The sequence below is a fragment of the Coregonus clupeaformis genome, chromosome 13 (genome assembly GCF_020615455.1).
Source record: "Coregonus clupeaformis isolate EN_2021a chromosome 13, ASM2061545v1, whole genome shotgun sequence".
Taxonomy (NCBI): Eukaryota; Metazoa; Chordata; class Actinopteri; order Salmoniformes; family Salmonidae; genus Coregonus; species Coregonus clupeaformis.
In genome coordinates this window covers 34,469,502-34,586,193 of record NC_059204.1, presented here as the reverse complement: position 1 = coordinate 34,586,193, position 116,692 = coordinate 34,469,502, and the positions used below count along the sequence as shown (strand labels likewise).

General features: G+C 43.0%; 5 protein-coding genes across 7 annotated transcripts; 4 read left to right on the top strand and 1 right to left on the bottom strand.

Moving 5' to 3' along the window:
- The first annotated feature begins 8,896 nt into the window (after positions 1-8,896).
- LOC121579299 (zinc finger protein ZPR1-like) lies at positions 8,897-19,154 on the top strand. 2 transcript variants are annotated; one of them, XM_041893777.2, is made up of 14 exons: positions 8,897-9,195; positions 9,306-9,467; positions 11,512-11,602; positions 14,307-14,377; positions 14,457-14,543; positions 14,734-14,856; positions 15,085-15,147; positions 15,241-15,307; positions 16,097-16,167; positions 16,297-16,386; positions 16,813-16,923; positions 17,589-17,678; positions 18,486-18,551; positions 18,660-19,154. In XM_041893777.2, the coding sequence occupies exons 1-14, from the start codon at positions 9,070-9,072 to the stop codon at positions 18,774-18,776; spliced, it is 1,335 nt and encodes a 444-aa protein (XP_041749711.1). In that variant the 5' UTR covers positions 8,897-9,069; the 3' UTR covers positions 18,777-19,154. The 2 variants fall into 2 exon arrangements, with proteins under 2 accessions (XP_041749711.1, XP_045080277.1); XM_045224342.1 differs by lacking the exons at positions 8,897-9,195; positions 9,306-9,467 and adding an exon at positions 9,500-9,637.
- A 15,299-nt stretch (positions 19,155-34,453) lies between these two features.
- Positions 34,454-41,925, top strand: si:ch73-261i21.5 (zona pellucida-like domain-containing protein 1). The gene is made up of 11 exons (XM_041893776.1): positions 34,454-34,615; positions 34,991-35,155; positions 35,891-36,117; positions 36,323-36,507; positions 36,967-37,039; positions 37,361-37,458; positions 37,728-37,808; positions 39,590-39,761; positions 40,654-40,762; positions 40,989-41,015; positions 41,215-41,925. The coding sequence occupies exons 2-11, from the start codon at positions 35,062-35,064 to the stop codon at positions 41,382-41,384; spliced, it is 1,236 nt and encodes a 411-aa protein (XP_041749710.1). The 5' UTR covers positions 34,454-34,615; positions 34,991-35,061; the 3' UTR covers positions 41,385-41,925.
- Positions 41,926-42,503: 578 nt separating this feature from the next.
- Positions 42,504-62,426, bottom strand: LOC121579297 (hypoxia up-regulated protein 1). Its single transcript, XM_041893775.1, has 24 exons — positions 62,133-62,426; positions 58,769-58,841; positions 58,231-58,324; positions 56,198-56,276; positions 53,642-53,796; positions 53,253-53,329; positions 52,946-53,127; positions 52,608-52,723; positions 52,232-52,418; positions 51,979-52,113; positions 50,198-50,280; positions 49,561-49,693; positions 49,096-49,283; positions 48,311-48,449; positions 47,464-47,521; positions 47,280-47,356; positions 47,003-47,164; positions 46,434-46,636; positions 46,087-46,174; positions 45,728-45,984; positions 45,087-45,171; positions 44,565-44,829; positions 44,219-44,329; positions 42,504-44,001 (listed from the first exon to the last, which is right to left on the bottom strand). The coding sequence occupies exons 2-24, from the start codon at positions 58,833-58,835 to the stop codon at positions 43,952-43,954; spliced, it is 2,991 nt and encodes a 996-aa protein (XP_041749709.1). The 5' UTR covers positions 58,836-58,841; positions 62,133-62,426; the 3' UTR covers positions 42,504-43,951.
- Positions 62,427-62,950: 524 nt separating this feature from the next.
- On the top strand, positions 62,951-82,414 carry LOC121579296 (vacuolar protein sorting-associated protein 11 homolog). 2 transcript variants are annotated; one of them, XM_041893773.1, is made up of 16 exons: positions 62,951-63,103; positions 71,590-71,738; positions 71,839-71,974; positions 72,084-72,247; positions 72,508-72,755; positions 73,030-73,213; positions 73,389-73,540; positions 74,464-74,650; positions 75,090-75,233; positions 75,944-76,147; positions 76,751-76,912; positions 77,191-77,324; positions 77,553-77,755; positions 78,211-78,382; positions 78,744-78,966; positions 81,508-82,414. In XM_041893773.1, the coding sequence occupies exons 1-16, from the start codon at positions 62,962-62,964 to the stop codon at positions 81,667-81,669; spliced, it is 2,766 nt and encodes a 921-aa protein (XP_041749707.1). In that variant the 5' UTR covers positions 62,951-62,961; the 3' UTR covers positions 81,670-82,414. The 2 variants fall into 2 exon arrangements, with proteins under 2 accessions (XP_041749707.1, XP_041749706.1); XM_041893772.1 differs by having other exon boundaries at positions 73,012-73,213.
- A 2,541-nt stretch (positions 82,415-84,955) lies between these two features.
- Positions 84,956-91,367, top strand: LOC121580176 (intraflagellar transport protein 46 homolog). The gene is made up of 8 exons (XM_045224481.1): positions 84,956-85,079; positions 85,231-85,324; positions 85,573-85,700; positions 88,388-88,552; positions 88,729-88,747; positions 89,470-89,530; positions 89,687-89,772; positions 90,951-91,367. The coding sequence occupies exons 1-8, from the start codon at positions 84,979-84,981 to the stop codon at positions 91,083-91,085; spliced, it is 789 nt and encodes a 262-aa protein (XP_045080416.1). The 5' UTR covers positions 84,956-84,978; the 3' UTR covers positions 91,086-91,367.
- The last annotated feature ends 25,325 nt before the right edge of the window (positions 91,368-116,692 follow it).

Below are 116,692 nucleotides of genomic sequence, written 5' to 3'. Positions count from 1 at the left end.
TTTGTCGTGCCCTCTTCACGACTGTCTTGGTGTGTTTGGACCATGATAGTTCGTTGGTGATGTGGACACCAAGGAACTTGAAGCTCTCAACCTGTTCCACTACAGCCCCGTCGATGAGAATGGGGGCGTGCTCAGTCCTCTTTTTTTTCCTGTAGTCCACAATCATCTCCTTTGTCTTTAAGAGTGTGCTCCTAATCTCAGCTCGTTACCTGTATAAAAGACACCTGGGAGCCAGAAATCTTTCTGATTGAGAGGGGGTCAAATACTTATTTCTCTCATTAAAATGCAAATCAATTCATAACATTTTTGACATGCGTCTTTCTGGATTTTTTTGTTGTTATTCTGTCTCTCACTGATCAAATAAACCTACCATTACAATTATAGACTGATCATTTCTTTGTCAGTGGGCAAACGTACAAAATCAGCAGGGGATCAAATACTTTTTTCTCTCACTGTATATATATATATATAGTTAAATTCTGAAGTTTACATACACCTTAGCCAAATACATTTAAACTCAGTTTTTCACAATTCCTGACATTTAATCCTAGTTAAAATTCCCTGTCTTAGGTCAGTTAGGATCACCACTTTATTTAAAGAATGTGAAATGTCAGAATAATAGTAGAGAGAATGATTTATTTCAGCTTTTATTTCTTTCATCACATTCCCAGTGGGTCAGAAGTTTACATACACTCAATTGTTATTTGGTAGCATTGCCTTTAAATTGTTTAACTTGGGTCAAACGTGTCGGGTAGCCATCCACAAGCTTCCCACAATAAGTTGGGTGAATTTTGGCCCATTCCTCCTGACAGAGCTGGTGTAACTGAGTCAGGTTTGTAGGCCTCCTTGCTCGCACACGCTTTTTGAGTTCTGCCCACAAATGTTCTATAGGATTGAGGTCAGGGCTTTGTGATGGTCACTCCAATACCTTGACTTTGTTGTCCTTAAGCCATTTTGCCACAACTTTGGAAGTATGCTTGGGGTCATTGTCCATTTGGAAGACCCATTTGTGACCAAGCTTTAACTTCCTGACTGATATCTTGAGATGTTGCTTCAATATATATCCACATAATTTTACATCCTCATGATGCCATCTATTTTGTGAAGTGCACCAGTCCCTCCTGCAGCAAAGCACCCCCACAGTATGATGCTGCCACCCCCGTCCTTCACGGTTGGGATGGTGTTCTTCGGCATGCAAGCAGCCCCCTTTTTCCTCCAAACATAGCGATGGTCATTATGGCCAAACAGTTCTATTTTTGTTTCATCAGACCAGAGGACATTTCTCCAAAAAGTACGATCTTTGTCCCCATGTGCAGTTGCAAACCTTAGTCTGGCTTTTTTATGGCTGTTTTGGAGCAGTGGCTTCTTCCTTGCTGAGCGGCCTTTCAGGTTATGTCGATATAGGACTCGTTCTACTGTGGATATAGATACTTTTGTACCTGTTTCCTCCAGCATCTTCACAAGGTCCTTTGCTGTTGTTCTGGGATTGATTTGCACTTTTCACACCAAAGTATGTTCATCTCTAGGAGACAGAACACGTCTCATTCCAGAGCAGTATGACGGCTGAGTGGTCCCATGGTGTTTATACTTGCGTACTATTGTTTGTACAGATGAACGTGGTACCTTCAGGCATTTGGAAATTGCTCCCAAGGATGAACTAGACTTGTGGAGGTCTACAATTATTTTTATGAGGTCTTGGCTGATTTCTTTTGATTTTCCCATGATGTCAAGCAAAGAGGCACTGAGTTTGAAGGTAGGCCTTGAAATACATCCACAGGTACACCTCCAATTGACTCAAATGATGTCAATTAGCCTATCAGAAGCTTCTAAAGCCATGACATAATTTTCTGGAATTTTCCACGCTGTTTAAAGGCACAGTCAATTTAGTGCATGTACAATTCTGACCCACTGGAATTGTGATACAGTGAATTATAAGTGAAATAATCTGTCTGTAAACAATTGTTGGAAAAATTACTTGTGTCATGAACAAAGTAGATGTCCTAACCGACTTGCCACAACTATAGTTTGTTAACAAGAAATTTGTGGAGTGGTTGAAAAACGAGTTTTAATGACTCCAACCTAAGTGTATGTAAACTTCCAACTTCAACTGTATATATATATATATATATATACATATATATATATATATTTGCAAAAAAAAATTACAACCTGTTTTCGCTTTGTCATTATGGGGTATTGTTTGTAGAATGACGAGGAAAAATAATACTTTTATCCATTTTAGAATAAGGCTGTAACGTAACAAAATGTGGAAAAAGTCAAGGGGTCTGAATACTTTCTGAATGCACTGTATTTCTGGATATACCAGAGACTGAAGAGGAAGCAAGACATCCCACTCATTTTTTGGAGGGTTCATATACTAGTTCATATCCTGTCAATGGAAACCGCTACAATATACAATTATATTTGTGTTTGTGGATGAATTTACTTCTGCCTGATGCCTTTAATGGTGTTTTTGGCATGAAGACCATTGTGCTACGTTTTTGCCCATAGACCAGGGGTGTCAAACGTCCGGCCCGCGGGCCGGATCAGGCCCGCAAACGGGTTTAATCCGGCCCGCGAGATGATAAAAAATAAATAAATAAAAATAAATAATTGTAAAGTATAAAAGTGCGCTGCAATTTTTCAATAAAATAAACTGCTGTTCCAATTGCGTCCACTGGATGGCGCAATAGCAATTGTGTTAAGCAAGCAAACTGTTTATACCGGGGCAGAGCAAGTGGGTCAAGCACGTGCAGCCAATGAGCTACTTTGTTTTGCCCGCGATATTTATTACGGCTTCTACTTTTAACATTATGTGCTTTGGCACCCTCATTGCCCCAATATGTCTCTGTCAAAAAAGAGAAAAGTGGACGCAGAGTGCAGAGTGTTCGAAGAAAAATGGTCATCCTATTTATTCACGGAATTGAATGGGAAAGCTGTATGTTTGGTGTGTTCAGAGCATGTTGCAGTGCTGAAAGAATATAACCTTCGTCGCCACTATGTGAGTCTTCATGCCGACAAATATGACAACTTTCAAGGACAGCGGAGATGAGAGAAGGTGAATGAACTGTTGGCGGGTCTGAAGAAACAGCAGTCTGTGTTTACTCACAGCCGAGACATCAGTGACGCTGCAGTGAAAGCTAGCTACCTCATTGCTAATGAAATCGCAGTGGCTTCAAAACCATTTAGTGAGGGTGAATTTGTAAAAACATGCATGATGAAGGCAGCGGAGATTGTGTGCCCTAAAAAGCGGCAGGCTTTTGCAAATATCAGCCTGACAAGAAACACAGTTGCAGACAGGATTTCCGATCTTTCAGTGGATTTGGACAGCCAGTTGAAGCAAAAAGTAAAGTCATTTATTGCGTGTTCGGTTGCAATTGATGAAAGCACGGACATTACAGATGTTGCACAACTGGCCATTTTCATCCGCGGAGTTGATGACACATTGACCGTCACCGAGGAGTTCGTGGAGTTGGTGCCGATGACAGATACAACGACAGCAGCTGATATTTTTACCGCACTCGTCGGCGCGCTGGACAGGGTCGGAGTGGACTGGTCCCACGCTGTCAGCCTGGCTACAGATGGTGCGCCCTCAATGATCGGGAAAAAAGCAGGCGTTGTGACAAAGTTCAGAGAGAAAGTGCAATCTGCAAATGGAGGACGTGATTTTTTGACTTTTCACTGTATTTTGCACCAGGAGGCTTTGTGTTGCAAGTCATTAAAGATGGATAACGTCATGAAGGTGGTCATCCAAACTGTTAATTTCATCCGATCCAGAAGCCTGAATCACTGTCAGTTTGACAGCCTTCTCAGAGAGAAAGACCACATCTATGGCCTGCCATACCACACTGAGGTAAGATGGTTAAGCCGAGGTGCTGTGCTGAGGCGTTTCTTTGATTTACGAGAAGAAATTGAACAGTTCATGGAAGAAAAGGGCAAACCAGTGTTAGAATTTCATTCCGCAGAATGGATGCAGGACCTTGCATTTATGGTGGATGTTACAGAGCACCTGAATAACTTGAACAAACAGCTGCAAGGGCGCAACAAAGTTGTCACGCAGTATTATGACAGCATACGTTCTTTCAAGTTGAAGCTGTCATTGTGGGAGACGCAACTTGCCGGTGGTGATGCAGCTCACTTCCCCTGTCTGAAAAATGTGTGCGCGACCCAACATGTGGCAGACATGAAGCGGTTCAAAGATTTTTTTTTTTTTTTTTTTTTTTTTTTTTTTTTTTTTTTTATTTTTTTTATAACCTATCTTGGTTCTCTTTACAGATTCATTATTTTTATCTACATTTCTGCCTGAGAAATGACACCCTGATATAGTTCTGTGATCTGTGAAACAGTTCTGTTAATCACTGAGGCATTGTGTGTTTGTGTGTTCTTTTTCTTTAGAATTTTCAAATAAACTTGACGTGTTTTATGATTAATAGTGATGTTGTGCTTGTACTATTTTGGACACACTGTCCTCAGGCTCCAGCTTTATGTTGTATGTTGATCGTATTAAAACAAAGAAAACAATCTGAAGTTGTTGTTTTTAAGTTATATATACCATGATTTTTCCGGTCCGGCCCACTTGGGAATAGATTTTCCTCCATGTGGCCCCTGAGCTAAAATGAGTTTGACACCCCTGCCATAGACCATTCAAAAAGCCTCCAAATGTTCAAAAACGACTAGCTTCCTCCATGGAATACTGCGAACTTCAGTGAAATCAGTACCTTTCAATGCTAACATTTCACACTTTGAAAAAGTTGTAGGGTAACAAAACGTGAAGTATTTTTAAATATTCTGAGAATGTAAGTGAAAAGTTGGCCTGTTCTGGGAATGTTAATTTTTAGGTTGCAGGGAGGTTCTGAGAATGTTTTACTATGGTTCCCTGAAAAGTTTTCCTGTGCAGTTTTATTATAGGTTTTGGTGTTTTTTAAATAACTTCCTTTAAACTTTCACATTAAGACTTAATAACAATTCTAGTTTATTTGGGGTTAGCTTTTTTTAAACTCCAAGCACAGGACACATGGAAATCAATTAATTTATGCATATATCATGCAAACAGATTTCTTTGTGACACGTTGAGATTCAAACCTCATCTTCTGTTCTCTACCCATGGAGCTAGCGTTCTCTTTTTACGCATACAAAGCAGTTCATTTTAGTCTAGTCAAACACCCCATTTCAAAGGAAACAAGCACTCATTAAGCTCAAGTGTGGCCAGTTAGTGGGTGCGGCCACCACTCCTGAACACACTTAACAAGATAAAGAATAGTTTTGTTGATGCTGAGAACTGAATGTATATATTTTTTAAATAACATTCTTAGAATGTTCTCTGAACGTTACATTTTTTGTATATGGAAAGTTTTATTAATGTTCAATGAGCAATTTGAAAACACGACTTTAAATAGAACCATGAGGAAACCTGTAGGAAACGTTATGCTGAAGTACTGAAATTACCACAGAAAAATGTTCTTAACTTTTCTCTGGGAATGTTCTCAAATAGTTAAATGTCAAACCAGTTGGAGAACGTTCCTAGAACATTAGCAAAATTGAAATATTTGAACTTTTACGAAACATTCTGTTAAAGGAACGACATACAACAACAACAAAAGTCATTAAGCCAAGCAACTATGTTGCACCATTCCCAGAAAGTTGTGGGAACGTTGCATGCAAAATAACCATAGGACAACCACGCTGTCACGAAGCTCTAAGAAACATATGGTTCTCAGAATGCTGGAGCCGGCGCGAGATATGGCTCGGAAAACGTACCTCAATCCAGGGATGAGAAATGCGTTGTACTCTGAATTGTCCCATTATCCCAACTGTTACACTGAGAAGATTGAACAACTGCTAGTTTTCAAGTTAACTGCCATTTTCGTCCTCATGCTAGTGTGACCGGTGTAGATGAGAAGATTGCAGTAAAAATGTATAATGTACAGTATAGCGTATGGGCCTGGGATAGCCAACTTTCAAAAATGACAACCAGGCATTATGTGCACTTACGAGCAAAGCTAACCATGGACAGTAAATATCGTCAACATAACTAGACAAACAAAAACACGTGACATACCTGATCAAGAAACAAACAACATCCATAAATGAAATGGACCACGAGTGGCGCAGTGACCGGGAGACCCATGGGCAGCGCACAATTGGTCCAGCGTTGTCCAAGGTAAGGGAGGTTTTGGCCGGCAGGGATGTGTACATGTACAGCATTCACAAATCAACAGATAAAAAGTTCATAAATGCATAAAATCACAATGTATTGGTAGAAGACCATAATAGTACAATGTCAGTGACTATATAAACTCAATATCTGTGTTTCAACATATTGGATTGATGAGGATTTTCATGGGACAATTTTTCAGTAACCTCTTCCACATGGGTACAGATTTTTATGAGGGGTGTGGGGTTCTATTTTCTCATAACTGGAGGGATGAATAGCTTAGAAGGAATGCATTGGTGATTAAACATATAAGGTTTGTACTGTACTGATATAAATTGTTTCACATAACAAGCTGTGATTCATGTGAGGAACGTTAGGGGGTAGGATGAGATAAGAACTTATGTCTCAAAATACTAGACTACACTGCTTCTTTGTGATCTGTGAACCGTCCAAGGACGTGTACTGCAAAAGTGCTGACTTTCTGGATAAGTTGCAAAACAACTAGATGCCTGGCAACAGTGTGCAACAGTGGAGCGCCAAGGGGGCTGGGACCAGCCTGTGCGCCAACGGATTGGCTGAGTAAGTCTAAACCACGCTCAGTCTCTACTCTGATTGGCCAGCAGGGAGCGGGAACTATCTCTGTCAGAGTATTTTAAGAAGAACTCATAACAATGGCTTAGTTCTCTGTCTGCCCTGCGTGGTATTTCAGTGAGCCCGTATACGAACCATCATACTTATCATACATACATTTTGCATATAATAAATGTAGCTTGGATTGAATATCTCTTGATTATGTTTTCTCTTATTCCAATACCAGATTTGAATTACGCAAGCAATTTCTAACAGGGGGTATACAGAAGGAAGTGTGCGACATTAAAAGGGCACTTACAACAACAAAAGGAATGTACACTAATATCAGGCATGGGAACTATTTCGATTTTGTGTAATTATACATGAAATTCAACATTTGTTACACTAGCTAGCAGTAGCCATTATGTAATGGTACATCGCGTTGAGCAACAAAGGAGCTGATTGGCTGACATTGTCATTCCAAAATGGCTGCTGTGGCTTCTGCTACCTAATATGAGAACAAAAAGGGCAGTTGTCTGGAAGAACAAGCAGTCGTTCAATCTTCTCAGTTGGGATAATGGGACAATTCGGAGTACACCGCATTTGTTATCTCTGGATTGAGGTACTTCTTCCGAGCCATATCTCGCGCCAGCTCCACGGAGTCTTAATCTAAACAGGAAGCCTGTCCGACCCCAGTGCAACTATAAACAAGCATAGGGTCTGAATTTATTCTGGATAGTTAATAGGTAGAGAGAGTGGGGTGTTTTAAGTACCTGGGAACCATCATGGACAGCACATTCTCTTTAACGACAACACATCAATAAAAAAAGACAACAAAGACAACTGAATGTCAACACCCGGATACTCTCCAACTACTACACCTGCCATATAGAGAGTGTGCTGACTTTCTGTTTCCTAGCCTGGTACGGTGGGCTGTTAGTATCTAACAAGGGAATCCTCAGGAGAACTGTGAACCTGGGGTCCAAGCTCTGCGGGCTGCAGTGCAGGTGGCTTCAGGACCTCTATGATAGATGGGCAATTAAGGGACAAGGCCAAGCGCATCACGAGGACCCCACACACAATCTTGCCCAATGTTTTGAGCTGCTGCCCTCCGGAAGGAGATATAAGGTCCCACTGTTCAGCAAGAATAGGAGCAGGGCAAGTTACATTCCGGCAGCCATCAGGCTTTTAACAGAGGGAACACATTGCCCTGCTCCTATTCTTGCTGAACAGTGGGACCTTATATCTCCTTCCGGAGGGCAGCAGTTCAAAACATTGGGCAAGCTTGTCAACCTCTACATGCGCTTGGCCAGATGGAGGCCCAATACATGCTCATACAATAGGCTGCAGAGACTCTAAAGCCTTGTTCACACTGCAGGCCTTAATGCTCAAATCAGTTTTGTTTTTCCAAATCCGTTTTAGACTACTGACTGTCCAGACAGCAAGTTACAAGTGACTAAATCTGATGTGTGTGTGTTCAGACAACAGTCATTTGCTGACAAGGCTGCGCTAGTTGTCATAGTAATGACAGTTGTGTGTGTGCAGTGGTGTAGGCTGATTGGTGGTGGTGCTTGTGCTTCCTATCACTCAGAAGTTATGTAGCATGCTAAGGTGACAACAATGCCTGCCATGGATGTTTCCCAGTTGCTTTGAATGTTCAAAATCATAGGGTAAGAACACTTTTAAAGCCTCAAAGGATAAGATGATCCAACTTTCAAAACAGGTACTTTTTGGCTAGCCACAGCAGTCAACTAACTAGATAGGTAGCTGTTTAGCTTTCTAGCACATTCACTCATTTGTTTGTAAACAATTAACAAGCTAGTTAGCTACCACATGTTCTTGTCAAACTGTCAACAGAGTAGCTAGCAAGCAACAAGATATGCCGAATAACAGTCTAAAAACCTTGACATCAGAAGAGTTACAGGGTGTGTTAAGTGGTGATGTCCCATCTTTTCAGGTTGAGGGCATGAGGTAGGAATAAATAGATTTAAATAGTGGAGTAGGGTGGTGTTAATTTAAAAATATATAACATTATTTGAATTTGTGAGTGTAGTGTTAGATGGTAGGGTATTTCTTTATTTTTATTTTATTTTTCAAGCAAAATGTAAGGGAGTTGTACTCCAGTCTAGTAGGTGGCGGTAATGCAACATATTGGATGCCAACTGCCGTTACAGCTCATCAACAAGAAGAAAACCTCATCGAAGAAGAATAAGTATTTCCGGGATAACGATAAAACGCAGACAGGAAAACGTGTTTTGGACTGCACCTTCAGATGTAGATAGTAGAAAGTTCCAGAAACAGCAAAGGAACAGTTTGTTTATCAACAAGTCTCTTGAAGTGGAAAAATGTCAGTCATAGCAGAGGAAAATGTCCGTGGCACTGGAGGTAGTGTTTTCAAGGAGATCAGTGCTGATGACGAAGACAATCAACCCACCGAAATTGAGAGTCTGTGCATGAATTGTTACCAAAATGTAAGTCGATCGCTAACTAACTCACTGATTAGTTAATTGAACGTATGGGCTTGTCTATATCGCTGTATGATTGACTCATCTAACATGTTGTGTTCTCCCCATTTTTGTAGGGAATGACACGTATTCTTCTTACGAAGATTCCTTTCTTCAAAGAAGTTATCATCAGTTCTTTCACCTGCCCCAACTGCAGCTGGTCGAACACTGAAATCCAATCAGCTGGTCGCATACAGGATCAAGGCATCGCCTACACACTCAAAGTCAAGTCAAAACAGGTAGTCTACGTAGGATGTAGTTCCTTTCCCAGGCATGTGCTGAACCACTGACAAGTAACTGCGTAGGCTATGAGATGTAGCTAGCCTGAGTGCCAGTCTGTTTGTATCATGCCACTCATTGTCAAGGCAAAATAGCAATGGAGTTGGCATTGACAAGAAGGAACCTGCAAGTAAGTGTTTCGTTGGACGATGTATACCATGCGTATCCCGTACATACGACTAATGAAACTTGAAACATTGGCAAGAGCAGAAACAGATCCAGGACGAGGCTAGCCCAGATGCGTTTGTTACGCAGTGTGGGCTAGCCTACTCCTTTACCATCCAATACATTATGTTAAGCGGTAAACTGGCTCTGGCAGCTAAAACAGCCTCATACTCATCTAAACTGAAATCTATTCTCAATTGCGATATGTCAATCAAATCAAATTTTATTGGTCACATACACATATTTAGCAGATGTTGTACACATATTTAGCAGATGTTGTTGCGGGTGTTCCTAGCTCCAACAGTGCAGTAGTATCTAACAATTCACAACAATACACATCTAAAAGTAAAATAATGGAATTAAGAAATATATAAATATTAGGATGAGCAATGTCGGCGTGGCATTGACTAAAATACAGTAGAATAGAATACAGGATATACATGAGATGAGTAAAGCAGTATGTAAACATTATTTAAAGTGACGAGTGTTCCATTATTAAAGTGGCCAGTGATTCCGTGTCTGTATATAGGGCAGCAGCCTCTAAGGTGCAGGGTTGAGTAACTGGGTGGTAGCCCTCTAATGATGGCTCTTTAACAATCTGATGGCCTTGAGATAGAAGCTGTTTTTCAGTCTCTGTCCCATCTTTGACGCATTAAACACTTCTATGAATACTTTATTATCACATCAAAATAATTGTACAAATGCGATATATACACTTACTGTTGAAACAGTTGCAGCCGATAGCATTTTTAACACTTTTCTAGCGTCCTTCCTTTACACACTTGTTTGGAGAAAGGGGTGTGGCAAATTTCCACTGATTTACCTAAGTCTCAGACTTGTTTCCAGCTCCATACCTTCTCACTAAGCAGCTGTTGACGCTGACGTTGATTATGCTCTTCACAAGTCTTTAGTGTCACACTCTGTGATGGAAACAGTTCCCAAAATATAACACTAGAGCAAACATTAACATAATCACTGGCAACACACTGGTGCTGTAATGGAAAAACCGTGCAACACATCCATTGGAAATATTGCCATGTGGGATTCTGTTAAAATCAAGAACAACAGCTTTTTCACCTTGTCTGCTTGGGGATTCAAACCATCAAGCTTTCTGTTACTGGCCCAACGCTCTAACCCAGGGGTGTCAAACTCATTCCATGGAGGGCATAGTGTCAGTGGGTTTTTCCTTTCAAATAAGACCTAGACAACCAAGTGAGGGGAGTTCTTCACCAATTAGTGACCTTAATTAATCAATCAAGTACAAGGGGGGAGCGAAAACCTGCAGACACTCGGCCCTCCGTGGAATGAGTTTGACACGTGCTCTAACCGTTAGGCTACCTGCCATGTATAGTGACTTTACCTTTTTTGTTTTTTTTAAATTCTTTCTCGACGATATGAAAGTAAAGTTGTCCCGTGTAGCTCAGTTGGTAGAGCATGGCGTTTGCAACGCCAGGGTTGTGGGTTCGTTTCCCACAGGGGGCCAGTATGAAAATGTATGCACTCACTAACTGTAAGTCGCTCTGGATAAGAGCGTCTGCTAAATGACTAAAATGTAAATGTGAAATGTTTCCTATACAAAACCGGCTGCACGGGCAATGTGTACAACAGTCCCTCCCGACACTCTGTCTAAACTGTATTGGTAACGTTTAGACAGAGCGTCGGTACTGTTGTACACATTGGCCGTGCCGTCGTCAATCCTTCCCATGAGAACATAGGCCCAGACTAGCTTCAGCACACCTTTTTGATTTATATAGCTAGCTAAGAAAGAAAACAATGTATTATATTATTTTATTAATCTTGTATTAGATATTTAGTCTGTTTTGTCATCTCATTTCGTAGGATATGAATCGAGAAGTTGTCAAAGCGGACAGTGCAACCACCAGAATCCCAGAACTGGATTTTGAAATCCCCCCATACACACAGAAGGGCTGTAAGTACTCACTCAGCTTTTATTGATTTGGAAAACAATATTCACTCTTCATGCATACATGCCGCTGTCATGTTGCCACTCATATTTTGTTGGCCTGATAATTGCTAGCCTATTTTGTAGCCTGATAATTGCTAGCCTGGTCCCAGATCTAGAAAATTGCCACTAATCTAGAAAATCCAATATACTGGCTTTTACTGCTGAGATTCCTCTTAGCTTTTTTTACTGGGATCATTTGTATATTTTATTTATACACAGGGGTGCACATAACTGGTACGCAAGCGCGACAAAAAACAGGAATGCGTAATGCCACTTGTGTTACTACGCACCTTTGCGTACATGACCGATCTTCTCATCTAACCTTACACATGACATGTTGCTTGTCAACTACTGTCAGGGATGTCCAAAAAGCAACAGACATTAAGCAGCTTCTTTGGCGTTTCGCCACCTACAAAGAAACACCAACTGGAGCCAGAGCCGAAGAAAATAATTTGTTCGGAAAAGTGGCTCCAAGATGTGCAGTGGCTTGAAGGTAATGATGAGCGCACTGAAATGTGGTGCAAGATTTGCCGCTCAAATCCACATCTAGCAGACAAAACAGGTGCATTTTATAAAGGCTCAAAGAATTTCAACCATCCTTTATTTGACAAACATGAAAAGAGCAAGGAGCACACGAATGTGGCGCAAGCCATTGCTAATAAACAAGCTAGCCGAGAAGAAATGTCCAGTCGCCCACTTGCCAGATGGCGAGACAAGCTGAATGAAGAACAACGGCAAGCTCTGTTTAATATTTTTCTCCTCGCCTTCCATAAAGCTAAACAAGCACGTCCCATGTCTTCCTATTCTGAGGATGTTCCTTTACTGAAGCGGCTAGGAGTAAATGTCGGAGGTGCATATCATTCACGTGAAGGGGGCACACGGATCATGCAGAGCATCGCTCACACCATCAGCGGGGAGTTACGAGCCAAGTTGCAGTCTGCTGAATTTTGGGGGCTGCTTTTTGATGGATCTGAGGACATCACAAAAACGGAGCAGGAAATCGTTTACATTGTGTCTGTGTCCAGCAACGGAGAGTTTACTTCAGACTTTATTGGACTGATTGAATTGGGTGCTGACCGAACCGCGCAGGCCATAACAGATGGATTTGTGAGACTTTTCCAGGACACAGGCTTGGATGACTGGACAACAAAGTTGGTCGCTGTGTGCACAGACGGGGCTGCTGTCAACGTAGGTATCTACAGTGGCGTTGTGCCAAAACTCCGGCAACTTGCTGCGGTTGGAGACTCTCTTGTGCACATTCTGTGCACCGCACACACACTGGAGAATTGCGCGAAATCAGCTGATCGCAACGTTCCTTACTGTGAGACATTTAATCGCTCTGTGGTCAAGCTGCTGCAGTTTTATTTACAAAAAGGTGGAGCAAAAAAAACTGCTGCACTGAATAAGCTATGTGAAGAAAATGGGATCTCCTTTGTGAAACTGGGTAAGTTTCATAATATCAGATGGTCTGCATGGAGGCATGAAACACTGTTAAAAATATAAAAACTATTTCCAGCCATTAAAATGCAACTGGTTACAAGTGATAAGTGACTTGCAGCATATCTGCACAGAGCGTTTTCAGTGCTTTCTGTCAAACATGCTTGACATTTGCAACATTTTAAAGACCACATCCATTAGGTTTCAGAAGGAAAAGCTGACCATTGGAGAATGTAAGGATGAACTCATGGTGGCCATTGGACAGTTCACACTTCTGCTTGATGGTGAAAGCCACAGGGCACACACTGTTTCCAATGCTGATGCTGACAGAGACAAGACACACTTACTCAGGGGGTTAATTGAAGAGTTTGAAATCAGATATGACTCCCTCAAGTCATGTGATCATTTCTTAGTATTTGATCCTTCAACATGGCCTCAGGAAATGCAAGACCTCCACAGTTTTGGAAACACAACAGTTTGCAGCATTCTCAAGAAATATGAGGCCACCTTGCAACTTGACAAAGATACCACTGTGACAGAATGGATGCGCTTAAAGCAGGCAGGAAAACGCCTGGGAGCCTCTTCTGTGTAGGACTTGGTCCAAATAGTAAATACAAGTAACCCAGATGCTTACTCCAACATCAACAAGGTGGTTAAGCTGTCTCTTACACTGCCTTTTAAGCAGTGCAGCTTGTGAGAGGGGATTCTCACATCTCAACATAATAAACCAAGTACAGATCTCGTCTGTCACATGCTCGTCTCTCAGCCCTGAAGCACATTCACCTGTCAAAGCAGACCACAGAGACATTTGACCCAAAGCCTGCTGTTGACCTGTGGATGGAGACAGCTAATCGGAGGCTCAACCAAGGACGGGGAGGTGCAGCATCTTCATCATCTACCATGCAGGAAGCTGAAGCAGAGGACAGTGGTGGCGGCACTGAGGAGGACAGTGAGGAAGACTGCACTTAAGACCACGCTACATATGGGGTGAGTACCAGACACCATCTGCTGGTACTCACCTGAGTAACTCACTGAATAAGTTATGTGCACTCCTGTTTATATACACATTTGCCAAAGGCAGGAGTGTTGAAGGCTAAACTTGACCTAATTAATCCAACTGTTGTATTAAGTTAAGCTTTGTTTACTTAGAGGAACACTTGTGCATGTAGATGTACAGTATCCACATGCCTCAATCCCATTCCAGCCATTAACTGTTCCTCTTGCTCCCCAGCACTCTCTACCATCGAAGGCCTCTTAGACCGTGCAGTTGCAGGGTTGGAGCAAGACCAGCCACTAAGAAATGTATAAGCTTTGTTTACTTTGATTATACCAAATGCAATTCACTGCTTGTTGTTGACTAAAATCATGTTAACTCTTGAAGGCAACTGCACCAGAAGTTGCTGTAAAGATTGATGAGTTCATTGATAAATTGAAGAAGTTGAAAGAAGGTGAAAGTGGATTCACACTGGTAAGTCCAATTTTATCGCCCCAGCCTCATCTGTGTACAAGATTAAAGTTACATGAATTGAACGTTTCTGGCAATACAATCAAGGCACAGGTTTAATCAGAACTACAAATGTTTATTTGTATTTATTTTTTACTCTGGATTTCTTTCAGAATGATCCTCTGTTTAAGATACATGAGTATGTGTGTTGTAGGTCATTGATGATCCATCTGGGAACAGTTTTGTGGAGAACCCTTTTGCTCCGCAGAAAGATGAGGCTCTCTCGGTCAGCCACTACAAGAGAACACCCCAACAGGACGCCCAGTTAGGAATAAAGGCGAGTGGTTTGACTTCGACACATCACAACTCTCCTGTAAGGGGACATGTCTGTTTTAGAAAGGCAGTGCCTCAGATGCTGTCCTCATGACGTTGCCCTCATGATGTCTTGTGCCAATGTGTGTGGAATCATCACAGGGTAGAAAAAAAACAAAACAATATTTTATAATTTGACCCATGTTCATCAGTAGAAACTTATCTAGCATAAAAATGTTTTTTTTTTGCGTAGGCTGAAAAAGAGGAGGATGAGGAGGAAAAGCCCAGTAATGACATTGACAGTATGAGAAATGAGGTGGGATTTCCAGACATTTTGCATCACAATTTAGATTTTGAGTTTTTCCTCAATAATTGACCCTTGAGTAATATACCTTATTTTATCCCTCAGGTGTTGACGTTTAATACAAATTGTCCAGAGTGCAATGCCCCAGCCTCGACAAACATGAAGCTTGTCCGTATCCTGTCCAGTCGGGTTGGTTGTCCCCAGCAGTGGTGTAGTGGAAGGTTAAGGCACGTAAATGCCATTTACACCTTTTTTTATTTTGCGCAACCATTCCTCTCCTTTTGCAGGAAAATTCATTGTAAGTATAGGTAGTGGTACTTTACTCACCACAAATGGCGATCAGCATTAACCCACCAATTTTTTACAACTACATCACTGGTCCCCAGTAGTGTCCTATGATAACGATGGTGTAGAATGGATTTATTGTTTTTGTTCTCTATTTTACCCCCTTTTTCTCCCCAATTTCATGATATCCAATTGCGATCCAAATATGATCTTGTCTCATCGTGGCAACTCCCCAATGGGCTCGGGAGAGGCGAAGGTCGAGTCATGCGTTCTCCGAAAGATGACACGCCAAACCGCACTTCTTAACACCCGCCCACTTAACCCAGAAGCCAGCCACACCAATGTGCCGGAGGAAACACTGTTCAACTGACAACTGAAGTTAGCCTACAGGCACCCGGCCTGCCACAAGGAGTCACTAGAGCACGATAAGCCAAGTAAAGCCCCCTCCCGGCAAAACCCTCCCCTAACCCAATTGTGGGTTATTGGGCCAATTGTGCGCTGCCTATGGGACTCCCAGTCACTGCCGGTTGTGACACAGCCTGGGATCGAACCCGGGGTCTGTAGTGACGCCTCAAGCACTGCGATGCAGTGCCTTAGACCGCTGCTCCACTCGGGAGACCAGGCGTAGAATGTTTCATTTTGCAAGGTTTAGGTATCCTCCTTTACAATTCCTCAGAAATCCCCCATTTCAAAGAAGTCATTATCATGGCAACAAACTGTGATGACTGTGGACATCGAACCAACGAAGTAAGTGTCCTCTTTTTTTAAATTAAGTAATTGTTAGGCACATGTATTTATTTTCAAGGCATATTCACAGATATTGCAAATATCCTAATATGAATGCATTCCAACTTGACAATCTACTCTGTGGGTAAGGTGAAATCTGGTGGAGCCACAGAAGAGCTGGGCACCAAGATAACCCTTCACCTCACTGACGTGTCTGACATGTCCAGAGATCTTCTCAAGGTAGCCCCCTCCATTGTACTTCCTGTCTTTTTATCTGGCATTCACTAGTTACCTTTTACTGTTGCGTCAACCTGGTCCCAGGTCTGTTTGTGCTTTTGTAAATTCCATTACTACCATTGTCAAGCCAAACAATGTTTGGCATGACAATGAGTGACAAGGAGTTTGCATGATAGCACAAACAGACTGGTACTTAGGCTACCTTTGCATGGCACAAAGTTCATAGCACCCATGCCAAATGGAGCTCATAATATGAATAGTATACTGTCGTGATTGAGGTGGCTCAGGTATTTGTTGACCTGTCTTCAGAGTTTGGGTCTTTTCCTAATCAATTCCTGTCAGTAATGGAACATGGAATTTTTTCACAGGAGAACTATTATATTCCTGAATCAGGATGGAGTTGACTCAACCATGTTTGTGTTTGTGCAGTCGGAGACGTGTAGCATCCTCATACCTGAGCTGGAGTTTGAGTTGGGGATGGCAGCTGTCGGTGGCAAATTCACCACCTTGGAGGGACTCCTCAAAGACATCAAAGATCTGGTGAGCGCTTTATTCAGATCAGGGCTGCCCAACCCTCTTCCTGGAGATCTACCATCCTGTGGGTTTTCAGTCCAACCCTAATTTAACACCTGATTCTACTTATTAGCTGCTCAACAATACCTTAACTAGCTGAATCAGATATGCTAAATTAGGGTTGGACTGAACCTACAGGACAGTAGATCTCCAGGAAGAGGGTTGGGCAGCCCTGATTCAGACCGTTGAGAAGTAGAGGGGGGAAATGGGTGAAGGGGAGACACAGTAGGAAGGGTGCACACGGATTGAACTCCAGTCTCCAGTGGAGTGTTGTATATGTTTTAATGCTGTTTGTGTTACCTCTAGTCCACGGACTCTGCACCTGGGAATCACTGTTGGCTTGGATACCTTTGCCATGGCTGATGTGCTGTCATTCGAAGGTCCTTGTGGGATACTGTGTCTGCTGATTTCGTTTTCATCTTTTTAATTAGTGACTGATTTAGACCTGTGAAGCCAGGTGTGGCCAATCATTGACATTAATTGATTAGTTAAATACTAGGGAGAAACCAAAACCAGAAGGACTGCCATCCTCAAGGATTTAAGTTGTGCACCCCTGTTCTACGGTCTTTTCACTGTGGACTCTAGCTATATTGTATTAATGTCTTCACCACCACTGTTCTGTTTTCCTCCAGATTGTTTCCAAAAACCCATTCACTTGTGGAGACAGCTCCACTTCAGATCGAACAGAGAAACTGAAGCTTTTTGGCGAGAAGATTGACAAGGTTAGAGGCATATAATCCTTGAATATCACTACTGTTTTGTTTGGAGCTAGTTTTAGTCTCACTTTACATATATAACCTTAGTGTAATTATACATCCCGAAGTATTTACACATGGAAAGTTTTTACATATTTATTTGCATTCAATTTGTGAACTAACTCAGATGAACTCTTTGGCTAATAGTCTCGCTAGAATATTTTTTTAAGAGCCATTATCTCCATTGTGAGTTTATTGCAATTCTTTTAAATTGTGAATGTTACCAACTGGTATAACGGTTGTAAAAACTAACAATGTGTATCTGCACTGTAAATGCACTATAACTACCATGTAAATATACTTTTGTAAATGTAATGTATATTGGGACCCTAGTTTTATATTTGAACTAGGGTGCATTTATTCACTTATTGTATACTGACCCTCAATCATCAAACAACTTTTAGTATGACATGATATTTAGACTAAACAAAAGCTCATGCAAGAATTTCACATATGCTGTATCTGAGAAGAATACTTTAACATGTTTGGCTTGGCAACAAATTAGTTGTTGAATGCAGAACAGTCAGGCACCCATGCCGAAACTGTTGTATCTCAAAGTAATAATAATAATATGCCATTTAGCAGACGCTTTTATCCAAAGCGACATACAGTCATGCGTGCATACATTTTTGTGTATGGGTGGTCCCGGGGATCGAACCCACTACCTTGGCGTTACAAGCGCCGTGCTCTACCAGCTGAGCTACAGAGGACACACAAGTGTAATGGAGGCTGAGTGGGACTTTAAAACGGCTCTTCTTTTGAAAAATACTGTAGATCATGGCGGGAGAAATGGATGTGCACATCGTTCTCGACGACCCTGCAGGGAACAGCTATCTCCAGGTAAAAGACACACTCCTTTCTCAGATGTCTAAGGTTCAACGCATCGTCTCCTCTCAGTTGATTAATTTGTAATGAATTGGAATTCATTTGTGTCGTGTTTGTCTGCAGAACGTCTATGCCCCTGACCCAGACCCAGAGATGACAACTGAGAAGTACACCAGGACCTTTGAGCAGAATGAAGACCTTGGTCTCAATGATATGAAGACAGAGGGATATCAGGAGTAAGGACATCTGCAGCAGTAGAAAGGTTGATCTTACAAAAACAACGCATCCCATAAATTTAATTTAAGAGATTTGCCCTCACTGAAGTTGCTGACTCACAAGGACATACACTCCAGATGTCTTAGTTTTGATATTTGGTTTGATATATGGTTGAAAATTTGAAATATACATTATTTAAAAGGAAACGCTCAATATGGTGTTTATAATTTGATTAGAAAAGTATAAAAAAAGAGAAATGCACAAACATCCAGTTTATTAATTATCCAATTTAAATAATTTGTTTGTGTATTCACATCTCTGGTTGGAAATGTGGTTCTGATTCAGTGGAATTGACCTTTTTAATTTATGTTCTTTTCAATGGGAATAAATAAACTAAGAATACACATGGCTGCTTTGTATTTTTTTTTGGGTGTGGCTTCTTTCCTATGTTCAATGTACAGTATGTGTTATATAGATCTGTAAACTTATAGAATTCAGTACCACAATCTTCAATTATAATAACACTGCATAAATGCCCACAGATCTGAAAAGAACCAATTCTAGATTAATTTCAATGTGGTGTCCTTAGTTCATGCGCCCTGATTGAAAATTCCCGGATTGTGAAAACAAACTAGACTGATTACGTTTATGCGCGTTGCTTTATACCACTACATAACATTTATTGAAATAAAAAAAATCAAATTTATATTTGACTGACCTCAAGATGTTACATTGTTTAGCAAAAAATGTGTTCATAAACTACTACTGAATAAAAACAAACCCAATATTGTTCCATATAGGCCTACAATAAAATCTCTGTGGCGTTATTCACCCCACCCTCAAATGCGCCAGCATAGTCCAGATCCAAGAGACCACAGTGGCGAAATTGTTATTTTATACGAAAAATGTCACTTCAATTGCGACGACATACATTTATATGAATGGTCCAAATAGTAAACGATGGTGGGTAGGCTACGCATTGAGAAGGAAAAAATAAGCATTGTCCATCTGCAAGCATCCCTTTATCAGGTAGTGCTGGCATTAAAAATGAGGCTCTATACAGAAGTGTGTGTGGCTCTTAAAGGAGCTCAGCTTTGTTGTGATATTTACTGTCTAAGCTGGTTATTTGCTCTTTGCTGGTTTTTCAGTCTTCTTGGGTAGGAGGATAGCCTGAATGTTAGGCAATACTTCTCCTTCCGCGATGGTGAAGCCACCTAAAAGCTTGTTGAGTTCCTCGTCGTTGCGGACAGCCAGCTGAAGGTGGCGGGGGATGATCCTGGTCTTCTTATTATCCTTTGCAGCGTTGCCAGCCAACTCGAGGATCTCAGCCGTTAGGTATTCCAGCACAGCAGCCAAATACACAGGAGCTCCGGCACCGACACGCTCTGCATAGTTGCCTTTGCGCAGTAACGATAGTTACCGGAGTGTAACTCCAGTTCTCTGCTCCTATTGGTTTACCCCGCTGCCTAGGCAGCGAACAGCCTGAGACAAAATTATGCACACACCTGCAGCCAATAGGAGTACAGGTGTCCCTATAAGAGGGGACGCTTCCCCTCAATCAGCCTCCCGAGAAATTATCTTCAGCGAGACTAGAGAGGGTCAGCAGGGCCTTAAGTCCTATGGGGCTCCGCTCCACTCATAGAACTGGAGTTACACTCCGGTAACTATCGTTCTATATCGTGGAGCTCTGCTCCTATTGGTTTAAGGTGGAGCTCAATGCTCCAAAATGTACTCCCTGCCGAGCCCAACACTTCCCATCTAAATGAAAAGGTCGGGTCCTGCAGTACTGTAACACACTGTGTCACAATATACTGCGTCCTCGGTTCAAATCTGCCCCACCTAGTCCAGTGGCATCACTAATGTCTGGTGGGCAGATAACCAGAATATGGGCAATACTAATCTGTACTAGCAGATAGATGGTACCTCAATATCCTGTTACAACAATACCGACCACTAATGGAATGACACAAAATGTCACTCTACATTGTGTACACGGTAGCCCGCCCCACTCTATCAATGAAACCCCAAAGATTAGTGGGAAAGTTGTCATGACCGGTCTAATAGTACCGTATCCAAGGTTGCTACTATTGTCCCTCATCATTCCGCCGCAACCCAGTTATTCGCTGGTGGGCAGATGTGGTCCTCTGTAGCTCAGCTGGTAGAGCACGGCGCTTGTAACGCTAAGGTAGTGGGTTCGATCCCCGGGACCACCCATACACACAAAAAATGTGTATGCACGCATGATGCTAAATGGCTTATTATTATTATTATTATTATCAATACATGCCTTCTACTGTACTGAACATGTCAGTCAGGAGTCATGCTAAAATATCTCTATCAGAAGCGGACCTGAAAGAGACCTGTCTCAGTCCTGCATTCCTCTCTCTTACCTCAAGTCCTCCCTTCAGCCACGCTGAGTACAGACTGAGCCAAAGAGTTAGAAGACATATCCAAGAGATAGAAACGGATAAAAGGAGACTGTGACGACCACGACGCCGCTGCTGCACAAATATCCTCTACCCCTGTTCCTCTGAAAAGAGCTGTAGAAGCTGCTACTCCACGAGTGGAGTGAGCTCTTACGCCCTGAGGCAATGGTCGCCCGCTGCCTCATATGCCGTCTCAATGCCTTCACAAAGCCAGTGAAAGTGGTCTACCCAGTGTAGCCGCACCGTGACACACAAACAACTGAGGCGATGACCTAATCGCAGCCGTGCGCTCTACGTAACATGCCAAAGCACGTACCAGGCACAGGCGATGGAGCCTCTCCTCTCCCCATGAGGAGGGGGAGAAAAGGCCCACAGCTCAACGATCTGTGATCTATATGAGCTCTTAATAACCTTCGGCATAAAAGCCGGGTTAGGACATAACACCGCCCTGCTCAAATCGGCATTAATGGCAAGGCAGTCGGGTCTCGTCGAAAGAGCACACAAATCACTGACACGCTTAGCAGTAGTCAAAGCGTGCAACAGTGCCGTCTTCAATGACAGCATCTTGAGGGGTATTTGAATTAATGGCTCGAACAGCGACTCACAGAGCGCTTCGAGTACCAAAGCTAAATCCCACTGAGGAAGCGTGGCTCTAGGCATCGGCCTAAGCCGCCGCGCTCCTAATAGGAAACGTTTCACTAGAGGGTGGCTAAAGACTGTGTCTCTGCCACACCCCTCGTGACAAGCTGAAATCGCAGCTGCAAACACCTTAATGGTGGCGGGCGATCGCTGCTTATCAAACAAACTGCAGGAACGAGAGTACACTCTCAACCTGACAGTTCGTGGGGTCTACATTCTCTGTGACACACCACTCTGAAAACACGTTCCATTTACTGGCATACACCCTGGAAGAGGAACCGGCACGTGAACCCTGTATGGTCCTGATTACTGAATCAGATAACCCACGGCGCTCTAGCCTGTCCCTCTCCGGAGCCAAGCCTTCAGTGGATGGCCGATTATGGGCAATCGCCCTATCGAGCCCCCCGCCTGAGACAACGCGTCCCGTCGATGTGGAATCGGCCAAGGTGGCGCAATCAACATCTGACTCATCTCCGCAAACCAAGGAGCCCCTGGGCGATCGGTGGCTACCAGTATCACTGACAGCCCTCCTGACCTCACCCTGGCTAACAGTGGGAGAATACAGGACAGCGGTGGGAATGCATACAGGAGAACTCTCGGCCACGGTCTGTGCCAAACGCGTCCCTCCCCAGTGGCGGTTTGTCCTGTTCCCTTAGAGAGAACCATGGAGGACAATGCGCGTTCACACGTGACGCGAATAGATCCACCTCGGCTCTCCCGAACTGTTCACAAATTTGTAGAACAATATTCCGGGTGCAGATGCCACTCGTCATCTCGAGGACCCCCTCGAGACATGAGGTCTGCTCCCACGTTCAAGTAGCCTGGAATGTGTGCTGCTCTCAACAAGCGAATGTGCTCGTGAGCCCACAGCCACAATTCCTCCGCCGACCGGTGGAGTGCAGGAGACCTGACTCCTCCCTGGCGATTTATGTAGGCTACTGTGGTCCGGTTGTCTGACCAGACCAACAAATCACGACCCCGAATGGTAGACGCAAAGTGGGTCAGAACCAGTCGAACCGTTTCCAACTCCAAGAGGTTGATGTGGCGACTCAAAAGAGGCCGCACACCTCCTATCGCTTGGGTCTGACATGTCTCTCTCCATCAAGTAAGAGAGGCATCTGTAAACACTGGAATGTAGGAGGACACTTTGCCTATTGGGACTCCGTGCGTGAGAACGCTCGGGTCTCTCCAATAGTTCAGATCTGCACTGAGCGAGAGAGGAACCACCACCAACCGAAGACGTTGACGCACTGGGTATAGTCTTAGTTGGGCGAAGCATCGCTGCATCCTGCGCAGGAGTCCCAGCGGGACCACGAAATGGGCTGACGACATGAGACCCAAGAGTGACATGACTGACAGCGCTGTTACCGTGTGATTCAGACAAAACCTTCTCAGGGCTAGCAACAGGGCTACCCTTCGAGGGTCTGAAATTCGAGCCCTCATCATTACAGTGTCTAGCTGTATCCCCAGGTAGACAATCTGATGACTGGGCCAGGGCGCGCTCTTTTTCCAATTCACAGCGAACCCCAGACGCGTGAGATGAATCACTGTCTGTGTCGTGTGAGTGAACGCCAGCTCTGCTGATGGGGCGAGAACCAGTAGGTCGTCTAGGTAGGCTAGTAGCCTTATTCCCTGACGATGCAACGGTTCCAATGCCGCCTCCACACACTTGGAAAACGTGTGAGGTGCCAGGGCGTACCCGAATCCTTTGCTCCCAGGGAACTACTGTGACCGCCTCCTTCGCCAAAAGTTCTGTAATCTCTGAAACCAGAGCGGCCACTTTTTCGGGCATTTTCATCACCGGGTCCGGTGGAATTGGATGGCATAACCCTTCTCCAGCACCTGGTCTAGCCAGTGGGAGAGAGTGCAGCTTCGCCGCCACTCCCAGCAATGCAGAGAAAGCGGAAGAGCGCAAAGCTGTGGTACTTTCAGTAGGAAGGACCTGTATTCCTCTATGGCCATCGCCACCGCTGTTCCCCAACACTGAAGTGGTGGAACAGCCCAAGGCGGGCCTCCCCAGAAAGGGAGATGAACTGTCAGCGCGTTCTGAGAGATACGTTGGTTAAACTCGTAACCGTAGTATTCCGGCCCTCCGTGAACGCAGCACGGGTCTGAACTGCACTGACTGAGGCGTTAGCCTGAGACAAAGCGCCGTCCCCGAATAGCGGTTGCGTCATCATGCCATTATCTGGCTGAGACTGCAGTCTGCTATGTGAGACACTCACTACAGCACTCCTAGGAGTCTGTAAAGTGAGGTCTTTATGAGGTAACACAAGGCGGCGCCTTGATACCTTTTTTACACCTGCCTCATGTGTGCGCTCAGCTACGCACTCTAGGTGGGCTGAGCTGCACTCAGAGTGGTGAGAGAGAGAGCGTGAGAAAAGTCGAACGCTCTCGGATGTATTATGGAAAAGGGGCTCTTTTGTGACAAAGTCAGGTGGAGCCAACTCTTTATTACACACATCCACAAAAACATTATCCTCCGTACCCTCAACAGAAGGTTGGGGGGGGGAATAGCGGGCGCAGTCGAACTCGTCGCTGTGCCGTCCTCCATTCTCTCCCTCTTGTCCCGTCACATGCGCCGTCTCTTCTGGTTGCCCTTAGGCTGCCAGGTCGATGCTCGAATGACTTCCCTCACCGGCGGCATCATCGGGGCCTCAGGTACTGCTGGGGGGGTGGAGCCCTCTCTCCTGCTGCTCGAAGCCGCCGTCTGGCGCCGGGCACGACGCCTTGCAGTAGAGCCTGCTCTACTAGAGGCAGTGGAGGTGGACGGTTTTGGAGTCACATGGCCTGCTCTCCCTGCCAGTGGCAGGTGTCTGGCCAGCTGCTTCCTCTCCTCGTCGAGCTTCGTGAAGCGCTCTGTTGCCTCTTTGACGGTGACTCCGAAGAGTCCGTCGTCAGAGAAGGGGGCGTTCAAGAGCAACGCTCTATCGGCTTCCTTCATGGTTGCTCCGCAACCACCGAAGTGGCCATGGACCTCCCCACACAGACAGCCGACGCCTGTGTCAGGTGGAGAATAGCACCAGAAATTCTGGACGCCTCTCCCACCTCCTCCCTGCCGATCTCAGTCTTACCCGTGGTTAGACGGGACAGAGAGGCCACTAGGAGGGCAATGTTATTTGCTGCTGCTACAGCTTGGGCCCCCAACGTAAAATACTTTTCTACCAGCTGTGCTGTGAAACGGTCCTTCTGCGTCGGCAAAGTGGCCTTTTTGGAAGAGGGCCAGGGACTCGAACCCGGCACGAGATACGCAGCCAGGGCGCTCTCTAGCCTGGGGATTCCCTTTGTGAAGCCCTGTTGCCTTCCCTCCACTCTGGTGAATGGGAGGTACGCCTTGGCCGGCGAACGCGCCTCCCATGAGCCCTCTACGTATTTTGCAAGCGAGGGCATTGCTGGAGCCAGAGGCTCCGCCGCCCTCCTTGGCCGAGAATAGGGGCCGCCCTCCATCATGTCCACATCCGGTCCGGAGGGAATGGGGGGCAGCGCTATCTCCAAACGTCTAGCAGCCCTCTCAATGAGCCCAGGAAAGTCTGAGCGCAGAGAGGCTGCAGCGAAGGACAGAGCTACTGATCTCTCAGAGCCTGTGTCGTCATCGCCCAGGGAAGTACAGGACCTCTCACTCTCCAAAGGAAAGTGGGTCTTGAAGGTTTGGGTCAGAGGGATGGACTGTTCCATAGGAATGTCCATCTCATCCCTGTCTTCTCCAGAGTCAGCGCCTTCGGATGACCCCTCAGAAGCTGAGGCTAACACCGATAGCACGTCCTCTAAAGGGATATCCTCCCTAAAAAACGCCCAGCGCTGCTTCCTCTCCTTCAATGGAAGGAGGACGCAGCTGGCGCAAATAGGGGGATTGCTGATGCCGTCCTTGGCGTGCTGTGAACCCAAACACACGAAACATAGGTCGTGGGGGTCCGCAGCCGCCATGGAGGAGCAGCGGCATTGAGCTCTGAAAATAGCTTTTGGGGGTGGAAAACTTCCCGGTGTGCTCATTCTAGGACGACGTTGAGAGCTAGAAATCGACGGCGTTATCTTCGTCCTGAGTCTTCGTCTCTTCGTAGGCTCTTCAGTCTAGTCCAGTCACTGAAGATAAAGGGAGGCTGATTGAGGGGAAGCGTCCCCTCTTATAGGGACACCTGTACTCCTATTGGCTGCAGGTGTGTGCATAATTTTGCTCAGGCTGTTCGCTGCCTAGGCAGCGGGGTAAACCAATAGGAGCAGAGCTCCCCTATGGGGCGGAGCTCCAAGATATAGAACCTGTGGACAAGTCCTACAGGGAACTGAAGGCCGGCGCGGGATGAACGGGACTTTGCCTTCACTCTGGCCTTTCCTCCAGTTTTGCCTCTACCAGACATAGTATTTGGATTGATACGAATGACAATATAATAATTGACAATACAGTTTCTGCTTTTACGTAATGTGGTTGAGAATTGTATTTATACCTCGAGTGTTCTTCTGATTGGACGGATAGAATGGAAACGCTTTAACCAATGGTGATAAACTACAGCATTCAAGTATCCATTAGCAAAAGCGCCTCGCTCCACATAGATTTGCATTGTGAAACTATATATACAGAAGACTGAGGCATATAATGCTCTGCTCTATTTTCTCATCCGCCAGTTATCCACGGAGCGTATACAAGAAAATGACTGATCCGGCTAAGTCGGCCCCTGCCCCCAAGAAGGGCTCTAAAAAAAAGCTGAACCAAAACACAGAACAAATTAATCAAGAAGCGACGCAAGACCAGGAAAGAGAGCTATACTATTTATATGTATAAAGTGCTGGCATCTCCTCTAAAGCAATGGCATCATGAATTCGTTAGTGAATGACATTTTCGAGCCCACCGCAGGCGAAGCTTCCCGTCTTGCAAGCGCTCTACCATTACATCCTGTGAGATCCAGACCGCTGTGTGCTTACTCCTGCCGGGAGAGCTGGCCAAGCACGCTGTCTCAGAGGGTACCAATGCCGTGAGACTACGGTCAACCAGAGGCTGTGTGGAGACTGGGGAGGACTTACATGGTCACAGTGCTACACCACTGGGGGAAACCCGTTATTCAAACAACCTACTGTAATAAAGGGCATTTGGGTACATGGAAACCACAATTGCGCAAATTGCGCACGGCTCGCTATACGCATGTATAGAGTAACCTCAACTAATTTTTTGTAGCCTATGCTACAGCAGTCAAGCGCCTGTTAAAGACTTAAACTTTGCCATAATATATATTTCATTGATTAAAATCCACATTTTAACATGTAGCCATAGGATACAATTTTAATGTGTTTAAATGCGCAGATGGCGCTTCACGTTTCAGTGATTGTTAGCTCCAGGTTTGAAATAATTCAATTAAGAGGGGCCTTATAGAGTGGTGAGACATCTCCATTTGATTGTCTGACATGTTGGCTGTGGAATAAATGTGTTTTTAACAGAGCCATGGAAAAACATATACCAACCACAGGAGGGTTGGTGGCACCTTAATTGGGGAGGACGGGCTCGTGGTAATGGCTGGAGTGGAATCAGTGGAATGGTATCAAATATGTCAAACACATGGTTTCCATATGTTTGATGCCATTCCATTTGCACCTTTCCAGCCATTATTATGAGCCGTCCTCCCCTGAGCAGCCTCCACTGAAACCAACATATGGCATTAGATGTCAAGACTCCAATATCTATTTTATGTACAGGTGATCTGTTCAAAGTAAAGATGAATCTTGTTGCAACACTGTCTCCTATATGTGGTGTCTCTTCATCAGGTGCTTCTGCCTGTGGTCCACGACTGGGCCCCAATTCTCCACCCATCTCCCAAAGTGTGCATTTGCACACTCCCAGTCATGGATTGAACAATGGTGAAAACCCCTTCCAGACAATGCTTTCACCAATCCAATGCTTTTAAATCCATGAGAGGGAGTGTGCACAATGCACATGCACACTTTGGGAGAAGTGTGGAGAATTGGGATGCAGCCTAATAGTCCCCAAAATCTTCCTCTCCTCATCTCTTTTCCTTCAGTTCATGATCACTAATCTGGAGGAAGTAGAACACTGAAAGCAGTATGGTGAAAATCTATTCTGCCCTTTCATCTATCAGTGGTAATAATGAGGAAAAGGAGTAGAGGAAAGGAATATTAGGATACAACCATATTATACGCCGCCCAAAGAAGGCAGTTACTCATGTCCATACGAATACAAGCAGATCATCTGAATGTATTACATTTTATGAGCTCAAATACCCATGAAATCAGGACAAAGTCACATCTAAAACGATACAGGATACAGGATACTACAGGATACAATGCAAGACCAGATTTAATCATGTATTAGGTGCGTATTAAGGGTGTTGCCCGCAGGTGGGGAAAATGAAACCGAAGGTAAATTCATAGAGGATGTGGACATGGAATACTATATTGTATTGTGTGGACTGTTTTACAGTATATTTGACCCCAAAGTGTACTCTGTTTTTGATAAGTAAGTTAATAAAACTCTTGGTTCCAACTGTAGAATACAAAAAAAAAACATCTTACAATACCCCGGCATTGGCACTTAATAGAGGGATCCAATAATAATGTGATAGCCTCAATACCGGCTTATACAGCTCTTATGTAGCTCTCAGAGACACATGTTTAGTAAAACTCTCGGTAAGATCATCTGCAGGCCATTGTTAGCGCCGTGCAGTCTCCTGTGTTTAACAAGGAACCGGTCCAGCTCAATTGTTCAGGCGACGCTGACATTAGCACTTTTTTTTGTCTCGTTGGGTGTGTCCCTCATTCTAAAAGGCGGCAATTGTGTCAGAGAGACCTCATTTTCAAGCAAACCATTGTAGCCTAAAGCAAAAAGAGGGAAGAAAAAAAACACATCTATGAGATTTGGTCTATAAATCAAACAACAGACACATAGGTTTTCATATACATTGCCTTCAGAAAGAATACACACCCCTTCACTTTTTCCACATGTTATTGTGTTACAAGGTGGGATATATATATATACAGTATCTCACAAAAGTGACTACACCCCTCACATTTTTGTAAATATTTGAGTACATCTTTTCATGTGACAACACTGAAGAAATGACACTTTGCTACAATGTAAAGTAGTGAGTGTACAGCTTGTATAACAGTGTAAATTTGCTGTCCCTTCAAAATAACTCAACATACAGCCATTAATGTCTAAACTGCTGTCAACAAAAGTGAGTACACCCCTAAGTGAAAATGTCCAAATTGGGTCCAATTAGCAATTTTCCCTCCCCTGTGTCATGTGACTCATTAATGTCACAAGGTCTCAGGTGTGAATGGGGAGCAGGTGTGTTAAATTTGGTGTCATCGCTCTCACACTCCCTCATACTGGTCACTGGAAGTTCAACATGACACCTCATGGCAAAGAACTCTCTGAGGATCTGAAAAAAATAATTGTTGCTCTACATAAAGATGGCCTGGGCTATAAGAAGATTGCCAAGACCCTGAAACTGAGCTGCAGCACGGTGGCCAAGACCATACAGTGGTTTAACAGGACAGGTTCCACTCAGAACAGGCCTTGCCATGGTCGACCAAAGAAGTTGAGTGCACGTGCTCAGCATCATATCCAGAGGTTGTCTTTGGGAAATAGACGTATGAGTGCTGCCAGCATTGCTGCAGAGGTTGAAGGGGTGGGGGGTCAGCCTGTCAGTGCTCAGACCATACGCCGCACACTGCATCAAATTGGTCTGCATGGCTGTTGTCCCAGAAGGAAGCCTCTTCTAAAGATGATGCACAAGAAAGCCCGCAAACAATTTGCTGAAGACAAGCAGACTAAGGACATGGATTACTGGAACCATGTCCTGTGGTCTGATGAGACCAAGATAAACTTATTTGGTTCAGATGGTGTCAAGCGTGTGTGGCGGCAACCAGGTGAGGAGTACAAAGACAAGTGTGTCTTGCCTACAGTCAAGCATGGTGGTGGGAGTGTCATGATCTGGGGCTGCATGAGTGCTGCCGGCACTGGGGAGCTACAGTTCATTGAGGGAACCATGAATGCCAACATGTACTGTGACATACTGAAGCAGAGCATGATCCCCTCCCTTCGGAGACTGGGCAGCAGGACAGTATTCCAACATGAAAATGACCCCAAACACACCTCCAAGAAGACCACTGCCTTGCTAAAGAAGCTGAGGGTAAAGGTGATGGACTGGCCAAGCATGTCTCCAGACCTAAACCCTATTGAGCATCTGTGGGGCATCCTCTAACGGAAGGTGGAGGAGTACAAGGTCTCTAACATCCACCAGCTCTGTGATGTCGTCATGGAGGAGTATAAGAGGACTCTAGTGGCAACCTGTGAAGCTCTGGTGAACTCCATGCCCAAGAGGGTTAAGGTAGTGCTGGAAAATGATGGTGGCCACACAAAATATTGACACTTTGGGCCCAATTTGGACATTTTCACTTAGGGGTGTACTCACTTTTGTTGCCAGTGGTTTAGACATGAATGGCTGTGTGTTGTGTTATTTTGAGGGGACAGCAAATTTACACTGTTATACAAGCTGTACACTCACTACTTTACATTGTAGCAAAGTGTCATTTCTTCAGTGTTGTCACATGAAAAGATGTACTCAAATATTTACAAAAATGTGAGGGGTGTACTCACTTTTGTGAGATACTGTGTGTGTGTGTATATATATGTGTGTATTTGTCAACGATCTACACAAAATACTCTGTAATGTCAAAGTGGAGAAAAAATATATAACATTTGTAAAAAATAAAAGAACACTAATATATTTTAATTATATAATTATTCAACCCCCTGAGTCAATACATGTTAGAATCACCTTTGGCAGCGATTACATCTTTTGGGGTAAGTCTCTAATCTCTCCTTGATTGTACAATATTTGCACATTCTTCTTTTTAAAATTCTTCAAGGTCTGTCAAGGTAGTTGTTGATCATTGCTAGACAGCTATTTTCAAGTCTTACCATATACTTTCAAGCCGATTTAAGTCAAAACTGTAACTAGGCCACTCAGGAACATTCAATGTTGTCTTGGTAAGCAACTCTACTTGGCCTTGTGTTTTTGGTTATTGTCCTGCTGAAAAGTGAATTTGTCTCCCAGTATCTGTTGGAAAGCAGACTAAACCAGGTTTTCCTCTAGGATTTTGCCTGTGCTTAGCTCTATTCCGTTTATTTTTATCCGAAGAAACTCCCTAGTTCTTGCTGATGACAAGAATACCCATAACATGATGCATCCACCACCATGCTTGAAATATGAAGAGTGGTACTCAGTGATGTGTTGGATTTGCCCCAAACATAACACTTTGTATTCAGGACCTAAAGTTAATTTCCAGGTAGAACCCTTTTTGGTTCCAGGTAGAACTATTTTGGGATACATGTAGAACCCTCTGTTGAACCAAAAAGGGTTCTACCTGGAACCAAAAGGGTTCTACCTGGAACCAAAAGGGGTTCTTCAAAGGGTTCTCCTATGGAGACAGCCGAAGAACCCTTTTTGGTTCTAGATTGCAAGTTTTTTTTCTAAGAGTGTACCAATAGGTGCCCTTCTTTGCGAGGCATTGGAAAACCTCCCTGGTCTTTGTGATTGAATCTGTGTTTGAAATTCACTGCTCGACTGAGGGACCTTACAGATGTGTGGGTACAGAGATGAGGTAGTCATTCAAAAATCATATTAAACAATATGCAACTTATTATGTGACTTGTTAAGCACATTTTTACTCCTGAAATTATTTAGGCTTGTCATAACAAAGGGGTTGAATACTTATTGACTCAAGACATTTCAGCTTTTCATTTTTAATTCATTTGTAAAAATGTCTAAAAACATAATTCCACTTTGACATTATGGGGTATTTGACATTATTCAGGCTGTAAAACAACAAAATCTAGAAAAAGTCAAAGGATGTGAATACTTTCTGAAGGCACTGTAGGCTCCCATAAAAAGTGCCATCCATACTGTGAACCAAATCAAATCAAATTTGATTGGTTGCATACACATATTTAGCAGATGTTATTGCATGTGCAGTGAGATGCTTGTGTTCCTAGCTCCAACAATGCAGTAATATCTAACAATACACACATCTAAAAGTAAAATAATGTAATTAAGAAATATAGAAATATTAGTACGAGCAATGTCAGAGTCCGGAGTATAAATATATATAAATGTGATGGGATATATAGACATTGTGGACAGTATGTTTCCACATTTTGCTACGTTACAGCCTTATTCTAAAATGGATTATATTATTTTATTTCCTCAGCAATCTACACACAACACTCCATAATGACAAAGTGAAAACAGGTTTTTAGAAATGTTTGCAAATGTATTAAAAATACCTTATTTACATAAGTCTTCAGACCCTTTGCTATGAGACTTGAAATTGAGCTCAGGTGCATCCTGTTTCTATTGATCATCCTTGTGATGTTTCTACAACTTGATTGGAGTCAACCTGTGGTAAATTCAATTGATTGGACATGATTTGGAAAGGCACACACCTGTCTATATAAGGTCCCACAGTTGACAGTGCATGTCAGAGCAAAAAGCAAGTCATGAGGTCGAAGGAATTGTCTGTAGAGCTCCAAGACAGGATTGTGTCGAGGCACAGATCTGGGGAAGGGTACCAAAAAAATTCTGCAGCATTGAAAGTCCCCAAGAACAGAGTGGCCTCCATCATTCTTAAATGGAAGAAGTCTGGAACCACCAAGACTCTTCCTATAGCTGGCCGCCCGGCCAAACTGAGCAATCGGGGGAGAAGGGCCTTGGTCAGGGAGTGGACCAAGAACCCGATGGTCACTCTGACAGAGCTCCAGAGTTCCTCTGTGGAGATGAGAGAACCTTCCAGAAGGACAACCATCTCTGCAGCACTCCATCAAATCAAATCAAATTCTATTGGCCACATGTGCCGAATACAACAGGTGCAGACATTACAGTTAAATGCTTACTTACAGCCCTTAACCAACAGTGCATTTATTTTTAATAAAAAAAAAATATATATATATATATATAAAACAATAGAATAAAACAAAAAAGTGTTGAGAAAAAAAGAGCAGAAGTAAAATAAAATAACAGTAGGGAGGCTATATATACAGGGGGGTACCGGTGCAGAGTCAATGTGCGGGGGCACCGGCTAGTTGAGGTAGTTGAAGTAATATGTACATGTGGGTAGAGTTAAAGTGACTATGCATAAATCATTAACAGAGTAGCAGCAGCGTAAAAAGATGGGGTGGGGGGGCAGTGCAAATAGTCCGGGTAGCCATGATTAGCTGTTCAGGAGTCTTATGGCTTGGGGGTAGAAGCTGTTGAGAAGTCACCAGTCAGGCCTTTATGGTAAAGTGGCCGAGATTGAACTTTTTGGCCTGAATGCCAAGTGTCACGTCTGGAGGAAACCTGGCACCACCCCGACGGTGAAGCATGGTGGTGGCTGCATCATGCTGTGTGGATGTTTTTCATTGGCAGGGAGACTAGTCAGGATCGAGGGAAAGATGAACGGAGCAAAATACAGCGAGATCCTTGATGAAAACCTGCTCCAGAGCACTCAGGATCTCAGACTGGGCGAAGGTTCACCTTCCAACAGGACTACGACCCTAAGCACACAGTCATGACAATGCAGGAGTGGCTTCGGGAAAAGTCTCTGAATGTCCTTGAGTGGCCCAGCCAGAGTCCGAACTTGAACCCGATCGAACATCTCTGGAGAGACCTGAAAATAGCTGTGCAGAGACGCGCCGCATTCAACCTGACAGAGCTTGAGAGGATCTGCAGAGAAGAATGGGAGAAACTCACCAAATACAGGTGTGCCAAGCTTGTAGCATCATACCCAAGGCGATTCGAGGCTGTAATCGCTGCCAAAGGTCCTTCGACAAAGTACTGAGTAAAGTGTCTGAATACTTATGTAAATGTGATATTTCCATTTTTTTTTTTTCTAAATTTGCAAAAATATCTTAACTTGTTTATGCTTTGTCATTATGGGGTATTATGTGTAGATTGATTGACCATTGTTGAATAGACATGTGAACACCTTCAGAGTCGTTTTAGGAAGCTATAGGAGTATTATGCTTTACATTGTTGTGTCTTGATTTAAAGATAATGCATGTTCTCTTCTAGTAGTAAAGATAGCATAAAGTAAGCCAATGATGATAATATGAATACCCTATTCGTGATGCATTATAAGCACATTTATAATGCCTTATGAGCTTTACATAATCTACTATAATGCATGACATAGGTATAACTACATTCATAAAGCATTAAGAGCAGGCAAAGTGTTATAAAGTCCTATATTAAATGCTCTATATAGCCACAGCCTTGTTCATAATGCACTATAAATGTAGTCACAGATGTTTATGAGCAGTTTGTAGCGCCTATGTTGTGAATAATGCATTATGCATAGCTCATACTGCATTATAAATGCTCCTATAGGCTTAGTGTTTAGATTCTGTGATTACAGCATGCTACTGTACAGTATTTCAGATTTGATTTTGGGGGATGACAAACTTTTTTAACCAGCCTATGTCATCATCATCACAATAAATCACATCTCAATGTAGAGCTGGAGAACATAGAGACCTCCACCAAATATAAAAGGTTATTGTGTTCCAGGGATGTGTCAGATGATCCTGAAGACAAAGCAGTCACCAGTGGTGTTTAAGCTGCTCACATTGCTCTCTTGGCATTCCCTTTTCTTCTCCCAGCCACCTGTTTTGTTTCCGGTTGCCCTCTTTCACACCCATTCGCTGGAAAGGAGGCTAGTATAAATAGTCGTGATTCATGAAGGGAGAAAGAGAATAAGAAAGAGAGACCAAAAGAGAGGAGAGAGGAGAGGGAAGATACATCACAACCACATAAGGTAATTTCAATTTTTCTCAATTCCGATTGTTAACAATACAACAGGGAGGAATAGGAAGAGAAATTACTGTAGTTTCAGGGCTCAATTGAAAAATACATGAATAGCTCATTTGGACTCACCTGGTTAATTAAAGGATGACTAATAACAAAGAACATATAGGGTACTTACATGTACGTAGTTATCACATAACTCCATTCACTATAAATGTACCTTTGCTTTTCTTCATTTTGTGATTAAATCTTTTACATTTATATTTCCTACCGGAATTAATTATATTTGTCAAATTCTCTTCACAATGACAAAAAATTTAACAATTTGAATGCAAAGCTATAAACTTTATATTAACGTTAAAATATTTAACATTTCACCTGTCAGATTGGCCTTGCAAAAGCAATTCAGAGAGAGATCCTGATATCTGGGTTTCCCCCTCCTCTGGTTTGAAGACAATGTGGCGGGCCCTCCTGTATCAGCTTGCTCTGATTCCTCTCATCCAGGCTCAGAATGACTACTGCAGCACACACCCTACATTCAGAGAGCCAGGTCAGTGGAGCTGCAGCCCAAATTCCAATTCCTCCCCACCTGTCTCACACCTTTCCTTTCCTGTCCCCCTCCCACTTTCTCACCTTTCCTTCTTTGCAACCTAATAAGAGTCAGTTGGGGCCACCCAACAGTTTGAGGGGACTTGGTTTTTTGAGTGAGGTCTATATGTGGGCAATGGGAAATAGATCAAGGCCACATCTGATGTCATGCATCTTTGCAGTGTATGAAAGATGTGCTGCATGATCGCAGGTGTCAGGTAAACATGTTTACGTAGTTTAAAGGCAGTGAAAATTTGGTAATGCACACTCATGAGATACTGGGAAGACAAATGTACTGTAGAAATATTAAATATTGTACCCAAATGCCCCTTTGGATATGCTTGCCTTTCTTGTAGTAAACAGAGTGCCTATACCTACTGTAGGAGTTAAGTGGGCAGAACAGTAGTGGATGGTAGCCATGATCTGAAACCAGCAGCCCTCCCAGTTGCCAGGTCAATTACAACGTTTTGATCTACAAGTGAAGGGATAAGTCGGATGTAGGGGTTGCATTGGATTTGGGAAAATATGCAGCTCGTCAAAAAGTCAATAAATTTTTGGTAGACTAACGTGTGACCTGTTGTCCCCTCAGCCAACATTGACATCGACATCTACTGTGGTAGTGTGTGACCTATTGTCCCCTTAGCCAACACTGACATTGACGTCTACTGTGGTAATGTATGACCTGTTGTTCCCCTAGCCAACACTGACATTAACGTCTACTGTGGCACGAAAAGCATGGAGCTCCATATCTTACTATGTCCCGTCTACTTCGGTGGATACAATGAAACACTGATGTCCCTCAACGCTCAGTACTTCAAGGGAGAGTGCCGGGGGACACCCGATTGGACTGTCAACCCGCCCGTTCTGAAATACAACTTCTCCATCACAGAGGAGGCGGTGTCCGCCTGCAACAACAAAATGAAGGTAATTCTAGTTCGTTCTAGTAATTATATTTATATGGTATCATACTGACCGTAGAGGAGACATTTGGTGGTTGACACGAGAAGATGTTGCTTCAACTCTGGGTAGATGGATTTGACCCTGAACCTAGTAACATGTGACCCCTTAGACGGAATCTCTCTCTCTCTCTCTCTCTCTCTCTCTCTCTCACTCTCTCACTCTCACACAGATCACTCAGGAGGTGGGTTCTGGACTCTTTGCGGACTTCTCCAGCATTCAGTTTGTCAACATCTCGGGCATGATCAACTCTCTGGACCCCAGCGCGGGAACCATCACCTACCGCCAGGAAATGATTTACAAATTCTCCTGCCGCTATCCACTCCAGTATTTGGTCAACAACACTGAGATGAGCGTGTGAGTAACCCCGGCCACCTTTTCTCTTAGGTTCACTCATGATAACCAATTCATCTGAACTCAATCAATTCAGGGAAGGACTTCCTCAATAGTAAAACCCTCAATGGAAAGTTATCAAATGGAGGCAGATTCATGCCAAAACAAATACAAATAACAAGATTGCAATAACATTGATATTGGAGTATTGTTTTATGCGAACTGGAACTGAACCAAGTTGAAATAAAAACAACCTCAAACCTGACAATAGCAGTGACGTGGTGTTTGCAAGTATGGAGTTATCATAGTTGGTTATGGCGGGTGGGCTAATGCTCCTGAGTTTTGTATTACAACTGTTTCAGGTTTCAGCCTGGGTTGAATCATACGATGTATCATATGTTGACCTGGATGGTGATACGCTGCAGTTTTTCTCATGACAATTGATAGTAGCTAACAGACAGACAATTTGTTTTTTACAAACAGGTCTGGGGTGAGCCTAGCAGTCAAAGACAGCAATGGGAGTTTCATCAGTACCCTGAGTATGACGCTCTACTCGGTAATGATGTGTTTCTATGATACATTTTCTATGACAGAGGAGAAGGAAGTGAGATGTAATCACTAATTGTAGATAAGAATATTTAGTGTACACATGGAGAAAATAAAATGTGTTAGCACAACTATAGCAGTTTCCAAATAGATCTGGAGGGAATAACACACAAAAAATGTTTGTATTATTTTTACGTTCTGATTTCCTCCAGTATTTCTGGAATGAATGTTCATCATTTCATTAAACTATATTGAAAGGACCAATGTGCTTGTGAATGCTTGAATGATCCCAAATGACAGTCTTCCCCCTCTTGTTCCGATTGGCTCCAAGGACAGGTTCTACACAACCCAGCTCAAGGTCCCTGAGGGAGGCTTGACATTGAAGACACGCATCTTTGTGGAGGTCAAGGCCACAAATCTCACTGGAAGGTACGAGTACAGCAGCAAAATCTGGATTTAAGAAAACATGGAGTTTGAAGCAATAAGGCCGTGCTATATTGTGAATATAGTCACAGTTAAAGGGTGTTGTTCGGGCCAACGCGGAGCGGCTAACGCATCTCGTCCAATCAGATTACGTGGCCGGAACTATCTGTTTCACGAAAGTGAAAAAACATACTGGTAGTCATTTATATTTCACATGAAAGAAAAGAAAGACAGACATTTTCACCAACAATTCTTCTCTTTTCCATCATTTCTAGGTTCAATGTGTTGTTGGACAGATGCTTTGCCACAACCAGTCCCTACCCCGTCAACAGCACTTATTATGACCTCTTTGTTGGGTAAGTGAGACAGCCCAGCCGAAACAGTGCGAGCCTACTCCTTTGGGACACGCTGTCAGTCACACAATGACACAAAGCTCCACTTTCAGGGAATAATTAGATTACTAAGATATTCAGATATCCTATAGGACACAACATTTACATACACTACCAGTCAAAAGTTTGGACACACCTACTCATTCAATGGTTTTTCTTTATTTGTACTATTTTTTACATTGCAGAATAATAGTGAAGACATCAAAACTATGAAAAAATACATGGAATGATGTAGTAACCAAAAAAGTGTTAAACAAATCAAAATATATTTTATATTTGAGATTCTTCAAATAGCCACCCTTTGCCTTGATGACAGCTTTGCACACTCTTGGCATTCTCTCAACCAGCTTCATGAGGTAGTCACCTGGAATGCATTTCAATTAACAGGTGTGCCTTCATAAAAGTTAATTTGTGGAATTTCTTTCCTTCTTAATGCTTTTGAGCCAATCAGTTGTGTTGTGACAAGGCAAGGGGGGTATACAGAACATAGCCCTATTTGGTAAAAGACCAAGTCCATATTATGGCAAGAACAGCTCAAATAAGCAAAGAGAAACAACAGTCCATCATTACTTTAAGACATGAAGGTCAGTCAATACAGAAAATGTCAAGAACTTAAAAAATTTCTTCAAGTGCAGTTGCAAAAACCATCAAGCGCTATGATGAAACGGGCTCTCAAGAGGACCGCCACAGGAATGGAAGACCCAGATTTAGCTCTGCTGCAGAGGATAAGTTCATTAGAGTTACCAGCCTCAGAAATTGCAGCCCAAATAAATGATTCACAGACACATCTCAACATCAACTGTTCAGAGGGGACTGTGTGAATCAGGCTTTCATGGTCGAATTGCTGCAAAGAAACCACTACTAAAGAACACCAATAAGAAGAAGAGACCTGCTTGGGCTAAGAAACACGAGCAATGGACATAAGACCGGTGGAAATATGTCCTTTGGTCTGGAGTCCAAATTTGATATTTTTGGTTCCAACCGCCGTGTCTTTGTGAGACGCAGAGTAGGTGAACGGATGATCTCTGCATGTGTAGTTCCCACCATAAAGCATGGAGGACACTGTCTGTGATTTATTTAGAATTCAAGGCACACTTAACCAGCATGGCTACCACAATATTCTGCAGCGATACGCCATCCCATCTGGTTTGGGCTTAGTGGGACTATCATTTGTTTTTCAACAGGACAATGACCCAACACACCTCCAGGCTGTGTAAGGGCTATTTTACCAAGAAGGAGAGTGATGGAGTTCTACATCAGATGACCTGGCCTCCACAATCCCCCGACCTCAACCCAATTGAGATGGTTTGGGATGAGTCAGACAGCGGAGTGAAGGAAAAGCAGCCAACAAGTGCTCAGCATATGTGGGAACTCCTTCAAGACTGTTGGAAAAGCATTCCAGGTGAAGCTGGTTGAGAGAATGCCAAGAGTATGCAAAGCTGTCATCAAGGCAAAGGGTGGCTATTTGAAAAATATCAAATGTATTTTGATTTGTTTAACACTTTATTGGTTACTACATGATTCCATATGTGTTATTTCATAGTTTTGACATCTTCACTATTATTTTACAATGTAAAGAAAAAACATTGAATGAGTAGGTGTGTCCAAACTTTTGACTGGTACTGTACATGTATGTACATATACATACAGTAGATGGGGAAAAGACTAGAAACTCAGTTGCAGCTACATTCTTGCTATTTATTAATTATCAAGTTATCAAGATCACCTAGTTTTTTCCTTGACAGGTGTAACCGGGATGGCCAGACGGTGATGGGGGTGAATGGGCAACAGCAGGAAGCACGTTTCTCGTTCGAGGCCTTCCGCTTTGTCCAGCACAAGAACAGGACGCTGTCCACTTTCTACCTGCACTGCTCTACCAGACTCTGTGAGAGGTCCGTCTGCACCTCCCTGCACCAGGTCTGTCGCTGCTCCTGTGCGGACGTTGTAGCCACATTCCAGCCCATCTGCAAAGCAGTTGTGCTGCACCAATTAACCAACAATTGAATGCCACGTCATTGCAGTCGGGCGTTAGATTGCATGATCAGATGTGGCTACTGGCACATTAAACACCTATCCAGGCGTTGTGAGATTTGGGGCACTATGTACAGACATTTTTGGGGGGCAGGAGCTTAAACAAAAAATCACGGTCACATACTCATTGAGCGATTGTGACTTTGATTATTTAGTTCCATAAAATAAATGGCCACATCTTAATGGCTAATTAAATGACACATATTTAACGCAAATTTAAAGACGACTTGCGGGCAGTGGGTTCAGAACAACAATGACAAAAACTGTATACCAAAAAAAAATTTAAAACCCAAAACAAAAGGTTACTTTAGAGACTGGAAGGGCAAAGGTGCATGTGCTCTGGACAGGTAGAGCCCTATCTGTGCACATGCCTGACTATGTAGGCGGCCTGTAACATGGGCCGCCATCTCTCTCTGTAGCCACGTTTATACCTGGTTCTGATATGCAACCTTTATCCTGATCTGGTACACATTCTGATTGTGCCCACATTTCTAGACAGGTGAAGACGATTAAAATACGCATTGTGATCTGATTGTGATCAGATCTTATAAGTGTAAACAGACAAGATTAGGTCAAGATCAGGACAAGATGAGGACGAAAAATGCATGTTAGGGGCAGGTATAAACGGGACTTAGGGGATGTGCATACAAATACCTTCATACCAATGAGTGGACAAGACAAACAATGGAGCAACATACAGTAGATGATGCTTGCAATGACCTATGACCTTGTGTAAGAAAGCTGTTCCAACCACCCCTCTTCTCCCTTTTCTCCTCAGAACTGCACGGACATCATCAGCTCAAGGAGGAAGCGGGAGGTCCAGGACACGTCTGTGACCGACACAGCCACGGTCAGCTCCGGCCCCATCCGCACCCAAGTGGACAACAGTGAGCAACAACCATTGACCGTTTATGACCATCATTCACATCAGCATTCCTCTGTGCTTCAACATTCAATGACCCATCAGCAATAATGACTAAAATGATTAAAAGATATTGAAGGCACAGCAACACTTTACTGATTACATTTGCACGTTCATATAACAGTAATGCCGTTTTGGTTGAGGGGGTTTTCATGTTATGAACGCAGAACTTCCTTTTATTTCTTATGCAGGTGATACTGTCGGAATTGTATCTGAAGGTATGCATCTACTTTTCATCACAACGATTGATATATCTACATGAAATGCACATACTCTATTATACATATAGACACGGCAGCCATTTCCCTATATTAAGTACTTCATATTTGAATTTCAAAGGATATATCATATTACAAAAGTTTTGTCTAGAAACAGTCTTTGTGAAGTATTTTCTCTGAACCTGTGTCCTCTTTGCAGTTGCCGAGCAGTTGGGTGGAAAACACAGATCCTTGCAGGGTGTTGCCATAGCAGCAGGGATCTTTGGTGCTCTCTCTATCTCCATGGTAGCCTTCATTGCGTACTGGATCGTTGTGCCAAGGACCATTGGGGCCATGGAGAAGAGAATGCTCTACCCTACACAAGAGTGAGTTTTTAGGGGAAGGCTTTGCCATGATACTCTTAAGGTGGTTTCCTCTCCCATGTCCTCGTTCTAATGCTCACTGACCTAAAGGAGTAGGTGGCTCAGTGCAATTTGGAAATAACTTAATTACTAGTTGACCATATTGCGTTCATCCACCCAGTAATTCAAGGAAATAGCACATGGGAAAGGATTTCACTTTTAGTGTTGTAACAATGGCTGGTCTAAACATGTCTACTAGCCAGTGAAGAGGAAGTAATGTTCTGAAAGTCCAAAGATGACTGGCAAATATCAGGCAGAAATAAAATCACTTATCCATATGAATATATCTGTTTAACCTGCACATATAGCACTGCATGTTTAAATAGTTTCTTTCCATTTTACGGCATTTAAAGTCTGGTATTGGTATTAAGGGCTATCGTCTTTGTCTTGGAGCAAGGTGAAGTATAAATATCTAGTATTATCATCATAATAAGGTGGTAGAGCACGGCGCTTGTAACGCCAAGGTAGTGGGTTCGATCCCCGGGACCACCCATACACAAAAAAATATAAATTATGCACGCATGACTGTAAGTCGCTTTGGATAAAAGCGTCTGCTAAATGGCATATTATTATTTTATTTTTATGAATACCTAGTTTGGTGTATTAGGGTTTCAAGGGCTCCTTTTTGATGCTGTCCATCAAATCATATTTAAATGCTATTTTTCTATAAAGTTGTCTTTCTCTTTCAATTTCCCAGACTTTATGAATACTGGTGTATAAAACCATACTCATTATAAACACTTTTTAAAAGTAAAATATAATAAATGACCTGTTGTTTTTCATTATGTTTTCATTTTCTTCATAATCCATCCTGCTGCCTTTCAAGTTCTCTAGCCTCAGACTACCAGGTTTGGGATCAATTATACACATTCACACAGGCCATTCCGGAATTCAAACTCAATGAAATGGAGCGAAACCATTACCTGATTACAGAATGGACCCTAGCCCAGAGTTACAATGGTACCGTTGAATTTGTTAAATGTGTATTTGAAGACACTTAATTTCTTATTTTTAAAGATATGGATTGAGGAAATAAATACACATTCCACTGTTCATCCCTCCATCATTTCATTAATAAAAACCTGTCTTTAAAAAAAACTGTTTATTAAAAGTTTAGAAACAAAACGTTGGCATCTCCCTTCCTGTTTATTTTGTTTATTTCCCCCCACAAACCATCCGAGGTGATGCAAAGAGCAGGAACCACCCCACTGGGCACAGACGTCAATTCAACATCAATTCATTGAAATGAAGTGGAAACGTTGATTCAACCAGTGTGTGCCCAGTAGGACTCCTCTGCTAGAGCTCCAAGCAGCTTGAAACATGGACAACATTATCTGCTTATTTTTCAGGCAGTGCAACACAGTCGAGCAGTCCTCAAATTCATACTGGCATCCATACAAACACCAGGGTAGTGTTCAGTAGGGTACATCGTAGCAAAACTTTATGCAACAAAATATGTTCATATGTGCAATTTCACTCCATTACAACAATGTTTTCCACCTATTGAACACAGCCCATGGCAGCCCCTTAGTTCAGTGAACTTACTTCATTCACCATCTGTATTGAGTACAATTTATAGAGATGAAACTGCACATAAGTATTGCATACCAAAAGACAGACGTCATTCAACGTAACATGTTTTTTTCCCTCATGCTAATAAGTCAGTGATGAATTTTCAGAAAGAACAATGCTAATTAGAACATGGAGGTGTAAAATATGGATTTTACACCTATGAACACACTTAGCGGATGGTTGTCAATGTCAATCATATTCTGATGACAATTTCTTGTTTTTGCATTTTCTCAGCGACAATACAAGGCATTAAGCGGGGAATTCAATATTCAAAGACAACTAAAATACACCATTCCACTTGCAAAGAGGAGCATACATTAGCTAGTTCCATCCCAATGAGATCTTTCTGAAGAACACACACACAGACAGAAAACCCACTAAAAGTTAATGAAAGCAAGATTTGCCCGGAGAAAACACAGAAGATATTTGAGGACAACCGTGCTTGAGAGGAAAAGTCACAACCTTTTTTGATCACAGAATGAGACGAAAGCTGAATTTTGCAGTGGAGGAAACATTGAGTCCTGATATTATTGGTCCTTCCAAAACAAAACATTTTGTATCAGGTACTTGTTCTGTTCTATGCAGTAGCAGTTATACAGTTGTTAAAATAAGGTTGTTTGCATGCGGGAAGGTATGCCTAAACCTTAAGGGCAGAATAGTAGAACAGAAACTTGAGGTCTTGGGTTCAGTTCCTTTACTGGTTATTCCAGACTTCGTAAGTGTTCCTTGCTCACCATGTCAGTGAGAGGAGAGATGTATAGTGGCTGAGGGGATGAAGATCAACAGAAAGTGAGAAAGGAAGAGGGAATAAAAGAGTTCAAGGTGTCTGAGCTGATCCAATGTCTTTCTGGTTTTCAACATAAAAAGGGTGGAAAAACAAAACTCCCCCCAAAAAATGGAGGCGGAAACTTGAACAATTAAACATTGTCAATAAATACAATGAGATATCTTCAGTTCCAGCTGTTATAACTCATCCCCGACATGGTTTTCTGACTGGTCTTTCTCCGCTGATTCTGAAAATGGAAAGGAGGAATAAAATATTATACTCAAGTATATAACAGCACAGCATATGACTTTGATGGTATAAAACCTTTTCATGGTTGCTCCACCTTGAATGGACTGCCAAATTCTATTCCTTTCCATCAGATGCCCCCTTGTGTAGCGAGAAATTGTAAGACAACTGGGTGCCAATTCGCACATGCAAAAGGATAGTTGCTTTGGCAGACATACCTGTACTTGCAGTTTCATCTTTAGGCTGTGATTGGCTGGACGAGTCTGTGTTCTGTCCAGTGGGCTCTATGGTGGGCGGTTCCTCTCCTGGCCGCACCTCCTCAGTTGCTTCTGTCAAATGAAAACAAATCCCACCAACGAAAAGAGGGGTCTTTGATTGGTGATTACATTTTTGTCTAAAAGGGATCTTTGACAAGTTATTGCACGCGTCATGTGAAGCACTTCCTTTGCAAATGACATGATTTTCTGTTTCAAAGTGTTTTGCTAAGGTGTGGCCTATTGAACATGACCCTAATATATAGATATATGTATCATAACAGAAATGTGTTTTCCCCCTCTCTCTCACCTTTGTCTTTAGTCTCCTCCTCCTTGGGAGGTATGACTTTCTCCTCTGTTTTGCTGCTGTTGGCCTTGCTGTTGCTCTCCGAGGTGGTGCTGTTGTTCTTGGCCTTGGGCTTGGCCCTGGGCTTGGCAAACTTGGCCTTGTTCAGCAGGTAGTTGACCTCGCGGTCCAGCAGAGACAGCTTGGACTCAATGTCTTTGGACAGCAGCACAGGCCGCTCCGTGGGAGAACGCTTCTCCTGCTCGGCCACAGTGTCGTTCTTCCACGTCTGTGGAGGAGAGGAGGGTGAGGTGTTGGGGGTTAAAAATGAACAAATAATAAAAAGGTTGATGTTTCTTTGTTCCACTTTGATGACAAACGAGGGACAACCAACCATGTGAACCACGACAACCAACCATGTGAACCACGTCGTCTCATATTTGAGTAATTTTGAATTCCTGAGGTAATGGTCCATCAAAAATAACATAATTGACAAATGCATCAATGAGTAAAACAAATAGGAGTTTATGAATAATCACTACATACAGTGGTCTCGTTGATGACTTTGTCTAACGTCTTCAGCTCCACTTCGGTGAAAATTTGGTCGTCCTCTGGTATTAGTTTGGCGCTCCTTGAGGAAAAAAAAACACAGAAGATCCATGTCAAATGGATGCATTGTAAATCTCATGATTCAGCTCTAAAATGTTCACCGCTGAAGCTAAGCAGGGTCGGTTCTGGTCGCTCCCTAGATGGGAGACCAGATGCTGCTGGAAATGGCGTTAGAGGCCCGGGGGGGGGTCTAAGGAGATCCCACTGCCCCAGGGCCTTGAAGGGGACCTTTCCCTGCATAGGGTGCCATCTTTAGGATAGGATGTTAAAACTGGTGTCCTGATTCTCTGTGGTCACTAAAGATCCAAGATCCCATGGCACTTATCGTAAGAGTAGGGGTGTTAACCCCGGTGTCCTGGCTAAATGACTAATCTGGCTCTAATCATCTCCAGCTTCCAATTGGCTCATTCATCCCATCTCCTCCCCCTATAACTCTTCCCCAGGTCGTTGCTGTAAAATATAATATTATCCCAGTCAACTTGACTGGTAAAATCAGTTTAGCATTTTCCCTTACTAATGGTTAGGGTTAGGATTGGGGAAGCTGATCCTAGAGCTGTACCGGAGCTGTCGGGACCCACCTGAGGAAGAAGCTGGAGTGGTTGAGCATGCTCTCCAGGGCAGCCAGGCGGTCGGGCCACTTCCTGCGCTCCTCCACACGGAAGAACATGGCCTTGCACAGTTTCTTGAGCTCCTGCAGCTTCTCCCGCAGCTCCTTGGTGACTGCAGAGTAGCCATCCTCATCCATCCAGGCCGACGCCTCGCTCAGCTTGGTCGTGATGGCCTCCTTCTCCTCCTCTGACACCACCGCCTGGTACTCTTCCTGGTACATCTTGTCCTTCGGAGGAAATAGAGGAAAAAGGGATTAGACAGCTGCAAGATGTAGGCTATATATACACACACACCTATTGGTGTTGTACTGTAAAGATGCTGTTCTAACCTGGGTCTCAAAAATGAATGCCTCGAGACTGTTCAGGGTCTTCTCCCTCTCTTGCTTCTCCAGGTCTCTATCAGTCAGGTCTTGGAGCCTGTCAGGAAGAAATCAAAAACATTATTGCAGCGAATTTGGAGGTTGCCGGGACTCGAACCTGGGTCTATGCGTCTGTCAGTCAAACAACTTAGCCATTACACCAAGAGATCCAAAACCTTTGGCGAAGTCGCTAGGTATTGTACTAAGTCAGGACGCTACATTAATATCATTATAGATTGAAAAATCTATGTTCAACTTCCCCACCCTGCACATTTGAAGTCTCCTAAAATGTCAGAAGGAAAGATAGAGCGACATACTTCTTGTTTGAGGAGGCGATAGCTTCCAAGCTAGGGTTAAGGATGTCGTTCACTTGGAGCTCCACTGTGACATCCTCAGAGAACTTGGTTTTCTTCTGAGGCTTGGCTTTCTTCTGAGGCTCCTTTGCCGCTTCCCCTGCCGCTTCCCCTGCCGCTTCCCCTGCCGCTTCCTCTTTTCCATTTTTTTCTCCTTCCTTTTCATCCTGCAAAGAGTGTGCAAAGCTGTCATCAAGGCAAAGGGTGGCTACTTTGAAGAATCTCAAATATATTTTGATTTGTTTAACACTTTTTTGGTTACTACATGATTCCATGTGTTATTTCATATTGTGACGTCTTCACTATTATTCTACAACGTAGAAAATAGTAAAAATTAAGAAAAACCCTTGAATGAGTAGGTGTGTCCAAACTTGACTGGTACTGTATATGCTTTACTGACAACAGTCTGTAACCAAACATTCCATTCAACACTTAACATTTTGTAATGTTCATTAAACACGAAAGCACTGAATACACCCCAGGGCTGAGCGTCCCGGGTATTCATGTGGAATCCAACTGAGCCAAGCGCTTACCTGAGGGTCAGCCTTGCTGTCCAATGCCTCTCCCTCAGTCTTCTCTTGGGTTGGGACCTCCTCCTCCTGTTTCTCCCCAGGCTCCAGCTTCTCTTCCTGGGGAGCAGCCTCCTCCTTCTGGCCCTGCTCCTTCCCAGTCTCCGGATGAACCTCCTCCTCATCCTGGACACAGAAACAATAGGGGAGAGGCAGGGAGAGTTAGACAGCCATGAACTAGTGTTAAGGAGAGGAACTCAGAAGCATGTTACATTAGGATGGGGACTGAGGAGAGGATTACCTGAACTGGTTCCGTCACATTTGCGTTGGACTCTGAGGATCCCCCTCCAAACAGGCTGGAAATGGTATTTCCCAGTTCTGACAAGTCAAAAGAGCCAGAATTCAGACATGGAAGAGACTATGATTATGACTAATGAGGGGGGAAACAAGATGTCAATTGATTACGATGTCAGCATAAAACCCACTTGTCAGAGTTGACTCCTCATCCTTCTCCTCCATAATGGTCTCAAAGACAGACTCCACCTAAAGAAAACAACTATTAGTTAAAGCGATAAGTCACCCAAATGTTTATTGCTTTCTAACCTTGTGTATGGACCAAGAGTCAACACATCCTAACCTACAATGAGGCTTGCATAGCTAAAACCACCACAGGCTAATGTTAGCATCGATTACCCCCAAATCAATAGTGCAAAATGTAATGTCCAAAAAAAAATGTTTAGTCATTTAGCAGACGCTCTTATCCAGAGCGACTTACAGTTAGTGAGTGCATACATTATATATTTTGTTTTCATACTGGCCCCCCCGTGGGAATCGAACCCACAACCCTGGCGTTGCAAACGCCATGCTCTACCAACTGAGCTACATCCCTGCCGGCCATTCCCTCCCAATTGGGGCGACGCTGGGGCAAATGTGCGCCGTCGCATGGGTCTCCCGGTCGTGGCCGGCTACGAACAGAGCCTGGATTCGAACCAGGATCTCTAGTGGCACAGCTAGACCACTGCGCCACTTTATGTCGGTAGATATAAGTATTACAAATCTCAGAAATACGAACACGAAGGGAATGTAGGTTTTACATTTGAAAAAAATAATTTTAACTATTTACATGTACTTACAAAATGCCTCAAACCTTTAAAGAAAATATGGAATGCATGTATTTTGCAACCATCTTTAAAAAAGTTAAAATATCTGATGCGTTTTGTATCTCTGAGGTTTTATTGTACTTCCAGAGAGGAGCTCCATAAGTATCAGAAGGGTGCACTGACCATAGAGATCATATAATTCACATTATATAAGTAATTCTATGGTACTGACCCGGTCCAGGAGGAGCATGCCACTCTCGTCCATGTTGAAGTGGGCCTTGATGCCCTTGGACTCAGCGTCCATGTGCTTCTGGAAGCTGCTGCTCACCCCAGACAGCTGCACTGTGGTCAGGTTGAGAGACCCAAACACACTGGCGGAGGAAAGGAAGGAAAAGAAAGCGAAGAGGACATTTAAAATCAGATGCAACATAAGGTACGTTATGGCTGTTTATGTCACTTCCGTTACAATTCAAAACTTTATTTGTCCCCTTAGGCCAATTCTATAGCCAATGACAAACTGTAATGCTGTTACAGTATAGTATATTTTCCTTGGGAGAGCCCTCCAATAGGTGCTGCAGTGTTGTGATTGACTTCACCCTGATCCAACCAGAGAAGATCAACGACACCTACGCTCTGTGCTTTCTCTGGCTGCCACGCCACTACAGAAGGCACTGAGCGAGGCTTAAACAATCGATTTTCTGACCAATTCATGCTACTTTTGGTTCGGTTTGGGCTCCCGCGGACAAATGCATTCGTATCTTAAACATTTAAACCTGATTCCAATACGCATCAGTGAATCGTTAAATCTCTACTGTTTTGCCGTGTTGTCTCACACAGATTGGGGTATGTATGTGCCAGTTTCCTGGACACAGATTAAACACAGATAAGTCCTGGGCAAAAGAAAAACTACATTCTCCATTGAGCATGGTTAAGTCCAAGCTTAGACTTAATCTGTGTCCAGGAAACCGACCCTAAGTTACAACCAATTAAACCCATCTTTATTGGTGAGGCGCTCACCTGAGGTCATTTTGGCCCAAGAAGGTGAGGTCTCCGTAGTTGATGTCAAAGGCAAAGTCATCAGTGTAGCGGTTGAAGGTGATGACCTTGCGCTGGGGGTAGGGGGCCATCCTCTGGAACAGGATACGCTTGTTGTGTTTCAGGCTCCTGGAGCCATCCTCATCCTCCGTCTCCCTGGTGAACTCCACCTGGAGAGTGAGAGAGAGATCCAGCTGTATGCCACAATCCAAAATGAATGAAAAGATGAGCACCGTATGATATCCAGTTGTGGTGCTTAGCTTTTCCATTCATTTTGGTTTGAGGCATATAGCTGGACTTACACAACTGATGGCGTGGGATGTGGACCTATCTTGACATTAGACAACTTTTGGGGTTTCGTCTCCTCTAAAGACATGAATGGCTGGAAGGTAATGTAATTATTTAAAAAAGGGTTGGGGTTCAATGTTAAAGAATGGGCTGTGTTACCTGGATTGGGAAAACGGCTGCCTCCCTGACCAGGAAGGGTTTGACTTTGAAGGCCTTGCTGAGGGCAGCGGCCTGGTACACGGCACCCATGGCTGCAGCCTCGTCTGCGTTGATGTTCTTTCCCAGCTCCTCTCTATATACACACACACAGTCAGTGTGGTCAACATCATGCAGATATGTCTTGTTTATTCAAAGTGATAGTTCACTCCAAGAACAAGGTTGGCCAGAGACATTTTCATACTTCAAAAGCAGTCAAATCGTGTTGCGTACGCCTTAGGAGGTGAACTCTTCTCAAAATTAGACCGCTTTTCAGGTCTGAAAACATCTGTCAAAGTTTAATTTTGGATTTAACTATCTCTTTAAGCCTTTTCATCCCAGGTGGAGCATTGCCAATATGTAAGTTACATACTATCTCTGTAGTAGATACTTCAGTTAGATAGTAGCTGTGGGTGAAACACTTACAGTACTCTATTCTTCTATTGTGTTCCATTGTCTATGGAGGTTTGTTTTTAATATAACGCCTTTCAGCCAAAACTCTGGACAATAGGGATCATTCTAAGTCCCTCATGTTTGTTTGTCCTGTAGTATACAGACCCAGGTATTGACGTGTTGAGTAAAAACCTGTTGACATACTTACTTCCCAACGGCTTTGAGCAGCACCTCCTGCACCTTAGGCACTCGGGTGGAGCCGCCCACCAGGATCACCTGCTCAATCTCGTCCTGTTAGAAGACAATGTTGGAAGATATACAAACAGTATTTGCAAATAAACAAACATTAACATAACACATTTGTGTTGGTTCAATCTCTGTATCAATCCCTGAAGAAGGCTTGACATGCTGAAACATGTCAGAGTTAAGATATTGTTCCATTGAACATGCCACCACAAGAAAGGCAATTTCATATCAAACCTATATCAAAGTGCAACTTTTTAGTCACACAGACATCAACTATTCTACTACAGTTTTTGATTCTCAGGGCTCCAGACTAACATTAACCCCCCTGGTGGCACTTTTTAGTTGGTGCCACCAGCCCACGATTTGGTGGAACCTAAACAATATTTTTCAGCAGGCGTCACACAATAGAATACATTTGAGTCATCATCTTATAAAGACATTATAAAAATCATTCACAATGGGTTAAGAAGTGTATTAGACTACTGAGATATAAAAATAAATAAGTTGTTACAGCTAACGTGTCCAAGCAGGAACGCATGATTCTAAATATTTTGATATGCAACCTAATCCTGTGATTGTCATGTATTTTAGGTTGACTTAGGCTATTTTTGTTATATTTTACTGTCAAAATAGGGTGCCAGAATTTTCATATTTTTTTGGTTCAATAGGGATGAATGCCTTCCTCTTTATGTGCACCAAAATTATATATAGGCCTAAATTCACCACCTGAGGAAGTGGAAACTAAAAACACATTAGCTAGATCTCGAACTCTAAATATAACACCTACTGCTAGTAGCCATGTATTCATCCAACAGTAAATGTAATGTCCTGTAATGAGGACTAGTGCACTCGTGATAGCCGATGCGCAATTTCGCGGGCTCCGTAATTCAAAGCCATATCAGATATCTTGATTGTAAAACAGTGTGCTTTGAGCTCAATAATGATAGTTGAGGAATCAATTATTCTACAGAAAGCTGAGACCCTCTTCTCTTTAATATGGACAACAAGTTGCTTCCAAAGTTGTGTTTTGTCCACGCAATTGCATTTTGAAATGTTATACAGTCACGAAGGGGCACACGAGGGGGGAGAGAAAGTTTGAGAGGCTCGCTCGTTACAGCAGCCGGCCCCAGCGAAACAGGCAGGCACAGCGGCAGCACAGTCACTTCTATTACAGGAATCATGAGGATAATGCCCTTTACTGTTGAACAAATTAATGGTTTTATCCGCCCCAAAAAAGAGGATGTTTTGATTGAGGTGACCATGTGCAGATCACACCAGTGCAACCAATTAAAAATGTAACCGGCACAGCCAAGTCAAAGGGTTGAATAATGCGACTAAATGGTTGCAGTCTGGAGCCATGGATTCTACTATGCAATTGTGATAGGATTTTAAGAGAAGACATTATCCTAAGGAGCATAGCCATTCCACAGACCCAGGGGCTTGGGAAACTACAGTGTGATCTTTTTGATACTGCCGACTTTCCTGGGGCTTTTTGTGGGTCAATTGATACTTTTGTCTGCGTCATTGTTTATGCATAAAAAGTCAAAGTTTCCCCCAAGAGGTAGATAGTTAGTGATTGATCAATAAGATAGAAATGTTCATTAGGGCACACAATGGAATTTTAACGTTTTGCAACGGAAATTGAACTTTTCTGATTGGACAAATCAAGGGAGTCCCTTCCTGTTTCAGTCCATTTTCTTCCATTTAGTGACTAATGAACACACACGAACTGTGGTGACTCACCAGGGACATCTCTGCAGAGCTAAGGGCCTCCTGTACTGGGCCAGGCACTCTCTCAAACAGGTCAGCACACAGTGCCTCAAACTCCACACGGGTCACCTTGGCCTTGAAATCAATTTCATCTAGAAGCCCCTCCACCTGAACATCATACAGCAAGAGTGAGTACATTTAGTTTACATGTACAGTATTACACAACTACAGTACAACACTATGGGTGACAGTGACACTTTGACAGTGCAGCATGAGGTCCCTTCACCTGTGCCATGAATTCAGCGTTGGCGCTCAGTACAGTCTTGAGTCTCTGGGCCTCCTTGAGGAGCTTGGCCATGGCACGGTGGTTCTCCCTCACGTCCTTCTTGGTCTTCTTCTGCTCGTTGAACAGCTTGGCTAGGTGGTCCCGCAGCCGCAGCTCCATCTCAAAGCCCCCCAGAGAGCGGTCAAACCTGGCCAGAGATGGAGAACATCTGCTAGGTTAGGAACATTTGAGGAATGTGCTTGTCATAGCTCCACCATAAGTCATTGAAAATACAAAAACAATTACTTCATACTGATCAGTGTAGAGGTCAAGGTGTGTGCTTTCCCCAACATCCTCTGTCTGTCTGTGTGTGTGTATACAGGCCCGTTTGTCTCACCCCACTCCTCGGATCTGGAGCTGTGGCTGGGTGCCCGACTCTTTGGTCTTGACCGTCTGGTACGTGACGATGGTTGCCGTCGTGCTGTCTGAACCCATGTCATAGAACATCATGTTCTGTAGAGGGAGACAACAGGCAAGATGACTATAAGACTAGGGTTACACAAAGCAACTTTAATGCAATTACAGGTTACAGGTTGAAAGCAACATCATCTTAAGCAACTTTGCTGACACACGAAGCAACTTATGAAGCTAAAAAAGTCTTACCAGTTGGATCTGAATTGACCAACCTAGTTCAATTTAAAAAAAACGTACAAATGTAATAGCAGCCTAGTGCACCTGAGCTGTGCTGTTGATGTCTTTCCTCCTGAAGACGCCGTAGTTGAGCGCCACCGCCGTGTTGTCGTTGATGAGCTGAAGGACCTTAACACCTGCCATCTGCGCGGCCTGCAGGACCGCCCTGCGCTCTGCCTGATTGAAAAAGGCCGGGACGGTGATCACTGCATCTTTGATGGGCTGCTCTGTAAGCAAGAGTAAAATACATTCAGTCGGGGGGGCTTCAGAATATGCTCAAAATAATTGTACAACACATCAAATGTTGAATGAGAAACAACCTTTCCCCCATACTAGTAGTGAACATACAAACCTGCAAAATCCTGAGCCAGTCCACGTGAATAGTTCAAAACCATGCCCAGGAGCTCCTCTGGAGAGTACTGCATTTCTCTGTAGGAAAACAGAGAGCGGACATTAGAACCAAGCACTCTTATCCACATCTACAGCATAGGACATACTGGATCAATGACATTGTCACAGGCTGTGTAATGTGCCATTTAGGCAGTATGCAAAGGAACGTCGTACACTAATAACTGAAAAGTGCTTGAGTCAGCATTTTGTCCCTCATTGCTAACGGCCCATAGACTTCAGTATTATTAGTACTCTTCAACAGTACTTCAACAACGAATCACTTGGCTCAATCATCTGCTGCTAAACAGAAAGACAAAGGGAACCAATGAGAGGAAATCGGATAAGACTTACTCTGAGTTTCTAAAGAGAACTGTGCCCCGACTCTCATCTTTCCCCAGATGGTGCTCGGGGAAGCGTTTCTGGTAGACCGCCACCTGTGGGTTGTCATGCTTCTTGCCCAGGAGGCTCTGAAGATGCCTATAGACAAATTTGGGATTCTTCACAGACTGCGGGAGAAAGAGAAATCCAAATCAATGTCAGTGTAGATATGAATGAATGCATGAACTGTATTGATCCCCAGAGGGGAATACAGAGTACTAACTGTATGAGACATTTTACCTGGTAGGTTCCTTTGACAAAGTGCCAGTGGTGAAATGTACTTCATAAAAAAAAAATATATATACTACTTAAGTTGTTTTTTTTGGGGTATCTTTTACTTCACTACATCCCACCCCCCAAAATGTTTTCCTGACACCCAAAAGTACTTGTTACATTTTGAATGCTTAGCAGGACAGGAAAATGTTCCAATTCATCCACTTATCAAGATAAGGTTCCTCGTGCTTTGTTTGTAAATTATGTCGGAGTGTTGGAGTGTGCCCCTGGCTATCCGTAAATAAAAAATAAAACAAAAAAATACCTAACAAATGGTGCCGTCTGGTTTGCTTAATATAATAATAATAATAAGCCATTTAGCAGACGCTTTTATCCAAAGCGACTTACAGTCATGTGTGCATACATTTTTACGTATGGGTGGTCCCGGGGATCGAACCCACTACCCTGGCGTTACAAGCACCATGCTCTACCAATTGAGCTACAGAGGACCACAGGAATTTAAATGATTTAAACTTTTACTTTGTACAGTGGGGAAAAAAAGTATTTAGTCAGCCACCAATCGTGCAAGTTCTCCCACTTAAAAAGATGAGAGAGGCCTGTAATTTTCATCATAGGTACACATCAACTATGACAGACAAAATGAGAAGAATAAAAATCCAGAAAATCACATTGTAGGATTTTTTATGAATTTATTTGCAAATTATGGTGGAAAATAAGTATTTGGTCAATATCAAAAGTTTCTCAATACTTTGTTATATACCCTTTGTTGGCAATGACACAGGTCAAACGTTTTCTGTAAGTCTTCACAAGGTTTTCACACACTGTTGCTGGTATTTTGGCCCATTCCTCCATGCAGATCTCCTCTAGAGCAGTGATGTTTTGGGGCTGTCGCTGGGCAACACGGACTTTCAACTCCCTCCAAAGATTTTCTATGGGGTTGAGATCTGGAGACTGGCTAGGCCACTCCAGGACCTTGAAATGCTTCTTACGAAGCCACTCCTTCGTTGCCCGGGCGGTGTGTTTGGGATCATTGTCATGCTGAAAGACCCAGCCACGTTTCATCTTCAATGCCCTTGCTGATGGAAGGAGGTTTTCACTCAAAATCTCACGATACATGGCCCCATTCATTCTTTCCTTTACACGGATAAGTCGTCCTGGTCCCTTTGCAGAAAAACAGCCCCAAAGCATGATGTTTCCACCCCCCATGCTTCACAGTAGGTATGGTGTTCTTTGGATGCAACTCAGCATTCTTTGTCCTCCAAACACGACGAGTTGAGTTTTTACCAAAAAGTTCTATTTTGGTTTCATCTGACCATATGACATTCTCCCAATCCTCTTCTGGATCATCCAAATGCACTCTAGCAAACTTCAGACGGGCCTGGACATGTACTGGCTTAAGCAGGGGGACACGTCTGGCACTGCAGGATTTGAGTCCCTGGCGGCGTAGTGTGTTACTGATGGTAGGCTTTGTTACTTTGGTCCCAGCTCTCTGCAGGTCATTCACTAGGTCCCCCCGTGTGGTTCTGGGATTTTTGCTCACCGTTCTTGTGATCATTTTGACCCCACGGGGTGAGATGTTGCGTGGAGCCCCAGATCGAGGGAGATTATCAGTGGTCTTGTATGTCTTCCATTTCCTAATAATTGCTCCCACAGTTGATTTCTTCAAACCAAGCTGCTTACCTATTGCAGATTCAGTCTTCCCAGCCTGGTGCAGGTCTACAATTTTGTTTCTGGTGTCCTTTGACAGCTCTTTGGTCTTGGCCATAGTGGAGTTTGGAGTGTGACTGTTTGAGGTTGTGGACAGGTGTCTTTTATACTGATAACAAGTTCAAACAGGTGCCATTAATACAGGTAACGAGTGGAGGACAGAGGAGCCTCTTAAAGAAGAAGTTACAGGTCTGTGAGAGCCAGAAATCTTGCTTGTTTGTAGGTGACCAAATACTTATTTTCCACCATAATTTGCAAATAAATTCATTAAAAATCCTACAATGTGATTTTCTGGATTTTTTTTCCTCAATTTGTCTGTCATAGTTGACGTGTACCTATGATGAAAATTACAGGCCTCTCTCATCTTTTTAAGTGGGAGAACTTGCACAATTAGTGGCTGACTAAATACTTTTTCCCCCACTGTACTTAAGTATATTTTAGCAATTACATTCACTTTTGATACTTTTCCTCAAGTAGTATTTTACTGGGTGACTCACCTTTACTGGAGTCATTTTCTATTAAGTTATCTTTACTTTTACTCAAGTATGACAAATTGGGTACTTTTTCCACCACTGCAAAGTGCCTTACCACTCCTAATGCACTGTCTCCAAAAAGTCGCTCGTTTTCTTTCAAACACACGGCTATTGGCGTTTTCCTCCTGGACTCCCTGAGCCACACAAAGAAGGTAAAGAGAGACCATTGAAACATGATGAAGCTTTGATAATGCATTTTTATCATGAACTGACCCTTAGTTCCCTCTCCCAACTCTTCAGTCACCCAACTTCATTCACCATTCACCTCACTTTTCAGAGGCACGCATGTGTTAAGATGGCACAGCCCATTTAGGTATTTCCATGTTAACATACACTACTGGTGAAAAGTTTTTTAGAACACCTACTCATTCAAGGGTTTTTCTTTATTTTTACTATTTTCTACATTGTAGAATAATAATGAAGACATCAAAACTATGAAATAACACATATGGAATCATGTAGTAACCAAAAAAAGTGTTAAACAAATCAAAATATATTTTATATTTGAGATTATTCAAATATTCACCCTTTGCCTTGATGACAGCTTTGCACACTCTTGGCATTCTCTCAACCAGGTTCATGAGGTAGTCACCTGCAATGCATTTCAATTAACAGGTGTGCCTTCTTAAAAGTTATTTTGTGGAATTTATTTACTTCTTAATGATTTTGAGCCAATCAGTTGTGTTGTGACAAGGCAAGGGGGGTATACAGAACATAGCCCTATTTGGTAAAAGACCAAGTCCATATTATGGCAAGAACAGCTCAAATAAGAAAAGAGAAACAACAGTCCATCATTACATTAAGACATGAAAGTCATTAAATACGGAAAATGTCAAGAACTTTGAATGTTTATTCAAGTGCAGTCGCAAAAACCATCAAGCGCTATGATGAAACTGGCTCTCATGAGGACCGCCACAGGAATGGAAGACCCAGAGTTACCTCTGCTGCACAGGATAAGTTCATTAGAGTTACCAGCCTCAGAAATTGCAGCCCAAATAAATGCTTCACAGAGTTCAAGTAACAGACACATCTCAACATCAACTGTTCAGAGGAGACTGTGAATCAGGCCTTCATGGTCAAATTGCTGCAAATAAACCACTACTAAAGGACACCAATAAGAAGAGTCTTGCTTGGCCCAAGAAACACGAGCAACGGACATTAGACCGGTGGAAATGTGTCCTTTGGTCTGGAATCCAAATTGGAGATTTTTGGTTCCAACCGCCGTGTCTTTGTGAGATGCGGTGTGGGTGAACGGATGATCTCCGCATGTGTATTTCCCACCGTAAAGCATGGAGGAGGTGGTGTTATGGTGTGGGGGTGCATTGCTGGTGACATTGTCTGTGATTTATTTAGAATTCAAGGCACACTTAACCAGCATGGCTACCACAGCATTCTGCAGCGATACGCCATCCCCTCTGGTTTGGGTTTAGCGGGACTATCATTTGTTTTTCAACAGGACAATGACCCAACACACCTCCAGGCTGTGTAAGGGCTATTTTACCAAGAAGGAACGTGATGGAGTGCTGAATCAGATGACCCGGCCTCCACAATCCCCCGACCTCAACCAAATTGAGATGGTTTGGAATGAGTTGGACCGCAGAGTGAAGGAAAAGCATCCAACAAGTGCTCAGCATATGTGGGAACTCCTTCAAGACTGTTGGAAAAGCATTCCAAGTGAAGCTGGTTGAGAGAATGCCAAGAGTGTGCAAAGCTGTTATCAAGGCAAAGGGTGGCTACTTTGAAGAATCTCAAATATAACATATTTTGATTTGTTTAACACTTCTTTGGTTACTACATGATTCCATATGTGTTATTTCATAGCTTTGATGTCTTCACTATTATTCTACAATGTAGAAAATAGTAAAAATAAAGAAAAACCCTAGAATGAGTAGGTGTTCTAAAACTTTGGACCGGTAGTGTACATTGTAAGGAACAATAGCTAGCTTATTCAAACATCAGCGACAATGGATGTTAATAGTTGTGAATACATATTTTTTTTTTAAACTTGAAATGGAGTAGGGATTTTCATCTAAAAGCACAAAGTCAATAACTCATGGTGATATGGTTCGAGATAATGGCAATACTCACTTGTTTAAAGCAATCTCCATTGGCACGCCAGGTTTTACTATCGCTACTTTCATCCACTCACTGCCTAGGTCAACTGACATGACTGCTACAGAGGCTGTATGGACAAAATAATGGGTATGATTATTGCATTACCTGTACTTTTGTAATAAAGTGATGACTACACATTTTAGGTGAGACAATACTAAAGGGGATTAGCTTCAATAGTTTCTCACTGGCTACAGTGGTATGGTGGCAATGTGAGCAAATAATATCAAAACATTTGACAAGTCCTTTGCATCAGTTGAACTTAAATCGATGTTCACCCGTATGTCAGTAAATTAACTTGTTTAAATAGGTACAAATATGGACTGCGCATCATATTGTGAAGTGACAGTACAGTAGATGAACTACAATCTCTGCATGTGTCCATTTTCTTCTCGCACTCAAAAATGGAGGCATTCAGATTTGCGTTGAACTTAGCATTTGGTGTTAGGCAAATCTGCCAGTGCTTGATGCAGGCAGGTGTCTTGGATGGAATAACCATGTGTAGCGTTAGTACCTGTTTGTGAAGGCAGCAGTGCCAGGACAAGGCAGAAGAGAGCCCATAACAACATCTTCCTCCTCATGGTGACCTGTACACACAAAGCAGAACAAAGACATTGATTTTCAAATGCTAACAGCAGCCTCCCTGGTGACATGGTAACTGTGCTGAATAAATAATTGGTTCATTATTGCAAGACCAAAAATTCAAAAATTCTTGGCAACTCAGGAATCTATCAAAGATACATTCTCTTGTACTCTGTTTTTGCATCATGTACAAAGCCCGTTGCCACAAATGTTGTCCTTGGTTTTAAAAGTCATCTTTTGGGATCAAATATCTTAACTGTTGTTGTTGTTTTTTGTACTACAACCTTCCAGTCTGTGCACAGTCACACATGCTCAAATAACTTTGATTTATTGATTGAATGCATATAAGCAAATATGAAACATTTCAGGAAGGAAATAGAGTGAGCGCATCCTCAGGCTCTAGAAGCAGCAAGGCACATACAGTGCATTCGGAAAGTATTCAGACATTTTGTTACGTTACAGCCTTATTCTAAAATGGATTAAATAAATGTTTTCCCCTCATCAATCTACACACAATACCCTATGATTAAAAAAAAACAGAAATAAAATAAATGTGTATTTGTCACATACACGTGTTTAGCAGATGTTATAGCGGGTGTAGCAAAATGCTTGTGCTTCTAGCTCCGACAGTGCAGTAATATCTAACAATTTCACAACATATACCCAATACAGGGATTTACTAATATATACATATATGGACAAGCAATGACAGAGCGGCATGGACTAAGATACAGTAGAATATTATAGAATAGAATGCAATATATACATATGAGATGAGTAGTGCAAGATATGTAAACATTATTAAAGTGACTAGTGTTCCATTTCTTAAAGTGGCCAGTGATTTCAATAGGCAGCAGCAGCAGCCTCTAATGTGCTAGTGATGGCTATTTAACAGTCTGATGGCCTTGAGATAGAAGCTGTTTTACATTCTCTCGGTCCCAGCTTTGATGCACCTGTACTGACCTCGCCTTCTGGATGATAGCGGGGTGAACAGGCAGTGGCTCGGGTGGTTGGAGTCCTTGATGATCTTTTTGGCCTTCCTGTGACATCGGGTGTTGTATGAGTCTTGGAGGGCGGGTAGTTTGCCCCCGGTAATGCGTTCGGCAGACCGCACCACCCTCTGGAGAGCCCTGCGGTTGTGGGCGGTGCAGTTGCCGTACCAGGCGGTGATACAGCCCCACAGGATGCTCTCAATTGTGCATCTGTAAAAGTTTGTGAGGGTTTTAGGTGCGAAGCCGAATTTCTTCAGCCTCCTGAGGTTGAAGAGGCTCTGTTGCGCCTTCTTCACCACACTGTCTGCGTGGGTGGACCATTTCAGTTTGTCAGTGATGTGTACTTCAAGGAACTTGAAGCTTTCCACCTTCTCCACTGCGGTCCCGTCGATGTGGATAGGGGGGTGCACCCTCTGCTGTTTCCTGAAGTCCACGATCATCTCCTTTGTTTTGTTGATGTTGAGTGAGAGGTTATTTTCCTGGCACCACACTCCCAGAGCCCTCACCTCCTCCCTGTAGGCGGTCTCGTCATTGTTGGTAATCAAGCCTACTACTGTTGTGTCGTCTGCAAACTTGATGATTGAGTTGGAGGCGTGCTTGGCCACGCAGTCATGGGTGAACAGGGAGTACAGGAGGGGGCTGAGCACGCACCCTTGTGGAGTTTGGAAACACCAAGACACTTCCTAGAGCTGGCCGCCTGGCCAAACTGAGCAATCGGGGGAGAAGGGCCTTGGTCAGGGAGGTGACCAAGAAACCGATGTTCACTCTGACAGAACTCCAGAGTTCCTCTGTGGAGATGGAAGAACCTTCCAGAAGGACAACCATCTCTGCAGCACTCCACTAATCAGGCCTTTATGGTAGAGTGGCCAGATGGAAGCCACTCCTCAGTAAAGACACATGACAGCCCGCTTGGAGTTTACCAAAAGGCAACTAAAGGACTCTCAGACCATGAAAACAAGATTCTCTGGTCTGATGAAACCAAGATTGAACTCTTTGGCCTGAATGTCAAGCATCACGTCTGGAGGAAACCTGGCACCATCCCTACGGTGAAGCATGGTGGTGGCAGCATCATGCTGTGGCGATGTTTTTCAGCGGCAGGGACTGGGAGACTAGTCAGGTTCGAGGAAAAAATTAACAAAGCAAAGTACAGAGAGATCCTTGGATGAAAATTTCTAAACCTCTTTTTGCTTTGTCATTATGGGGTATTGTGTGTAGATTGAGGGGAAAATAACAATTTTATCCATTTTAGAATAAGGCTAATGTAACAAAACGTGGAAAAAGTCAAGGGGTCTGAATACTTTACGAATGCACCATATCTATCCGTGGCATCTCAAGATCGCTCCAGTCCTTGTGTGCCCATTCCTTCACCTGCACTGTTGAACAGGAGGTAAAAGCAAATGCCTTGTGGGCATACACCATATTGCTTTCACCTATACTAGCCTATCTTTCCACACCAGTGCAGATGTAGGAAGAACAATTTAGAATATTGAAATTTTTATCTGATTTTACTCTTCAGCACCTCATACAGGTTCTTTAGACATCACACTTCCAAACTCTAGATGCCAGCTTGTCCAGGTGCATTCAAGGTAGCTGGATGCATCATGACTCATGCCCTTTGATCTTGAACGTGCAATCATCTAATTGGCCTGATCCCACCGACTAGCTTCTTTGACACGTGGCATGAATTGTACAGTACCTTTTAAAGTATTCTACTTAGCAAATCACAGAATAGATTAGTTATGTGACTGTGTCAATTGAAGTGTTGATGGAGAGTCAGGAAGCATGGTGACATTGAAGTAATGCTTTTTCTAGCTGCGGACTAGGGCACTTATCACGGAATGAAGGATATAGGCTAGCAAATGTCTCAAGTTGCAAACAATAGGCAATCAGCAAGCTAATGGCTATTTAGCATGCAGTTATTCAAATACATGAGTGTAGAAACTTCTAGCCCCATCAGAACACTGACGTGCTGCTATGGACGCCCAGAACAGGTGATGCCTTGAGCGTTCAAAAACAAAGAGCAGTCTGGATTCTGGAAACGGGTTCAGAGCGCTAGTTAGGTAAAAATAATGCCATATAGATACACAGCTAACTTAGAATACACCTTTAATTAAAATCTCTCAACCAGCCTAGTTAGTTGATTTGAAATTAGGCTGTTAGGAAATAAACAACCGCTAACTACTACTGCGTAAATTAACCTGCGAACAACAGTATTTGCAGGTAGAAAAATAATATAATGGAAAAACAATGACTTAAGTAAGCTAGCTAGGCACATTGATGAGAGGTGACAGAACAGACCCCTACCTTCTCGAGCCGGCAGCAGTTCCGTTTTTTGAAGCAGGCTGGTTTACGCAAAAATATATACACAAATTGAAAGAGCACGACTTAACTTGCAACAAGCTAAAACTTTCAATCTCGTATTATTTGCGTTGTACGCTTCTTGATGTATTGAGTGAACCTCTTCGTAGCCACACTATTAACTGTTTCTTGATTTTCCCCTTGCGATCACCGGCTTGTTCTCACCATAGGGCCCAGAACGCGGCGTGATCTCATTGGATCCACTCGAGTCGTTGTTCCGCTAGGAAAGCGCTGACCCATAGAGCCTGCCTTCCACGTTCCAAGTACTGCAAAGTGATAGGTCCACGTGCAGTGATGGCTGGCGAGAAGAAATCTTTGTCTATGTGATTGGTCCACGTTCAATTAATGGGCGTAAAATTATATAATGGCGTTTTCTTAAGGTTACCTATTTTATCGGCGACTCCTAGTAGTTGTAGTCAAAACACTGTTGTAGTCCATTCCATTTTAATTGATTACTGAATGATTGATCTGACTATCCATGACTTATTGGTACATATTTTTCTTGAGTTTAATGAGTTCTTATCTTTACCTTATGCAAGGGAAAAAAATTACAATTTAATGGGTGGTATGTCAAAACTAACATAATGAACAACTTTATTTTCTGAGCCTCACACTTACAGCCTGTCACCTACATTGATAAACATGTATCGTATTGATTGAAATTTCTTTTTTTAAATACATTAATTTACATGTATCGTTCTCCACCCTCTCTCTCACATGACTTGTGGATGGGTATCACATGATTTCTTCACTGTGAGGATACAGTGCGAATAAAATGGGTGCGTTCTTACAGTGGAGACGATTTGTATTTTTTGATAAAGAGACAGTGAAGGACGCTGGAGATAATGGGAAAAACTTCGTCCTCCCCGTCGGCATATCGGCTTGTGACTCGGGCCGGGGCCACATCGTTCTTGGAGATATCCTTTCAGTGTTTTCCATAATGTAAACAGTCTAGCTAGTTAGCTATTGCTCGCTAACTTGCTGCACAGACACCCCTCCCTGCAAGCAGTCTGTCTAAGCAAGTGAGCTAATAATGCTTCCTAGTTAGCTCAAAGTAAGGAAATTATTAATAATGATTGCATTTAGCTAGTTAAATGGTAACATTTGATTTGGCTAGTTTGCTAGCTGACTTTAGCAAACAGCCAGGACATGAGCCTTATTTAGTTAACTTGGTAAGAAGTTAGCCTTGGTACCAGTCCGAGAAATTAGCTTGAGAGGAATGAATCAACAATCTCAGACTGGCTCCCAGGCATTCAAAGGCACAATCAACTGAATCAAGTCTGAAACCAACAGGACCCTGAAAATATTCTACCCCCAAGCCATAAGACTGCTAAATAGTTAATTAAATAGTTTACAATAGCTACCCGGACTATCTGCTTTGACCCTTTTTGCACAAACTCTTTTGACTCATCACATACGCTAGGGCTTTTCAACTATATTCTTATGGGGGCAAGATTTGAAAAAGGTTATTTACAGGGGGGCCAGACTTTTTCTACATGGGATTACTCTTCCTAAAACCGGTATAAAAAAACAGTGTACAAACAATTATAATCTTATAAAGATTAGCCTAATTCAGTGCATCAAATTGTTTAAATAACTGAACACATTTGTACTTTTAAAACAGTTGACCTGCATCACATTAAGGCATTTCTACTTTCCTGTCTGTTTTACATACAGTGCCTTTGGAAAGTATTCAGACCCCTTGACTTTTTCCACATTTTGTTAGGTTACAGCCTTATTCTAAAATGGATGACATTGGATCTTTGCCTCGATCCTGACTAGTCTCCCAGTCCCTGCCACTGAAAAACATCCCCACACATGATACTGCAACCACCATGCTTCACCGTAGAGATGGTGCCAGGATTCCTCCAGACGTGATGCTTGGAATTCAGGCCAAAGAGTTGGATCTTGGTTTCATCAGACCAGAGAATCTTGTTTCTCATGGTCTGAGAGTCCTTCAGGTGCCTTTTGGAAAACTCCAAGCGGGCTGTCATGTATCTTTTACTGAGGAGTGGCTTCCATCTGTCCACTCTACCATAAAGGCCTGATTGGTGGAGTGCTGCAGAGATGGTTGTCCTTCTGGAAGGTTCTCCCATCTCCACAGAGGAACTCTGGAGCTCTGTCAGAGTGACCATCGGGTTCTTGTTCACCTCCCTGACCAACGCCCTTCTCCCCCGATTGCTCAGTTTGGCCGGGTGGCAAGCTCTAGGAAGAGTCTTGGTGGTTCCAAACATCTTCCATTTAAGAATGATGGAGGCCACTGTGTTCTTTGAGACCTTCAATGCTGCAGACATTTTTTAGTACCCCTCCCCAGATCTGTGCCCCGACACAATCCTGTCTCGGAGCTCTATGGACAATTCCTTTGACCTCATGGCTTGGGTTTTGCTCTGACATGCACTGTCAACTGTGGAACCTTATTTAGACAGGTGTGTGCCTTTCCAAATCATGTCCAATCAATTGAATTTACCACAGGTGGACTCCAATCAAGTTATAGAAACATTTAAAGGATGATCAATTGAAACAGGATAGCAGAGGGTCTGAATACTTATGTAAATAAGGTATTTCTATTTTTATTAGTTTATGAATTTGCTAAATATTCAAAAAACCTGTTTTCGCTTTGTCATTATGGGGTATTGTGTGTAGATTGCTGAGGATTTTATTTTATTTAACCCATTTTAGAAAAGGCTGTAATGTAACAAAATGTGGAATGTCAAGGGGTCTTAATACTTTCCGAAGGCACTATAGCTTCACAATAGAGTTTTTATTTACACATAAGAAACCTTTTATGCATGGCATATCTCAGTTGATCAGCATTACATTCTGTTCTATTTTCTATTTCTTTATCACTTCATTATTTTCTTTTTTGTTTTTTTACACAGAAACCTTTTATGCAAGACGTATCCCAGCTTTTGCAGGGAAGTCTCTCTTCCCCCGCATCAGTAGAGAACGGGTCCCTATAACAAACTGCACCATCTCTGTGGGGACTTAATCTCGTTGCGAAATTAGCTTTCAGTTTATCTAAAAACTCAGACATCACGGGAGTGATCTGTACTGATGATGACTGAATATAGTTGTGTAGGGAAATTGAGCGTTTTATTTGGGCTCAAATCAGAGGAGAAAATAACAATTATTTTGAAAATATGTTTTTCAATCACATCAATAACCGTTTTATCCCTCCCCTCAGAGTGCAAATTTGGTTTGGTCTCTTGCGTTTTTATGGGACTAATAATAAAGACGTCATTAAACGGTAAAAATGAATTACCTTTTAATGTGGCATGAACACAACCCGACATTATATTTTTATGTGGTTGTCAAACAAATCAGTTAAAATAGTAGGCTATCTGTGCATGTTCTTCCACTCCAAAATAATCCCAGCATCCAAACTGCATGTATACTCGTGCCATTTGATGAATGGAAAACACCAAAAAAGTGTGCCAAATGACATTCAGTCCTGGGAAAAACGGGATGGTCACCTTAACACTCACGGTCAACTTACTAGACTAGGCTACAATGTGTATTACCATTAACTTCAAATAGGCCTAGCAGTAGCCAGTTATGTAGCGGTAAAAAAATAGGTGGTTAAACTCCGAAAAAAGTAATGCTCCCTATACTGTCAAGGCATTTTTCTGAAAAAGGTGGGTAAACGGCGTTTACTTGGGTTTACCTGCCACTAGGCCTACACCACTGCCGGTAGTCTACCATCTCAGCCGAGGCAATTTTACCCACATGAACACACGCAGAACAGGTAGCCTACATTCAATATAATACATGAGTTGAATAAAAACATGTTTTACACCCTAGTTCATGAGTTGTCCATAATTTATGAGTCTTCACAGATCGTGTGACATAAAACACTACTTTTCTTTCCTTACATTAATGACACTTATGACAGTGTTAGGCTATTTGTCATTGTTAAGCATTTAACAATTGAATTAGAACATTGAACTTAAACCCTGTACGAATCATGGATCTTGGAGATCTCGGAAAATGCACTGTAAGTGTAACTATGCCTACGTAATATTTAATTATGATTCGCCGTGAAAACAGTTCTCATGGGCACACAAATCCAAAATAATATAGGCCTATGCCATTACAAAATCGAATGCTTCTAACCGAACGTTAATCTCTTCTAACCGAAAGAGTCACCTTATAGGTCTACTGTCATTAATAATAGAAATAATAAAGCTAATAAATGGTCTACTACTTCTGGCCACGGATGGCATAGAGAACACCAGTACCCGCCTGCACCTGAAAAACAAAGCATTGAGCTCTCCAAACAGCTGACTGCAAACAAGGATACATCTAATGCATTGAAATAAAGGCATATGCTATTTTTATCAAGGACGCATGGCAAACAAATGGAGAAAATTAGGAAGTACAAAGGAACATCTATATGTAAAGGCACTCAGCTGAGGCCGACATTCAGCACTACTGAGTGGACAGCGCCGTCACATAGAAATAAATGGTTTAACAAGGGATGTCAAACTCATTCCATGGAGGGCCTAGTGTCAAGCCCTAGACAACCAGGTGTGGGGAGTTTCTTACTAATTAGTGACCTTAATTCATCAATCAAGTACAAGGGAGGAGCGAAAACCCGCAGACACTTGGCCCTCCATGGAATGTTTGACACCTTTGGTTTAAACCATGACATTGATGTGGGTGTGTTCGTTTCATTTGGAAGCTTTTATTTTCATATTTACCACTGTAAAACATATTTACCACTACATTTTACATTTTAAACAAATAGGACAATGGCTAAATTAGCATTATTTAGAGCTAACGTCTCATTCAGTGGAGCTGAGCCCCCCCTGGCTCCCCCGTAATTCGCACCTTGCCTCCCCTGTAGTCCCAAATTAAGTCCATTCAATTAATTGAAGATGTCGCTAAAGAACAAACATCTGATACGAACTCCTCATCAAGTAATTTCGCTAGATATGGCTTTCTTGTGGCGGCAATCGCGGAGAAAAGCAACTATCTCCTCCCTAACATTTACATTACATTTACGTCATTTAGCAGACGCTCTTATACAGAGCGACTTACAGTTAGTGAGTGCATACATTTTTATTTTTTTATACTGGAATCGAACCCACAACCCTGGCGTTGCAAATGCCATGCTCTACCAACTGAGCTACATCCCTGCCGGCCATTCCCTCCCCTACCCTGGACGACGCTGGGCCAATTGTGCGCCGCCCCATGGGTCTCCCGGTCGCAGCCGGCTATGACAGAGCCTGGATTCAAACCAGGATCTCTAGTGGCACAGCTAGCACTGCGATGCAGTGCCTTAGACCACTGCGCCACTCGGGAGGGACCTCACATGGGCTGCTCTCTTCAGAGCATTATTACCTTTACTTAGCCATCGAACATCCTTTATGTAAAAGTAGGCTAGATCATGATGCTCAGCAGACTACGAAACAAGCGATGTTGCAGGCTAGATGTTGATTGGATAAAGTTTATGATCGCCATAACTGAGTCCATGGTGTTTTTTAACTCACCGCTGAGTTAAGCGCAAACCACACTCTGATATATCAGGCAGTGTAGAGATCTCATCTGCGGTGAAAGAGCCGATAGGCAGGCAGACAGACCTGTACCCATGTAAGCAGCTCTGATTGGCTGTAACTGGTATGTTGGGTGATATAGAGGGGATTCGATTAATCTCGCCGGGCGCCTGTATAGGTGTGTTTTGCACCGGCTTAAAGTTGATTGCATTCGATTTGGAACCGGGCGTGAGCCAAGTGCCTCGCTCAGTCCGACGACAAAGTCTGCTCAGAACAAAAGTGACGTAGGTTAGCACGTACACTATGAGTAGGATTCCGTGTTTTCACATGGAAAGTGATTGCTTTTGATAAAAACGCTTTATCTGCCTTCCCAATGAAAACTATAGAAAATTCACTGAAAATTCGAACATATATTTTATGGAAAAGAGATGTTGTATGTTTCTTTTTTTTTTTTGTCATTTAGCAGATGCTCTTATCCAGAGTGACTTACAGGAGCAATTAGGGTTAAGTGCCTTGCTCAAGGGCACATCGACAGATTTTTCACCTAGTCGGCTCGGGGATTAGAACCAGCAACCTTTCTGTTACTGGCACAACGCTCTTAACCACTAAGATACCTGCCGCCTCTGAATGCTGGCTCATGATGCTTTGTTGAAAACATAACCAAGCGGTGCAGATTGCTGTTCGATTTGAGCAGGGCGCTCGTCCTTCACCGACTTCGCCTGGCCACGTGACGGGCCATATGCCGTTTCAACCCAGGCCAGTTTAATAGAAATCTGCCATTGATTGACAGCACTTAATGGGTGGGACTACAGGAAAAACTATTATACCATTGGAGAATATTGAATGAAGGCTCATTTTGGCACTAAACATCAGATAAACATTTGTTTTTATGTTGTTTGTTTTTTGTCACTGACCTACACACAATACCCCATAATGTCAAAGTGGAATTATGTTTTTAGAAATTGTTACAAATTAATTAAAAATGAGAAGCTGGAATGTCTTGAGTCAAGTATTCAACCCCTTTGTTATGGCATGCCTAAATAAGTTCAGGAGTAAACATTTGCTTAGCAAGTCACATCATAATAACTTGCATGGACTCACTCTTTGTGCAATAATAGTGTTTAACATGATTTCTGTATGACTACCTCATCTCTGTACCCCACACATACAATTATCTGTAAGGTACCTCAGTCGAGCAGGGAATTTCAAACACAGATTCAACCACAAAGACCAGGGAGGTTTTCCAATGCCTTGCAAAGAAGGGCACCTAATGGTAGATGGGTAAAACAAAAATAAGCAGACATTGAATATCCCTTTGAGCATGATGAAGTTATTAATTACACTTTGGATGGTGTATCAATGCACCCAGTCACTACAAAGATACAGTCGTCCTTCCTAACTCAGTTGCCGGAGAGGAAGGAAACCACTCAGGGATTTCACCATGAAGCCAATGGTGACTTTAAAACAGTTAGTGTGTAATGGCTGTGATAGGAGAAAACTGAGGATGGATAAAAAACATTGTAGTTACTCCACAATACTAACCTAATTGACAGAGTGAAAAGAAGGAAGCCTGTACAGAATAAAAATATTCCAAAACATGCATCATGTATGGAACAAGGCACTAAAGTAATACTGAAAAGAAATGTGGCAAAGCAATCAACTTTTTGTCCTGAATACAAAGTGTTATGTTTGGAGAAAATCCAATACAACACATTATTGAGTACCACTTTCCATATTTTCAAGCATATCGTGGCTACATCATGCTGTGGATATGCTTGTAATTGTTAAGGACTGGGGAGTTTTTCAGGATAAAAAAGAAACAGAATGGAGCTAAGCACAGGCAAAATCCTAGAGGAAAACCTGTTTCAGTCTGCTTTCCACAAGACACTGGGAGATTAATTCACATTTCAGCAGGACAATAACCTAAAACACAAGGCCAAATCTACACTGGAGTTGCATACCAAGAAGACAGTGAATGTGCCTGAGGGGCCGAGTTACAGTTTTGACTAGATCTGCTTGAAAATCTATGGCAAGACTTGAAAATGGTTGTCTAGCAATGACTAACAACCAATTTGACAAAGCTTGAAGAATTTTGAAAAGAATAATGGACAAATTATTGTACAATCCAGATGTGAAAAGCTCTTAGAGACTTATCCAGAAATACCCACAGCTGTAATTGCTGCCAAAGGTGATTCTAACATGTATTGACTCCGGAGTGTGAATACTTATGTACAGTGCATTTGGAAAGTATTCAGACCCCTTGACGTTTTTCACGTTTTGTTACATTACAGCCTTTTTCAAAAATTGATTTAAAGAAAAAATATATATAATAATAATGACCAAGCGAAAACAGGTTTTCTGACATTTTTGCAAATGTATTAAAAATAAAAAAACTGAAATACCTTATTTACATAAGTATTCAGACCCTTTGCTATGAGACTCGAAATTGAGCTCAGGTGCATCCTGTTTCCATTGATCATCCTTGAGATGTTTCTACAACTTGATTGGAGTCCACCTGTGATAAATTCAATTGATTGGACATGATTTGGAAAGGCAAACACCTGTCTATATAAGGTCCCACAGTTGACAGTGCATGTCAGAGCAAAAACCAAGCCATGAGGTCGAAGGAATTGCCCGTAGAGCTCCGAGACAGGATTGTGTCGATGCACAGATCTGGGGAGGGGTACTAAAAAATGTCTGCAGCATTGAAGGTCCCCAAGAACACAGTGGCCTCCATCATTCTTAAATGGAAGATGTTTGGAACCACCAAGACTCTTCCTGAGCTGGCCGCCCGGCCAAACTGAGCAATCGGGGGAGAAGGGCGTTGGTCAGGGAGGTGAACAAGAACCCGATGGTCACTCTGACAGAGCTCCAGAGTTCCTCTGTGGAGATGGGAGAACCTTCCAGAAGGACAACCATCTCTGCAGCACTCTACCAATCAGGCCTTTATTGTAGAATGGCCAGACGGAAACCACTCCTCAGTAAAAAGCACATGACAACCCGCTTGGAGTTTGCCAAAAGGCACCTGAAGGACTCTCAGACCATGAGAAATAAGATTCTCTGATCTGATGAAGCAAGATTGAACTCTTTGGCCTGAATGCCAAGCGTCACGTCTGGAGGAAACCTGGCACCATCCCTACAGTGAAGCATGGTGGTGGCAGCATCAGGCTGTAACGTAACAAAATGTGGGGTCTGAATACTTTCCGAATGCACTGTAAATTAGATATTTCTTTATTTCATTTTCAATAAATTTGCAAACATTTCTCAAAACAAGTTTTCACTTTGTCATTATGGGGTATTGTGTGTAGATGGGTGAGAAAAAAACATGTATTTAATCAATTTTGAATTCAGGCTGTAACAACAAAATGTGGAATAAGTCAAGGGGTATAAATACTTTCTGAAGGCACTGTATATGTACATAGCTACCTCAATTACCTCGTGCCCCTGCACATTGACTCGGTACTGGTACCCCGCGTATATAGCCAATTTATCGTTACTCATTGTGTATTTATTCCTCGTGTTATTATTTTTATATTTTTAAATTATTTATCATTTTTTCTCTGCATTGTTGGGAAGGGCCGTAAGTAAGCATTTCACTGTTAGTCTACACCTGTTGTTTACAAAGCATGTGACAAATAAAAGTTGATTTGATGTACAGTAATGCTGTGGAAGGCTTGCTTACACCAGTCCAGTCATGTCATAATATATTATATGCTAGCCATATGACTAAGAATAGTACGTATTTTCATTGCTTGTACATTACTCTTCTTAGTCCTATGGCTAATTATATGCATTTTGAGAGTATTCGAACAGGGCATTGCCTTTGTAATTCTCTCCCTAACTCCATGCAAATGGCCATTTGTCTCTCCTGATCTATATTGATGCTTCCTTGACCCAGAATAAATTACATATGGACGGTCAGATCTGGTTTTTGACACGCTCACTACAGTTGTCCTCCTTTCAGGCTTACAAGCTGCGAGTGACCCACCTGTACCAGCTCAAGCAGCACAGCATTTTGGTCTCGGTTGGGCAGGACGAGCAAGGAATTAACCCCTTGGTAAGAACATTTGAAGGATGTATTTAATACAGACTATCAAAAAAATAGTGTGTTAGTTGGTTATTTGTGAACTGTTATTAAAAACCCAGCTGTTTCCCAGGTGAAGGTATGGAATCTGGACAAGCGAGACAGCGGGAATCCTCTGTGTACCAGAATATTCCCAGCTATTCCTGGGAACAAGCCAACAGAGGTGTCCTGCCTCACTGTACACGAGAACCTCAACTTTATGGCCATTGGTAAGCAGCATTTCTTCAGCACTACCTATCAGTCAGCTGTAGTTTAGATTTGGGTTTGACATTTGGGTTTGCTCCCTGATATAAATCGATAATCCCCATGTCCTTGCAGGCTTCACAGATGGCAGTGTGGTGTTGACAAAGGGTGACATCACTCGGGACAGGCACAGTAAAACCCTGACACTGCATGAGGGCACCTGTCCAATCACGGGCCTTGCTTTCCGTCAGCAGGGCAAGGTCACTCACCTATTTGTTGCCTCTCTGGAAAAAGTCCACGTAAGTAATTCGAGTTTTCCAATGCCACTCTGATAAGTGAAGTCCTTACAATCGCTTTTGAGATCAATTCAGTCAATTCAGGATATCAATGTAAATTACAATAAAATATTTGAAAAGTGCCACATATTTTCAATGAGGATTTGAATTGATAGATTTGAAATGGCATTGACCCCAAGCCTGTCACCAAACTACTATTACCTTGGAGCATAAGCACTAACTTGCTTCTGTTTCATCTGGTGTTGTTTTCCCCCCATGACTAGTGCTACACTTTGATGGTGAAAGAGTACCCTAAACTGGAGCTGGACACCCACGGCTGTGCGCTGCGTTGCTCTGCGCTCACAGACCCCTACCAGGACTCCCAGTTCATCGTCGCGGGGGACGAGTGTGTGTACCTTTACCAGCCCGACGAACGGGGGCCCTGTTTCGCTTTCGACGGGCACAAGCTGCTGGCCCACTGGCACCGGGGATACCTCCTGCTGCTCACCAGGGACACCAAGTCTCCCAACAAGTAAGAACAACTCCCTCAGATGCTGGCACAGCAGCCATTTCTATTGAGCGGGTCCCCTAAGGTTCAAGGCCAGGGTCAGTAAGAGTCTTTATTTATTACAACAATGAAACACAACAGTTTTATACTAAATCTATTTATGTTGAATTGGAAAAACGCAGTAGGTTGTATTTTCAACCAAACCACCCATGCATATTTTCAGGTGATATAACTATATTAACTCCTATGACAATGTATTGAATACAAGTTCTGTACTAAGGTCTGAATTTGGGAGCAGAGAGACGTCTCCGTCGGAGAAGCAAACCTTGACTATCTACGACCTGGACAACAAGTTCATTGCCTACAGCGCTTCCTTTGACGACATCATTGACGTTCTGGCCGAATGGGGCTCTTTCTACATCCTGACTCGGGACGGAAATATGTTTGTTCTGCAGGAGAAGGACACTCAGACCAAGCTAGAGGTGAGCCCAAAGTACACTGACTGACGTCATGCCTTCTTTTCCCCTCAAACGTATTATGTTACACTCTGTACCGTATTGAACTGGAATCTGGAGGGCTACAGGTTTTAGATCCCAGGTATTGTTTACTGCCGTTGTGCCATTGAGTAAGGCACTTAACTCTTCAATCTGTCTTTAGATGCTATTCAAGAAGAATCTGTTTGTGATGGCCATAAACCTGGCTAAGAGCCAGCACTTGGACAGCGACGGGCTGTCTGAGATCTTCAGGCAGTACGGTGACCACCTCTACGTGAAGGGGGACCACGACGGAGCCATCCAACAGTACATCCGGTAATGCTCACCCAGGGGTCGATGCATCTAACTTCAACTTCATAATACATAGTTAATAATGATAAATAGGATTTATATACAGTTTTTGTAAACCCCATGTCATGTCATAGATGCTGATATAGTTAATATTAAACATGGTATTTTATAGACAAGTAATCCCATAGAGTTGGGATTGTATAACATCAATAAGGAAATGTGTAATGTATATATATTCACTTTGTAGTGTGTCTTTGGTATGCAGAAAAAGTGACCAGTGGTTAATGTTAATTGAAACCACTTGGTTATTGTTTTATGGGTTGTGCCATGTTTGCTATCTTGCAAAAAGTACTGACAGCTACCGACCCTTGTCTTATCCAATCAAGTCCTGTTGACATGATCAACAAGCCGCATTCACTAATCCTTAAGCATTTCTGTCAGTTGGAATCTTGGTGGGGATATGTGAGAGGAGGTCAGTGTTTCCCCTACCTTTGTATAGGCAAGGTGGGCTCTCCCAAATTGGGCTTCAAATGCTTTAAATTGAACATGATGGTATCAGAGAAAAACAATGGAAAGGAAACCCTAGCGGTGTTTAATTGAGAGAAAATGGGTTTTGTGCTCCAACAGTGGGCGTAGAGGGGCTGCCTAAAATATGTACTGAATGCGGACAGAAGGCAGCACCAAAAGCCTGTGCCGTATAATTTTTTTTTTTTGTCATTTAGCAGACGCTCTTATCCAGAGCGACTTACATGAGCAATTAGGGTTAAGTGCCTTGCTCAAGGGCACATCGACAGATTTTTCACCTAGTCGGCTCGGGGATTAGAACCAGCGACCTTTTGGTTACTGGCACAACGCTCTTAACCACTAAGCTACCTGCCGCCCAGCTACCTGCCGTGTTCTATCATATGTCCATTGAAAACGCAACCTCTCTGCCCTCCCTCCCTTAGCACTATCGGGAAGCTGGAGCCCTCTTACGTGATACGTAAGTTTCTGGATGCTCAGCGGATCCACAACCTAACGGCCTACCTGCAGGCTCTGCACTGGAAGTCGCTGGCCAACGCCGACCACACCACCCTGCTTCTCAACTGCTACACCAAGCTCAAGGACAGCTCTAAGCTTGAAGAGTTCATCAAGGTTAGCATTTATACTGTAAACCAAGGGTTGGTCTCCAACTCCGGTCCAGGGGTTAGCTGTGTATGCAGGCTTTCATTCCAGGCCTTCAGCTAATCATGGTCCAGACTAAAGTCTGGGATTAGTTGAAGCAGGTGTGTTAGTGATGGCTTGGAACAAAAGCATATACACCCAGTTGCTCTCAAGGACTAGAATCATTGCCCTGAGAAGGATTCCAAGGATTCAGAATACCATTTTGGGTAAGAAACTGATGATAGTAATAATAATATATGCCATTTAGCAGACGCTTTTATCCAAAGCGACTTACAGTCATGCGTGCATACATTTTTATGTATGGATGGCCCCGTGAATAGACATTGAATCCACAAATATGTACGACATCATGCACGTAAGGTCTCTCAGCGCTCTGACATAATTTCATTTCCCCTTCGACCACCTTCAGAGCAGCGAGACCGAGGTCCACTTCGACGTGGAGATCGCCATCAAGGTGCTGCGCCAGGCAGGCTACCACAGTCATGCCGTCTTCCTGGCCGAGAGGCACCAGCACCACGAGTGGTACCTGAAGATCCAGCTGGAGGACCTGAAGGTAATAGAGATTAGAAAGTAGTAGAGGATGTAGTACTGTTAAAATCAGCCATCTGGGCTAGATATATAGACATCGGGTCCCCCCTAGCTCACATGGCCTATCTGACAGATCTCTTAATCTTGTCCCTGATAAGATAAGCTAGGTGAGCTTTGAGTCCGTCTCAGGCTGTTGGACAATGTTGAAATGAGCAGCAATGTCATTTGATGGTATTTAGATAGGAGTAAACAATAAATTATGTTATGAATGAAGGCTTCCCCAGGATGTTGCATTACTGAAATTCAGAGTCAAAATCGACATTAAGGATAGTTTTAACATCCTTGAGCAGCAGGGTGTTGTGGTAGGCGTTGGCCAGAGACTTCCGTGCATGGCCTGCAGGTTGGCCATCAGGTTTTAGATCCGCTGAGCATCCAGAAACGTACGTATCACGTAAGAGGGCTCCAGCTTCCCAGCTGAGTTGCGTTTTCAATGGACATATGATGGAACACAGCGGCACAGGCTTTTGGTGCTGCCTTCTGTCCGCATTCAGTACATATTTTAGGCAGCCCCTCTACTCCCATTGTTGGTTCACAAAACCCATTTTCAAATTACAATTTATGATTATAATTGGACAAAGAGCCTCTTCTCCTACCCTTGGGTAAAGTCAATCCGATTTGAACAACCCTTCACCGAAATTCAAACCCCTTTGTCTCCCTCCTCTATGTTCCATACAGAACTACCAGGAGGCCTTGCGCTACATTGGGCGACTTCCCTTCGAGCAGGCAGAGAGAAACATGAAGCGCTACGGCAAGACCCTGATGCACCACGTCCCTGATGGCACCACACTGCTCCTCAAGGGCCTGTGTACCGACTACCAGCCCAGCTGGGACACCGCAGACAGAGACAGCCTGGACAGGGGCCCGGCGGCGGCCAACAAGGTCAGCCGGTTAGCCGTTAGCGGTTAACCTCACCAGGCAGCCACATCACCTGGGCAGCCGAGCACGAAGCCCATTAGTCCTAGCAACACTAGTCTAGCAGCATTAGCACTTCACTTTGGATTTAAGATCCTTTCTCTAATTAAAATGGCTTTATCAATTTAGTCTAAGACAAGGAATACAGCTTATATTGAGAAGGATGGTACTATTTCTAATGGTTATAATGATAAAGTTATGCTAAAATGCATATATCATGGTAATAGTAATAACACTACTCATTGTAGTGGTCAGAACCTGGTAATATCAGGATGTAGGACGGGACATAAACCTAACAACTTCAATGGCCCAAAGTTTGGTTCAAATTGGATGTTACGTACTATATCTATTGAATATGATATGAATCCTATACATTTAAATGGCCAATTTAGGTGCAATCAATTAGCAGACATTTTTTCAGAGATCAAATTATATTTCAACACAATAATGTTGCAGGAATGCTAATCTTATCCGTTTCTAACTACAGAAATGATTTCAAAACAATCTGAGATGGTGGGTGTCATGGCTTGATGAAATTACATGGAACAACCCTGTACCTTTATCTCCCAGGCCAATTCAGAGGAGTTCATCCCTGTGTTCGCTAATAACCCGCGGGAGCTAAGGGCCTTCCTGGAGCACATGATGGAGGTGGAGCCCTTCTCCTCTCAGGGGGTGTATGACACGCTGCTAGAACTACGGCTGCAGGACTGGGCACATGAACAAGACCCTGAGGTGATGGGAACACACACAAACACATATTTGTACTGAAAACCGCGACATGTTCAGTCAAACAACCTAAACTCATATAGATATACATTTACAAAATGCTACAAATGAAATATTAGATGACATACCTGCAGCCTAAATGACTTTGACGTACGTTTTCAGAATAAACACCTTTCCTCACCTTGTAGTGTCACCAATTCATGTTAAACTATTTATGTGTTTTGTCTGGAGTATCAAATGTATTTTTTTTGTCTGGTATGTCATCTTTCTATTTTTTCTGGCAGAGGAAGAAGGTCCTGCAGGGGGCAGCACTGTCGTTGCTGAGGAGCGACAACACCGTATTTGACAAGGCACTCGTCCTGTGCCAGATGCACAACTTCAAAGAAGGGGTCCTGTACCTCTATGAGAAGGGCAAGCTGTGAGTCTTCCTGTCTCTAAACCTTTGCAGTCAGAAACACATGAGCCCAATTCCAATATTTCTGCTTCTCTCTGAAGTGTACATTCGTTCACTCCACCTCGTGGATTTAAAACCATGGGATTGGTGTAGTGCAGACTTTGGGGACTTCATTGGTGTGTACTGATATTAAATATTATTATCAATGATGTCATTTGAATGATGTTGTTGATGATGTCATTCTCTCTTTAGGTACCAGCAGATCATGCACTACCACATGCAGAACGAGGAGTACGGCAAAGTGGTGGAGGCCTGCAAGCGCTACGGTGACCAGGAAGTGTGCCTGTGGGAGCAGGCGCTGGGCTACTTTGCCCGCAAAGAGGAGAACTGCAAGGCCTACATCAGCCAAGTCCTGCAGCACATCGACCAGAACAACCTGATGCCTCCCTTATTGGGTGAGCGTGAGCTGGTGGCCGTTTTTCTCAGTATTTCTCCTTCTCTGTAGATTAAGACTGGGGCTTTCTGTCGAGATTTGCCTAGTAGTCACTGCCTGAATTTTATCAGACCTCACCAACTTAAAAGTAACTCAAGTGTTCTTTGCAGTTTCCTGCCTTCGCTTCCTTCCTGTTAATGAATGTCTCACTGGCTAGAGTGTTTCTGTTCTGTTTTGACTGCATGGCTAACCTCAAATCAATGGATGAAAACTAGTAGTGATTTTTTAATGTCATATGCACACATCTATGATAAACTTGCCAGTTGTTGGGTTAAGTAACCTATAGGGCTTTATATGTTAATAGGAAAAGTAATTGGAGCATTATAACAGAGTTTGAGAATTTTATTGGGCACTGTTGCTAAGTTTTGTGTGTATGTATGTGCTTGTGTGTCTGTCTATGCGCGTGTTGGTCCACAGTGGTGCAGACGCTGGCACACAACTCCACGGCTACACTGTCGGTCATCAAGGACTACCTCATCAACAAGCTGCAGAGGGAGACACAGCAGATCGAGGACGACGAGCGCAAGATCTGCCAGTACCGTGAGGAGACTGCCCACCTCCGCACCGAGATCCAGGAGCTTAGAAGCAGGTGAGGGACAGGAAAATCATAGCCAAAATCCAGTCCAAAAACAACCCCTATCCCCTAGAGCTGGGTCATGTTCACAACTGGAGTTTCCTCCATATTCCATCCATCCAGTTGTTTGACATCTATGTGGGGCGAGAAGTGTCTAGGAGTGGAGGCTAAGGGCAGTCCTGCGCACTAAGATACACAAACACAATCTACATTTGCTTGATGGCTGAACTTTGAAGCAAATGTAACTATATTTGGAATGTGTTTTTAGTACTGTATTTTGAAAGCTTGATTTGACCTCCCAAAGACCATTCATTGAAACTGTACTGATTTCGATGTATTTTCTTGTTTCTCTCTCCACCTCTTTTCTCACTTACAGTGCAAAGATTTTCCAGAAGACCAAGTGCAGCATGTGTAACAGCCCCCTCGAGCTGCCCTCTGTTCACTTCCTGTGCAGTCATTCATTCCACCAGCACTGCTTCGAGAGCTATGCCGAGAGTGAGGCCGAGTGTCCCACTTGTACACCGGAAAACCGCAAGGTCATGGACATGCTGCGTGCCCAGGACCAGAAGCGAGACCTGCACGACCACTTCACCAGACAGGTGAAACACACACACAAATAAATACTTTATTTGAATCACCAATCAAATGTACATTAAAAAAGGATCCAAACATTTCAAAGGTCTCTGTATGCAGGGCACTCAAGGGTACAGAAAGCACCTCCTTCTTCAAACAGCTAGGCTGCCCACGACAGCTGAAACAGTGCAGTACCTAGCCAACTGCTTTGCCCGTAATCTGGAGGCCACACACTGCAAGCCTGTGTACGTGGCCGAGACTGTCAAATATCAGCGCCACCAGCTTGTACCTACACCCGGGGTTGTCAAGCGTGCCACGAGGGGCTGGTATTTAAGAAGCTCATTGGCAAAGGCCTGCTCCATGTTGCAGTCAAATGAGCAGCCCACTTACAAAATGAATGCTTCCCCCCACAACAACCATATTTGGCGTATTTGGCACACAGCAAAATACATCATCATACAACATCATACCAGCTTCCTCTTACACAAGAATGCTTATGGATTCGCTGACTATCAGGTCGACAAGACGGTCATGTTTAGCGATGTACAAAGCCTTGTATGGACAGCAATCATTCACAACATGGGCAATGGACTCCATTACATTTGACTCATGTAGAATACAAAATGGGTCATGGTTTGCAGGGTACCAGAGTGCTAGATTACACACACACACACACACACACACACACACACACACACGGAAATACCCTCTTTGCTTGTCTTTTCTCTTTCTGTCTCTCTTCTCTCCCTCTTGTGTTCGAATATGCTATATTGGCACGACATAAAACTACAAAGTTTTGTATAGTGGTCAATTCATTGAATAAGAAGTAGTAATAGTGCAACAATTAATACACTGCTCAAAAAAATAAAGGGAACACTTAAACAACACAATGTAACTCCAAGTCAATCACACTTCTGTGAAATCAAACTGTCCACTTAGGAAGCAACACTGACTGACAATAAATTTCACATGCTGTTGTGCAAATGGAATAGACAACAGGTGGAAATTATAGGCAATTAGCAAGACACCCCCAATAAAGAAGTGGTTCTGCAGGTGGTGACCACAGACCACTTCTCAGTTCCTATGCTTCCTGGCTGATGTTTTGGTCACTTTTGAATGCTGGCGGTGCTTTCACTCTAGTGGTAGCATGAGACGGAGTCTACAACCCACACAAGTGGCTCAGGTAGTGCAGCTCATCCAGGATGGCACATCAATGCGAGCTGTGGCAAGAAGGTTTGCTGTGTCTGTCAGCGTAGTGTCCAGAGCATGGAGGCGCTACCAGGAGACAGGCCAGTACATCAGGAGACGTGGAGGAGGCCGTAGGAGGGCAACAACCCAGCAGCAGGACCGCTACCTCCGCCTTTGTGCAAGGAGGAGCACTGCCAGAGCCCTGCAAAATGACCTCCAGCAGGCCACAAATGTGCATGTGTCTGCTCAACGGTCAGAAACAGACTCCATGAGGGTGGTATGAGGGCCCGACGTCCACAGGTGGGGGTTGTGCTTACAGCCCAACACCGTGCAGGACGTTTGGCATTTGCCAGAGAACACCAAGATTGGCAAATTTGCCACTGGCGCCCTGTGCTCTTCACAGATGAAAGCAGGTTCACACTGAGCACATGTGACAGACGTGACAGAGTCTGGAGACGCCCGTGGAGAACGTTCTGCTGCCTGCAACATCCTCCAGCATGACCGGTTTGGCGGTGGGTCAGTCATGGTGTGGGGTGGCATTTCTTTGGGGGGCAGCACAGCCCTCCATGTGCTCGCCAGAGGTAGCCTGACTGCCATTAGGTACTGAGATGAGATCATCAGACCCCTTGTGAGACCATATGCTGGTGCGGTTAGCCCTGGGTTCCTCCTAATGCAAGACAATGCTAGACCTCATGTGGCTGGAGTGTGTCAGCAGTTCCTGCAAGAGGAAGGCATTGATGTTATGGACTGGCCCGCCCATTCCCCAGACATGAATCCAATTGAGCACATCTGGGTCATCATGTCTCGCTCCATCCACCAACGCCACGTTGCACCACAGACTGTCCAGGAGTTGGCGGATGCTTTAATCCAGGTCTGGGAGGAGATCCCTCAGGAGACCATCCGCCACCTCATCAGGAGCATGCCCAGGCGTTGTAGGGAGGTCATACAGGCACGTGGAGGCCACACACACTACTGAGCCTCATTTTGACTTGTTTTAAGGACATTACATCAAAGTTGGATCAGCCAGTAGTGTGGTTTTCCACTTTAATTTTGAGGGCGACTCCAAATCCAGACCTCCATGGGTTGATAAATTTGATTTCCATTGATAATATTTGTGTGATTTTGTTGTCAGCACATTCAACTATGTAAAGAAAAAAGTATTTAATAAGATTATTTCATTCATTCAGATCTAGGATGTGTTGTTTAAGTGTTCCCTTTATTTTTTTGAGCAGTGTATATCAAGTCTGAGGTTCAATATAAAATTCACTAATAAATATTTAATTTAATTTACCACTAAAGATCTCCATCTTTCTTTCAGAACTGATGTGTAGGCTACTACTTCTCTATCATGGCTCACTTTTTATTTCTATGCATTTCAGCTGCACTGCTCCAACGACGGTTTCTCTGTGGTGGCGGACTACTTTGGCCGCGGGGTGTTCAACAAGCTGACCCTGGTCACCGACCCTCCGGGCAGCAAGGCGGGAAGCCTGGATGTAGACCTGCAGAGGGACCTTCTCATCCACACCAAGAGGAAGACTTGAGGGCCACAGGGCCCAACAGACGTGGCTTGCAACCCTACACTATTACCCTTTTCACACAATCATGCTGACCCAAACCAAACTGGGCTGGCTCTGATATTTTATTTTCAAGATTGTCCTTTTCAGTGCGGTTGGTTGGCTTGGTTTGGCTCTGTAGTGTGAAAAGCCCTTAGGTGCTGTGTTATACGGCGGTTGTTAAAACGCGCTTCTGCTCAAGCTAAGAATTCACTACTATACCCAGCTGCAGAGCAGCAGACCCTCTGTTCAATGGGAACCCTGACCCATAGTGCTTTGTTCTGTAGTTCAGGATGCCACACAATATTTAGTCAAGATGAATCCGAGTCAGACTCCTGTTGCAACACCAGTAAGAGATGTGTTGGTAGTTTCTGTTGCTATGCCAGGTGTTTCTTGAATGTGTGATGTTCTGATGCATGTTACTTAACACGTCTGTGCATCTGGGTTGTTGTGTCCATTAGGGCAAATAATGGAACACATTTTTTAAATGCTTTGCATCGGAAAATGAATATGAGCGTTTCTTATTGGACAAGTCCAGTTAGTCCCTGTTTTCTTCCATTTGGTACCTAATAAACACAACCCTGGTCCAAGCACTGAGCACAGAGGTTCAGAAGAATGAAGGGTTGTTGGAAGGATTGTTTCATGCGCTTGATTTATGTTTATTGTATAATGTACAGTACCAGTCACACCTACTCATTCAAGGGTTTTTCTTAATTTTGACTATTTTCTACATTGTAGAATAATAGTGAAGACATCAAAACTATGAAATAACACATATGGAATCATGTAGTAACCAAAAAAGTGTTAAACAAATCAAAATATATTTTATATTTGAGATTCTTCAAAGTAGCCACCCTTTGCCTTGATAACAGCTTTGCACACTCTTGGCATTCTCTCAACCAGCTTCACCTGGAATGCTTTTCCAACAGTCTTGAAGGAGTTCCCACATATGCTGAGCACTTTTTGGCTGCTTTTCCTTCACTCTGCGGTCCAACTCATCCCAAACCATCTCAATTGGGTTGAGGTCGGGTGATTGTGGAGGCCAGGTCATCTGATGCAGCACTCTCCTTCTTGGTCAAATAGCCCTTATATAGCCTGGAGGTGTGTTGGGTCATTGTCCTGTTGAAAAACAAATGATAGTCCCACTAAGCCATGCTGGTTAAGTGTGCCTTGAATTCTAAATAAATCACTGACAGTGTCACCAGCAAAGTACCATCACACCTCCTCCTCCATGATTCACGGTGGGAACCACACCTGCAGAGATCATCCGTTCACCTACTCTGCGTCTCACAAAGACACAGCGGTTGGAACCAAAAATCTCAAATTTGGACTCATCAGACCAAAGGACAGCTTTCCACCGGTCTAATGTCCATTGCTCGTGTTTCTTGGCCCAAGCAAGTCTCTTCTTATTATTGGTGTCCTTTAGTAGTGGTTTCTTTGCAGCAATTCGACCATGAAGGCCTGATTCACGCAGTCTCCTCTGAACAGTTAATGTTGAGATGTGTCTGTTACTTGAACTCTGTGAAGCATTTATTTGGGCTGCAATTTCTGAGGCTGTTAACTAATGAACGTATCCTCTGCAGCAGAGGTAACTCTGGGTCTTCCTTTCCTGTGGTGGTCCTCATGAGAGCCAGTTTCATCATACTGCTTGATGGTTTTTGCGACTGCACTTGAAGAAACTTTCAAAATGTTCCGTATTGACTGACCTTCATGTCTTAAAGTAATGATGCACTGTAGTTTCTCTGCTTATTTGAGCTGTTTTTGCCATAATATGGACTTGGTCTTTTACCAAATAGGGCTATCTTCTGTATACCCTGTCACAACACAACTGATTGGCTCAAACGCATTAAGAAGGAAATAAATTCCACAAATTAACTTTTAAGAAGGCACACCTGTTAATTGAAATGCATTCCAGGTGACTACCTCACGAAGCTGGTTGAGAGAATGCCAAGAGTGTGCAAAGCTGTCATCAAGGCAAAGGGTGGCTACTTTAAAGAATCTCAAATATAAAATAAATTTTATTTAACACTTTTTTGGTTATTACATGATTCCATATGTGTTATTTCATAGTTTTGATGTCTTCACTATTATTCTACAATGTAGAAAATAGTAAAAATAAAGAAAAACCCTGGAATGAGTTGGTGTGTCCAAACGTTTGACTGGTACTGTATATAATGTCTTTGAGCACTCCCTTGTAATTTGCAATCTTGAAGAAGTTAGATTTTTTGGGATCATGTTGAAAGTTTTTTTTCAAAGTAGACTTCTAACTCTTTGAATAAAGAAATATGTCCATATCACACTGAATTTGGCTACCCCCAAACATCAATAATGCCTTTAATACACTTATCTTCAAGGTGATGGCCTGAAATGTGCACATTGTGGCTGGTGAGACATTTTGCCTTTAGTGTGCAATCAACCAGTGATTCTGTAATGTCTTTGTATTAATCTATTTATGTTGTATATATTTGACCTGTACATTACCTGAATAATTAACTAGCACATTTTGTCATATGCATTAGCAGCATACTGTGAAATGTGTCACATGAGATGATCTTGTTGAGAAATGTTTGCGCTTATCAAAATAAATGTGCACAGATAGTCAATGGTCTGTGTAATCATTGTGTGACGGTTTATTGTTTGATATACAATTTATGGTACAGCTAAGGTTTGAATACAATTTCCCATTTCTAACCCCTCCAGAGATCCAACACAGCAAAGGTGGCAATCGCGAGACTTGGTATCCGTACGCTGTTTGGCTTTCATGGAGAGCAGAGAAACAAAAGTTAAGTAAAAAGTCAGATTATCTTTCACAAATGAATTGTCCACAATTGGACGTACTGCCAAATTCTGTAAAACGATGTTGGAGGTGGCTTATGGTAGAAAAATTAACATTACATTTTCTGGCAACAGCTCTGGTGGACATTCCTGCAGTCAGCATGCCAATTGCACGCTCCCTCAACTTGAGACATCTGTGACATTGTGTTGTGTGACAAAACTGCAGATTGTAGTGGCCTTTTATTGTCCCCAGCACAAGGTGCAACTGTGTAATGGTCATGCTGTTTAATCAGCTTTTTGATATGCCACACCTGTCAGGTGTAGATGGATTATCTTGGCAAAGGAGAAATGCTCACTAACAGGGATGTAAACAAATTTGTGCACATAATTTGAGATAAATAAGCTTTTTATGTGTATGGAACATTTCTGGGATCTTTTATTCCAGCTCATGAAACATGTGACCAACACTTTACATGTTGCATTTATATTTTTGTTTAGATGTAATGTATATCAAAATATCAAATGACTTTATTCTTGCTATGTAACTACTGCCATGTGTGTAGTGACTATGATGACCTTTTTGTCACTGTGGAAATCAAAGAGCTATTTCAGTACATCACTCGGTGAGTGGCGCCTGCAGCTCAGCCACAGAGCTGTGAGTATGTGCTGATAAAGCTGAATATGTCACTTATTGACATTTACACATACAGACCGAACAACAGCCTTGCTTCAAGCAACAATTCCTCTGAATTGTTTTCATTTGTGAATCTGCAGGTATACTCCTCAGACCATTGAACTAGACCACAAGCTGAAACCCTTTATACCTGACTTCATCCCAACAGTCGGAGACATTGGTGCCTTCCTTAAAGTGAGAATTACCAAACAAACACATTTTCTCTTAGCTTCAGCATTTCTTTTATGGTGCTAGTTGTTTCCTTCCCTGCTTGAAGGAATCACATTGGTGAAATTTCCAATTAGGTGTAAACTTTGTGTTTTCTAATCTAATAATGTAATGATCAGTGGATACATCAAAAGATACAGGGGAGAAGGTGGAATGTATTAATAAGCTATCTGAGCTGGGCTACTGTCAATGACTGTGTTCCATTGTAACCTCAGGTCCCACGTCCTGATGGCAAAGCAGACAACCTGGGGCTGTTGGTCCTGGATGAGCCCTGCACCAAGCAGTCAGACCCCACCGTCCTGTCACTGTGGCTCTCTGAGAACAGCAAGCGGCACAACATCACAAGTACAACACTATACAACAACTATAACACAGTACAGCTTTATAAACCCCCCACAGTCAGGCCCCATTTAGATGTCCATGACATACAGTAGACTGACCAGGTGAATCCAGGTGAAAGCTATGATCCCTTATTGATGTCACCTGTTAAATCTATTTAAATCAGTGTAGGTAAAGGGGAGGAGACAGGTTAAAGAAGGATGTTTAAGCCTTGAGACAATTGAGACATGGATTGTGTGTGTGCCATTCAGAGGGTGAATGAGATTTAAGTGCCTTTGAACGGGGTATGGTAGTAGGTGCCAGGCGCACCGGTTTGAGTGTCAAGAAGTGTCAACAGTTTCCCGTGTGTATCAAGAATGGTCCACCACCCAAAGGACATCCAGCCGACAGCAGGTCAGTGGTCAAAAACGGGTCATTGATGAAAGAGGACAAAGGAGGCTGACAAATTGTGCAGAGCAGACGGGCTACAGTTAATCAACTGACAGTCCAGTACAACATTCGTGCCCAAAGTACCTTGACACAAATGGGGTATGGCAGCCGACGACCTTAGAGTTCCACTTCTTAACAAAACAAGAAACTGTGGTTGCAGTGGGCTAAGGAACAAAAACACTGGACACTGGAGAATTGGAAAAACATTGCCTGGTCTGATGAATCCTGGTTCCTGCTGTTTCACGCTGATGGGAGGACTAGGGTATGGACAAAACCACATGAGTACATGCATCCATCATGCCACGTGTCAACATTGCAGGGTGGTGGTGTGGGTTGTGTTTTCATGGCACACATTGGGCCCAATGTTCCCTCTAAGCTGCTCGCGTGCGCGGCCGCACAGAGACGCAAGAGATTGAACTTCACTGAGTTCACCCTATTAGTTTGCACTATATAGATCAATGTTTTTTCTGTGATCGAATCAATATTATATCAGCACCTTTTCAATGCAACAAACCAAAACAAATATAAATTTGCAAAATTGAGTCTGTGATTTTGTTTTAGGTAGAGCCCGTGCGCAACGGAGTAGAATTCTATTGGCGGGGGTAGCCCACAAGCGGTCTTTCAATCACCCACTAGTGAATGCGCTTTTCAGATCAGTTCAGAGCTGCGCGTGTGCACAATCGTTGATATTCTTTGCTAGTCAGCGAGTTATTAGCCCAGTTATAGATAATTATAGGTCAGCAATGGGGAGTTACTGCTTCCTACAAGAGCACAAAACATGTAGGCTACATTTCAAGCTGTCTTTGAAAAGCCAGTCAGGTAAAAAGCTTATGTCTTAATTAAAGGGGCAGTGTTATATTTTGAGACCGGCTTGAATATGCAAATAAGCCAATAGGCAGAAGGGTAGCCTACGTTGCCTAATTGTTTGTATGGTAATAATAATACATTTTATTTTGTAAAGTGGTTTCTTGCATCATACAACACAATTCAATGCAATTTACAGTCACCAAATTGGCCCATGGTGTTACAGACCTAGTAAAAAGTAATTAATGTCAAGCCCTTCATAAGGTAAAAACGTTTTTAAAAGTCTTATGCAGTGTAAGCCTGCATTGAACACCACATATAGGCAACTGTAGGCTATATCATTGAAATCAAAAGCTATTTCCATGTGAAAATGTTATGGGATTTGCGCCATTGGGTTTTGTTGGTAGACCTACATTATGCTCAAATAGCCACAATAGCCTATTGGCTACTGTCTAAAACTGTAAGGGTACAGCCTCAGTGTTCACTGTAAACGCATGCTGGAAGTTGCACAAATTTCTCACAATGTTCAAGTTTCCACTCACAAGAACAAAAATTTGCTCAGTGCCCCCCAAAATTTGAGGGAACATTGATTGGGACCCTTGATAAACGTGGAGCAACGTTAGACTGCCACAGGATATCTGAACATCATTACCAATCAGGTGCATCCCTTCATGGCAGTAGTGTATCCATCTGCGAATTGATTTTTTCAGCAGCATAATGCCCCATGCCACAACGCTTGAATTGTCCAGGAATGGTTCCACGAACATGACAGTAACCTCCCGAGTGGCGCAGTGGTCTAAGGCACTGCATCGCAGTGCTAGCTGTGCCACTAGAGATCCTGGTTCGAATCCAGGCTCTGTCGTCGCCTGAGACCCATGGGGTGGCGCACAATTGGCCCAGCGTCGTCCAGGGTAGGGGAGGGAATGGCCGGCAGGGATGTAGCTCAGTTGGTAGAGCATGGCGTTTGCGACACCAGGGTTGTGGGTTCGCTTCCCACTGGGGGCCAGTATGAAAAATAAAAAAATAATGTATACACTCACTAACTAACTGTAAGTCGCTCTGGATAAGAGCGTCTGCTAAATGACTAAAATGTAAATGTAAATTCAGCTTATTGCAGTGGCCTGCCCAGTCACCATATCTCAATACAATTGAGCATCGGTGGGATGAGATGGAATGAGCGATTTGGAGTAGAGATCCACTACCAGCCAACTTGACACAACTGTGGGAGGCATTGGGCCAGCATCCCCGTGGAACGGTTTCGACACCTTGTAGAGTCCGTTCCCCGAAGAATTGAGGGTGTTCTGAGGGCAAAAGTGGGTGCAACTCAATATTAGGAAGGTGTTTCTAATGTTTTGTACCCTCAATGTTTATCACACTGTGCACATAACTATGGGTACTGCTTTGAGAGAGACAGACAGACACTGCAAATCAATCGACCTTCTTTCCATGCGCTGCTCAGGAGGTAAAAGTGAAAAGTGTGGAGAACCCAGAGAAGAATCCCAAAGCCATTGAGAACTGGATGGAGAGCATTAGTGAGCTCCATCGCTCCAAACCCCCCGCCACTGTCCACTACACCAGGCAAGTGTTTACTTTACCTCACTGTACTGCTGCTGCCCTAGCCTAGTCTCAGATCTGTTTGTGCTGTATAGCCAACTCCAAAACAAATGTCTGGCATGACAACGACCATAAGAGTTGGCAATACAGCACAAACAGATCTGGGACCAGGCTAGAACTGGCATGAGGAGCATTAGTCCATCCATACTGCCACAGACTCTGACCATTATCTGATTCTGTGTCAGTTCAGTTATTCATGTGAAGGTGAATAGACAACGGCTCCCTGCCAAACTTCCAGTATCCACATTAGCATACTACTAAGAAGGAATGTATCAGGCATGTGGTGTTTTTGAATTTGAATAGCTGCTTGGAATGGTTAGTCCCCAACCTGCTCATTGATTTGATATTTGACCTGCTAGCTAGCCACTTCCTGTCTGTCATTTCCTGTTTAGCAATGAATGTCTAATCCCGCTTTCAAAACAACTGGGAACTCGGAAAAAACTAGCTCCGACTGGGAAAATCGCTCTGAACGGTCATCCAACTCGGAATTCGAAGTCGGAAACTCTGGCATCTTTCTACAACGGCGTCTTTCTGACCTGAAGATCACTGGCGTCATGATTTGACCTTCTTTTTTTTTTTTTGTTCCCAGTTGTCTTGAAAGCACCATAATTGCGACCTGAATTATACACACTGTGACCAAGGTTCATTTTTATACTTCCACATTTCATATTTGTTCTGACGGTGGCCCACAGTGCATTTCCACAGCAAGTTTTACTAAAGAAGCTTTCTTTTCAACTTTGCGTGTCATTCAAGAGTTTCTAAATCTCGTCTTCACTTTAGTTTTCTCCTAAATTCATGCACCTTGGTTGGACAGCGAGGTAGCAGCAGTCTTCCCTTCTTTTGAACAGAAAGCAAAAGCCCAACCATTGTCAAAGCTGTTTTCTGTTTTTTCCTCTTCTTCAAAACCCTTCCTCACCCTTTTCTAGGTTAGCCTACCAACGGCCGATATCAACTGTGATCTGACCGAGTACATTGATGTCATATGTGGTGAGTTTTTCACCATCTCTGCACACAACGCATTCAACAACATCTGTCTGCTTGTATAACACGTTTGGGTAACACAGCGAGGGACTATCTGGACATTTTTTTTCTCGGTGTACCTTTATGAAAACAAACCTTTATTTATTTTTTTCTCTCTCAAAGGCATCCTCGACATCCCCGTCTACAAGAGCTGGATTCACTCACTCCATGTGCTGTTCACCCTTTACTCTGAGTTCAAAAACTCACAGGTACCACAGTGTTTACTCCCTTAACCTTTCAGTTCAGTAGGGCCCATCAGGATGAACAAGTGTGCCATGCCTGCTGTGATTGTCATGTTCTTTCAATAGTTTATTTCTGACAAAATGGTTAAAAAGCCACTTTCATTTGTTTATTTGGATCCCCATTAGCTTTTGTAGAAGCAGCAGCTACTCTTCCTGGGGTCCACAAAAAACACAAGACATGACAAGTAGCAAAACACTGATAGACAAGGACAGTCACATTTTAAAATACATCAATATATAAAAATATATATATACAAACAATATAACTAAAATGTAATGTGTGTTCCCTAACAGTCCCTGCCGTTCCATGAGATGTTGTTTAATCCGTTTTTATTTTTTATTTTGCGGTTTGCTTGAGTAATTGTTGATGGGCGTTCCATACGATCTTGGCTCTGTATAATACTGTGCGTTGCCGTGAATTCGTTTTGGACTTGGGGACTGTAAAGAGACCCCTGGTGGCATGTCTTGTGGGGTATGTATGGGTGTCTGAGCTGAATGTTATGTTAATATTATTATGCAGACAATCTGGAATTTTCATCACAGTAATATTTCTTATAAAAACTAGAAGAAAAGCAGTTAATCTCTCGTGAACCCTCAACCAGGAAAGACTGGCATGCATGTTGTTGATGTTAGTTCTGTATGTGCAGTTAAGGGCAAGGTGTGCTGCTCTGATCTGAGCCAGCTGCAGCTTTGCTAGGTCTTTCTTTGCTGCACTTGACCATATTACCGGACAGTAATCAAGATGGGACAAGACCAGACCCTGAACAACTAGTACAGTTCAAACGCAGAACATCTTTTAATAACAGACATACCTCTCCCCATCGTCACAACAACTTTGTCAATATGACTTGACCATGATAACAGACCATACAATGTTATACCTAGGAGGTTAGCTTCCTCAACTTGCTCAATGGTCACGCCCTTTATGCACAACTCCAGTTGAGGTTTAGGTCTTAGAGAATGTTTTGAAGCAAATACAATGCTTTTAGTTTTAGATGTATTTAAGACCCGTTTATTATTAATCACCCATTCTGATACTGACAGTAACTCCTTATTTAGAATTTCAATGAGCTCACTGGCTTTGGGTGCTGACAAGTTTCAAAGAACAACACCATAAACAATCAAATTATTTGTCCTTGTTTCAGCATTTCAAAGCCTTAGCGGAGGGTCAGAAGTCGGACACTCAGTCAGCTCCTCGCTCCGCCACTGGAGAGCTAGACACACTAGCTTTGACTGAGGACAGACAACTGACGCCTGTAGGGCCCCAAACATCCAAGTGACCAGACATTACCAAGGCTCCTCCATCCATGAAACTGTTTAGTTGTGTCCCAAAAGGCACCATTTAAAAGGCCATTTGGGATGCAGTGGAGCATGTGTTTTAACAGACAAAGCAACCTGGATCCTATGCTTTCACTTTCCAATAGTGTTAGATCAATGATAACTGTGCTTTGTGGAAAGGGGGAAGGAAGGATTAATTTAGATGTATGCAGTGGCTGATCCTGAAAAAAATCTCAGGAGGGGCAATTTTTCTGATGATTTAGGTGACCTACACACATTTAAAAAAAGATATGTCCAGCAACAACATGAAGACAGGGGCAGCATATAAGTCAATACCAGAAGCATTTATTGACTGATCTCAAAAGTGTTGGCTTACCAGGGTTGGTGGAGCCCTCAGTTTCATCTTTGCCTCGCAAAGCTAACTCAAACACTCCGCAAAACTTCACACACTGGATTAGCCGGCTGAGGATGTGGCGGTTCTTGCTAATGTCGTAGTAAATATATTTGTTATAGTGAATATGGAATATGATATGTTGAGTAAAATGTTGTGCTAAGATCTATTTAGGTCAGGAGCTGGTTATAAGTTCTGTTCCTATCCAATAACAATGGACAAAAGGGTCCTATCTTGTCAGCCTTGTCAGCAGGTGGCCAAGGACAACACCCACGCCATAGGCCTCTCAGTTCTTCCAACTCACGAGTTCTTGCTCTGAGGACACACACACACACACACACACACACACACACATCATCACTGTTAAACACACACACACACACACACACACACACACACACACACATCATCACTGTTAAACACACACACACACACACACACACAAAAATCCCCTCTCTTAGGCTGAACATTTGAAGACAGAGAACCCGACTCAGAGCCAATGCAACAGTGACAGTAGCCTGGAGGGGACCTCGCCCAACTCATCAGGACCAATCAGAAGATCAGAACTACTAGATTCAACCTACTTCATTTATTGCATACATTTCTGCACACAATGTTTCGGGGCTCTCTTCAGATAATAATAATAATAATAATAATATGCCATTTAGCAGACGCTTTTATCCAAAGCGACTTACAGTCATGCGTGCATACATTTTTGTGTATGGGTGGTCCCGGGGATCGAACCCACTACCTTGGCGTTACAAGCACCATGCTCTACCAGCTGAGCTACAGAAAGTGGATACTCATGGATGCGCATCGCAATTGTAAAATGTCAACACAATTGGAGACACCACGTCATTTTTGGAGACATGTTATTGACAGTAAACTATTGTAGATGCGACTGCTAACTAAATAAAACATTTTAGCTGGCTAGCTAATCATCTTAGCTAAATGTGGGGCAAACAATTCAGTTATTTACCGTTAATTTGAGGGATTGGGGTGAAAGAAATCGAGTTACATAGTGATACTTTACGATATACTGTATTGACAATATCGCAATATTTTAGCGCTAGTTGGCTGTACCTGCACCAAAACACCATTATTGTTCCTTCATAGCTTGTTCTCAATCTTTTCACATTGGGAGCCAATTTGTTTTCAGCACTTTTATTTCCATGACTGATCAAAACTCGTTCTCATGGCTTTCTGATCCCTCTGCAACAGACATATGGTGCGCAATAAAATCACAGTATCGAATCGCAATACGTATAGAATCATGAGACTCGCAATGCTGATGCATATATCTTATCGTGAGGTTCCTGGCAATTCCCAGCCCAAGTTCATTTGCCACAACAAATCTCTTCGCTAGCAAACGCGATGTCTTCTCCAAAACGGCAATGTGTCTCCAGCAATGTTTACTTTTTTGACGTTCTATGGCATCTCCACTTTCCAAGCATATATGACCACATGTAATATTTTGGTAAGTGATGCAAATAGTGAACTATGTAGGGCCAGGATGTAAAATATATGTAGCTGCAGCAATTTCTCTTATCTGATATGGTAAGTAATGGGGCTTAATTTATAGCTCCCTAAGAGTTTGACGAACGGGTCCGTGCACGCGATTCCAGATATCTTTACCTCTGAATAAACTGCCTTTATTATACCATATCCACCCTGTCCAAAGTCTCTACTTGGTCTCAGTTCTCCAGTAAACTTGTGATTATCAACACTAACCTCATCGTTGTGGCGGCGGACAGCTAGCCTGTATCCCTCATCCAGTTGAGTGAGTGGCAATGTCTTTTTTCGTTCGTACCAATTTTTGGAAAATCCTCGGGTGTAGGACTTTCCGCCTTTAGTAGAAACCTGTTGAATTATTAAATTTGGTCTGGGAGGTCCTAATTGTTTCGTTGCCAATTTATCTTGATTTGTTCGCCGACAAAAAGGAACTTCTTTCAAAGACACAATCCGCTCTTTTCTCAGTTACGTTCATGGTTACGTAACGTATGACGAAAGCGCGTAAGTGCAAGCCCACAGACACCCATTGAGATTGTATTGAAGGCTCTGAAATTTGAAAAAATAGATTTTACATGGGAGTCTATGACAGACTTCTGGGCGATTTTCAACCTGACTGAAATCGCCCCAAAAGGGGGGGGAGCCATTTGAAGCACGACTTTAGCCTGATTCGACATTTAGTGGCAGTGTGGCACTGTGGCAGATCAGACGTATAGATTACAACACTGATAACTACTGTTGCCGTGATATAATTGATTAGAAAAATAATCCCTTCCTTTTCCCGTTTGGCAGTGCGTCGCCCATATCGCCCTATTGAACAGGCCGCCCCTGGATGTATGTAAATATTTGTAAATATTAAGTTAAACAACTTTATACTAAATGCTTTTCTAAGATACTCTTTTGCTGAAAAAATTGCATTGTTTTCTATTTCAAGTAGTATTTGGTGTGATTAGTACTTCTTCTTATTAAATGAATAAATATTTGTACATGACAGAAGCTGCATTTATTATCTGTATTAATTATCTGTGAATAATGGAAAGGGAAAGTGGTACCTAGTCAGTTGTACAACTGAATGCATTCAACTGAAATGTGTCTTCCGCATTAAACCCAACAATGTAGCATGTTTATAGTAGTTTTAACTTCAGGACTCCTTACTGGAATGTTTCTGTTTTTAAATGGTATGTAGAGTAGACTAGTGAGTGATACATGTCCATTGGTGAAACATTTCCAAATCATCCAAGTGTACAGAACTGTCCTACACTAAAATGTAGAGGTAAAGGTCAACTGAACTGTGTGTCCTGATAAGCATGACTAAACTCATTTTCCATACTCGGTATCTCATATGCGTATACTCATATCTCAGTGAGATATATATATATATATATATATATATATATATGTATAATACACTATATATACAAAAGTATGTGGATTCGGCTATTTCCGCCACACCCGTTGCTGACAGGTGTATAAACTCGAGTACACAGCCATGCAATCTTAATAGACAAACATTGGCAGTAGATGGCCTTACTAAAGAGCTCAGTGACTTCCAAAGTGGCACCGTCATAGGATGCCACCTTTCCAACAAGTCAGTTTGTCAAATGTCTGCCCTGCTAGAGCTGTAAATGCTGTTATTGTGAAGTGGAAACCTCTAGGAGCAACAACGGCTCAGCCGCGAAGTGGTAGATCACACAAGCTCACAGAACGGGACCACTGAAGCACGTAGCACGTAAAAACCGTCTGTCCTCTGTTGAAACACTCACTACCAAGTTCCAAACTGCCTCTGGAAGCAACTTCAGCACAATAACTGTTTGTCAGGAGCTTCATGAAATGGGTTTCCATGGCCGAGCAGCCGCACACAAGCCTAAGATCACCATGCACAATGGCAAGCGTCGGCTGGAATGATGTAAAGCTCGCCGCCATTGGACTCTGGAGCAGTGGAAACGCATTCTCTGGAGTGTTGAATCACGCTTCACCATCTGGCAGTCCGACGGACAAATCTGGGTTTGGCGAATGCCTGGAGAACACTACATGCCCGAATGCATAGTGCCAACTATAAAGTTTGGTGAAGGAGGAATAATGGTCTGGGGCTGTTTTTCATGATTTTGGCTAGGCCCCTTTGTTCCAGTGAAGGGAAATCTTAAAGCTACAGCAGACAATTACATTCTAGATGATTCTGTGCTTCCTTTGTGGCAACAGTTTGGGGAAGGCCCTTTCCTGTTTCAGCGTGACAATGCCCCCGTGCACAAAGCGAGGTCCATACAGAAATGGTTTGTCGAGATCGGTGTGGAAGAACTTGACTGGCCTGCACAGAGCCCTGACCTCAACCCCATCGAACACCTTTGGAATGAATCGGAACGTGGACTGCGAGCCAGACCTAATTTCCCAACATCCTTGCCTGACCTCATTAATGCTCTTGTTGCAGCAATGTTCCAACATCTAGTGGAAAGGCTGTTATAGCAGCAAAGGGGGGACCAACTTCATATTAATGCCCATGATTTTGGAATGAGATGTTCGATGAGCAGGTGTCCACATACGTTTGGTCATGTAGTGTATATCGCACATAATGCAAACCTCAAAAGGCACTGTAAACAGTTGCTTCTGTGCATCTTTTAGATTAATTAGCTATTTCAGGAGTGAAGACCCAGTTTGAAATATAAGCAATAAGTCCAATGTTCCAGCTTATAACATTTTAACCCATGTGTTATAATCACACTTACAGTGCCTTCAGAAAGCATTCACACCCCATTTTCCACATTTTGTTGTTACAGCCTGAATTTAAAATGTCTTCAATTGAGATTTAGTGTCACTGATCTACACACAATCAAAAAATGAAAAGTTGAAATGTATTGAGCCAAATAATGTATTCAACCCCTTTGTTATGGCAAGCCTAAATAAGTTCAGGAGTAAAAATGTGCTTAACAAGTCACATAATAAGTTGCATGGACTCATTCTGTGTTAATTAATAGTGGTTAAAAAAAAAAGTTTAATGTCTACCCCATCTCTGTACCCCACACAATTATCTGTAAGGTTCCTCAATCGAGTAGTGACTTTCAAGCACAAGACCAGGGAGGTATTTCAATGCCTCGCAAAGAAGGGCACCGATTGGTAGATAAAAAAAGCAGACGCTGAATATTCCTTTGCACATGGTGAAGTTATTAATTTGGCTTTGGATGGTGTATCAATACACCTAGTTACTACAAAGATACAGGCATCCTTCCTAACTCAGTTACCGGAGAGGAAGGAAACTGCTCAGGGATTTCACCATGAGGCCAATGGTGATTTTTAAAACGGTTACAGCGTTTAATGGTTGTGATATGAGAAAACTAACCTAAATGAAAGAGTGAAAAGAAGGAAGCCTGTATAGAATACAAATATTCCAAAATATGCATCCTGTTTGCAACAAGGCACTTAAGTAATACTGCAAAATATGTGGCAAAGAAATTAGCTTTTTGTTCTGAATACAAAGCGTTATGTTTGGGGCAAATCCAACGCATCACTGAGTACCACTCTTCATATTTTCAAGCATGGTGATGGCTGCATCATGTTATGGGTATTCTTGTCATCAGCAAGGACTAGGGAGTTTTTTGGGATAAATAGAAAAGGAATAAAGCTAAGCACAGGCAAAATCCTAATGGAAAACCTGGTTCAGTCTTCTTTCCAATAGACACAGAGACAAATTCACCTTTCAGCAGGACAATAACCTAAAACACAAGGCCAAATCTACACTGGAGCTGCTTACCAAGACGACATTAAATGTTCCTGAGTGGCCTAGTTACAGTTGTGACTTAAATTGGCTTGAAAATCTATGGCAAGACTTGAATATTGCTTTCTAGCAATGATCAACAACCAACTTGACAGAGCTTGAAGAATTTTCAAAAGAGTAATGGGCAAATATTGAACAATGCAGGTGTGCAAAGCTTTTAGAGACTTACTCAAAAAGACTCACCGCTGTAATCGCTGCCAAAAGTGTTTCTAACATGTATTGTCTCTGGGTGAATACTTATCTAATCAAGATATTATAGAGAATTCAGGAGGTAGCCCTGACTGGGACTCGAACCTGGATCCAGTGACTGTCAAGCCAACACCTTAACTGTTACACCAAGAGGTCCAAACCTCTTGACAAGGTCGCTAGGTGTTGGGTTAAGGTCACTACATTACCCCCTTCCTTTGGGAGTACGTGTCCCTACGCTTCTCTACACGCCACTCAAATGGCCGCCCTTTCTCCATCACACTTCTGACACCAGTGTCACGAAATGGTGACTGTCTTAACAATGGAACTCTAGTAGGCTCTTTGGTATTGTCACGAACGTCTTGGAAAGGAGTAGACCAAAGCGCAACGTGTTGCACGAACATGATGCTTTATTTAATTAAAGCGAAACACGAAACAACAAAACAAATAACGATTCGTGAAGTCCACAGTGACAATGACTGACTAGGAACAAAAACCCACAAACACAAGGTGAAAACAGACAGTTTAAATATGGCTCCCAATCAGAGACAACGAGCCAACAGCTGACACTCGTTACCTCTGATTGGGAGTCACTCAAACAAAGAAATACAATAACCTAGAACAACCCAACCAAGAAACAGAACACAAAGAAACGAACACACCCTGGCTCAACATACAGAGTCCCGGAGCCAGAGCGTGACAGTACCCCCCCCTAAAGGCGCGGACTGCGACCGCGCCTCAATAAGGGCCAAACAAGGGAGGGCTGGGCGGGCATACCTCCTCGGCGGCGGTTCTGGCCCCGGCCTTGCCCACCACCCTCCAAACAACCCCCATAGCGCCCCTGGTCCGGTCTGACCCCGCTGGCTGGATCTGGACTGGACAATGACGGAGCGGATTGCTTACGCTCCGTTGTGGAGCAGCTGACCGGTCTTACCAGGCTGACGACTCGCACCCCGGGCTTGGTGCGAGTAGCAGGACCGGGCTGAACCAGGCTGACGACTCGCACCCCTGGCTTGGTGCGAGTGGCAGGAACGGGCTGGACCAGGCTGACGACTCGCACCCCTGGCTTGGTGCGAGTGGCAGGAACGGGCTGGACCAGGCTGACGACGCACACCGTAGGCTTGGTGCGTGGAGCAGGGACAGGCCGGGCAGGGCTGACGACGCACACCGTAGGCCTGGTGCGTGGAGCAGGGACAGGCCGGACAGGGCTGGCGACGCACACCGTAGGTTTGGCGCGTGGAGCAGGAACAGGCCGGGCAGGGCTGTCGACGCACACCGTAGACTTGGTGCGTGGAGCAGGAACAGGCCGGGCAGGGCTGGCGACGCACACCGTAGGTTTGGTGCGTGGAGCAGGGACAGGCCGGGCTGGGCTGATGACGCACCCCATAGGCTTGGTGCGTGGAGCAGGAACAGGCCGAACAGGGCTGGCGACGCGCACCACAGGTTTGGTGCGGGAAGCAGGAACAGGCCGGGCCGGGCTGGCGACGCGCACCACAGACTTGGTGCGGAGAGCAGGAACGGGCCGGACCGGGCTGGCGACGCGCACCACAGGTTTGGTGCAGGGAGCAGGAACAGGCCGAGCCGGGCTGGCGACGCGCACCATAGGCTCGGTGCGGGAAGCAGGAACAGGCCGGGCCGGGCTGACGACACGCACCACAGGCTCGATGCGAGGAACAGGAACAGGCCGGACCGTACTGGGGACACACACCACTGGCCCTACGCAGGGATCAGGAACGGGCCGGACCGGACTGGTAACACACCCCAGTACCTCTCGCCGTGCCTCCACACTTTCCCTCTCCTCTGTGACCAGTGGCCCCCTTAACCTGGCGGCCTCCTCTTCACACCCGCTGGACCGCTCCCTCGCGGCCTCCTGCTGCCCCGTCGTCCACGTCGTGAGCCCCCCCTAAAACATTTCTGGGGGTCTCTCCTCCCCGTGGGCCAGGCCTCCATCATTCTCGCCCACCTCTCGCTCCTCTGTCTCCAACCCTCGTCACTCAGCTCCTCAACTCGCTGCTTGGTCCAGTTGTGGTGGGTTTTTCTGTCACGAACGTCTTGGAAAGGAGTAGACCAAAGCGCAGCGTGTTGCACGAACATGATGCTTTATTTAATTAAAGCGAAACACGAAACAACAAAACAAATAACGATTCGTGAAGTCCACAGTGACAATGACTGACTAGGAACAAAAACCCACAAACACAAGGTGAAAACAGACAGTTTAAATATGGCTCCCAATCAGAGACAACGAGCCAACAGCTGACACTCGTTACCTCTGATTGGGAGTCACTCAAACTAAGAAATACAACAACCTAGAACAACCCAACCAAGAAACAGAACACAAAGAAACGAACACACCCTTGCTCAACATACAGAGTCCCGGAGCCAGAGCGTGACAGGTATCACTTGCACTTATGCCAGTCTCATTAAGACTGAAGAACTGGCAGTGTACAAGCTTAACCTTTATTTAATATGCACTACGCAGAAATCTCTCCGCCATTTCCTGGTTGCTAAAATTGTATTTTTTTTATTATTTTTTTATAATAACGAAAATAGCAAGTATAGTGTAGAGAATCATTGTACTATCTAAAATATATTTTCCATAACCAAAAATATTGTACCTTCTGCTGTTTTGAAGCTGGTGTACATAACCGAAAGCAAAAGATGCTAAAACAGAATTTAAGAACGGGAAGCATAGAAATAGCGCACATATACAGTGGGGAAAAAAAGTATTTAGTCAGCCACCAATTGTGCAAGTTCTCCCACTTAAAAAGATGAGAGAGGCCTGTAATTTTCATCATAGGTACACGTCAACTATGACAGACAAAATGAGGAAAAAAAATCCAGAAAATCACATTGTAGGATTTTTAATGAATTTATTGGCATATGATGGTGGAAAATAAGTATTTGGTCAATAACAAAAGTTTCTCAATACTTTGTTATATACCCTTTGTTGGCAATGACACAGGTCAAACGTTTTCTGTAAGTCTTCACAAGGTTTTCACACACTGTTGCTGGTATTTTGGCCCATTCCTCCATGCATATCTCCCCTAGAGCAGTGATGTTTTGGGGCTGTCGCTGGGCAACACAGACTTTCAACTCGCTCCAAAGATTTTCTATGGGGTTGAGATCTGGAGACTGGCTAGGCCACTCCAGGACCTTGAAATGCTTCTTACGAAGCCACTCCTTCGTTGCCCGGGCGGTGTGTTTGGGATCATTGTCATGCTGAAAGACCCAGCCACGTTTCATCTTCAATGCCCTTGCTGATGGAAGGAGGGTTTCACTCAAAATCTCACGATACATGGCCCCATTCATTCTTTCCTTTACACGGATCAGTCGTCCTGGTCCCTTTGCAGAAAAACAGCCCCAAAGCATGATGTTTCCAACCCCATGCTTCACAGTAGGTATGGTGTTCTTTGGATGCAACTCAGCATTCTTTGTCCTCCAAACATGACGAGTTGAGTTTTTACCAAAAAGTTATATTTTGGTTTCATCTGACCGTATGACATTCTCCCAATTTTTTTCTGGATCATTCAAATGCACTTCAGACGGGCCTGGACATGTACTGGCTTAAGCAGGGGGACACGTCTCGCACTGCAGGATTTGAGTCCCTGGCGGCGTAGTGTGTTACTGATGGTAGGCTTTGTTACTTTGGTCCCAGCTCTCTGCAGGTCATTCACTAGGTCCCCCCGTGTGGTTCTGGGATTTTTGCTCACCGTTCTTGTGATCATTTTGACCCCACGGGGTGAGATGTTGCGTGGAGCCCCAGATCGAGGGAGATTATCAGTGGTCTTGTATGTCTTCCATTTCCTAATAATTGCTCCCACAGTTGATTTCTTCAAACCAAGCTGCTTACCTATTGCAGATTCAGTCTTCCCAGCCTGGTGCAGGTCTACAATTTTGTTTTTGGTGTCCTTTGACAGCTCTTTGGTCTTGGCCATTGTGGAGTTTGGAGTGTGACTGTTTGAGGTTGTGGACCGGTGTCTTTTATACTGATAACAAGTTCAAACAGGTGCCATTAATACAGGTAACGAGTGGAGGACAGAGGAGCCTCTTAAAGAAGAAGTTACAGGTCTGTGAGAGCCAGAAATCTTGCTTGTTTGTAGGTGACCAAATACTTATTTTCCACCATAATTTGCAAATAAATTCATAAAAAATCCTACAATGTGATTTTCTGGATTTTTTTTTCTCAATTTGTCTGTCATAGTTGACGTGTACCTATGATGAAAATTACAGGCCTCTCTCATCTTTTTAAGTGGGAGAACTTGCACAATTGGTGGCTGACTAAATACTTTTTTTCCCCACTGTAACAGATCTACTGCTTCTTAGACTTGCTTTCAATGAGAATGACATATCTATAACTCACATTTCCATTTTAATTTGGTCAGGTCACCCAAGAAGTTACATATTACAGCTTGAATGGAGTTGACAAAACACATGAACTTGGATGACACTTTCTTTCACAGGGATCCAAACAGAGCTAACCCAAGGCCACGCCTCCAACAAGCCACACCTCCAGAACCTTTAGTAGGCTGTCGCCGCTACAATATATGAGTGTTTTATTTTTCAGTTTGTTATAAATGTTAGAATTTTTCTTCCACTTTCAAATAAGAGTATTTTGTGTAGATCGCTGACCAAAAATGACAAAAATCTATTTGAATCCCACTTTGTAATTCAAGGGGTGTGAATACATTCTGAAGGCACTGTATTGCTGCTTTAAGAAGTGTGATGCGTCTTGTCTTCTTCAAAAGCCAACAAACAGCCAACTCGCATATCTCTCTGTGGTGTGTGGGTGGAAAAAGCACATCATACCTCTTTTGAGCTAGCAGCTGTGTGTATGACAGTTAAACTTTTGATCGGTCTGGCAAGCTATGGCATGATGGTAAACGGGCTGATTTGGAAGATAAATTCCACAGAAAAACAGTTATTCTCAAGATGTCACCTCCAACTGGTTCTTCTCCTATTGCCCCTGTGCACCACAACAAATTCAGGTAAGTGACTTTGCTTTAAAAAGTTGGGCTGTGTCTAATTTGAAAAACACGGAAGGCAGTGATTTTTGTGGATGTACATTTGTTATGTAAATCATTATAATGAGTGAATCTCAATCATCAGCATTTGGTCACCTTTTGCTGGTTTAAAATATTCTGCAACTATTATCCTATTCATTTCATAACCTTATTCATTATGATAAATTTTTTCTACTGTGTTTTTGACCATTTATGTGTTATTCAATGCGTTTCTATGGGCTATAGTGGTAAAGGCCAAATTCAATATTTTATCAAACTTTGACCATCTTAAAACAATTCCATATGTTAGCTTAGTAGAACTACCCCATCCCGTGAGAGTTAATGTCATTCCAGGTAATCTATTCTGTTATATTGAATCAAATCTGACTAACCCAGTGCACTGCTTGCTATGAATTCTATCTGACGGTGTTTGCATGTTTAAGTAAAAAAAAATCCAGTGCATAAACAAATAAACAATTATAATCGGAGCGCTATATCTGAGTGGGCGGGCCTGGCTCCCCAGTGGGTGGAGGCCCACCCAGGCCCACCCTTGCCGAATTGGATGATGTAATTTAACATATATCTTGGAGGACATAAAGCATTGCGCGTCTTTATCTGAGACCAGGTTGCTTGTTGTGCAGTAACAAGGAAGGAAAATTATGGGGAGAATTTACATTGGCGGTTATGGGAACTAACGATGAAGGTTAGAATAACTAAAATGACAACGGTTAGGTAAATTGAGTTAAGTTTAGAACAAGGTTTAGAGTTTGCAAAAAAACTTCAGGACTCCTTACTGGAATGTTTCTGTTTTTAAATGGTATGTAGAGTAGACTAGTGAGTGATACATGTCCATTGGTGAAACATTTCCAAATCATCCAAGTGTACAGAACTGTCCTACACTAAAATGTAGAGGTAAAGGTCAACTGAACTGTGTGTCCTGATAAGCATGACTAAACTCATTTTCCATACTCGGTATCTCATATGCGTATACTCATATCTCAGTGAGATATATATATACAGTGGGGAAAAAAAGTATTTAGTCAGCCACCAATTGTGCATGTTCTCCCACTTAAAAAGATGAGAGAGGCCTGTAATTTTCATCATAGGTACACGTCAACTATGACAGACACATTGAGAGAAAAAAAATCCAGAAAATCACATTGTAGGATTTTTAATGAATTTATTTGCAAATTATGGTGGAAAATAAGTATTTGGTCACCTACAAACAAGCAAGATTTCTGGCTCTCACAGACCTGTAACTTCTTCTTTAAGAGGCTCCTCCGTCCTCCACTCGTTACCTGTATTAATGGCACCTGTTTGAACTTATCAGTATAAAAGACACCTGTCCACAACCTCAAACAGTCACACTCCAAACTCCTCTATGGCCAAGACCAAAGAGCTGTCAAAGGACACCAGAAACAAAATTGTAGACCTGCACCAGGCTGGGAAGACTGAATCTGCAATAGGTAAGCAGCTTGGTTTGAAGAAATCAACTGTGGGAGCAATTATTAGGAAATGGAAGACATACAAGACCACTGATAATCTCCCTCGATCTGGGGCTCCCCGCAAGATCTCACCCCGTGGGGTCAAAATGATCACAAGAACGGTGAGCAAAAATCCCAGAACCACACGGGGGGACCTAGTGAATGACCTGCAGAGAGCTGGGACCAAAGTAACAAAGCCTACCATCAGTAACACACTACGCCGCCAGGGACTCAAATCCTGCAGTGCCAGACGTGTCCCCCTGCTTAAGCCAGTACATGTCCAGGCCCGTCTGAAGTTTGCTAGAGTGCATTTGGATGATCCAGAAGAGGATTGGGATAATGCCATATGGTCAGATGAAACCAAAATAGAACTTTTTTGGAGGACAAAGAATGCTGAGTTGCATCCAAAGAACACCATACCTACTGTGAAGCATGGGGGTGGAAACATCATGCTTTGGGGCTGTTTTTCTTCAAAGGGACCAGGACGACTGATCCGTGTAAAGGAAAGAATGAATGGGGCCATGTATCGTGAGATTTTGAGTGAAAACCTCCTTCCATCAGCAAGGGCATTGAAGATGAAACGTGGCTGGGTCTTTCAGCATGACAATGATCCCAAACACACCGCCCGGGCAACGAAGGAGTGGCTTCGTAAGAAGCATTTCAAGGTCCTGGAGTGGCCTAGCCAGTCTCCAGATCTCAACCCCATAGAAAATCTTTGGAGGGAGTTGAAAGTCCGTGTTGCCCAGCGACAGCCCCAAAACATCACTGCTCTAGAGGAGATCTGCATGGAGGAATGGGCCAAAATACCAGCAACAGTGTGTGAAAACCTTGTGAAGACTTACAGAAAACGTTTGACCTGTGTCATTGCCAACAAAGGGTATATAACAAAGTATTGAGAAACTTTTGTTATTGACCAAATACTTATTTTCCACCATAATTTGCAAATAAATTCATAAAAAATCCTACAATGTGATTTTCTGGATTTTGTCCCCTCATTTTGTCTCTCATAGTTGACGTGTACCTATGATGAAAATTACAGGCCTCTCTCATCTTTTTAAGTGGGAGAACTTGCACAATTGGTGGCTGACTAAATACTTTTTTTCCCCCACTGTATACATGGCGGAGACTCAATCAAGCTAGTCGTCTTCTTTTTTATGTAATTCTCGTTGGCACCAAAAGTTTAAAAAGTGTTGATAGGGGACAGAATGCGGTCGGACCATCATATAATTGGCATAAACATTACTCTTACTGAATTTCCACGTGGGCGAGGATATTGGAAATGTAATCAAAGCCTATTGGATGATAATTTATTTTTAACTAGGACAAAGGAAATAGAAGGTCTAACAGAACAGATAGATGGCAATAAAAACTAACTGAGGCTCAGAATAAATTAGAGGAAAAACAAAAAGAAATGGAGAAACTTATTCAAGAAAGAGCAAGTGTAATATATTATAAAAATAAAGCAAACTGGATGGAATATGGGGAAAAATTCACAAAATTCTTTTTTAATCTTCAACATAGGAATGCTACCAAAAATAATTTAATGAAACTGGTTACAATTGACGGAGTCACCCATGATTCACCAAATTATATTTTGAAGGAGGAAACAAAGTACTTTAAGTATATGTTTTTGTTTCAGTCGCCTCCATCTCCTCTAACTGAAGCTAATTGTAGAGATTTTTTTGCTATTGATAATGTCAAATTAACAGCCATACAGAAAGACTCATGTGAAGGTGAAATTACAGAGGAGGAACTTCTGGATGCAATTAAAGACTAAGTCCGGGAAAATTCCAGGGTTGGATGGCATACCAGTCGAGGTATACCAAACCTTTTTTGATACACTAAGAGGACCGTTATTAGTATGTTTTAACCACTCCTATGTAAATGGTAGATTCAGACACTCAAGAAGAAGGTCTGATTTCATTATTACTGAAACAGGATACAAGTGGAAAATATAAAGATCCAGTCCATTAAAAAAATAGGAGGCCCCTTACACTTCAGTGTTGTGATGCAAAAATTCTAGCAAAATGTATAGCGCATATAATTAAAAAGGTATTGTAGGACATTATTCATTCTAATCAGACAGGTTTTTTACATGGAAGATACATTGGAGATAATATAAGGCAAGTACTGGAAACAATAGAACACTATGGAAAATCTGGGAAACCAGGCCTGCTATTCATAGCAGACTTCGAAAAGGCATTTGATAAAGTATGACTGGGGGTTTATATATAAATGCCTGGAGCATTTCAATTTTGGAGAATCTCTTATAAAATGGCTAAAAATCATGTATAGTAACCCTAGGTTTAAAATAGTAAATAATGGCTATTTCTCAGAAAGTTTTAAACTGTCTTGAGGAGTGAAACAAGGTTGTCCACTATCGGCATATCTATTTATTATGGCCATCGAGATGTTAGCTATTAAAATCAAATCCAACAATAATATCAAGGGATTAGAAATCCAGGGCTTAAAAACAAAGGTGTCATTGTACGCTGATGATTCATGTTTTCTTTTAAATCCACAACTAGAATCCCTCCACAGCCTCATAGAGGATCTAGATACATTTTCTAACCTCTCTGGATTACAACCAAATTATGACAAATGTACTATATTACGTATTGGATCACTAAAAAATACAATTTTTACATTACCATGTAGTTTACCAATAAAATGGTCTGATGGTGATGTGGATATACTCGGAATACATATCCCAAAGGAAATAAATGATCTCACTCCAATACATTTTAATAGAAAGTTAGCAAAAATAGATAAGATCTTGCTACCTTGGAAAGGTAAATACCTGTCAATTTGTGGAAAAATCACCCTGATTAACTCTTTAGTATTATCCCAGTTTACCTATTTGCTTATGGTCTTGCCTACGCCTAGCGAACAGTTTTTTAAATTATATGAGAAAAAAATATTCCATTTTATTTGGAACAGCAAGCCAGACAAAATTAAATGGGCCTATTTATATAATTAATATGAATTCGGAGGACAGAAATTATTAAATATTAAAGCATTAGACCTATCACTAAAAGCTTCAGTCATACAAAAGTTATACTTAAATCCAAACTGGTTCTCTAGCAAATTAGTAAGATTGTCTCACCCAATGTTCAAGAATGGCCTTTTTCCCTTTATTCAGATTACAACCTCTCACTTTCAGTTATTTGAAAAGGAAATAATCTCCCAAATATCACTATTTCTAAAACAAGCCATAGAAAGTTGGTTGCAATTTCAATTTAATCCTCCAAAAACGACAGAACAAATAATGCAACAAATATTGTGGTTAAACTCAAATATACAAATTGACAAAAAAACTTTTTTTTTGACAAAATGTTTAAAAAAGGTATAATCTTCGTATATGATATCATCGGTAGGACTGGTGGAGTTATGTCGCACATGCTGCTAACAAAAACATATGGAAATGTCTGCTCTACCCAAAATTACAACCAAATAATTGCAGCCTTACCGCAAAAATGGAAGGGGAAAGTGGAAGGGGGAGAAAGTAAGGAACTTGTCTGTCGGCCTTGCATTAAAGAACATAATTGGTTAAAGAAAACTGTGATAAATAAAAAAAAGTATACCAGTTTCATTTAAGGACCAAAGGATTGACAGCCATCCCATATAGATTGCAAAATAGTTGGAAAGAGATTTTTGAAGTACCGATCCCATGGCATAGTGTTTATGAACTGATACGCAAAACGACACCGGATTCAAAACTTAGAATCTTTCAATTTAAATTATTATATACAATTCTTGCTACCAATAGAATGTTATTTATATGGGGGATACAATCTTCCCAGCTCTGCAGATTTTGCTGCGAAGAGACAGAATCATTAGATCACTTGTTTTGGTACTGTCCAATTGTAGCTTGTTTTTGGACACAGGTCCAGGAATGGCTAAAGGATTGCAATATTTACCTGGAGCTAACCTTGCAGATAGCATTACTGGGTGACCTGAAAAGTCATAGTCAATCGATCAATAATATAATAATACTTTTAGCAACAAAAAAATTATTTTCAATTTACAATCTGTAGAAACAATGAGAATAGAAAGGTTCAGAACTTTTGTAAAACATCACAGTACAGTTGAAAAATATATGGCAAATAGAAATCCTATATGGATGGTGTTAAGAGATAGATGGGTGGTGTTGAATGGAGTTGAAGGATGGGACTAATAACAACTAACAACAACTAATAACAAGATAACTAATAATGTAAGCATACTGTGTCCATAATAAGTATATAGGTTGTAGGTTAGGAGCTTTTGTGAAAGAGCACAGTTAGAAAGATATGGCATATAGAAGCAAACCGGATGGACATCATGAAAATGAATGGAGAGGTAGAGAGTAGACGAAGTTCAGGAGAAAAAAAACAAACAAAATATAATTATTGTAAAATTGACTTTGTCCATAAAATGTATATAGTATGTATAAGATGGAAGTAGAGGCCTAAGCATTGTTGTTCACTAGTTTACTCCAATTAGGGAAAGGGTGGTGGGTTTGGAATAAAAATGTATTTAAAAAAACACTAAAAACAACATCACCCTACTGTTGTTTCTGTCTCAAGTAACTAGACCATTAGTAGGTATCATACATCTTGGAGGTGCTCAGAAATACATAAAGTAGATTTTGTATTGCTCTAAAGCCAGGTTGTGCTATATTGGCCATGATGTAGTTCTCTCACTCTTCCTCTCTCTTACAGGCAGGGCCAAAGTCCCAGGAGAAAGTGTCTGGGCTATACTAAACAAACCCATCGAGTTTTCTGGTTCCAGTATACCTTTGGAACTAATCAAAACAGTGGAATGGCGTCACAAAAGTGGAGACTCACAGACATTCTGTCTTCGCCATGAAATGGATTTGAACCTCACCACAATATTCCCTGCATGCAATGGCAATGGATACTTCCATTCCCACAATAAAACCTTTGTTCTAGACTCAGTGAGGGCAGAGGATGAAGGTGTCTATGAAGAAACTGTGATTTATAAGAATAACACAAGGGTCCCATTTAATATATCACTGTCAGTCATTTGTAAGTACATTTACATCATTTAGCAGACGCTCTTATCCAGAGCGACTTACAAATTGGTACAGCATATTACCTTCCTAACCCATATTTGTCTGTCTCTCTTTCTAAGCAGTATTGCCTGCTGTACTTCAGATTCAGTGGTGATCCATACTATAGATATCTGAACATCACTAATAGATAAATCCAGATTTTATTGATTGGGAGCACATGTCCATATAATGGAAGTCACAAAAGTTTGCCAGAGTAAAAAAAGTCAAGACACATTACCTATTGGATTCAAATGCAGAGATTCACAACTGATGAAGGTTTTGGTCTCTTTAGCTCCTCCCTCCACCGTGCACATCAGCGTAAACTCCTCCCACACGCTGCTGACAATGACCTGTGAGGTCAAGGGGTCAAACCTTTCCTATTGGTGGCTGAAGGATGACCAGCCATTCCTCAGGGATTCCAGATGTTTATTGGGTGAGGGAAACCAAACCTTACAGGTGAACAACCTGACCAAGGTTGACTGTGGGAAATACACCTGCTTGGTGGCCAACAAGGCAGGCCAGTCAGAGGGCCACCTCCAACTCACAGGTGAGAGCAACATAAAAATAACCCCTAAACTGAACCTTTGCCTATGTCCATCATAGGAGAAAACTGGCAGTGTTCCAAGCTGACCACGTTGCAGTCGCCTGCCAGATCTTACAATGCCTGGATAGGTGTTACACATGTCAGCCAACCACATCATATGATATAGCAATCTGATGCCTGACTGCGAAGTCGATGGCGGTGCAAGCAGCCATTGATTGATACGTCGAAATCAAATAAAATTGTATTTGTCATATACACGTGTTTAGCAGATGTTATTGCAGGTGTAGCGAAATGCTTGTGCTTCTAGCTCCGACAGTGCAGTAATATCTAACAAGTAATATCTAACAATTTCACAACATATACCCAATACACACAAATCTAGTAAGGAATAGAATTTAAGAATATATACATATATGGACAAGCAATGACAGAGCGGCATGGACTAAGATACAGACAGTAACGTTAGTATAAATCCCCCCGCACAGTCCCCGCAGCCGGACAACTTTCTCATGGCTTCTGGAGGGAAATACTGTTGGAATGCTCAACCGGTGTCGCTCATTCAGCCGACAGAAACCTTCAACCGGTTTTCCCCATTATGTAGCGAGTCGGAGTCTGAGTCTGAGTCTTCTCTAGTCTCTACTCCTCCCGTTACGGGGTCTGAGACGCCGAAGGCTCCCACCATTAGCTCTGACAAATTGAAAACCCTAGTCATTGGCGACTCCATTACCCGCAGTATTAGACTTAAAACGAATCACCCAGCGATCATACACTGTTTACCAGGGGGCAGGGCTACCGACGTTAAGGCTAATCTAAAGATGGTGCTGGCTAAAGCTAAAACTGGCGAGTGTAGAGAGTATAGAGATATTGTTATCCACGTCGGCACCAACGATGTTAGGATGAAACAGTCAGAGGTCACCAAGTGCAACATAGCTTCAGCTTGTAAATCAGCTAGAAAGATGTGTCGGCATCGAGTAATTGTCTCTGGCCCCCTCCCAGTTAGGGGAAGTGACGAGCTCTACAGCAGAGTCTCAGCACTTAATCGCTGGTTGAAAACTGTTTTCTGCCCCTCCCAAAAGATAACATTTGTGGATAATTGGCCCTCTTTCTGGGACTCACCCACAAACAGGACCAAGCCTGACCTGCTGAGGAGTGACGGACTCCATCCTAGCTGGAGGGGTGCTCTCCTCTTATCTACCAACATAGATAGGGCTCTAACTCCTCTAGCCCCACAGTGAAATAGGGTGCAGGCCAGGCAGCAGGCTGTTAGCCAACCTGCCAGCTTAGTGGAGTCTGCCAATAGCACAGTCAGTGTAGTCAGCTCAGCCATACCCATTGAGACTGTGTCTGTGCCTCGACCTAGGTTGGGCAAAACTAAACATGGCGGTGTTCACCCTAGCAATCTTATTAGGATAAAGACCTCCTCCATTCCTGCCATTATTGAAAGAGATCGTGATACCTCACATCTCAAAATAGGGTTACTTAATGTTAGATCCCTCACTTCAAAGGCAGTCATAGTCAATGAACTAATCACTGATCATAATCTCGATGTGATTGGCCTGACTGAAACATGGCTTAAGCCTGATGAATTTGCTGTGTTAAATGAGGCCTCACCTCCTGGTTACACTAGTGACCATATTCCCCGTGCATCCCGCAAAGGCGGAGGTGTTGCTAACATTTACGATAGCAAATTTCAATTAAAAAAAAAAAAATGGCGTTTTCATCTTTTGAGCTTCTAGTCATGAAATCTATGCAGCCTACTCAATCACTTTTTATAGCTACTGTTTACAGGCCTCCTGGGCCATATACAGCGTTCCTCTCTGAGTTTCCTGAATTCCTATCAGACCTTGTAGTCATAGCAGATCATATTCAAATTTTTGGTGATTTTAATATTCACATGGAGAAGTCCACAGACCCACTCCAAAAGTCTTTCGGAGCCATTATCGACTCAGTGGGTTTTGTCCAACATGTCTCTGGACCTACTCACTGCCACAGTCATACTCTGGACCTAGTTTTGTCCCATGGAATAAATGTTGTAGATCTTAATGTTTTTCCACAAAATCCTGGACTATCGGACCACCATTTTATTACATTTGCAATCGCAACAAATAATCTGCTCAGACCCCAACCAAGGAGCATCAAAAGTCGTGCTATAAATTCTCAAACAACACAAAAAATTCATTGATGCCCTTCCAGACTCCTTCTGCCTACCCAAGGACGTCAGAGGACAAAAATCAGTTAACCACTTAACTGAGGAACTCAATTTAACCTTGCGCAATACCCTAGATGCAGTTGCACCCCTAAAAACGAAAAACATTTGTCATAAGAAACTAGCTCCCTGGTATACAGAAAATACCCGAGCTTTGAAGCAAGCTTCCAGGAAATTGGAACGGAAATGGCGCCACACCAAACTGGAAGTCTTCCGACTAGCTTGGAAAGACAGTACCGTGCAGTACCGAAGAGCCCTCACTGCTGCTCGATCATCCTACTTTTCCAACTTAATTGAGGAAAATAAGAACAATCCAAAATTTCTTTTTGATACTGTTGCAAAGCTAACTAAAAAGCAGCATTCCCCAAGAGAGGATGGCTTTCACTTCAGCAGTGATAAATTCATGAACTTCTTTGAGGAAAAGATCATGACCATTAGAAAGCAAATTACGGACTCCTCTTTGAATCTGCGTATTCCTCCAGGGCTTAGCTGTCCTGGATCTGCACAGACTCTGCGAGGGCCTGGGATCGGGAGAGACACTTAAGTGTTTTAGTACTATATCTCTTGACACAATTATGAAAATAATCATGGCCTCTAAACCTTCAAGCTGCATACTGGATCCTATTCCTACTAAACTGCTGAAGGAGCTGCTTCCTGTGCTTGGCCCTCCTATGTTGAACATAATAAACAGCTCTCTATCCACCGGATGTGTACCAAACTCACTAAAAGTGGCAGTGATAAAGCCTCTCTTGAAAAAGCCAAACCTTGACCCGGAAAATATAAAAACTATCGGCCTATATCGAATCTTCCATTCCTCTCAAAAATTTTAGAAAAAGCTGTTGCGCAGCAACTCACTGCCTTTCTGAAGACAAACAATGTATACGAAATGCTTCAGTCTGGTTTTAGACCCCATCATAGCACTGAGACTGCACTTGTGAAGGTGGTAAATGACCTTTTAATGGCGTCAGACCGAGGCTCTGCATCTGTCCTCGTGCTACTAGACCTTAGTGCTGCCTTTGACACCATCGATCACCACATTCTTTTGGAGAGACTGGAAACCCAAATTGGTCTACACGGACAAGTTCTGGCCTGGTTTAGATCCTACCTGTCGGAAAGATATCAGTTTGTCTCTGTGAATGGTCTGTCCTCCGACAAATCAACTGTACATTTCGGTGTTCCTCAAGGTTCCGTTTTAGGACCACTATTGTTTTCACTATATATTTTACCTCTTGGGGATGTTATTCGAAAACATAATGTTAACTTTCACTGCTATGCGGATGACACACAGCTGTACATTTCAATGAAACATGGTGAAGCCCCAAAATTGCCCTCGCTAGAAGCCTGTGTTTCAGACATAAGGAAGTGGATGGCTGAAAACTTTTTACTTTTAAACTCGGACAAAACAGAGATGCTTGTTCTAGGTCCCAAGAAACAAAGAGATCTTCTGTTAAATCTGACAATTCATCTAGATGGTTGTAAAGTCGTCTCAAATAAAACTGTGAAGGACCTCGGTGTTACTCTTGACCCTGATCTCTCTTTTGACGAACATATCAAGACTGTTTCAAGGACAGCTTTTTTCAGAAATTTTCTGTCCAAAAATGATGCAGAAAAATTAATCCATGCATTTGTTACTTCTAGGTTAGACTACTGCAATGCTCTATTTTCCGGCTACCGGATAAAGCACTAAATAAACTTCAGTTAGTGCTAAATACGGCTGCTAGAATCCTGACTAGAACCAAGAAATTTGATCATATTACTCCAGTGCTAGCTTCCCTACACTGGCTTCCTGTTAAGGCAAGGGCTGATTTCAAGGTTTTACTGTTAACCTATAAAGCGTTACATGGGCTTGCTCCTACCTATCTTTCCGAGTTGGTCCTGCCGTACATACCAATACGTACGCTTACGGTCACAAGACGCAGGCCTCCTAATTGTCCCTAGAATTTCTAAGCAAAAAGCGGGAGGCAGGGCTTTCTCCTATAGATCTCCATTTTTATGGAACAGTCTGCCTACCCATGTGAGAGACGCAGACTCGGTCTCAACCTTTAAGTCTTTACTGAAGACTTATCTCTTCAGTAGGTCATATGATTGAGTGTAGTCTGGCCCAGGAGTGTGAAGGTGAACGGAAAGGCTGGAGCAACGAACAGCCCTTGCTGTCTCTGCCGGGCCGGTTCCCCTCTCCACTGGGGTTCTCTGCCTCTAACCCTGTTGCAGGGGCTGAGTCACTGGCTTGCTGGTGCTCTTTCATGCCGTCCCTGGGAGGGGTGCGTCACTTGAGTGGGTTGAGTTACTGACGTGATCTTCCTGTCGCTGGCGCCCCCTTGGTTTGTGCTGTGGTGGAGACCTCTGTGGGCTATACTCGGCCTTGTCTCAGGATTGTAAGTTGGTGGTTGGGGATATCCCTCTAGTGGTGCGGGGGGCTGTGCTTTGGCGGAGTGGGTGGGGTTATATCCTTCCTGTTTGGCCCTGTCCGGGGGTTTCTTCGGATGGGGCCACAGTGTCTCCGGACCGCTCCTGTCTCAGCCTCCAGTATTTATGCTGCAGTAGTTTATGTGTCGGGGGGCTGGGGTTAGTTGGTTATACCTGGAGTACTTCTCCTGTCTTATCCAGTGTCCTGTGTGAATTTAAGTATGCTCTCTCTCTAATTCTCTCGTTCTCTCTTTCTCTCTGAGAACCTGAGCCCTAGGACCATACGTCAGGACTACCGGGCATGATGACACCTTGCTGTCCCCAGTCCGCCTGGCCTTGCTGCTATTCCAGTTTCAACTGTTCTGCCTGCGGCTACGAAACCCCTACCTGTCCCAGACCTGCTGTTTTCAACTCTTTAATGATCGGCTATGAAAAGCCAACTGAGAGACCTGAGCCCTAGGACCATACGTCGGGACTACCGGCCGTGGTGACTCCTTGCTGTCCCCAGTCCGCCTGGCCTTGCTGCTATTCCAGTTTCAACTGTTCTGCCTGCGGTTATGGAACCCCTACCTGTCCCAGACCTGCTGTTTTCAACTCTTAATGATCGGCTATGAAAAGCCAACTGAGATTTATTCCTGATTATTATTTGACCATGCTTGTCACTTATGAACATTTTTGAACATCTTGGCATGGTTCTGTTATAATCTCCACCCGGCACAGCCAGAAGAGGACTGGCCACCCCTCATAGCCTGGTTCCTCTCTAGGTTTCTTCCTAGGCTTTCGCCTTTCTAGGGAGTTTTTCCTAGCCACCGTGCTTCTACACCTGCATTACTAGCTGTTTGGGGTTTTAGGCTGGGTTTCTGTACAGCACTTCGAGATATTAGCTGATGTAAGAAGGGCTATATAAAATAAAATTGATTGATTGATTGATTGATACAGTAGAATATTAGTAGGTAACCCAACTGCAGTATAGTCGGTCTGGAACGTAACCTAACCCTAAACTGAAACCAAACCTCTGTCCAGCATAGGAACATACTGACACATACAGTGGGGGAAAAAAGTATTTAGTCAGCCACCAATTGTGCAAGTTCTCCCACTTAAAAAGATGAGAGAGGCCTGTAATTTTCATCATAGGTACACGTCAACTATGACAGACAAATTGAGAAAAATAAATCCAGAAAGTCACATTGTAGGATTTTTAATGAATTTATTTGCAAATTATGGTGGAAAATAAGTATTTGGTCACCTACAAACAAGCAAGATTTCTGGCTCTCACAGACCTGTAACTTCTTCTTTAAGAGGCTCCTCTGTCCTCCACTCGTTACCTGTATTAATGGCACCTGTTTGAACGTGTTATCAGTATAAAAGACACCTGTCCACAACCTCAAACAGTCATACTCCAAACTCCACTATGGCAAAGACGAAAGAGCTGTCAAAGGACACCAGAAACAAAATTGTAGACCTGCACCAGGCTGGGAAGACTGAATCTGCAATAGGTAAGCAGCTTGGTTTGAATAAATCAACTGTGGGAGCAATTATTAGGAAATGGAAGACATACAAGACCACTGATAATCTCCCTCGATCTGGGGCTCCACGCAAGATCTCACCCCGTGGGGTCAAAATGATCACAAGAACGGTGAGCAAAAATCCCAGAACCACACGGGGGGACCTAGTGATTGACCTGCAGAGAGCTGGGACCAAAGTAACAAAGCCTACCATCAGTAACACACTACGCCGCCAGGGACTCAAATCCTGCAGTGCCAGACGTGTCCCCCTGCTTAAGCCAGTACATGTCCAGGCCCGTCTGAAGTTTGCTAGAGTGCATTTGGATGATCCAGAAGAGGATTGGGATAATGCCATATGGTCAGATGAAACCAAAATAGAACTTTTTGGTAAAAACTCAACTCGTCGTGTTTGGAGGACAAAGAATGCTGAGTTGCATCCAAAGAACACCATACCTACTGTGAAGCATGGGGGTGGAAACATCATGCTTTGGGGCTGTTTTTCTGCAAAGGGACCAGGACGACTTATCCGTGTAAAGGAAAGAATGAATGGGGCCATGTATCGTGAGATTTTGAGTGAAAACCTCCTTCCATCAGCAAGGGCATTGAAGATGAAACGTGGCTGGGTCTTTCAGCATGACAATGATCCCAAACACACCGCCCGGGCAACGAAGGAGTGGCTTCGTAAGAAGCATTTCAAGGTCCTGGAGTGGCCTAGCCAGTCTCCAGATCTCAACCCCATAGAAAATCTTTGGAGGGAGTTGAAAGTCCGTGTTGCCCAGCGACAGCCCCAAAACATCACTGCTCTAGAGGAGATCTGCATGGAGGAATGGGCCAAAATACCAGCAACAGTGTGTGAAAACCTTGTGAAGACTTACAGAAAACGTTTGACCTGTGTCATTGCCAACAAAGGGTATATAACAAAGTATTGAGAAACTTTTGTTATTGACCAAATACTTATTTTCCACCATAATTTGCAAATAAATTCATTAAAAATCCTTCAATGTGATTTTCTTGATTTTTTTTTCTCATTTTGTCTGTCATAGTTGACGTGTACGTATGATAAAAATTACAGGCCTCTCTCATCTTTTTAAGTGGGAGAACTTGCACAATTGGTGGCTGACTAAATACTTTTTCCCCCACTGTATTAATACATTCATATTGCCATTGCTAATTGTGGATGATCAGTATCCAAATGCCAGTTTGTTCTAAATGATCTGGCCCATTTGTCTTTTTGGGCAGATACCCTATCCTCTGTGTGTAAGAATGAAAGTGTCCGAGCCACGCTGCCGATAGGCCAGAGAGAACTTGTCATCATGGTAATATTGGGCATCTGCATATTCGGCCTGTGCATCATCATTGCCTGCATCAGGAGATATCACCAAGGTAAATGGTGTCATTTACTGCAGTAATTAAAAGTCTGTTTAGTAATGGCTATTATGGTGGTTTCATTAAATTAAAAACAATATTTCTGTTTTTTGGCAAGGTAGAAATACAGAAGAATCTGGCAGGTATGGTTTTAGCCCCTTTCTCAAGATTGTTTGGTAACACTTTACTAA

Coding starts and splice junctions, on each gene's coding strand:
- LOC121580176 (XM_045224481.1), top strand. CDS start 84,979: ATGACTTTATTCTTGCTATGTAACTACTGCCATGTGTGTAGTGACTAT. Junction 85,325..85,572: donor ACATTGGTGCCTTCCTTAAA/GTGAGAATTACC, acceptor TTGTAACCTCAG/GTCCCACGTCCTGATGGCAA. Junction 85,701..88,387: donor AGCAAGCGGCACAACATCAC/AAGTACAACACT, acceptor ATGCGCTGCTCA/GGAGGTAAAAGTGAAAAGTG.
- LOC121579296 (XM_041893772.1), top strand. CDS start 62,962: ATGGGTGCGTTCTTACAGTGGAGACGATTTGTATTTTTTGATAAAGAG. Junction 75,234..75,943: donor TCCAGCTGGAGGACCTGAAG/GTAATAGAGATT, acceptor TGTTCCATACAG/AACTACCAGGAGGCCTTGCG. Junction 78,967..81,507: donor ACGACCACTTCACCAGACAG/GTGAAACACACA, acceptor TATGCATTTCAG/CTGCACTGCTCCAACGACGG.
- si:ch73-261i21.5 (XM_041893776.1), top strand. CDS start 35,062: ATGTGGCGGGCCCTCCTGTATCAGCTTGCTCTGATTCCTCTCATCCAG. Junction 36,508..36,966: donor AACAACACTGAGATGAGCGT/GTGAGTAACCCC, acceptor TTTTACAAACAG/GTCTGGGGTGAGCCTAGCAG. Junction 39,762..40,653: donor TCTGCACCTCCCTGCACCAG/GTCTGTCGCTGC, acceptor TTTTCTCCTCAG/AACTGCACGGACATCATCAG.
- LOC121579297 (XM_041893775.1), bottom strand. CDS start 58,835: ATGAGGAGGAAGATGTTGTTATGGGCTCTCTTCTGCCTTGTCCTGGCA. Junction 53,797..56,197: donor GAGACAGTGCATTAGGAGTG/GTAAGGCACTTT, acceptor TTTCTCCCGCAG/TCTGTGAAGAATCCCAAATT. Junction 48,450..49,095: donor TTGGGCCAAAATGACCTCAG/GTGAGCGCCTCA, acceptor TTCCTCCGCCAG/TGTGTTTGGGTCTCTCAACC.
- LOC121579299 (XM_041893777.2), top strand. CDS start 9,070: ATGTCAGTCATAGCAGAGGAAAATGTCCGTGGCACTGGAGGTAGTGTT. Junction 11,603..14,306: donor CCCATACACACAGAAGGGCT/GTAAGTACTCAC, acceptor CTTGCTCCCCAG/CACTCTCTACCATCGAAGGC. Junction 16,924..17,588: donor TCAAAGACATCAAAGATCTG/GTGAGCGCTTTA, acceptor GTTTTCCTCCAG/ATTGTTTCCAAAAACCCATT.